At 39.7% G+C, this 144,179-nt stretch overlaps 2 non-coding genes across 2 annotated transcripts; both read right to left on the bottom strand.

Annotated features, from left to right (window-relative positions):
• Nucleotides 1–93,368: 93,368 nt before the first annotated feature.
• On the bottom strand, nucleotides 93,369–93,450 carry trnal-uag (transfer RNA leucine (anticodon UAG)). The gene has a single exon. It is a non-coding gene; the product is annotated as a tRNA-Leu (tRNA).
• Nucleotides 93,451–93,976: 526 nt separating this feature from the next.
• trnam-cau (transfer RNA methionine (anticodon CAU)) lies at nucleotides 93,977–94,048 on the bottom strand. Its single transcript has one exon. It is a non-coding gene; the product is annotated as a tRNA-Met (tRNA).
• Nucleotides 94,049–144,179: the final 50,131 nt, after the last annotated feature.

Here is a 144,179-nt window from a genome sequence, read left to right as displayed (position 1 = left end):
GACACTGAAAGCTTTGTATCTGTCTCACCTCCTCATTAAATTTGACTGGGATGCTTTTGGCATCATATGGTCATCTTTTTGAGAGAAAAAAAACCTGAGCCTGGAGGCAAAAATCATGAATCTAGAGCCCAGCAGGTGAACCTTTTCATTCAAACAGATAAATGCTGCCCTGACAGGTTGTAACTCGCTGTCTTCCACTTACCAGATTAGTTGGTGAACACAGGCTGTGGGGCTTTGTGAAAATGTTGAGGGTTAGGCACCGCCAGATGGAGAAGCTAACCATATTGCTACTGTGTATAGATGAATTAAATCACTAATTGCTTCATAGGATTCAGGAAGAGGTGAACCATGTAGAGTGATGTTGAGTCTGCAAAAATATAATATAAAATATAAAAATATAAAATATACAATTATATAAATCCACTTTTCGATCTGATCATGCTGTATTAGCTAGACCATAACCTTAGAAACTAGAAAACTTTGTACTTCTTAGGTCATACATAAAGTGGGACATAGGGTCATTTTTCCATAAATGTACATACTTTTTTTTTTTTTGCAACAGGTGAAGTTGTCCCTTGCTGGCACTTTTCAGACCCAAAGGCTCTGTCCAATATTTAATATACAGTCTATGGATTAGAGTTTTGGGGCATCAAGTGGAAATGATACTCTCCAGTATCAGTCATTACCTCCAAGATGGAAGGGAAAATCCCTTGATCTGCAGTGTACAGCTTCCACCCAAAGTGCCTGGGACTACAAGGTTACTTTAACATGTTGTTGTCTGTTTCCACTGTGGTCTGAAGACTAGTGAACATTAGATAAGTTAGTCTGCTGACGTATGAAAAGGCAATGGCTGTTTTAACACTTCATTTTTGCATGCAACCATACAACAATGATGATGCCATACAGAGCAATGGACAGGCATCATTATTTGTGGGACACTGCAATAGCAGGAATCATAGAGGAGGCTGAAGTTGTGCTGCTGTTGATCATGATTTACTGTGTAAATAGGGTCATTGAGTCAGCACTGGAAAAGGGGCGAGTAGTAGTATCAAAGCATATTCAAAAACACATAGAATGCAAGACTTACAGAAAGAAAACATTGAAAAATGGTGGCTGAAATAAATTGCTTTGAGTAGTCAAACAATCAGAAATGTTCAGTGCTGTACATCCCAGTTCCTATACTTTTGGAGGCCCTGAGCAAGGGCATTTTGGGGGTAACATAATGTCCCCAGAACTTCATTCATATCCCGATCCCTGCGGTGGAAACATGCTGAGCTCCTTTAGAGGTTCCAAGTCCCTGGGGAAAGTTCCCGTGGTGGAAACATTGCTTTTGTTATGGCTGTAGCAGTAGGCTATTCCAGTGCTTTCCCCCATGTTTCCCTGTGTTTCTCCCTTCCCTGCATTCCCAGTGCTTCCCTGTTTGTCTCTGTGTATTTGTCTGCATTCGTGTGTGTGTGTGTATGTATAATGGCATGGGTGGGGGATCCTGGCTCCTCGCTCAGCTTGTCCTGGAAACCAGCTCACAAACAGCTGATAACTTCTCATCATTCATCAATCTGCAGCTTCTAAACACCCTTGATAAGTAGCCACTCAGCCAAATTGTTGTTTAAACCTCAGTGGTAGTTATGCTCATGTCCAACTCTGATTGTGTTATTTTTGTGATCTGGTATCTTTGTGTTCCGTGGTACTGACCTGCTTCGCTTTTGCCTCAGGATCACCCACCTGCTCGCTTGCCACCCATTGGCTAACTCACTGGTCTGCCTACCTGTCTGTAAATTGGCTTACACTGCACGGATTAAATGTTACCTTAGTTTTGAAAGCACATGCACAACCAGTACCAATGGTGTTAGTCAAAGGCAATAAATCATCTCCACAATTTTCTCATTTGCATATCAACATGCATGATTAAAGAAATTATTTAACATGTTGAAAAAAACAAACAAAAAAAATTCTGTTTTTGTTGGTAAGAGTTAGATGAGAAGATGATTCAAACATTTAGTGTGCAGAGGTAGTATTAATTTCCTCCTTTAACTCTCAGTACATTAGCAAATAAGCATTTATCCCCAAAAAACTGGGCTATATTAATTCTTAAGACATCCCACCCATGCATTTACACACACACACACACACACACACACACACACACACACACACACACACACACACACACACACACACACACAGAAACACACATATTCAGCCTGACCTAAACTGTCATTGTTGTTATTGGGTGGTGTTGGTGGTGAATGAGCTCTTTCACATCTGGTCCTGAGGCGTTCAATTCCACTTAGGACACCCTGTCAGCTGAGCTTGTAAATGCCACCATAGCCTTAAGAAATAAGAGCTGTAATGACGGGGCAGCGCCAAGGTGAATGACTAGCAGGACAAATGACACTGAGTACAGTGGACTGTTACCATACACTTTACTGTTATAAAGATGTTTACAATTGCCAACATAAGTGAGGCATTTGACCAGGACCAAAATTTCTCTGCTGTCATTTACAACATTAAAACAGACTTTAACAAGCTGTATTTGTTAATGAGCAGAGGGAAAATTGGGTGACCATATGCTTGCCTGAGAGGACTGTCATTTTCAGTAAACTGACTGTATTCATTTAGCAAAAATGTCTTATAATTGTGTGCTGTACTTGACACAGCTGGTGGAGGAAATACAGGAAATTACTTACTTTGTGTCACTGAGGGATGGCAGGAGTGGAGCCTGAAAGATGAGAAATATTTTTCATAAAAACCCTTTGGCAAAACTATTATATTAAGCAAAAACTGAGGAAGTTGGATTTTTTTGTCTCTAAGAAAGGAGAGACTTCATTCCATTTGAAGTTTTCTTTTACAGAGTGCCTTTAATAGTTCAGGAAACCAAATTTGAACAGTGAAAACATTTTTAATACTACCAGCAGTAAAAAGGTCAGTGCAACGGGCAATATAAAGAAACAACAAGGTTGTAAAGTTGGACTATCTTCTATTAAGCTTTCCTAATGAAAGCTGCAAAATAATAACTGTGCATAGTAAAAACGAGGACATTCACAGCACAAGGACATAAAGGTCATCTGTCTTTGTCCAAGGAAATAGAGTAAGAGAACAATGCATGCTGACTGCATTTTGTAACCAAGTACAGTATCAAGTTTTAAAGTCCCTGCAAAGGAAAAAGGGAGTTTTTCTTCTAAACACAGTGTGCATGTTAGAAAAAAGTTGCTGAGAATGTGAAAAGACTGAGAACTACTGTGTATAATACTGAATTGTTGAATTAGCCCGTTAAAGTAAACAATTTGTGTGTTCAGGATTTTATGGGTAGACCTGAATTATGGCTTGGTGACATGCTGGAGCCCTGGTCCCCCAGTGCTATATAAGTCCAAGGAACCGACACATGAACGACAAACCCCTATCCCACCCTCACCCTCCCTAACAGTCACTTATGAACGTACCCTCAGTGACTCTCTCACTCCAAATCAGCCCCGCAGTTTGCTTCACTTCAGTTCCAAACAACCCAATGCAAAAGAAATAAAAAAAGAAATTTAAAAAATCACCCTGACATCGGCCTCTTCTGGTTCTGGTGTCTCAAACATGTCTGGACATATCCAATAAAGCTGTAAGATGAGGTTTCCATGTTTCAGGTCATTTTCAGGACATAGCTGTGTTTGACACTGAGGCAAAGGAGTGGACACGCTCACAGTGTTTCAAAGCAGAGGAAAATACTTAGCAATTTTTAATCATTCAAATTTGGCTTGGTGGTGAATAACATGTTTCTTTGGTGTGACAAACTCAGAACACCAGTTTATTGTTGCTTTACAAGATCTCTAACTTTCAGTCCATCTGATTAAATACAGAGCTTTCAGGTTTATACCTCAGGTTGCCATACCTGTGGCAGCATTGACATTTGGATGCTGTTTTAAATAAGCATGTTTCAACAAATGTGACCCAGGGGCACACCAGCCATCTGGAAGTTCTTCAGAATTCCTGAGCAGCCGCTGCTTACAGGTCGTCCAGCAGCAGCTTGGCCGGCCCATTTGGCCGTGTACATAGTGCTAAATCTGCTGCTCTGGCTCATTTAGTCAGAGCTGTTGCTGTAATTTTATGCGTTGAGTGAAAAAATGTTATGATCAGTGAAATATATTTGAGGAAAAATGAGCATGTGCATATTTTGAGATGAAAATAAAGAAACTAATTTTCTGTTGATTCCCATAGACAAGTGCAGTTTTCAGGTGACAATCCTGCCAGTTTGTGGAGGGTCTGAGCTCCAGTATTGTTAGGTTGTCCAGGACTGTTTTTTAGTCCAACACAGTGCAGGTGCAAGGTCCATCATTGTTACCTGAGAGGAGAGCAGAGCCAAATGTTGTCTTCTAGCCCACAATAATCAATGCTGTCTACTTAACTCATACTGATTTTGTCATCTTTGTTGTGTACTTGTGATTGAAATTCAGTATGGAGGTTCAAGCAGTTGATACTCCCAAAGATACATGTACACAGACAGATGTGGACACCATGGACTATTTTGTGGAGTCTGCTTGGAGGACATGTTCCACACATGTAAGCTGAAAGTTGCTAGTTGTGGTGGCACCGTGGCACACAAACTTAAGTGCTCATTTAAGGCCCTTCACTGCTCATATACTTCCTTTACGTTGGCATGGATGCTAAGCAATACATCCGCCAGAGGGCGTCACTCAGAGTCAAAAGGTAGCCCAAAGAAGAAGAGTCAAAAGTTTCTGACAACACCAAACATGGTGACACTGGAAGAGATTGTAAATAATGTGTCCCCTCTTTCTTGTGTCCTGCAGTTATGTCTTGCTTGTAGGCTACACTGCTACACTGTCCCCCATTGGTACTGATCCATTTTTAAGATCTGTAGTTAAGACTTTGAAGGAATTTAATATGATATGGAACATACCACTAGGAATTTAATAAAAGTAAAAAAATGGGATAAGGTTCTGGTAACCGTACATTTGTCACATGGATTCTTGAAAACTGAACTTGAATCTTGTGGGTACAAACTCTATCTTTACGACTTGAGAGAGCAGAGTGGTGCAGTGAAAGTCTACCTCCATTCTTGTTTTAAACAATATAAAATACTCTGCAAGAAGCTGATATGTTTGTTTTTTGTGAAATAATTCAAACACTAGTTGAGGTGGTTCGGGCATCTTGTAAGGATGCCGCCCGGTTGCTGGGGTCCCCTGCTGGAACTGTTACCTCTGTGACCCGACTTGGGATAAGCGGTTGAAGACAGATGGATGGATGGATTCAAATACCTTGTTAAAATGGCTTACATGTAGTTTTACACCTTACCCTCATTTACTAGTCAAGGATTCATGAATATTCAAATACCTCTCCACCCCACAAAGGCACCTCAGTGGTGGAGTTCAAAGATGGTCGAGGTCTAAGCCGTGACTACTGTGTGCTCCTGTAATAATGTTGTAATGATTAATGAATACTCATGGGTCTGAATGTTAACATGTTTACTAGTGCGATCCCATCACGAGATAGTCTCTTTGGATTTGCAGATGTTCATGGCTACTACACAGCTAATTTTACTGATAATCACCACAAACATAACCAGGTATCTTTTGTTATCTCTCTTCCGTGCTGTTACTGCTGGAATGAAATACATCACACATGGTTTAACCATATAAATTTTAAAAGAACATTTCAAGGTTCTTCAGATGTCCTGCTCTCTGTGTTGTTACCATTTATTTTGGTAACTTGGCTTCAAATAAAAAGTTTTCCCGTGTTATGCTTTATAAAACACTGAGTGTTGCTCTTTCTTGAGTTTTATTTGGCCCGCGTTGCTGATAAGACCTGCTTTTGATGCATCAGCATTACATTTCATTATTTTGGCTTGTTTTCTTGTCAACACTTAGAGATTTACAACTCCTCAGCTCTGCGTCTGGCTAGAATATGGATTCTCAATATTTCTCTGATTCTGTCATAAGTCCAATAGCTGGAAGAGTGAGGCAGACGGAAAGAGAGAATGATGGGAGGGGAGGGGCATTCATCCCTGATAGGCTGAACACAGATCCATTTGTTTTGCAAGGGGGAGAACAGGCGAGAGATGAGGAGCGGAATGAGAGGAAGAGAGGACTTTTGAAAGGGAGAAGCAGAAGGGTGGAGAGAAAATAGATAGTGTGTACTGATCACAAATCAAAGTTTGTCTTGACACAGCAGTTTGTCTGTAGGCCTCATAAAACTGCATCTACTCACTTTGGCCAAACATTCCCCAGAAAGACACACACTGACTCCTTCACATACACAAAAACTAACTTTCAGTACTTCTAATCCTGTCACCTCTGTTTGAGGACAGGCTTAAAATTTAATTGGATGTCGTTGTCACACACATACACACACTGGCTGTGGACATGTGAAATATGCTGATGCAGTGCTACACCGTGAAACACCGCAAATGTCAGGAGAAACAAGCAGACATAAACGCTTAGCATCAGCTTCTGTGCCACAGTACAACGATCAGACATTGTCCAATGATACCTTCTCTTCCCAGGAGAGCCTCTGTGCCCCGAGCTGTTTGTAAATACAACTTAAACCCTGTGTCTCTGCCTGTCCAGGTGTCTGTCTGAGAGCTGTTTCTGTGTTTGTTACCACATCCAGTTGCCATTTCCTCTTTGGTTAAAACACCTACAGTACTCTGTATTTGATTTAGAACTTCGAGGGTCAGCTCAATCTACAAAAAGACATACATATGGGTGACAAATCGACCCTTTGCTAAGCCAATCCTGCATACAGCAAATGTAATCATAGATTACTAACCATACCTTGGGCGCCACAGGCCTGTCAAGCATCATGGATTCAACTTTGTCTTTAACTGCTCTAACGTAAGCTGCAAGCATTTGCATGTCCATATAATTAATGCTAGCTTAGTAGCTGCAGTACCATTAGCTCAAGCCAAACTTGTTTTAGATAGCACTACTAGGGATTAAATTGGGATTTGTTGCGGTGTCTCAGTAGCTCAGTTGGTAGAGGATGCACCCCATATACTGAGGCTATCAGTCCTCTGCAGCAGCCGCCAATTTGACTCCCGCCTGTGGCCCTTTGCTGCATGTCATCCTTCTGTCTCCCTCTCTATCCCTTTTCCTGTCTTCACTTCAGCTGTCTCTTTCAAATGAAGGCAAAAAAAGCCCAAAAAATAGATTTTTTAAAAAAGGGATTTGTTTTGAGGGAGGCTTAAGAGGGAGCATGTGGGCTGGTGCACTATCAAAGTTGGCCGACAATGACACATCTCTCCCTGGCTCGCTGTCTTAGGTCTAAGCTGGGTTAGTTTAGGTCTTATTCTATCTTTCTTCCTGAAGCCATCGTTGTCTGGCCAGTCTGGCTGGGTGACCGTGTCAGGGTCCACTGCACTAATCTAGTCCCCATGCTTCCTTTTCCCATGTTAATGGGTGTATTTCTATCATACATATATATGTGTCATATTTCACAGTCCAACCAACATTTGCCAAGATGTAAGCTAGCTTTTGCCTCAGCCTTTAATTCACATTTGCAAACTAGTCTGGTAATGCCAGGCTAAGAAACAGCAGAGAGACTGCACAGAGGTGTGGGACACATCGATAAACTGTTTATAGCAAGCAATTCTCCTGAAACCCTCTGGGACTGTAGCTCCATACATAACCTACAGATGTGAAAGTTGTATTGACCACCTTATTTAACTCTCCCTCTTTAATAAGCATACTGAACTATTCCTTGAGGTGTCCATGTTTTACTTTCTTTTTCTAAGACAGTCTAAAAAAAAGAATAGTTGAGAAAAAAATGAGATGTTCACTCAAACATTCACTATGTTAAGTTTACCAAACTTAACATTACTATTCAGATTTACGCATGGACTTTAGTTCACTCAAACTGTATGAGTAGATCTAAATGTTAAGTTTGACAAGACTTAAGATAGGACTTTGAGCGAACTTCTTGACCTAAGTTGACACAACAAAGTAGCCCTTAGTTGATTAAGTTTTAACAGCTTTTTTTCTAGTGTGAAAAAAGGAAGTGAATGGACAGACACCACAGGAGGAAAGAAAATGTGTCTTTTTAGAAATCAGGTGAACCGATCCTCAATATATCTGGCACCTCTCTTTGAACACTATCCTAAGCCTGGATTTCAGCCTTTTGGTGGAGATGTTTTCCATGTGTCAGCAAGCCCCTGAATGCAGATGGAAAATACAAAAAAGTACTTTAACTATTTTCTCTGTCAACTGGCCTCTTCTTCTTCTACCTCCTCCTCTTCCTGTCCTTGTCATCATGATTACCTCATCTTTCTCTTGCATCTAATCAAATCCTCCCTCTCTCTTCTCTAATCTTGCCTCAGTGCCTCCTTCCTTTCCTCTCATTGCTCTCCAGACGTTTCTCCATCACTTCTGTTTCTCTCTATTCACTCCTCTCACTTCTCATCTCCAGTCTTCTCTTTCAATACCTCTGCCATCGTCCTTCATCCTTTTCTTTCTTGTTTCTTGGGCTCTATCTTCATCAGAGGCCATTCTCTGTTTTCTTTTTTAAAAAATGTACTTATTATCCTCACCTCTCTGCCCAGCTTCTCTCTTTTATCCTCTTTCCTCGTTTCCTCCTCCCCTCTACTTGTTTTTTACCTATCCAGCTTCTCCTCCTTTGTCCTCTCCTTTACTCCTCTCCTCTCCTGGGTGTTTGACAGCTTTTATAAACACCCGCTAAAAGCCTTTGTCACAGGCTGCTGTTAGCACCACACTATTCAGCCTAATTCACCTTCAGTGGAAAAAGGCTTTTACTGGCTGCCATTTTGGCTGTGTGCGTGCGTGAGGATAATGTGTTCACACATGCAGCGTTTTGGGGGACAGCCCAGCAATTTTCGCGTTGAACCGACATTGTCAGACAAAATTGTAGTGGGAAATCTGGAAAAGTTACAAGAGCAGAAATATGAATTTGAAGACACTTATATTTGAAAAGAAGGGTTGAGAGGGCTGATTTTGACTGAGAAACAAGGGTAACCCCTCTTATGTTTTTATTTAAAGGCTTCTGAGATTTATAGGGATAAATCTGAGGTAGAGAGCAGATGATGCTTTTGATATTGGGAGGACTGAAAAGAAGTCCTTCTCTTTTTTCCTCTGGCCTGTAGTGCTATTTATCTATCTAGTTCTATTTAGTTCTATCCAGTTATAGTGAAACTAGATGGCACTCAGCTTCTAGTGCTCAAAAAAAAAAAAAAAAAAGGGATTTGGGAACATGTGGTTCAGAGACTTTGTTTTCTGTATTCTGGTAACTTTTAGATAATGAAAATAATGCTTTTTTTTCTATACAGATGCAGATGACCTATAACTAACATTTATTAGCTGGAAAGCTCAATGGGCCCACAGTGTTTTGCCTTGTCCAATTTCAAATTTGATTACAGTAACACAGATAATTAATATTTTAAAGGTCTGTTAATTAAGCTGCTCTTAGAAAAAATGTGTCCCTTTCCTAAAATCTTTCCACAAGAAACAGGATTCCTTCTTCCTAGGATGTCCGAAACCAGCTTGAGTAGTTTTTTTTTTTTTTTTTGTCTCCATTTCTCTATCTTCATCTCACTCCCTGAGTGAAAGAGGTTGTGATGATGATTTTTCTTTTAAGTGCAAAAATTTGTCATGAAACAGGAGAAATACAGAAGAATTGTGACCCTGGGAGGAATCCAGGAGATGGCATTGAAAAATAAGAAAGTACAGCACTGACCTGGATAAAGTGCACACTGGCTTTAGATAAGGCCTTTCATGTTTTGCATTACGCTCATGGCCACTGATTGATTTTTGGGGTTAAGTGTCATTTAAAGTAATTATGTTTCTAATATTTGTAGACCATCATCATCATAGTGACATAGACATAAAAATAAACATGTAGTTAAGGTTGGGAAATGGTTCAAGTTTGGTTACATTTAGACAAAAAACTGCTATAGTTGGTTAACACATTACGTTACGTTACGTTACGTTACGTTACGTTACGTTACGTTACGTTGCGTTACGTTACTGTTAAGCACGTAACATTGTGTAACTTTAAACTTTAAACAATGCTGACTTTAGGTTTCAAGACACGAACCCTGGACTGCTAGGTGAAAGTCATGGGTTTGTTTGACCCATTTATCCTCCTCTGACAGACTTTCTCACCTGTTCTTGACTTTGGCACATGCACCATTTCCAATCTCCAAGTCTAAAGTCATGTTATTTGTACACAGATTGAAGAGAATGAGCTGCCTTAGCAGAAAGTAGTGTACTTGCCTTTTACAGTCCATTGTTAGAATTTTCAGGCGCACATAAAGTGCATAAATTTCACTCTCCACTAGACACAGCCATAGCTTTTTTACTCTCTATTATCCTCTAAGGAGTCTTGTGTTGTCCTACTGTGAGTGCACAATGAGTTCATGTACATCCACTTGTCTGTTTACTCCACTGCTCTGTTTAGCCTTCTTAAGGACTCCTTGACAAACTTTCTGAATAAATTGAGCACTCTGCAAAAGCAACTCGTCTTGGCTCAAAGTCGACCAGTTGAACAAGTTTTAAGAAGCTAAAACACCCAACTTCTCAGTCCACTGCTAACTTGTTGTACAGAGCTCTTACAAGGATTAGGGAATAGAATGCAATACAGTACAACACAATACAATACAATACACTTATGGATCAGATTACTTTTCTTTTTATGCAAAAATGTTGGCCATATTATCATTGCCATCTTGTTGCTACTGTTTGCTACATTCCTAATGCTAAATCTAATTGGCAACCCCAAGTGGCACTAACTCATTTACCTCAAGTATGATTGGTTATCTTGACCAGTCAGAGAGGAGAGTGACGACAACATTTATTTATATCTTTAAAATTATGAAAAGTGACACAATAGCGCATTGTCTCAAAGAAACCACGCAGATGGGCTGAAACTGAAATATTCTATTTTACTAAGTGCGTGTGGTGGCTGAAGGACGCATGGATGAGAATGAAAGAATACCTGGCTGTCTAACAATAGATCCTTGCTTTCCACAGACTGAGGCTTCAATAAACAAGGTTTCAATCCCCCCCTGGCTTCCTGTGTAGACCATGTGTTTGATGGAACTGGAAGCTCGGGCTCCATTGTCCTGCTGGTTTAAATAGAGAGAAAGTGTGTGTGCCTGCATGTGTGTGTTTGAGCCCCTCAGGACCAAATGAGAGTGCCTGCCACTGGAAGGCAGCCATAACTAGCACACAGGGGACACACACACACAAACACACACACTCTACTTCTGTTTCTAACTCTGTCTATGTTTCTTTCCACTCAAACACACACACGCAATCCCCTGGTCCCTGTGCGTGTGTGTTTTGGGGTTTAATTACGTGATTTTTATGGCATAATCACTTGGCCCTAATAAAGCCAAGCGAGTCTTCAGGGAAGTTTGCACACACTCAACTTCTTTTCTCTCTGAAACACAAACATGCACACACACACACACATTATGTTTAGATCTGCAGTTTTTAGACCATCGTTCTGAGCACTGAAGCTGTCAACTTCTCACTCAGTAAATGATCAGTTAACTAACATTGATCTGGTGAAAATGTAAGTGAATGTTGCATATTTATTGTTGCTACCTTGACTGAGGAATAAGAACGATGGTGTATAAAAGGTCTCCATTAGTTTGAAAGTCATGAAAAAATGAAATGAAAATTTATGCTCATGTACATGAATCTAATAGAACCGATTTTGTCACTATTTCACCATTTTAAACACTCTGTTGAGTTTGCATTCATCCTGCAGCTTTACAAATCAACAAAACAAGGAGAGAAAGAGGAGAAAATAAAAGACAGAGCTGGAGTTCCTGTGAGTTCTGAAATCAGTCCGTTTGTGCATCCCTTTTTTAGCTAGCAACAACAAACATCTGTGCAGTCAAGACACTGGCTGTCAGGGTGAATGAGCACAGATTGTGCAGTGGTCAAATTTGTACAAATAATATGAATTAATACAAAAAATAACCACATGACTTTTTATTTTTGTTCTGTTTGAACACACCTTTTAATTCACAGAATGGTTCAACCTACAAAAACACTTGTTTCTGCATTTCCCATGATGCAGCTTGATAGGGTCTTTTCTTTACTGTCTGGTGAAGGCCCCCATCCTTTATACTCTAAACCTCTAGTTCTTGCTAAAGCTCATGCTTAACCGCGATGGAGAAACTAGTCTTGCAATCATCGGAGTACCTTTAAGATCAACACATTCTCATACGTAAACAACAGAATAAGCTGAACACCAACGACTCGCAAAAGGACATGTTGGACCTTCGGACAGTACAAGGTTGAGGTTGTGAAATGGTCACAATCTGGTTAAGGTTTAGGCACCAAAACTATTTGTAGGTTTAGGAAAAGATCATGTTTTGAGTTTGATTTAAATTGCCTTATGTTACGTTTCCTTACATTATGTTACCTTTACATAAGTTGAAAGTCACATACATAAGGTATCCTAACTTAAGTAACTTAAAACTTTCAATAAGTTAACTTTGACTTTTGGTTTCACCCGGTCAAACTCCTGGGTAACAGTCTTACAGGTCATTTTTTTAGATAAAGATGCAAACAAAGATTGAAAAACTCTGTTTTTCTGAGGATGATCTGTTCAGATCATTGTTTCATCATTTGTATATCATATGTTTCCACTTACAAAGGTGTCATTCACACACTTGAGGGTTTCCTGCTTCTTCGTCATGCTGTATATGAGGATTCTTTGTGGTCTTATTTGTGCTTCAGAGTGTTCTTTACTTATACTGCATCTTATAATTGTCTTTGAGCACAACACAGCACAAAATTGTTGCTCCAGGCCTGCTGTTCTCTGACCTCTGACCCCTCTGGTGATATGGTTTATGCAGTGTTTCATCTGATATTTGAAACATTTCTGAACGTCATTTTGCTCTGCAAAGAAAATGTTTACAAAGAAAATCAATACTGGCATTGAAATTGGTCTCAGTTCTTATCCTGTGAGATGGAAGGAGTTGAACTGTAGCCGTGATGGAGAAACTGACTTCAAAGTCTAATCCAAACTGACACTACAGCACTCTGTAGATGACAAGTCATCTAGGACTACAGGTGGGCTGATGATTGATATCTGTCTGAGGCAAACACACCACATGCACTCAGTCTGAATCTTCAGCTGGAAAATAGACAGAACCTCTGTTTGTGAACCAAGATTATGTCTCTTCTGAGAAGGAATAATTGTGTGGGATGGATGTGTGGGCTATATCACCGAGTGTGTTTGTGTGTGCATGTGTGTGTCAACACTGCACAGTGGTTTTGAAGTTTCTTGGTTGTGATTTCCAAACTTCCAGAGCTTTTCCCCAGACATGAGAAATTCAAAGAGAAGCTCTTTGAAACCTCTTTGAAAAAGAAGCAAAGTCTTTAGAAATGTCTTCAGGGAATGATTGTGAACTGTGCGGTTGTGTGCGTCAATGTGCGAGCGAGACACACTGAGAGGGAAATAAAGGGAGAAGTCTCCCTTGATATCAAACACTTTTCTGAGTGGCACAGTTCTCCAGAGCTGTGACAACGCATTCATTTGATAAGGATACCTGTTGAAAGCGGATCCAGAACTGGTCCACATCTGCTTCTGTGTATCAGGATGCCAAAGGAAGAAGACAGTTTGATCAGCTTTGTGCACAAAGATAATCAGACTAAAAGACAGGTTCAATGCTCTCTCGAGACCAAAGTGAAGATAAAAAGGAAAACATTTTTGTCTTGCAACCTTCATCAAACACAGTTACATCAGCTGCATTTGATGATGGTCCTTTGTTGAGTCTCTTTTTTAGAGCAGATTTTTATTTTTAGCCTTCGTCTTGACAAAAGGTTGTCATGAGTACAGTTTTTGGTTCAGTTGTGCTCAAAGTTCTCTAGAAAGAAAATGATCATGTGAAGAAATTATTAGAAACAGGCAGCAGTTTGACAGTAAGGGCGTGTTCACACCAGCCTTGTGTAGTCCAATTGAAATGAAGCCTAGAGCCGCACCTTTAGGTGTGAACCCACCCTAAGATGGCTGTGAAAAAACTGTGCCTTGTTGATGGGTTTGCCATGGACATAAGATCCGATCTTTTTGACTACAGCCATGTCAGAAATTTGACGAACTACACCTCACACTGCACATCAAACACCGAACCATCCGACAGAACTTCTGCCTGATTCTAAAATTAAATGGGGGCGACCAATTTTGTCTTTCAGGCTTCATACAAGCTGTGAAGTGCAACACAAACACGAGCACTTATGACGTACAGAAAACCTCCCCCACACATTGGCGCAATCATGATGCACACCACTGTGGGTTGATGAATCCTGATGTATCAGGATTTTCCACCATCCCACTTCTCAGCATTAGTATGCGTCTACTCTGTAGAAAAACACAGAGAAGATATTTTTGGTTGCTCTGCATGGCCTTTTGACACAGTTCCTTACTTCTGCTTTAGTTTTCCCTCCACTAACTTGTGCAAGGTTCCAGGTGTCGATGTGTGGCTCATTCATGGGGTAAAAAACACCTGTGCAACTGTATCTTCCATCGCACAAGTCTGTGAAACAAAAGGTAAACAAACAAAAAGAATGAACAGCTCTGAATGTTGAATTTAAAACAATATACTCCTCCATGTTTTAGTCTATTACAGAAAACAATCAGCTGGATGACTTGAAGAAAAAGGCATAAAGTACACAATATAGGTTTTTTTTATCCCTGAAATTGCTCTACATATGTGTTTAGACCTTTAAGCTGCTGACAATGAGAAATCCTTAAAGGAACAGTTTGGATTATTTGAAGTGGTTTGTAAGAGGTACTTCTCAGTCAGTGTTTTACCGACAGTAGTTGGCAGTCAGCATGCCCTTAGTTTGGAGAAGCACCAGCAGTACCAGTGTAGGAATGTACTGAGTCTGGTTGGTTTGAAGAGAGTGGAATCTGGCTTATGTAAAGGCAGTTTCCTGTTGGAAAAGGCTGTTTGGGGGCAAAGTAATACTGATTTTTTTAGTCATCTTGCTGCTGACCCTGTCCGCAGCAGTACTACACTGGTGGGGGCCTAAGTGCTATCTACTGTAGGTAGCACACAGATTATAGATAGTGCATCATGCAACCCCACTTGAAAAAATCAAACTATCCCTTTACACCTCTGCAAGTTTTGATACTTATTCAGACTTGACTGTTAAACATTTTTATGTGACAAAAAGCATAGTCAAATGTGTACCTAAAGTGTGCATGCATGTATTTCTACTGTCTATATGTCGTGATGAAATACAGAGTGTGTTAGTGTGTGAATATTCTTATGATTTGTGACACAAAAGTTTGAGTTTAAACATTCATTGTGCTTTAATATCTTGTCCTGTTCATGATCTTTGACCTCTCTGTGAACAGGGGCAAGTAGATCCTCTTTTAAAGATTATAGTCTCATGTATATTTAATTTTTACATTGATAAAATCACACATTAATGGCAGTTTCCCTCACATGTCTGAATATCCTCTGGACCCGTCCAAAAACAGTTCAAATTTCAAAGGATCCGCAGCATCAGTTAGAGAAAAACTTTCTCTCCTTCATTTCCAAAAACTTCCTGATATATTTTTTTCCCTCTGATGACAGTAATATTTCTGCTGCTGTCCCCGTTTTGCCCTCGTCTTCAGTCCGTGCCAGGAGAAACTTTATTTTTTATACGATTCTCATTTCAGCTCAGTCCCAATGATGAACCCGCTGCTGACAGAAGCTGTGAGGACAGACTGTGACAGAGCAGAGATGGAATAAAGACTAAAGCATCATGGTGCTAAATGAACAAGGAAGGGTTGAAAATGAAACATATGGACTATCCTCTCTCTGTCACTAGCTCTGTTTCCGTCCAGCTGTCAGGGGAATTTTCAGCAAACTCTTGAAAAGCCACCAAAAGTAGAAGGAGAATTACGTAAATGTGTTTCCCTCAAAAAGGTCCCCATACTGCAGGCTGGAGCTGCATCAGAACAAGGTTTTGATTAGCATTGTGTAATTTGTTATTGTTCTGAAATGTCAGCTATTGTTGGCTAAATTTTATACTAAAGGTGAAAATATGTGGATGCACTTTGTATTACACCAACTAATGGCCATAAAGTGGAGATTTATGCAGATGGAAGGGGAGCGGGTTTGACATTTATAGAGGCTATAATTGGGCAGATATTTAAGAAAAAAAATTCTAAAACTGTGTCCATCACTGCTTACAGGCAGTAAGGGAGTCTTATCATTGATGGAAAATGGATTATGTTGAATGAAATGAATGTTATTTGCTGTTTCCATTGTTGAGTTCATTGAGGGTGTGTCTGGTTTGGGTGTCTCCAACAGAATAAAACAACATAGATGGTTTTGTTTGGATGCAAAAGTCCTCAAAACTAAATGGTAAAATTAATTACACCTGAAAATTAATTATGGACCACAGGCTGCATAATAAATAGTGGATAGAGTTTTCCGTCTGAAAAGTTATTCAAGCCTGCATTTTTTTTCTAATAGTCAGCAGGTGGCGTCTCCACTGGCAGTCCAGCTATACTCTTAAGGCAAAATGATCCCACTTCTCACTTGATTTATGACCTCAGTGAACAGTTTCCTACTGAGTTTATGGTCTCAATTTCCTAGTTTCAAATCTTCTTCAATTTAGCAGTTTTTTATTTAGTAAATTTGGTCTCATTTAGATTAAAACAGACAATAAAGTAGGGTATTCTTCAGTGCGGGGCTACCTTGTGATTGACAAGACATTCTCAATGAGTCCATCTAGTGTAATGCACAGGGCTCACGATACTCAAATCAAACTGTCAAACTAGACTGTGTCTATCAAATATGTATCAAGTGTAGCTGTAATATGAGAAACTTTGTTACCAGGCAGGCTGCCATTTTTATCTTCTCTAAGCCCAAGTACAGACGAACTTGTAGTACATCAACCACCAGGGAGGATCCATAAGCAGCTGTTTTCAATCACATAATTTCACGATGGCGTGTCATGGCATTGTAGGCTAGGTGTTTGAATGTCTTTGAAGCACTTTAGCATTTCTTCTTTATGTTGACAAAATGATTGAATGATTGCATGTTGATCAGTGCATTGAATGAATGTAAACAAAGTGTTTGACATTGACACAAGAGAACAGACATTCACATTGCAGTATTTTTAGTTACCTAAGCTCAACCCATCCTACAAGATGCTCCGTGGAGTTTTCTTGTAAAGAAACAACTTGTTTCTGTTTACATTCACTGTTACTTACCCAAACCCCTTCTGTTCTAACCTTGAGGTCTAACAAGGTGCTGAATGTATTTCCTTCCTCATGAACCATTTGAAAAGCTGTTTTTAAATCTATGTGGGGAAAAAAACTCCTTTGGAGTAGAAGGCCATCCAGCCTATTTTACCGTTGTACCATGAGGACTTCTTAGTTCTTGAAAGGAGATACCAATAATAATATTCTAATAGCTCACATTTCCAACACTTTCTCAGTCTCAACTCATCAAAAATACGACAGCATTGACATTGGCCCCACACTTTAAACTATGATGTTGTAGGTTATGCTCTAGCATCAAGTTTTCAGCCTCGTTGTATTACCAGGTGGTATTATTGTTGCCCCGCTGTGGCAAAGACTGCAAAGGATGTAAAACAAAGGTTTTGTATTGATATCTGTTTCCCCATTGATATGTGTTAGTCTGCTACACCTAACTATAACCAACCCATCAGCCATGGAGCGCAGCACTGTCTGAGGGAGGAACACACTTTGACACAATACTGAATCGCTTTCCATTTCCTCAGAGTCAAAACTTATCTCTTTCAAGAAATGATCAACACCACTTTGGAAATAAGAGCGAAGAAATCAGCATGTTCACTGAGGAGGTAAATTGAAATTGTCACAATTTTATATTGAATTCTGGAACAGGCAAAACATATTGTAATGATGTGCAGTGCATGATAATGACAAAATTTAAGTAAAATTATTGCTTTGCACAAACAAGTAATTGCGGCAGGTTGGCGTCGGGGTGGTGGTGGGGGGGTAACATTGGAAAAAGTTTGTTCATTAGTTTAGTCTACAATGGAGACAGCATTTTTTCTGGGAAAAGTCATGCCCTTTGGCAGACAGATTTGCATATTGAAAGTGTAGTGTCATTATTCTATAGCCATTACACTGTAATCAACATTTAGTGTATACTGTAACATGACTTGGAGAATTGGCTGCAGGGTGCCCTGATAATGGACACCTACTAAACAGTTCCAGTGAAAATATCAATTTATTGCAACACATTAACAAGCTAACAGCTAATTATGACAGTGAGTGACTTTAGCATGTCTTCCTTCTTAACCTTTCTGGAGTATATGACAACTTTGATGTCTGGGTTGAAGATGAAGAAAATGAAAAGAAAAGAAAGAACTGGCACAAGGAGTTATTTAACACCAGGACAATTAAGTGTCTCATCCTCTAGACACCACAGAATGGCGACTACTGCAAACGAAATGCTGCAAAAAGCACACTACTCCTCTGAACTTTTTTTTACCCTCTGAACTTTCTGATCTTCTGTATCACATAAACTTGCTACTTCAGGCTGTGGCTAGTCTCACACATACTTGCCAACCCTCTCAATTTCCCCAGGAGACTCACGCTTTTCATTGCCGTCTCACCAGTATTCTCCTGTATTTCTCTCGATTTCTGACAGATTTTCACACCTTTTTTTCCCTTTTCATTATCATTAACACAACCTGTTTTTGACACTGTACAGCATTTATAACCCCCACAACTCTAAAATTCTACCTCATGGACAAAAATACAGTTACACCAAAGCAAACTCTCTCTCGCCCACTCTTAAGGGCAGTTTTAAATGAAACGGGCATGTATTTTTGTAAAAATCTGCCACATCAGTTTTCTTTCAACAGCAGGGCAAAAAATAAATGAATGAAAGAAAACAGATAAATATTAGTTTATGTCAGAGATTTTACTATTTTTGAGGTCTCAGGGTTGGCATGTATAATCTTGCATATCTGCCACTTCATTTTAGCACTGGCGGCAGACAGCAGTACCACATCGTCTCTCTCTCTCTCGTTTGTGAAAATACTGAGATTGTTTTAGGGACAATGGCTGGATAACTAGTCTTGTTGTAAAGCATACTGTCAAATTATATTTACTATATTACTTTCATGTTAGGAGTGTTATAGACTTTGAATCCTGTCAGCATTATGCTAGCTTTCTGGCTCATAGCTGAGCCAAAAGGTTCTTTGAGTGGAGCAAACTATAAATATCTGCTGTTGCCAAGTCATATCTAAAGTTTGTTGAATTTACCAGAGTAATGAACAATTGGTCTATTGTGCAAGAACCTTACAGGATGATTGCTGTTCCAGGTATCCGTCAAACCCTCAGGTGTTACCAGAGAAACAAAGTTATGTCTTGTCAATGCAAAATACATGAATAAGGGATAATACCTTTCATGTACCCCTTTTCTATAACCATTTCCATTACAGCAGAGCTGCCTGCTTGAAGGTGTGTCTTGAACTGAAGACGAGCTCAAGGAGGCTCGAGTCGTGCAGCTATGAAATGGATTAACTATTCATATACATCTCTGGAACAAACACACTTTCCTTAAATTCTTTGCAATAAAAGTCCCCTGTTGTTTTGTTATTTGAAAGCTTTTATTATGAAGCAGCGCAATCAGCAAATGTCTTCATTCAAGGGTTTCATCAGCAGTAACTAAATACAACTCCTACACAGCTGAAAACGAATATGAAATGGTAAAATAATGCAGATCCCTGAAGGTACAAACAGCAACACAGGAGAGGAATTAAACTTCAAAGCACAGAGATTCAGTTAGAAGCTACAAAAGTACCGAGAGGTGAATATAAAGACACTTTAAGAAATGCCTCTGTTCTCTCCTGCACACACTAGCTGAGTATCAGAGCAATCGCTTATTTGAGGTTGAGAAAGGAGAATAGGTCCATCTTGGGCTCGGCTCGGCACAGCTCAATGCAATAAAAGTGGTAATGGAAATGCAAATCAGTGCCACACGGTTTGACTCAGCAGGGCCAAAACTGCTAGTGGAAAGGCCCCAAAGCTGTCCATAATCAGGGAGTAATTATAAATAATTAGTTCCTGATTAAGGACACTTCGTCAGACAATACGCCTTACGTGTACAGACTTCATTGCTCTTTATGCTATGTCACCTGACTTCGAAAAAAAAAAAAAAAAAAAAAACACATAGAGGGGCAATTCCAGAAAAGGGTTTCAGCTCATGCTTTGAAGCCTAAGATCACTTACCAATTTGCCATATTTGACACATTGGGAGTGAGACATTTCATATTGCTTATAAGAACACATTTGTCTTGAATATAAACCAATCTGCATTTGAATTAGTCCATAAACAACCGATAGTACTAATCAGTTCACAATCGATAAGCATTCAAACTACATCATCTCAAAATGGAGGTGGACAAAACTGGCTGGCTTTCATAGTGGGAGCCTTAGCCAACCAATTTGTTGGTCTCTATTCAGTTTGTTTACATACAATTGCTGGGTTGAAAATCCAGTTATTTCTTCCTCTCTTTCATCTTTTTTGCTTCCTCAGTCTGCGGCAAACAATTAGACGAAGTACAGACAGACTTGATGGCAGCGACTTCAAAAAGAGGTTTCTCGCTGTGTCACACAGAAATAAAAGCAGAGACAACCTCCACAGTCATCCGCAGCTCCTACCAGCTGTAGTTATTGACAACAAGAGTTAAATATCCCTCTGATAACTATTCAGAGCTGCTTCTTACGACATTTTACCATGGCATTATACTTTATTGTCAAACAGTGTTTACAGCAGTTTGACGCTGAATTTGACCTCCTGTATATCGCCGTCAGTCAAATGTTGCTCTCCCGTCTCCGCTGTCTTTCATTTTCTTGACTAAAATAGAAATTCAAGACAGTGTGTATGTTTTTGTGTATGGACAGAATAATTATTAAGAGAACCAGCAGTCCAATTTTAACCACGACCTCACTTAAACCCTTTTTATCTGTTCCTACCTCTGTCTGTCTGTGCGTTCATTTGGAATCTGCAGCCTCCTTGGAAGCAAATAAATGGGGAGAGTGCTTTTAACAACACACACACACACACACACACACACACACACACACACACACACACACAAGCACACACACGAGCTTGAGGGCCTGGCGGCATTGATTTGCTCTGTTGCTCTGGTCCTGTTTGCAATTCAGCACCTTGATTTGTGCTTGTGGGGACACCGAGTCAGAGGAGATGTTAATTTGATTTAGCCACTGGCTTTTGTTGCGTCAGGGGAACGCCACCGGAAGTGAGACGGCATCAGTCTTTATCTTAACAGCAAATTAGATACGCTTCTGATATTATGCCTGCTGTCGAAATTCTGTGTCTCGTTGCCTCAGTCTGTCCCGCTCTCTTTCTGTCTATCACAAAGTCATGAGACTGTCTATATTTCTCTCCAGTCATGTTGTCCCTCCAGCCTTTTATTTATTTCTTTTCCTGTTTTTTTTTTCTCTGTTCTTTGTGGCTGGTAGAAAGTTTTCAAAGCTGGAGGCTGTCTGACACACACACACATACACACACACACACACAGCTGTGCTCAGAATGAGCATTTCATCTTCCTCCTGATTCATCTCATCAGATAATTTCATAGAAAAAGTGACAGCTGTTCTACAGCTAAATTCAGCGTACCGTTTTGTAAAACAGTAGTCTCTAGCTTCATAACCTGTGGCACACTCTGTCTCTGGCTTTCTCTCTCTCTCTCTCTCTCTCTCTCTCTCTCTCTCTCTCACTCTCTCTCTCTCTCTTTCACACACACACACACACGCACACACACAGGTCTGCAACATTAACTTAACATCAACTTGAGTCACTGACGATCTCTAGTTTGACCTAAATGGGAGCAATAATCAGACTTGGGGGAGCTGATTGGTTGGTCACCTCACAGATGATGTCACAGTTAAGATATTATAATGGTTCTGATGATGTCACTGGTTCTGATCTCACTGGTTCTGATCTCACAGATGATGTCACAGTTAAGATATCATCATGGGCTCTGATGATGTCACTGCTTTTGAGGAATTATTCTGTTCTGTGACCTCACAGATGATGTCACAGTTAAGGTATTGTAGGCTACTCTTTTGATCTCATCATGATGTCATTGGTTTGTAGATAATATGAAGAAACTTGAGATGCACCAGTTCCCTTAGGTGGGATGCTGCAGACCTACAAATAGACACACACACACACACACACATGCAGAGGGGACGAATGAAATGCACATTGCATGCAAGCAGTGGTGTCTGGTGGCCTGGTGGACAGGGACAGATGCCTCATGGGGGTAACTCTGTTTTGATCCAAGTTGAGGTTATTATCTCCACCAGGCTGGAGGAGATCACGTGTTTGGTTGTGTGTGGATGTGGATGTGTGTGTGATTGCTGATTGAATTACTGCAGATAATGGGGTTATTGAGAGAGTTGTGTGATTTTGTTCCTTTACCTGGTTGCTGCTTACATTGAGATGTTTTGACTAATAATTCTGTTTACTGTTTCCTTTAATAAGTTAATACATTTAGGTGAAAACAGGATGCTCAGTTACACAATTCTATATACCGTAAAGCAAACTGAGACTATAATATGCAAAAAAAAAACTTTGGAATTGCAGAAGATGCTTCACCATCTGATGCCTGGCAGAGATCTGCATTCTGAGTGCACTCCTCTCATCTCTTTACTTTGATCGGGGTATCTGCCATTTTCGGTCTGAAAAAAAATGTATAACTTGGGCAGGTTTTTCTGATGTTACTGGCGGTTTAATATCGATTTAAATAAACAAAAGCAGATTGAAATATTCTATCAAAGGTTTCTAGTAAATTGCCAATATAAGCAAAATGAAATGAGAAAATTAATTGTTTAGGGACATACAAACTGTGTCTTCAGGTAAAATGAAAACGAAACATACTTGGCTGTAATTAGATGGTTAGAAAACCTTGCATTTCCAACTATTGAGCATTTAGTTTGTTTTTAAGCTTTTGTACCACAGTCTTTTTGTGTATACTATGTGCTGATCATTGCTGTTGCCTGTTCATAGTGTTATGTGTTCTTATAATTCACCTCACTCTTTGGATGACAGGCTGGTCATCAGTGCCTTCTGGTAACACCTGAGCCCGATGTTCCCAGCTTTTAAAACCTTGGCTCTGTTACCCTCCGTCCCTCTTTCCTACAGGCAGCCCTCTGGTCATGTGGCAGCAGTAGTTCCTTCTAGGTTCAATTAATTCATGCTTTTTACAACATTTACACACCATTCTCAGCCCCCCATACACACCCTGCACTATCGACATAACTGATGTACACATCCAATGTCCTTTTACCCTTTTTATGAGTATAATTCAATCACCTTTGTTAAATAAATTACTTTATCTAATTTTTGTTATGGCCTGAAGAACCAGGTTGTGACTACCGCAACTAGTCGTCACCATGTTGGAAACTGAGATATTAGTAGTACTGAACAAGTATAGATGAATGAAAACTTTATTTTTATATTTTTTATTCTATATTAATTTTAGTTATGGCATATTAAGGTGTACAGTGTACAGCAGGTTTCACAGGTGTCTGTGTCTCAAGAGTTCATCTCATTCAGACAGAATCCAGAGTCCAGAATCAAATACACCCATTCAATGCATATTGGTCTCACCTGTTTCTCTTTGATATGAAAAATTCACAGAGTAAAGAAATTTATGCATATCAGAAATCCATTTTGATTTGATGATGGCACTGAAACAAAATCTGTCTGAGTCTGTACTGTACTGGATTTGACTGATTTTTTTTTTTTTTTACCAAAACCCCCCAAACTTTCATGAAGTTTGAGGTTCTGCCTTTTTGGTTTATTTAATCCTTATTACCATGCAGAGGCACCAGCTCAGGTATGTCCTCTCCATCTGTAGCAACTCATCCAATGTGGGTACAGTGATTAAATCTCACACAACCAGCACCAGGCTTTGCCGAAATAAGCACAGGAACATCTGTGCTTTTGTGCACATCATGCTGCTGGCTATGATTCAATATTCCACTACAACTTCCAGGATTTAGAGGTCATATCATCACAATGATATTCTGGGGACACACTGGTCATAGTGGTTCACACAGCTCCACTTTTTCTTTTCACTCGGTGAACTTCCTGGATGGCACACTTCCAAAAATCTTCCCAGAAGTCTCACCTGAAGTATTTGGTTTGTGATTGCCAGAGACAGATCTAGGCCTTTGGCTGTAACTAACCACATGATGGACTTCTGGATTATTATGCAAATCATTTCTTGATTGAATTTCTTCAGTGTGTCACAAGAAACTTTTTCTCAGATAGAACAGAGGTTGTAAATCCAGACATTTCAGGTTGAATGTTTCACACTTTGAACCTCTAATATCACTGATCTTGTTCAGTGGAGTGTCTGTTCAAGGCAGGAGCACCACTATCAGGGATTAACTCAACTCTCTGCTTTGGTAAGTGATCCTCTAAATTGTAGTATTTTTTACTTAATCTTTTAACCCATCCTTAGAGCCTGGACCAAGGGTTGGAAATGCAATTGAGTATTGATATGATGAAGTATCAATTACAATCTGCTGTCAATCAAAATCCAAACTGACCCTAAGCAGACATTAATGTTTTGTTTTTTTTCTTCATTATGGAGTAAAACTCAGTTTTGCACCAACAAAGATACATTTAACCTCAGATTAGATCTATTCAGAGTTCAACAAAATAGATTTGAAATGAGTAAATCCAGATTTAAAGTTCAAAACTTTCAGCTGTCCTAATGTTGAACTGTTTGCTAGATGGCTCAAAAGTTAACAAAATGTTGTGGTTTGCTTGTAAGCTTAAAGGTTAACAAAACATTTAAAGTTATTTGTTAGCTGTCTCTCAACTTTCTTTGAGGAACTTGAATGTTTTACCCAATTTCACAAAGGCAGCTATTTCAAAACTTAAACCTCCTAAAATGTAAGTCTGGATCACATTTTATATTGTTTTGAGTTTAAAGTATTGGTGCAAAAGAAAAACTAAATCAGGTTTTAGACAAAAAACTCATCTAGGTTTAAATGTACTCTTTCTCAATTTTAAGCTAGTTTAAAAAAAACATTTGCAACATAATTTTAAGTTAAAAAATGATTTAATTGGATTTCTAAGTTAATAATTCCTGATGCAACCTGAGAAAACAGATTTGTGAAGTACGACATTTTTGTGCTGCACGTAAGTCATGAGCTCGCTGTGTTGGATGAAAGGACGACAGACACAGCACTGACCTTGACGAGGGCTGGCTGTGGCTCAGGAGATGGGGCAGGTTTTCCACTGTAGGGCTGTTCCATCCCCAGCTCAGACACTGAAAGCCAAATTGCTCTTGATGTTCAGGCCAGCACTTTGCAAGGTAGCTCACTGATAATCATGGTCGTGCCAATAAAGTCTCTTTGAATTTTGACAATCAGTATGTGAATGAGAGGGAAAACCATTCAAAGTCATCTGAGTTAAATGCAATATATATCCCCACACATGCCAGAGACACGTACACACCTGCACAGAGAGCTTAAGAGGCGACAGGTTTGATCGTGACGACATCCAATAATGTCTCAGTCAAAGGTGGTTTAAGGTTGCTGTGTTCTGCAAACACACACTCTCCAAAGAGATCTCAAAAGCCTGACTATTAATCTAAGTGCGTGTGTGTGTCTGTGTGTGTGTGTGTGTGTGTGTTTAGTTAAGTGGTGCTATCAATCTTCATTGAGCTCTTCCAGGGGAGGGAGTGAGACTACCTTTCTTTATCAACCACATACATGTCCATCTGTCCCTGTCAGGGAAAGAGACGCAGAGGGACAGAGAGAGTGTGTGTGGTTGTGTTTGAGTGAAAATGTATGTGTGCGAGAGTTTAGTTAAGGCCAAAAGAGCGTGCCAGCTTAATTGGCCTTGGCCAAGCAAGGGATGTGACAGGGAGAGTTGGGCTGTGCGAGTGTGTGTGTGTGTTAGTGTGTGTTTGTAGTAATTATGAGGCCTGGCACTGGTCCTTTGTGGGATGCTGTGGATTACATATGAGGCAGTATATGACCTCGCCCTCAGTTCCATTTCTAATCTCCTCGTTCCATTTCTCGACCACTCCGATCCTCAAATCTCGTCCTCTTATCCATCCTCTGGCCTGGGAACCAGACGAGTCTGTGAGCTCGTGTTTTATTTGCTCAGGCGGGTGTGTGTGGCCGTCCTCGTGTTCAAGCAGATTTTCAGCTGACTTGGATCTAATCGAGTCAATCACATCCGTTTATCTAATATGGAGGGGGATTGATAGAGAATTACCAAAATTGCTGTAAGAGGGAGGTAGGGTAACAGAGAAGCATTGGGGAAAAACAGTGTTTAGAGCCAGAACATTTTCACATCTGACTCTGAATTACGGCTTCTTTTTTTTTCTTTTGACCAAAGCAGAATTGGCGATTGCTGGTGGAAACATAACCCGAGACAGTTTTTATGAGTTTTATTTCATTTCTGTCAAGTTTAAATGAAATGTTTTTGTCAGTGGAGTCTAACATGAGAGCAACATGACGGCTGTTTCTGGTTAAACAAAAATGATATTAACAAAATAGTCTGTCTCTGCACAAGTTGATAATGCCCTGTGGAAATCAAAAATAAACTGAGAGGTTACAGACTAATTTGCATTTGTGAATTAACTGGATAATGCCATGCTAGCCATCCACCACTCCAACTGCAGAACAAAAGGTGATTGTGCCTTTGCTGTTTTAGCCCCAACCCTCTGGAATCATATACCACAATCAGATCAGCTTTGCTGAAACTTTGAACTATTCCTTTATTGACAAGTCTTTTTACCGAGTTCCATCCCTGTCTTATGCCTTGATTCATTTTAGTTTTAATGAATCAAATGAATGTAAATGTTGCTCAGTATGTGCTGAATGTGAGGAAGTGATTTGTTTGGTTTAGTGCTGAGACTTGAAGCAAGGGGGAACCTAGTTCCAGTAAAAATACATTCAATCTCATCTCATCAAATCAGGGTCTTTGCTGTAGTACAAAATTATGTAAGAAAATAGAGAAAAACTTATTTATTTATTAGGTTACTAAATTAAATACTTTATGGGTTATATAATCATTTTGATGTAATTTGTCACAGCTACAGTATGAATACATAATCACAATCGTCAACAATCGATACAAAAATTGCTTATATTATAGAAAATAACTTTTTTTTATTCATCCATCAGGGATTCGGGAAATACAGTAAGGCATGGCAAACGCCACCCCTTCCACAACGTGAGTCAAACTTTAACATTACTGTGTTTATCATTACAATGCCGAAAAGGCAAAACAGACAAGTTTGGAGGCCATATTTTAGACAACAGGCCTGTTGGGAAGGGATTAGTTTTCCAGAGGGAGGCTGGCTAAAGTAATCATTACCACAGTGTGACTGTGATTTTAAGCCAAGTCTACCATCAGTAAATCTTACACTCGTTTGTGCTGTAGAACAATTCTGGCCTGTTTTATCTCTTGTGAAGTGGCAATGCAAGCAAAGTAAAATGAGCTCAAATTGACTTCCCCTGGAATCAATCATGTGTAAAAATGGATGTGTAACAGGTTGCTGCGAAATTGAATCCTATTAATTTAGAGACACATTTTTATCATAAGATATAGAGGCTTCCAAAATGAAAGCGGCCTAGTTAATGTTATTTATCCATTTTTTAATATTTGTTGAAAATAGCATGCGATACAAAGACTTTAGTGAATTGAACTTAATCCACGTGGCTGTCTTGCCTCCAGGATGATTCCCCTCATAGTTTTCCAGCAGGCCATCCCTCATCATTATTTTATTGGGGGACTCTAAAATGAAAGGCAGAGGCAGCAGCTATTCCACAGCCTCCGGTGCTGTGATCTTTCTGTCCAAATGGGCTGTTTTCGTCAGCAGGCCGTGAGAGGGGATTTTCAGCTGTGTTGGGAGGCAGTGTGCTGTGACTGATTCAAATACACAGCGGACATCTGCACTGGTCCTGACACACAAACACACGCGGCAGGAGATGACGCCGGTGTGTTCCGAGTGTCCCCCTACACAGCGAGGACGGGAAAATATATTTGGCCTGCTGATCTATGCCACCACCACACCTTTCTCACTCTATCAGACACACACAAAGAGACACACACACACACACCAGCTTTTCCTTTATCATCTAGACTATCACATGTGTGGTTCACAGGCACAGCTGCAAGTTACAGAGAACACCATCACCCTCTACTGCATGTGTGTGCACATGAACAAAAATAAGATAGCAAGCTGTATAGAGGTGTGTGCATGAAAGATGTATATGATACATATCCGCAGGGCAGTATATGTACATCAGAGAGAGATACAGCACAATAAATAGAAAGAGAATGAGATATTCAGTGTGTATTGGTGGGTGAAGGGGCAGCCTGTAATAGCCAACAGCCCGGAGTGATAGAAGGTATGTGCGACCATTGGTTATATCTAAGTATGTGATCAGAATACAATAAAGTGTGATTCACCTGCAGTTTGTGATTCTTACATACTAAGTATGTTTGAGCAGTTATGTGTTATATTTCCCTCAAGAAGCACTTCTCTACCTTATTCTTCAAGGAATGCTCTGCCATTTTAAATTTTAGATGGTTATTCATTGATCAGACAATGCAGGTATTATAAAGAAAGGATACGTATTCAACCTTTAGAACAAAAGCACAGGCCCAACTCCCATTTACCTTGCGGGGCAGCTGGATTGACGAGATCATGCGAGAATCCGTCCTGCAAGGCTTTAAGTTGTGTGTTTGTGTCTACACCAAAAGTGGTGCAGCCAATCAGCATCCCAGGAGGGACTACTGGCAACTGTGGATGTGGTTTTAGGTTTGACGACAGCGAGAAACGTCCATGAAAGCAACTTGTCTCGAAAAGTGGCGGCTCCTGAAGAGATTAGGGTAGATACTGCGCTAACATCAGTTCCATCGGAACTGGAGAGTACCTCCTTATTGCAAGAGTTTGATTTGATTGGTTGAAGTTAGCCTGTGTTGGATGTGATAAAGAGATGGTTTATCAAATCACCTGCCGAGTGTTTTTTCAAACAGTTTCTAAAGACGACTTCCCAGATGGGTCTGTGTAACAAACCGTCTGTCATGTCGGGTTCATACGTCTGGGTAGGGCTGTATGATATAGACAAAATTTTCTATCGTCATATGGGTAAATTTCACAGCTTGATAACGATATACATCACAATATAGCATGTTTTCTGTAAATTCTATGAAAAAACTGTCTATGCAAAATAACCACATGCTTCATGACTACTTGCTGATGATCCTGTGTAAACTAAACACAGTTAGTTGAGCAGAACTGTCACAAATGAGAAGCAACGTTAGATATTAAACACATAAAAAACAAAATATTAAAAGTAAACATCAGTGTTTCCCAGACATTCATTTATTTGTGTCGGCCAACCACAATTAAATCACAGGCTGCTACAAATTGATTTTCTGCTCTTGGAGCTACGCTCCTCTATCTCAGTCGTTTCTAGAAGGGAACCCTCTTATAAAATTTGTACTCATTGTTTCTGTTAAAATTATCACTCTTGTGATTTTTAACAGGCCTGAGGTTCCCCTCCAGACACGACTCTCTCTCTCTGTTTAATTCTCACAAACTCTCAACAGCAGACCTGTCTGTAAACAACACGATTTTACAGTGTTTCACACACACAGACTTTATTTGGGTGGACACCCAAGTATAATTTGCAACCCATTTTGGCATTTTCATTTTTTTTATCCGTCCGAAAGAGTGAAACCCTACATAACTGATTAGTGGACAATCTACCCCTCTCTCAGCTGTCTGACAGTTACAAACAGACTGACAAACACAAAGAGAGTCTCCTGTTTAATGTATATGTCTACTTATGCACTTGTTTTGTAAGTAAACCTGGTTGGTGCCAATGTCATTCAGAGCCATGGGGGTTTCAATCACTAACGACAAGCCTCCTCTCTCAACTTCTGCATTGAAAATAGAACCGCAGATGAAAAACCATTATAAAACACCCTGCTGATGAAGAAAGTCAATAGATGTCAGAGACTGTATAGGGACAGTGAAACAGGTGGGGCGAGCCCCGTGTGTGTGTGTGTGGGCAGGTGTTGGTTTGTGTGTGTGTGGGAAGAACAGAAGAGAAAAGTGAGGTTAGCAGATTAAAGTAGTTTGTGAATAAACAGTGACATAAAGTGGAGATTTAAGTAGAAATAAAATGGTGACATAAGAAGTAGAAGATATATTTTATACAGAAATATTTTCAATAGACAAATGTTACTGGTTAGGCCCATAATATGACAACATAATGTGTAAATAAAGTGGCTTTGGGGTGTGACAAGTGTCTTAATTAAAGGCCTACTTTCGAGCTTTTTTGGAGCATATGACCTCATCTCAGCCCACGTCGTCTTCATCAGCAGATCTGAGTTTGTACAGTTGTCATGGAGATGAATAAGTTGTCATCACATGTGACCTAAGTATAGAACTTTAGTTACATAATAGCCAGAAGTCATATATGGCGGGGATCGTATCTTGGTTCAGAAATGGTCTGAACTCAATGACCTTTCTTCTCCTTGACTGACTGAGTGACTCACTGATGTCCTTTGACTCTTGGCAGTCAGTGCTGTGAGTGGTTTTGGTCTGGTGTTCACAGAAAGCTGTGCCCGTTCACTCTCGTGTCTGTGGTCCTCGTCATTTCACAGATGTATTGGCCCCCACAGCTGTCACATGTGATGTCATGATGTCTCACGCTATTCCAGCTTTCTGTCCACCTTCCTCTTTTATGAGTGAACAAGCACAAATCTGAAGGTATAAAATGGATTACTGAGTTTTAGGACAAGCCTAAGGATCGATCTCTGGAGTTGTTTCAAGGCATCGCTTTTTTGTAAATCTTGTCTGAGCAAAGTCAGCCATTTCCCTGTTTCCGATCTCTGTGCTATGCGAGGCTAAAAACATCCCCAAAAAAAGTAATCTGACTCTGATCAAGACTATCTTTTCCTCTCAAGTAAGTGAAATATAAGTCAAGATGCTTGTTTGACCTGATCACCAAAAATACATGGATTATACAACATGACCTCCTAGCGTTTCCAAGGAATATTACTGGTGTGCTGCACTGGCAAAGAGAACATGTGTCAAAATTTGTTTCTCTGTCAATATTTGTTCCCCCTTAACTAACTCTGCTAGGCTTAACTATAACCTACTGCTCAACCAATATGAGAAAAGATTCACTGAGTAGGTGCATTAAAATTGTCACAATTTTTTATTGAATTTTGGAGCAGGTATGAACTTTTGTAATGATGTGCAATGACTAGTAATAACATTGGTTGAGTGACATTATTGCTTCACACCATCAGGAGCTGTGACGGGGAGAGAAACTTTGGGAGAAAAGTGTGAGTTTGTTCATTAATTTAGTCCATAACTGAGACATTTTCTGAGGAAGAATCGTGCCTGGGGGCAGACCAATGAAAGCGAGGCTTAAAGGAAACCAATCATACTGTGCAATCAATATGTGTTTCCAAAAGTTATCCATTTCCACTGTAAGTGAAACAAATTTATTGGCAGACTGAGAAGAAGTTGGGATTGCACAAAATGGGTTTACTTTTCTCTCAGTTGGAGGGAATTTGTTCTCTGGAGCGCCAGCCTGCGGGCAAGGGGATTTTTTTTCCCCCTCCAGTGTGAATTGACAGAAGGAAATACATACACTAGAAATATTGTACTTTTCTGGTTAATTTTTAATGCTGTCAGTTTAACCACTATAAACCTTAGAGTGCCTGCGGGTGTTCAGTGCAGAGGGATCTAACTGGGCTTTATGAGCTGAATTCCTGCACTATCAACTGCTGGAGAGGCATTTCAGAGGGCAGAGTTCACTGTATTCACCATCTCACATCTTCATTTCTTAAGAGAAATATTGTGTTTTACCATCGTATTCATCTTGTGTAAGTTTACATCACTCACACTAATTATGATCTAAACCAAGTGTGTGTGTGTAACTGCCTGTGTGATCCTTTGTCCACAGCTAATTCGCATACTATTGAACCCATGTGCCTAATGTTTTTTGTGCACATTTATGACTGTATGCTCAAGGATGTCTTTTGGTTGTGCGAGTCACAATTTTTTAAAAATCTTCAAAAACCTCCTCACTCCTCTCTGGTAAGGGCTGCAAGACATCAACAACTACAGCAGTAAAAAGAAGGCCTACCTAATCTGTTGAAACCCACAGTCTGGCCTTCATCACAGCTAAAAAACAAAACAAAAAAACTACCATCCACAGAAAAATCTTGTCTTAAACTGCAGCATCTGCACATTAATTCCATACCTGATAAATGACCCACTACTGCCCACTACTAGGCATGATGCCAGATGAATAAATCCCCATTTTGTCAGCTTCACTTTGATCTTCGCTATGCATCAGTGCTGTCACTATATTGGAGCATTTAAGGTCTGCTAGTAAACAAACTAACACTGAACTGATTTTCATAAAATTTGGTTTTAAAAATTTTGCATGACGGTTGTAACTTGTTGGAATTAAATGGACTGTAAAACAACAATAAATGTGTGCTCTGAGTTTTATCACACCACAGAAACATGTGTTATTAACCACACAGCCAAATTTGAATGATTAAAATATCTCAAAGTATGTAAAATTAGGTCTCAAAATCTGCTCCGCTGCCTCACTGTCAACCACCTGAAAACAGCCTGATAAATGGACGCTCCATCGAGCAGTTTTATTGGACATGTCCAGACATGTTTGAGCCACCAGAGCCAGAGGACGGTGACAGGATGGTATTTTTTTCCCCCTCTGTGTCGGGTTGTTGGAACTGAAGTGAGCTGAAGTGAACTGCTGGGATGATTTGGATTTACAGAGTCACTAAAGGAGGGTTTTAAAATGACCACTGGTGTGGGGCACCCTCAGCTGGTAGAGCATGCATCCCACATGTACTGAGGCTGTCAGTCCTCTACAGGGGCCGCTTACTTGACTCCCACCTTTGCTGCATGTCATCCCTCCTCTATCGCTACCTTCTTATCTACTCTCCAGCAGTCTATCAAATGAAAGCAAAAAGCCCCAAAAATAATCTTTATTAAAAAAAGAAAAAGAAAAACTGACCACTGGGGAGGGTGGGGGATTCAGGGACGGTGTCATTTGTGAGTCACTTCATGGGGCTTATATAGCATAAAGAGGCCATGGCTCCGTTGCATCACTGAGCCATGTTTCAGGTCCAGCCACAAAATCCTGAATAGTTTAACGGTCCAACTCTGCAGTTCAGTACTTCGCGCTTCTCGGTCTTTTCACATGTTTTCAGCAACTATGTTCAAACATGTAAAATGTGTTCAGATGAAAAACTCTGAATTCCCTTTACACAGATACAGGTTTGTTGATATAGTGAATTATTAAAGTGAAATAAACCAAGTTTCTTAGCAACAAATAAGTGGCTGAGCCTGGTGCCTTACTGAAAATAATATGAGACTAAGGAACAAAGAGAGCAAATATATCTGAGATTCATTACTCCAGAACAATGCTGTTTGTAATATAGGTTTGAATTTAATTATAGTTTGTAATGTGCTTGGTTGGTGTGAAAAAAAAAAACCTCCTTTCAAGCCATGCTCTTCTGCTGGCTGCTCATCTTTTCCTGTGAACTGTAATATGTGCGTGTCACTCATAGCTGCGATGCTTTGCAGCTTTACCGCAGCCAACATGAACGCTGCACATGGAAACAAACAAGTTCAGGCTACAGCGGTGTCACAGGGACAATTGGATGAGTCACAGCTGGCATCTCACACTCACGCACCAATTTCAGCCTGTCAGAGTCAGTGTGAGCGCTGGCCACAAGCACAACAGGGGGCTCAGCGCGAGGTACACAGAGAGATGACACACCTGCCCTCTGTGTCGTCTTCACTCTGCTGGCTGCCAGACTGAAGCGTTTCCACCTGGTGTGTATGTCGCATTGAAATGAAGTCTAAACATGAGGATGAATCCATGTAAACACAGACCTGTGTGTCAGGTGAATATATATGGAGCATTTACCTGACAATAAAAGTAGTCTGTAGTCTATAGTGAAAGCCACGAAAATAGAAAAGACACTCCATGACTCACTTTTATTGAAAAGTCCATGTTGGTATGTTTCAATCCAAACTGCCTGTGCAGACTTCCTGGTTTGATCCAACAACATCATTATCATCATTAAACTTTTCAGACACCTCTCTCCTGTGAGACATCTTTAATTTAAATGTACTTGTGCAGCAGCAGCAGCAGCAGGTTCAGTTCTCGTTTGAGTTTGATTGTGTTTGGGTAGTTCTGATGGCTCAAACACATAATCACCATTGGTACAGGGATAAGTAGACAAGCCTTTGGTCACATTTACAGGAATTGTCACCAAATTAATAGCTGAGAACACAGATTAAAGAAGGATCTGTTCTATACCAGTGACCCATGAGCTATGATTAGGTTAGTCAACAAAGCAACTTCATTATGTAAGTTAATATACATGCTGTAACAGACATAATGTACCTTACGCACATTATATAACCTTATATAATAAGGAAAGATGAGACCAGGTAGAGTTGTGCTTGGGCATGTTTCAGGACTGATCATTACACTGACATGAAGGTAACACAAGGGGGGCATGACAGCATCTTAGGACAAATTTAGGCTATCAATTCATAACAGCATATATATGACATATGTGCTAAAAAGTAGACAATGTTTACTTTTGGTTTCACAGGAATCCCAGTCTCCTGTGGTTGAGCCATCCACCCAACCTCACCCTTTTCACACGCCAACTTTCTTGCTCTTTACACAACATCACCTAGCTTCAACAGCACATCAAAAAATTATACTAGAGGAGTGCCATCAGAAATTATGCTAGGGTATCTACAGCAACACAGTTTGAAGCACAGGGGCACTGACCAAGCTGCCGTATTTGACACCTTGGGAGTGAACACAACTACAGCTAACATGGCACATTCCAGTGAAACAGAATCAATGACACGGACTGCTGTTTAAATCACTTTAATGAGGGATGACTTTCTAGCTACTGTTATTATTTGCAGGTTTTGTCACACTGGTGATATTTCAATTTCCTGGACAGACTTTTTTCTGAATGTACTAATTCAGTGCACGTGCATATTAATGGCAGGTATAAATGGACTACGAAGGAAATAAGTGGATATTTAGTCATCAATGTTGTTGCTTGGGACAAAGGTATATCTTAATATGTTGTCCTGTATCAAAGCCATGACTGCTCACTGCAATAGGTGCATTAACTCATCAGCCTCTGAGGTGGGCTAACATTAATTCCCCTGCCTCTCAAAAACTTTGTGACTGCTGCAAACCCTGATTCTCAAGTTAACCAGTTTTTTGCCTTTTTCTCATCTTTTTTGATCCTCTGTGGTACTGCGTAATGAACATGCACTGGCAAAGTTTGTCTTCACTTTGTCAGTGCACTTTCACTTATTTGAGTACTGCAAAAATGGACGGATGGTTGACTTTTTAAAAAGTCAAAGACATTCAAAGCCACACTAAAACGCCACCTGTTGTGTCCTAATAAAAGGGACATGAACTTGAAATGTTTTGGAGGAGAAATTAGCAACGCATCGTTAAACACGTTTGAAATGATCCCTTCTGGTCATAGTCTGCGGAAGGGAGCAGGTCGGAGAGCCAGCAACAGCTTTGTCAAACTTTATCAGCACCTCTTACAAATTCCTGTTTTTCAGTCGTCATCATTCTAACCTGAACACCCCAGGACAGGATAGCTCGAGTATCTGTTTTATCACATCCTCAACATTGCAGAGGCAACATTAAATCCTCAGTATCAATTTAAGCAGAAAAAGGAATTAAAGTCGTGGGTTAAGTTGGTGTTTAAGTGACAGATAAGATCTCCTGTTGAACTCTGCCAACCTCCCCATTCGCAGTTATTTAAAACCCTCTTAGGCTGAAAGCAAAACTTGGATCGGAGGCTAAGAGACGGAGCGAAGGAGAGAAATAATGTAAGAGGTGAGGAAAGTAACAAGGAGATGGAAACTGAGAAAAATGGCAGCAGAACAAAAGGAGGACTGAACTTTCACCAGAATGAGTCACGAGAAAGACAAAAAGAGCAAGAATAAGAATAAAAAACATGATGCAGAAATAAGACAAAGGACTGTGAGAATGTAGTGTGGGGTTAGTATTAAAGAGAAAATGAGAAGGACGTCTACATATGGGATATGAAAGGGATAGTTTGGATTATAATAAAGTGGGGCTGTAAGAGGTACTTATCAATAGTCAGTGTATTACTTATAGCAGATGCTGGTCGGCAAGCCCCAGTCTGGAGAGCACCAGCACATAGGTGATAAAACAATAGCGATAACTATCAGTGATAGAGACATCATCTATAGCAATAAAAAAGTAGTTTGATAAAATGTTTGATTGTTTCACTTAAATGGCTCATAGACAGCCTGTCATAGCCTAGTCATAGTTCTACAAATGAAACAGACAATCATTTAATAGACAAACCCCACGTGTGCTCCTGCCCTGGCTCATTATCAGTCTATCATATCCCTAGGTGGTACTAGTGAAGTGCAAACAGCCAATCTGCTGTTCAGTTGCCCCATTGACACTTGAGAAACAGCGTGCAAAATGAAAGCAGTTTTCTGAGGCAGCTTTGGGGATTTTTAAGTCAGACAACTATCAGAGGTTTAAGGGCTTGGACATTTGGAGGGAGCTCAGAGTAGAACCACTGTTCATTCGCATCGTAAGGAGCCAGCTGAGGTGGAGGAGGTGGAAAGCATTGCTGAAGAGCGGAACGCCATGCTCGGCCTGCTTTCACTGCCACCAGACCCCACAGATATAATTGGATGGACAACTATCAGAACACCTTTGTGTGTAAACTGCAGGATTATCTTCCCAACTGAGACTGGCAATACAAAAAAACTTACGTGATCATCAAATCTGTTTCCTTTGGAGCACACGTCATCAGTAAAGAGCAACATGATCACTTATTATTGAAATCTACTGATATAAAACTTAACTATTATGATAGACTTTTCAGCTCAGGCCGTTTTATAAGCCAAATATCACTCTCTCCAAACCAAGCAGACTCCATAGGTGAAATTAGTCATTTTACTTTGCAGAACACAGGAGTTGATGATATGCCATTGCCTCAATCTTTGTGTTACAGTCTCGGAAAAGGCTGTCTGACCGCAAACTTACCCAGTGAAAATATTCTAAATATAGTGTAAAATTAACCCCATAGTGAAAAAAAGTAACCCCATATCAAATAATTCAAACTATCCCTTTCAAGTAGAAAGGGACAACAGAGAAAACCAGAATGACAGAAAGCAGATCTAACTTGACAGTATGGTCCAGTGATGAAGCTCAGCGTAAGTTCAATCAGGAAGACCTTCTATTATGCTGCTTTCATTCATAACTTTCCTTTACTCCATCTCTCTCCTCTTATTTCCTCTAATCAGCTGTTTGTGGGCGTTCACCTTCGTCTTTACTATCCAATCAGATTTTGGCAAGGTCGCGACTGCCAGTCAGTTTGCTGCTGCCAAAACTTAAAATCGCCTCTGTCTTTGCTCCATCAGCTGTCATTCAGTCAGTTGTGCGACCCTCCTCCAACCCTCTCTCCTCCAGTCATTGGACCCAGGTAGCCACAAGATGTTCACCTCGATCCTCCCCGGCGCCCTCTCCTCCAGCCTTCAGGTCCAGGCAGCAGGAGTCCAGAGCCACTTCACCTCACCAGTCTCTGCTTTGCACCTCATCACCACCACCACCACCAGTGTCTAGACCCCGGGGGGTTCTCTTCACTACAGCTTCATCACCCCCATTTATATATATATACATATTGTTTCACCTCAATGGGGTCTAACCGCCAAAGACTGTTCATGTTTCATATATCATGCACGTGCCAATAAACCATTTCTCTTTTACTCTTAGTCTCTCCTGATTGAACTGCTGGCAGGTGGAAGAGAAGAAGACAACATGACTTTCCACCCTGTGAAACAACAGATACATAGAAGTAAACAATGCGATGGGGCATCTGCTCTTTGTCTGACCTCTGATTGTCCAAGACAAAGGTTTGAAGCCTCAGTCAGGAGCAGCTTTCTGTTGCCCCCTTGCTGAAACAAGGTTGCTTATCACTGGCCTTTTTTTTTCTCCTCTTGAATTTGCTCCCTGAACTTCTGAACCAAGCACCATGGTCCTATGAAAAACTAAACAGGTCATGGTCCAGTCCCGCACAGCCCCCATGGTCCATGATGATCTCAACTCCTTTCCCTCCAGGCTCCTCAAAGCTCTAATAACCTTTGACCTCCCCACTCTAGTCACCACAAAGCCCCCGCTCACCATTGCTGACTCATTTTGTCAAGGAGGCCCTAATGTCACCTTCTCCAAACTGAATTACATTCACTCACAGGCCCTCAGAAATCCTCTGCCCTCAGATATAATCTCATCTCACAGTACTTCTAACATAAGTGTCACAGAAATAAGGCCACTATCCATTCAGTCTCCAAGCGCAAGTGTATAATGGGAGCTAGAAATTGAATATTGCTCCAAGTCATTATAACTTATTCTTTATCAGGGAGTGTGTCAGTTATAGACTGATCCAGAGATGTCAACAGATGAAAAAGCTGTAGTGTTTGTCAAGGGCTCCACTTCAACAGCTTGATTCAGATTAATTCTGACCCAGTCTCTCTGACTAAGGTTTGGTTAAGTTTAGCCAACTAAAACTACCTGGTTAAGGCTAAAGAAACATCATGATCAGTGTTTGCCTGTTGGCAGGCCATGTTGAATAACCAACTGTCCAACCCAACCTCTAAATATGTCGAAGGTTCAAGTTTTTCAGGGTTTCAAGTATGAGGCTTTATGCTGTGTTTTACTTTACTCACTGTGATGACTGTGTTTATTCTGCATGTGTATTATTTTTGAAGTAAATTAAAATTGCAGCCATGAACATGAGTACTGAGTTGTAAGGACTACTGAGCAGTCATGGGTTGGAACTTCAGCATGTAGACAGATCTTGCAATGGTGTGATCCCATTGCAAGATGGTCTGTAGTTTACAGTGAGTCCATATTTTTTGTGAACTAAATGTCAAATAAATATTCACTTTTCAACCAAATTAGGCCTACTTGCTGTGACCGCAGACACATATTGCCAATGACTGCTACTCTATCTACTTTAGAGGTGCAGTGTTTTAAATTTACATGTTTTTATTTGCAGAATATGGCAGAAATTGAATCTAATATCCATAACTATGTTTTCATCAGTGTACAATCACCTGAAAATAAGAATTGTTGTGTTTTTCTTACCTTAGAACATGGGTGTCAACCTTAATTTCAAAGGGCCACTTGTGTAAAATGTAAGACTATATGAATGCATCATATATAATATGATGCAATATTACCAGCTACAACCACTTGGCTCATGATGCATTGTGGAACATTACAGTCGTTTATGGACACTGTACATCTGTAATTCTCATACACACTTGGAAAGGGATAGTAAAAGGAAGTTTTTGCTCCAACTCCATGCTAGAAGCTGCTAGATTCTACACACTGGTCCTTTAAAGTGGAAATAGACAACTTTTTAACTCTCCCTGTTGCGTTTCCAAATGGGATTATTGTTGGCAAAGACAACATGTGTACAACACCAGATCACTTTCTGTTTGCTCAGAGCCCAGCTCCATGGAGAATGAAAGACACAAGAAAGAATCATGTTTGCTTAAAGGGACAGTTCAGCCCCAAATCAAAAAATCATACTTTTCCTCTGGCTTGTAACTCTGTTGATCCATCTAGATTGTTTTGGTGTGACTTCCCTTGAATATAATGGAACTAGATGGCACTCACCTTGTGAAAAACATACATTTGACAAACTCAACAGCAGTGTCTCTTACTTTCTGCAGTAGAATCTACTAGAAAGAAAGTACCAGCATGAAACTCCCCACAACAAGGTGTGTGGATTATCTTAAGTAACTGGCTCATGATTCCTGGAAACTTCACTGTTGAGTTTTCCAATGTAAATTTGAGCTCCACAAGCTGAATGCCATTTTCTCCCATTACATTTGAGAGATGGCAGACAGTTTGTTCATTAATTTACACTGATTGGAAACATGATTTTCCTGTGAAAAATCGTGCCCATCTTTCTGCTTTGCTGATCTGTGTTTGTATGGAGCCAGAGGCACCATTCACACAGATCAGATCATATCCATACATCACCTCACCTGTCAGTGCTTCCCCTCCCATCTCGCTATCGCGCAATCAAGCCGTCTGTTTTTGCACAGCTCCCAACATCAGCCGATCTCACAGAAAATCATTCTATAATTATGACTCAAATACTTGCCCAGCTGCTCTCTGCATAACACTGTATGTGTCGCTGTGTGTCCGAATAAAAATTCCTTCCTGGTCATCCCTCAGGCCAACACGCTGCTCCTCACTCTCCGTTGTTTTTCCTTCGCGTCACATTTCCCACCTGCAGTGGCCATTTTACATCCCCGCCAGCACGTATTGGGGTTAATTAAAAAGGGGATGCCAGATGGTGGAAGTGACAGAAATTCATTGGTTGTGTTGTAAACAGGTGGTTGTCTGTATGTAAATGGTCCCCAGATGACATCGCCCATTTTGACCTGAAAACAAACAAAACATTTGGGAGACAAGACAGTTTTAGAAACACTAGTATTGATTTGTTACAGAGCCAGAGTTTTTTTTCTCAATTTTAAAGAGGTTTAATTATTAGTGGAGAGTCTTTAAAATAAGATTGGAAGGGACTGAAAGATTGCACAAGAGCCGGTGGGAACACACACTTAAGTACTGGAAAAACACACTGAAGCATTACATATCGATATATTAGTAATGAACTAAATTAATTCAAAAGCTTAATCAAAAAATGAACACCAGGAGGAATGTAAATGAATGTATTAAACAGACAGAGCAGGTTAATCAAGTTAAAAGCTCTTATTCATCATTGATTTCACCCAGTGAGTCGGGCTTCGTTCACAGCAGGAAGGTGTGGATGAAACACAGGAGTGGAAAGAGATTTTCTTATTCAGTGGTGGAGGAAGGCCAGAAAAAGGAAAAACTGGGCTTGAAAAATGAGATTATATTTCCAGGGGAAGCAGTGGTGTTTATTTGGTGGTCATGTCAAATACAGTGGGAAGAAAGACTACACTAAAATAGTTAGTAGTACCTTACCTTGAAAAGAAATTGCTTCCACATATTGTATGATTGTGCTTTGTTTTGTGGCTATTATTTTTTAGGCATCCAAACAATCAAATATTTTCATTTTTTACATGAAAGACGTGATCCACTGTTTTCCTTTCATGCAGAGCTGAAATAAATAACACAACATGTAGCCCTGTTTGTTGCTGTCTAATCCACTGTGTGGGTGACAGTCTTGTAAGGTCCCATAGAGAAGCTGAGGGAAGCTGCTGTGTGCTGTACTTTATACTATGTGAGGAGGTTTCTCTTGTAAAATCAAAAAATGCTGTTCCAAAAAAGCACAGATGTCACCTTTGTGTCACTTGTCCAAATTCATTTGCACATGGCAGATGTTAGCCTTAAGTGCCTTCTGCCATAAAGGCTTTTCAACATTGTCCTAAAGTTGTAAAACAGTCTGCCTAAAGCTTACAAAGTTGTTTTGGTGCTTAGACGAAGTTTTGTTGGTGCCTAAGTCTAACCAAATTTTTTGGTGCCTTAACAAAACCAATTTATTTTGGTGCTGGAATCTAGCAAAGATGTTTTGGTGCCTAAAACTAACCAGGTAATTTGTTTTTCCTAAACCAACCAAACTCTGCCTGAAAACTAAAAATAACTAAAATGCAAAATTAAAATAATGAGTCAAGTCTAAACAGACTTTTGGTGTCACATAGGACACAAACCCTAAGTAAAAGTTTTGTCCCTACAGGGACTTTGTGGTTCTTTAGGCAACATCAACTTACTTTCTCAAGCCTTTCTGACAAAAACCCTTAATGGAAATTAAATGAAATTGTAATGGCTAGATTCTTCAGTTCCTTCAGATGCCTTATGGCCGCTAGGGACCACAACTGCCATTCTCACCAACCATTAAGTATCAGTTTTTTGCGTTATCAGAGGACAAAAAGAGTTTAAGGATGAAGACTAAGTGGTTGGTTTGGCAAACGTCCACCCCACGCCCTTAAAGATCAGTTCACAGATGGTTCGCTGAGCTTTCCGGGACTGTCTCCCACGCAGTTGAGGAAGCAATCTAGAACAGGTGTACAGTTTCACTTAACTGGTATTTGGCTTAACTTATATATAGATATGAGGCCCTCTTAAGCCAGTATTATGCTTTCCATCTACCACCATTTCAGCATCATATGGTGTACACACAGGCTCTTTGTGAACATCCACATACCCTACACTTTGCTTTGATCATGCAGGCTACTCCATTTGGCCAGTCAGACTCTGATCTACTGCACATGTGTGGAGCGCGTCCAGGAGTGGCCTACAGAAAATAGTATAAACAGAAATAATAGGCGTCCATGGGGTCTGCAGCTCTCCATTTATGTGTCCATTCAGGAGCATAATCCAGCCCATAGGGACCCATTCATACCTTTGAGACTGCAGAAAATCAATACACACTTACAGTTGCATTATATGACTGGTTGGCTGAAGTTCCAGAGAGGGTAGCGAGAGGGTAGCAAGAGTACCCCCCCCCCCCCCCCCCAGTAATCAAGTTACACAGCTGGTTCAGGAGAAAATCCCCTCCGATCCAACCTGTTTATTATTTGTAACAAGTTGTGAATCATGTCAGCAAGAACATATCTGAGCATTCAGCAGTTCACCACCTGAGTGTTGTTGAAAGTTTTATCTGTTTTTTAAAAATTGAAAAGTAACCACAATAAGGAACAAAGAAAACAAAGAAAGGTTCTGTTAAGTTTTGCTTTCATGTTCACACCTCCTACAAACTGTTTTGGACTCTTTTTATTCAGACCGACACTGCAATCCATTGAGCCACGCTTAGCGTGACTAAGAGAAAAGGTAATAGAGGCTTTTTAAGAAATTAGTGATGTACTTTACTGGACAAAGCAATTGTCTTCTTGCTGATGTGACAGTTTCAGACGACTTTCAGCTCATTGCTTAATGAGTGGCAAAAAGAGGACGACCGGATAATGGGTAATAAAAGAAAATAGCTCAGCAAGAGTTCTTTTCATTATCAGGGATGTTTTTCTTCTCCTAGCAACAAGTTTGGTGTAACTTTAGCTCTCAGTTATTTTCCATAAAACAATAAAATTGCAATAATAATAATAATAAAAATAGACATTTCAAAAAAGCTAAATGTAAATGTATTCTAACTGTGAGTCATATTTCCCAGCAGCATCATTTTCTAACTATGGAATAATCATTATGAGTTTGAACTTTTTCATGATTTTTTTTTCTCTCAATATTCCCTACATGATATTTTTTTTAGAAATCCAACCACCTGCTTAAACAAAGCTTAACGTCTTTTATACTATTTGTTTTCGGTTTACAGTGTCACAACCACTCTTTCGGAGGGATTCTTCACGCCGGCCACGAAATGTTTTCCCAACAAACACTGGTCACACTCTGATTTAGGTCGTCAGAGTACAAGAGGAGCTGTTTGGAGAGCCTGCCAAGTGTTGGACGGGCTAGGACAGGCATGAGAGGCTGGAGGAGCCGATGGTTTTGTGCTGTTTGAGGCTGAGCATGTCAGAGCTGAATGCCTGAGAAGAGGTTACACCTGCTCAGGAGCAAGCCAGGGAACATGGAGAGGGTGGAGAGTGGGAGTGAGAATAACAGTTTCAGCTGGTTTTATTTTACTCTTGTTTCCTTGTTTTCTCCTTTTGTACTGGTTTAACAAGCAGGTATTGGGTTAATAAATAAGCTTTAGAGGTGTTGTTAGAGGCTTATTTTTTATTTATTTATTTATTTTTGAGGATGCCAGTGTCTGGCTTGTTGTTCCACTAAAAAATTATGGACTGCCATGAAATTTTGTACATTCATGTAGCATTCATGACACCCAGAAGAGTAATTCTGGTTGTGATTGTCTGGGTTTTGGTTTAACACCTCGAGCACAAAGCTCAGAGTAAAGCTGCTGCTCCTTCACGTCGAAAGGAACTGAGCTGGACTTTTTCTGAGCACATCCAACTGGAGAAAACCCAGGGGTAGACCCAGAACTCGCTGGAGGGATTACAGACCCCATCTGGCTTGGGAACGCCTAGAAGCCCCCAGGAGGAACTGGAAAGTGTTGCTGGAGAGAGGGACATCTGAAATACCCTGCTATGCCTGCTGCCAACACAACCTGACCCCGGATAAGCCGTAGAAAATGGATGGATGGATAGCTGGACCTCCAAGAGTTAAAGGTATTTGGTCTTAAACAAAACTACTGTAAAATTTACAATTCAGACCAGAAGATGGAGCTACAGTGCTTGAAAAGTTAGGGTTAGGGTTAAATGCTAATACATGTTAATATAATTCTCCTTTAGGGGAACATCAACATGTGTAAGAAATTTAATCCATCAATCCATCTGACAGTTGTCAAGACCACAAATGCCAACCTCTTAAAATTAATGACATCAGTCTTTCCTGGACTTTGTGTTTAATGCCAATTAGCAAACGTTGGCATACGTTATAGCATAGCATAATGTTAGCCTGCTGTCAGCCTGCTGGACCAAAATTAACCTTTCCGTTTCTGTAATGACTCGTGTGACATAGATTACCTATAGAGCTTTTGTTTTTGTCTGTTTCTGTCCTCTAGTCGTCCCTTCCCTTGTATCCACTCTTCACTTTATCCTCATCTCGCCCACCTCTTCTTTTCCCATACTTTACTTTCTTCTCACATACCTGTCCTCCTTGGTCCCTCCAATTTGTTTGCCTATGCTTTCTTTCGTCAATTTCTCATTTTTCCTCGTCCTCTCTTTACTTGTAAGTCCTCTCTCTTCTCCTGTTGTGCCTTCTTGGCTTCTGTTTCTTCTTCTCTCCTTTTTTTCCTTCACCTATGGCTTCTTATTTTCCCCTAGTTTTTCTAACTCTCTTGTATGGAGTTGTGAGTCACTTGGTCTTCTGTTAGGCTCCCCCTAAACCCTGGGAACAGGATATAAGGAGGCGGAGGAGGCAGATCCCTCCTCAGGGTCTTTTCTCTCAGACTTGCTCCATCTTAAACCCTGTGATCTCCCTCTTTGCTCAGGTACTGACTTTCTCATTCATTTTCTCGGGATCTCTCTTCGCTTCTCCTCATTTTCTCATTAGTTTTCCTGCGGTATGCAGAATTTCTCCTGCATGTTTTCTTCAACTTTTACCTCTTGTCTCTTCATATCTGTTTGTGAGCATTTTTTTCTCTCAACCCTCCCTCCTCATGTCAATCTCCCTCCTCTTGTCTCCCTCACTTCCCCTTCACCCCCCACTATCTTTCTCTCTGATCATAGCAGTGCCCTTGTGCTGTAAGCTGTGTGATGCTTCAAAAGAACAACAGTAAGTCTACTTTTCTCCCGATGGCGACGTCTTTTCTTGCTGAGCGCCAAAGATGTTGCAGCAAAAGAGGGAAACGAGACAGTGGAGAGCAGAGACATGGCAAAAAAGATGAAAAGACAAAGGGACAGATTAAAGTCAAAACTCTGGGAGACAAAAAAAAGGGAGAGGAAATCCAGAATGGGAGCAAAGAGAATCTGAAATTCTCTTATGACGATATGTTTGAGGATCACAGCGTGAGTGGCCCTCAAATGTCGTGGAGATGGTTGGATAGAGTTGTCTTTCTTACAGAAAACAACTAAATAAGTCATAAAGAGAGACGTCTTTAAAGGAGGGTGATCTGGAGTTCAACAGTTGAAATCACAACATGATACACTGTATTATTTCAATATTTCAGTTCTCAGCATTGATGAAGGAAAGATCAGAGAATAAATGTGGCCACAAAGGTGCACTTGATCACTAATACAACACAACCCAACACCTCTGATATGTGTAATCATCAAAAACATTTTAAAAGATTTTATAGGTATCTGTCTGGGCATAGACTGTACGATTTGAGTGTGTATCTGATGCGATTGTTGAGCCACAGAACTCATCTTAGAGCAACCTCGCCCTTTGCTCGGGTAGAAATCCTCTCTGTCCCATGGAAGTGCAGCTGAGAACCTTTGTATGTCATGCTACATAATATCATCTTCTTCTGCTGCTGCTCAATTCCAGTGGTTCTCTTCTTCTTCGAGTGACAAGGTTTTGTCAGATGATCTGTCACAGCATCCCAACCACCTGGCAGTGAAAACAGCAACTGATGAAAAATCTACTCATTGGCGGGGAAGTGTTGCATCTGAAATGATGGAATATCTCATTAATGGCGAGGAAAGAGTTCATCTTTGAACTTGGGTGAAGGTATCAGGCTCAAATCCATGTGAAGTCACAAGCCAATAGTCTAAGCTGATGGTCAGTGGTCCATCTAGGTCCAGGTGATCTCCACACCTCAGCTAGTGACCAACTAGCTTGCTACCTTTGCAACTATTTAGTATAAATCTGATAGACACCAGCCAGTTAGCAAAGTCTCAACAGACAGGATACGAGCACATTAGCACATTGTTGCAAGTACAAACTGTAGCGGAGCCAGTTGCCCATCACTCACCCTTCCATCCCCCAAATTAATTTTCAAGTACAAATGTTTAAAAATGACACTGATAAACAGTTTTTGTGTTTACTGCAAAGTGTGACAATTCATTTTTGAGCACAGAGGAAAGTTTTCACTAATCCCTGTCGATTGATTTAACATGCATGTAAGGTACAGCTGGACCTGAGAAGAATGCACACACTCACAGACACAGCCGCTAGATAGAGGGGTGCTGCGGCAACCATTGTTTATTTTCTTTTTCTGTCACGTTACACCCCATTTCTCCTTCCTGCAACATCTTATATTTTAAGTATTACAGTGCAGCCTCTCCAGATAGTTTCCTATAATATTTCCGGTAGTAATTTGCCTGTATTGATCTGTTGTGGCTGAATTTTGGGCTGAATTCATGCAGCCTACTATGAATGAAACAGAGTTCGAATACAGCTTTCATAAAGAGAGATACCTGCAGCAAAACAGCTGCTTCTCTGTGCCTGTGATACTTTATGAAGTCCGTCCATGTAAAAACAAATGTGAGTTGTGATTGAAGAACTTGTTACATTAGTTTACATTTACAAAGTGTTCCCCTGCTGATTTTTGGATTCTTTCTTGTTTTTTGCTCTGATTAATACATTTATACTTTGATTTTGAAACAATAGCCTTATATTGTTGTATGTTTTAGAAGCTGTGCACATCAGAAAATAGGGCTCTCCCAAAAGCCACTGTGTAATTCAAGCCCTGATTATAACAATTAATTATAGAGGCAACTGCAATGATGCAATGACTGATTGCACCTCAACTTAACTTTATTGATATGGCATCTCCTTAATACACACATGTAGTCCAAAGTGCTTCACACAGCAAAATTGAAACAACACAAATGAAAAATAAAACTTAGACAATAAATAAAATGTGGGTGAATAAAAATGAAAACAATTAAACTATGAAAATATTAAATCTTCTGGAACATTAAAAGTCAAGGACTTTATAATTAGTTCTAAAAAAGTACAAGTAGCCAGTGCAGTATCTTAGTGGATAATTCATGATACATGAATAGCAAGAAAATCACATCAAAAATATTGTGAATTTTGCATACAGATAATAATGCAACAGGTGGAGCAGCCTCTTCTAAAATTTAAACAATATATATAATGAATAGTGCTGGTAGTTAGTGTGGAATGAGTTTACAAGTACAAACTCCTTGGGATATACCAATGGACACATAGGTTAAAGATCTTGTAAAGCAACAATTACTTTGTTTTCTGAGTTTGTCACACCACATAAACATGTGTTATTAATCACCCAGGGAAATTTGAATAATTAAAAAAACATTAAGTATGAAAAATTAGGTCTCAAAAAAGGAGCATTTTCTCTGCTCCGAAATGGAGGCAGTTTGTGTGTTTGTGTGTGATTTTCAGTCATAACTTCTTTCAAAGAGACCTAGAAGGGTTCTTGGAGAGTGCAGACCTCCGCTGCCCTATCTTGCAATGTCAACAAAAGTGAAAAATAATTTGTGTATCTGGCCCGTGATTTCCTTGACCTATGCTACACCTTCCCTCAAGGTTTCACTAAAAGCGGGCCAGAAGTTTTTCTGTTATTCTGCTGACAAACACATAACAACAGGCACTGCAAACATAACCTCCTTGGCAGAGGTAGAGGTAAAAAAAAATGAATGAGACCAAAACTGCAGGGTGAGAATAGAGAAAATCCATTAAACCTGAACTTACTTAGCCTCTCACGCTTGCTTCCTCCGTCCACATGCCCAGGAGTCTGAATTAAGCACAGGAAATTCAAATGAAACCCACATAATCTCTTGGAGCTTTTATATCTTTGCCTGAACATTTAGGATCTAATATGTCCCCTGCCTCTGTTGGACTCGAGCTTTAGAGCAGCACTCCAGAGTTTGACATTGGGAGGTTTGAAACTGGCTGAGAACCTGGCAAAGCCTCATTGTTCTTTCCCATAGCCTCGCTGCTGCGAGGTGAGTGTCAAAGACAGAATTGTTCATTAGTAAGAGAGTCAGTGGCTACACACGACAGGCTGGATTATGGTGAGAGACTGGAAAGGAGACAGGGAGGAGGAGGAGGAGGAGGAGGAGGTAAAAGCTGGCAGAGGGAGAGCACAGTGGAAAAATATGTGGTGGGATGAAACAACTCCACTTCACCAAAAAGTAAGCACCTGTGAAAAGCAAACCAAAATACAATGCTTATTTCCTCTTTAACTGTTGTGTTCACTTCAATGTGTCAAAATCAATTCCTATGAAAGTCTAAACATAAAGGCCAGGTTGCACCAACAAAGAATCATTTTTAAATTTGATTAGATTGTTTAACTTCAAATTATGTTGCACCAAACCTTTATCTTAACAGTAAGAGTGATTATATTTAAATCTTGCACCAAAACCTCAACCTTTGATCTAGTGTTAAATTTACACTTCTGGTTTAACCTTCAAACAGCTGCCTTTTTTGAGATGTATTGAGCAAGCTAATCAAGTTCCTTGAAGAAAGTTATGAGACAGATTCGACCCAACTTAGTTTTATAATGTGTCTTGTTTTTCTCTCACTCCGTTAAAACAGTCTATCAGTTGCCGCCAGACAGTCACTTTTTTTCCTTACTGTGCTGTTGTCTGTTTTTTAATCTTCTATTACTTGGCCATATTGCCCCATCAATTCAGCTAACAACTTTTTGGAGAAAGATGAATGAGGCTTCTCTGCTGAGCCATCATGAGGAGCCTAGCTACACAAACTAACTTTGTAGCTAGCTCGCCAGCATTGTAATATTTTGCTAACTTTTTAGCTAGCTAGCTAACAATGTAACGTTTTGTTTACGACCACAGAGCATTGATTCAATTTAAGCAGGCATCTCCATATTGATTACATTCTATTTAATTTATGTTTATGCACAAAAAACTTGGATTCAAAGGGGAATTCATGTTTAATTGTGCAGCAGAGCTCTGCTTAACACTTCTCTTGTCTTATCTCTATGTGACCATCTGATCATATAAACTTAAAGGATCATCACAGCTTAGGTCTTATTTCCATTGGTAGTCACCTTAGTAACTGCTAAGATCTCTATACATGATGACATTGCTACAACAGTGCATGCAACACAAGCAGTCAGACAACAATCAGATTGTGAACAGGTTGTCTAAATCACTTGATTTAGGAGTAAAACTGACAGCAAGCACACAGGACATGTTCTCTTGTTGCACAGGAGAACTGTGTGCAGACTACAGAACCACAGAAAGTACAAGGGGTCAAAGTTGAAACCAGGAAGTTGTTCCGTAAACTGTGATGGATGTTTACATTGTGCATTTTGTGTAATGTTTGTTTTTATCCTGGTTTTCTCCTACACATGAATTTCACTAATCAGCAATAGGAACAATGGCCAAAAGTATTTAAAAAAAAAAAAGAGTCAAGCCCTATTCACATGGGAGTATATTATCAGGGGACCTCGTTATTTAGAAATGCTGTAGAGATGAAGGTTATATATACTAAATAGGGGAAGTAAACTGTTGACAGATCATAGTTTCCCTTAATTGAGACACTGAGTTCTTTAACTGTTAATGAAGCTGCTGCTAACCAGCATTTCACAAAGCCATCAACTGACTGTTGCACACATACATCAACTTCTCTGCTTTAGTAAAACAGCAATGAATAATTATGGTTTTAGTCCGCTGTTGTACATGAAGAGATGTGTATAATCTTTTTTATTTTTCTTTTTTTTTTTTGGTAGTTAATCATTATTCCACACCAGTTTGAGCGTGCACTTGTTTTCATTTACCAATGCATTCTCAGCTTAACAGCATCAAATCTTTTTTGTAAACTACAAGGACGCCAAATGCAATGTTTAAACACCGGCTTTGTTCCTCCAGAGCAGCCAAAACAAATCTCAAACTCAATTGACCAGTGCTTTCCAAATGGAACAATAACTTAAGAAAACCTGATTCTATGTAGTTAGTATTTTTTGTTTCTATCTAAATAATTGATTGGACTGTAACTTTTGATGAGGAGCTCAAATCAGAGAACTTTAGTGGCTTGGAACTTATTTTTGACATTTTCCTGTTCTTTTAATGAAGATTATGGCAGAAGTAAAGAAAGTATCATGGATGATCACGAGTCTTGTATTGTAATCCACGGTTTTGTTCGAGTGCTTTCAAATGTAATATTTTTATGGTGCCAGCCATATGAATAGCAGCACACTGAGCTCATTCAGGTGATAACCTTGCTACAACAAATGTGTGTGATGTGGAAACAGTGAAACCAGGACAGGAACATATAATTTTTCCCTTTTGTTCTCTTTGATGATACATAAGGTCATGAGGAATTCTAGTTGTTTCCGAGATTTTGCACAAAGTTAGAGGATCAATAACAACCCCTCCCTGTACGTAGCCTTGTGTGTAGTGTTGATCACTAGTTTTGCTTGGAAATTGGCAAGAGAGCGCCTTCCTTTTCTCCTGAGAATAAGGAGTGCAAACCACAAAGAGACAGTGATTAAACACAAGGCCAAACTTTAAAAAGGGAAGCATGCAGCAAGTCTAACAATGGGAACTCTGTGAGGGGATGAATAACGGTGAAAGAAGCAGATTAGACAGTGGAGGTAAAATAGGGTACGAAGTGAAAAGTCATGGGAGGAGTGAAGAGGACCTCAGATATCAGGTTTGAATTCATTTATTGGCTTAAAGCATCATCCTCTGCTCCTCATCTCTTTCAGTAAGGTTGCTTGAGCATTTTGGACATGTTACAAGGAACCTAAGATGAATGGTAACAAAACGACCCCACAAAAATGTTCATGTGGTTAATAAAAGGTTTTGGGAATGTCGTGTTAAACAAAAACATTTGCACATCATTCTTAAAATGTCATGGATGGTTATAAACAGAATGTTCTGGCAATGTTACTGAAACACTGTGTGTTAGCTGGGTAAGGTCCAACGAATAAAATATAAGCAAACAATTCATGTTCAACACAGTTTGTACGTGGCCAACTCATGGCCAAAAGCTACAAAGCATAAAAGCTAAAAAACACACAAAGCAGACACAACAAGCCAGAGCTGCGGCCTGGGTGAAGACAGACAGGGCAAGACAGATGGACATGAACACAAAGAGAATTCCAAAAGATTGAGGGAAGCCCACAGAGGAAAGAGAAATAGATGAACAAGAGAGTAAAAAGAAAAGAGATCGATGCCTTATCAGCATTCCCAGACCCTAAAATCCCTTTTGGCTCAACATCAACATAATTGCAGTTGCTGCTGTTTTTTCCAAGCGCTGTAACAATTGATTTTACAGTTCAATTAATTAATATATTTCCTTCTTGTAATTGCAGACTCATTCCCACACACCATCTATGGTTATCTTCACACAGAGAGGTTCGGCTTTTGTGCTGAGGGGAAGATATGGAGAAGGGGGGGCAAAGACGGAGATGGAGGCAGTGTTATTTCACAGCTCTTCAACAGTTCAGTCACTCCTGTTGTACTGTGGTAGTGGCAGAAACCTCAGAGGTATATATCAAGAGATAGAAAGCAACTTGAAAGGAAGTCGTGATCTGTGTGAATGGATACCACAACAGGTAGGTGGAAAGTGGGTGAACTGGCCCTTTAAATATATATATAAGCTTATAAATGCAAAGCAGTAAATTGCTGAAAAGCCAACATCAACAGTCAGAGGATAAATTGATTAATTAACAATAAACAGCACAAAACACCTTTCTCACAACAGTAAGCGTGATTGGTTAACTGATTAATTCATAATGGCTCCGTCCCAATTGGTTGTGCAGGAGGTGACCTCTGACCTTGAGGCCTCAAGGAAAAACCGGAGACAGGAGACGCCAGCTGTCTTGAGTGATGTTGACTGATCACTCTTTAGCTATGTGACCCATCTTTGTGTCATGTTTATAATCATCACAATATTGAAGTACCTTAGAGATGACTGGTTTTGACACTTTCCAAGTGCACTAGTTTCAGAATCCTGGATAAGGCTTTATTCAGTTTCGAGACACCTGGATACCTAGTTTATTCAGTTTTCTGAACTATCTCATAATAGCTGAGATGGTAAGAAAACAAGACAAATTGATCAGAGACTCAATTTAAAAAAAATCTGATGATAATACATATAGGTGTATGAATAACCAGCATTTTATTGTTCCATGTGAACATCTTCATTCTTCCACAAGGATCATCATCAGGTCCTCTTTTTATCTTCCTCTTTTTATTATTAAGTTTCCACCTACAATGATCTTATAAGTCAGTGACCTGTCTTTTAAAGCTGTAATACAGAACATTTCAAAATTATAATGTCCAAAAACACTAAACCTATATCGTGTTGAGGTCTTGCACTTTCATTACCTATCCCAAATATTTCCAACAACGGTCAAACCCAAAGACTACTACTACTTTGATTAATTCAAAGTAATGTTGCGTTTCCTACTAGCCACTGCTTACTGTAACTTCTGGGAAAGCATGGAATATGTCAGTCATGTCACAGTGAGAAAGGAAGTCAGCAAACGTGTCTTAACTTAATGAAAATAAAACTTTAATGTTACCTTTTCTGTGGACAGTAATAGTAATATTAGATAGATTTTTTGCAGAAACGGTGGTTGTTTAGTGGATGCGTGATCCCACCCTACTTCAGGACCTCATCAAATTACATAATTGCTTGAAGTGTTTTTATGTGAGTGGAAGAAAGTATGTATTGTGCATTTAAGGGTCACACTGAGATGCTCAAGCTTCTTCTTTTATACAAACAGGGAGAATTCCACTAATATAATAACTATAATATTTTTCCTAAAATCACTTGACTTAATTACAACAGCATCCAACAGGCTTTGACATTATATGAAATAGATTACAAAAGGCTAAGATACATAACATACCTGTTTGCCAGAAGAATGATTTATACTTAAACCCATAATAATGCACAATGAAATCTGGACGTTTCACACAAAACACATTAAAGGTAGAGTCAGTAGGATTTGTCCAAGCATAAATGTTCATAAATGCATCAAGACATCAAATACCAACGTTTTGGTTTGGTGAAATGTCCCAAGCAATGCAAAACAAAGAAAAACAAACAAGGAAATGCAGGCAGATGGCAACATCTCTGCAGATAAAGCCACCACACACACTTCTAGTGTGTCATAAGTAATGATTGAAAGGGATTATGAAATATGAGTCTCATTGCTTATTTAGGGAAATGTTGCAGATTATACCTTTAAGTCCAACAAAACAATGTGACCATACATTTGTAGGTGTCACACCAGGATGAGTGGAGTGTTGGTTAACGACTAATCTGTGACAGAATGATGTTTACTCTCCGCTGCACCTCGGGGCATAACTCACAGGAACAAACGATGAATATAAACTAGGTAACCTAGGTTGTAAAAAAAAATGGAATTTCTCATTAAGACTGACTTTTTTACAGTGCATTTGAGAGCTTTCGCTCCAGTCACAGGCCTGTGATCACCCGAGGGTGATGTTACCACCCAGGCCTTTGTAATAACTATTGAACACTGACGCGTGTGACTTTATAGCCAATAAGCAGAGGAACTCTCATCCTTCATGTGACGATTGCACCTCCACTCTTCTCCTTCGCGTTCATCTCTTCCCCCGCATTTATCCTCCCATTCCTCTCAAGGCCTCTCCCTCCACCCACTCCTCTCCACACACCTCCACTCTTTCTTTCTTTCTCTCTCCGTCTCTCTCTAGCTACTCAGGCTGGACATTGAAGTAAGATCCTCAGTTACTGACAGCCCACCTCTCCTCCCACGCACATACACACATACACACACACACACACACACACCTTTCTCAGTGCCCACGCAGACACAGAGCACGACTTCCTTTCAAGTATTCTTTTAAGTCTCCACAGTGCATTAATATGAATACATTTCTCATTATTCCACATTCATAGTGCACAGTCAAAGTCATGCCTGCCACTCACAGGGGAACCTGAAAAACTGGTGCTTTACATAGAACAAAAGCAACATTCCCAAGTTTTTTTTTTAGCCTAAACAAGTGAAATCTGCATATAGTGTGCGATTAACTTTCACTTGATCCAGTTAACCCTTTGTTAATCCCCACCCACCTTAGTTACTGTTACTACATCTGTCAAGCTTTCCATTCCTGCGCTGTACAGATGCACTTCACAGATTAAAAGAAAAATTGGCAGTAATTGTTGAAACACTAGGGGCCCGATTTTAGATCTAAAGTGCAGGTGGAAAGCATGGGGCGCAATGGATTTAATTTATTCAAGGTGTCCAAATCCTCCTTTGCTGTCTTGTGCCAGGGGCACAAATGATATTTTGCCCTGCCCCGCCCCTTTATTTTGAAGGGTGCAGGTGTTTTATGAAGGAACTACAACTACACCTCTAATTTAATCCTTAACACATCAACATGTTCTCACCCCCAACAAATTCAAATATGGCAGCTATGCCAAGCTATGACACTGTAGGTACCACTCTGCTATCTGGGTAGATCAAAATAAAGGCAACAAAACTACTTTACGTTTGGGAAAAACCTGTGGTTTAGATAAAAAATAAATAACTTCACATCCATAAGGCAACCTTTTCATTTACATAAATAAATTACTTACGTACTTAACCTAACTTACATATGTACATAACTTAAAAGAAATTTGTGTTGACTTTTGGTTTCACACAGACACAAGGTCCTGTGTTGATCTGACCTATCCATCATCCTCAGCCTTCTCCTGCTGACTTTCTTGCTCTTCATACTGCTGTAAGTCAACTGACTTTGACGGGACATAATGAAGAGGGGCACTTCCAGAAATGATGCTGGAGGGGTACCTACGGCATCTTAGTTTGAAGCTAGGGGCACTGAGCAAACTGCTGTATTTCACATGTTGGGAGTGAGAACAAACTAAACAAATTATTTGAGAGAGAAAGCTGTTAATTAAAATGTGACTGATAAGTAAATAACTCTTTTAGTAAAAATATACTAGGAGCACGCATAAACACATCCCTTTGAGGATGAACAGGATTGAGACACTTTATTACTCACAGATGCTGAGAGGGTAAAATGACATTCAGTCTTTCACATCCTCTATGATTCACTGCTCATTAATCAAAACTCTCCAGATTGAAAAGGAATCCCCTCCAGTCCAATGGCAACCACGGACATCCCTTTTATGTGTGTATCTAATTGTATATCACTCTACAGTTGAACACAGGTATTTTTTATGTTTGTGTATGTGACTAAAAATCAGTTGAAGAAACCACCTGCCATTCTGCAAGCAAGCTGCAAACTGGAAACGTCCATCACCATGGATACAGGAACACAGATTCCTTGCTGTTTTCCCTGTTTTTCACTTCACTACATGTTCTGTGATTCTGTATAAAACAGTCCTTTCAGGAAGTTGCAATATTGCAGTGGCAAAAGTTCACCCAAATACAACCAACCCTTGTACCGTCTGCACTTTTGCAATTGCAATTATGTCCAATCACTGCAACTTTTCCGCAAATCTGACCAATCATCATACCCTCCCACAGGTTCCACCAATCGTAGCAGTCCTCTGTGCAAACATCTTACATATATGTCTGAATGAACTGACTCAATGTTTTTTTGTTTGTTTTTTATTTTGTCATGGGTGTTGATAAGAACACAAGGCATATCATTGTTAGTGACATTTATCAATGCTGTGTGCACTTTTATATTTTCTAATTTTGTGGCCGCTGTTTTTCTCCAAGTTTCTCCAAAAAGATTTTGCTTGTTTGTAGAATTGCCCCAGGTTCATGAACAAATAAAGCATATTTTGTTAGAAGTCTTGTAATGAGAGTGTGTTTCCACTCTCCCTGAAACAAGTTGTCTTTGATTTTAATGAATTGTACCAAAAAATTACTTTTTTTTTCTCCACACATTATCAGTGGGTGTTGGATTCTGCCAGGGCTATCTGTTGTCTCCAGTCCTGTTTGTGATATTCATGGACAGAATCTCAAGGTGTAGCCAGGATTAAGACAGTGTCCAGTTTGGGAACCTCAGAATTACATCTTTCTTTTGCAGATGACCTTCTGCACACACTGTGGCAGTGTGCAGCCGAGTGTAAAGCGACAAGGATGAGAGTCAGCACCTCCATCTCTAAGGCAATGGTTCTCTGCTGGAAAATGGTGGATTTCTCCCTCTGGGAGGGGAGTGAGTTGCTGCTCCCAGTGAGGGAGTTCATGTATCTCAGGGTTTTGTTCGGGACAGGAAAGTGGAACGTGACAGGCGGCTTGGTGCAGCAATAATGCAAGTCATGTATCAGACTGTTGTGGTGAAGAGGGAGCTGAGATGGAAGGCAAAGCTTTTGATTTACCAGTCGATCTATGTGCCAACCCTCACCTATGGTCAGGAACTTATGGTAGTGACCGAAAGACTCACAGAATCACAGATACAAGTGGCCAAAGTAAGTTTCCTCCGTAGGGTGTCTGGGCCTCAGAGACAGAGTGAGGAGGTCAGACATCTGGACGGAGTTTGGAGTAGAGCTACTGCTCCTTCACGTTGAAAGGAGGTGATTCTGGCACCTAATTAGGCTGCCTCCTGCACGCCTCCCTCTGGAGGTTTTCCAGGCACGTCCCACAAAGAGGAGACCCCAGGGAAGAACCAGAACCTGCTGGAGGGATTACATATCTCATCAGGCCTGGGAAAGCCTCAAGTTTCCCCAGGAGGAGCTGAAAAGAATTGCTGATGAGGAGGATGTCTGGAACACCCTGTTTAGCCTGGCTGCCACTATGACCTGACCCTGGATGAGCAGAAGAAAATGGATGGATGGATGGATTTTCAATTTTCACTTGCTCCTGCAATTTAATTGCAAAATAACACCCAAAGATCTCAAATGCAGTTCTACCTTTAGATGAGCTCCTCTCCATTCTCCACCACAGGCCTTTAGACAGGTAAAGACAGATAGATAAGCAAATCAACACCAGTGCACTTTTGTTTTTAGAGGACTTTTTTCCTCCATTAAATGGTTCATATGACCCCTAATATAATCAACCCTCCGTATGAGTACAGCGGAGCCTCTGTGAGTGTTTGTTTATCAGTTTACCATCCCTCACCTGTCCACCAGGGGCCCACAGTCTAATCCCTGCGCACCTGTTGGTCATTACCTCATCAGTTCTTCTGACCCGCCGCCTGCCTCACCACCTGCACCTCATTAATTATTAGTCTCTGTGAGCCGCCAGTGTTTCCTCAAGTCTTCAGCAGATTGTCCGGGCTGCCCAAATGTTCTTACTGCTTCCTAACTTGACAGTTTACCTTAAGGGTAAAAACACACAACGTGACAAGACAGAGAAATAAAGCACTCTGCCTGCTGTGGGCAGGTCGATCGCGCTGTCATTCCAAATGCAGTTTGAGCCTGTTGTTAATGATAATTCAGCTCACAGTGTACAGCTGCATATTATTGGGATGCTATTTCATGGCCACGTATTAATTTGCAAATTACTTTAATTAAGAGTAAATATGTGACAGATGTCAGCTGTGATCAGGGGTGTATTCAGGCTGTTTGAGGGGCAGGGGTGAAAAAACAAAAAGGGCACCAGCTCAAAGAAAGTTGTGATGTATGCGACTGTTTTATTATGTGACTAAATTATTTAAAGTGCACCTCTGTAACATGAAACAGAATTGGGCCAACTAATTTTCTATCATATATGTATGTCACTGTATTGTGTTCTTGCTCGGTGGGCCACCATAGAGTACACTTGGTCATATTTTATAATGTTTTGTTTTTGGCACCCCATGTTGGGTCGGGCCATTATTGAGCTGGTTACTGTGTACTTGGATTCTGTCATTTAAGCAGTGGTCCAAATGAGCTTTTCCTCCAAACCTCAACTTCGGAATCCAGCTTTTTCTCTACTCAGGGTGTCTGCCAGTTACAAGAGCCAGTGGTCTCTTTTCTCACAAATTTCAACTCTGTATTTCTAATTGTGTGAAACTCATCTGAATAATGTTTATGTATGGCAGGCAGTGGCCCCCCAACACACACACACACACACACATACGCACACACTTTTTTATGAATTCGTAAAAATTAAAGGGGAAGCAACTGATAAAAGGATGAATTTTAGAGAAATAGAGATAGCATCAGCAAACTTTTGTTTATTTCCCCTACAAAATCATATTCATTCAACTTTGTGTCATTCCATTTTTTGTCACTGGCCTCAAATTTTGCCATGCCGGTGTCCTGATGGCCCATTATTCCGAAAGCCCAATTGTCTGAATAATGTCCCATTTGACCAAAAGCCCATTTGTCCAACAGTCTGTTATCCTGAAAACAAACATTCATCACTCCATTGGTTCAAGAAACATAACAATTAATAATAATGCCAAAACAAATACAAAGGAGAGAGAAGCTTGTAGCATGTCAGTGCCATCTTTAGGTTGAGGGCCTGATGCCAGCCGTGTCCAGGGTGCTAAATCAGTTGGGGGGTTTGCTTTTAATAGGCTATCTTTCTGATGTTACTTTAAACATTTCAAGCAATTTTACTGTCAGACACATTTACAGTGTTGAAATAAACCCATGAGAGTTTTACCTCTGCTTGTGTGCGCCCGTGTCGTTGGAATCTTCAGATGAGTTAGGGTTCGGGTTAACAACTGCAGGGACAGTGTGTGTTTTAGGAGCAGTGGGCACTCCTTGAAATTTCACCTGTTTTAAGGGTAAAAGATGGATGAAGCAGCTGCACTCCTTACACCATAAAGAAGTGAAGCCAAATGTCACGGATATGAGGACTGCCATTTTGTGCTGGTGATGTAATTTGGAGCCAGAGTTTGTGCAATAGTGACCAACATTGGAGCCATGGTGTCATGTTCCCACATACATGGCCAAATGATTTTTTTTATATCATTAACTAACTAATTAATATCAAACCGATCAGAAAAATGAGCTCTTGGAAAAACATCAGTGTGACAAGAACTAAAATGACAGTATTGTCTTTGGGAAAAGTTTATTTGATGTGTATTTTGATATTTTAGTTTGGCCAATGTCCTATTTCTTAAAATCGGGTGGCAGGATTTATGACTTGTACTGAAGCCAGCCACCAGGGGGCAACTAAGATGCTTTGGCTTCATTTTGGGCACCTGTGATTCTGTCCATTTCTAATATAGGTAGTTGGTTTTAACTTCTCAAGGATTATCTAAATTTCCATGATATCAAATCACATTTTATTAAGTTTGACACTGATATATTTATCAAATGGCAAAACTATCCTTACAAAATTAGACATTTTAGAAAGAATTAAGTGTCAACACTCCTTCTTTTTATCCATAACAAAGTTGTGAAAGTTGATTGAGCTCCATGCTGTTTTCCAGTAATGCCCTGCACCACATGCAGACTCACACAAAATTCACACCTGGCAGCTGCCCAGCACCGCCACAGTCTGCTACACTGCCTTTTGTTCAACCCCCTTCCCTGCCCATATTTTCTCCAGCTGGTGCAAAGATTCAAACTGGCAACTTTCCGCTCTTGTGCTCACTTTCCTAACCTCGAGACCACCACCGCTACCTGTACAATATGCTTCATGTTAAATCGTCTGTTAAAGGTGGGTCTGTGATGAAAAAGTGCATGGATAAGCGCTTCGGTTGGGAGCACTCAGCGTCATTAATTATATGTGGAGGAATGATCAGGCCATTGGTTCCAATTTGTCTTCCTGGTTTTGAGGTAATGAGCCTCTTTCTTTATGTTACTCAATTTAACACACAACACACATGCACGCATAAATGCACTCACAAATTCACACTCATACTGTATACGTGCAGATGCACACACACCATATATTCACACACTCGCCATTAAGTTAATTAACTAATAGATCTTTTCAGGGTTTGGCCCCATCTATCACAGGGAATATAAAGTTACTCAGGGAGACAACAGACAATGGCCGGCAACAACAAAGAGTTTTCAACAAACTTATCTTGTTTCTAAGGGGAGCAGAGGAGGAGGAGGCGGACGGATGGATAGAGTAAGAAAATAAGGGGGTGGAAGGGACAGAATCACAGAGACACACACAACTTGCCATAGACTATTATACTGTCTCGACTGGCAGTTTCACAGTGCAGCCCTGTGCCTACATCACAACTGGTTTATTGTAGTACGCTGAGATAGCTCAGCATAATGCCGAGGTACAGATGGTACATGTGTGTGAATGTGGTTTGTGTGAATGAGGTAGGGAGAAAGGGACAGTCTGTGTGTGGGGAAGGTGGGAGCCGGCCAAATACAATCAATGACTGAGGAATAATGAGACACCGAAAGAAGTTTGGAAGGGAAGGAGTAAAAAAGGAGAAAAGGAAGCAAACATGAGGCTACATGTTTGCGGAGAGAAATAGAGAAGGAAGATGGAAAGGTAAAATAAAAACAAGGATTTATTTATTAATTCTGGTCAGCTATCTTGGTTACATGATCATTTAAAATGGCAAAATTTCACAGAGAAATCAAGCAATTCCACTGTAATTACTGCAATTAGTAGATTTGTTTCCTGTAGGGAAACTACTTGTTTTGCATAAAGTACACCTTTTGGTGAACCTTGATTTTGATCTGTTTTTTGGACTCACAATGGACACTTTAGGACTTTAGGATCTTTCCTTTGATTCGGTTAGCCTGAATCACATATGTTTGCCCCAAACAATTTACAATAAAGGGCTTTTCCAATGGTGTCTTCTGGGACACAAGCATAACGAGTTTTTTAGAGCAAAAATGTTCTAATAACCCTCAGATTTTGCCACTATTGTCCAATGTTGCCATTGCTCCAAACAGCCCATTATTCTGAAACCAGGACCACAATCCCAATAATCTGAAAAATGTCCCACTGAAGCTTCCAGTGTAGCCCACCGCTCACTTGTATGGGAGTTAAAACAGATACTGCTATTGACGGAGATACTGCTATTGATACCACATATGCACTTGAAAGTGTGTGTGTGCATAACAGCTATGTGTTTCAATTTGGCTGCGAAGAAAATGAAACCCCAAACTACAAGAATCCTTCAGCTTGTTCACACACTCTTTTGTTACCATTCTCAACACCACATGTCTTCATGCTTCTGTTACGACTCATCAATTGAAAATATTGAAAATCATCGAAGGCGGAAAACTGCCTGCTTACATGGTTTCATGCATCCTCCTCCTCTGCAGCAGTAGAGGAGGAACTGTTTGAGGGGGACAGTATTTATAGACACTAAAACTAACTATAAAACAAGGGACTTATAAAAGTTCTTTTAGAGCATGTTGCTATAAACTAAGATAATAAAAGGGAGTAGCTTAGCTTTCATTTAGTGTTAGTTTAAACACTGGACTCTGTAGGGGCCATCAGTGGTCCCAGGTCAATCTAATTCTAAACTCTTTTAGAGTTTTAGCTCGAAGACAGGTGAGTTAAATGATTTAGAAACAGAGTGGCTGCTTAACATTGGTGAAGCAGAGTTTATGATAAGACTGGTGTCCTGGTTTTGCATCTCATCCTGGTTTTGATCACATTTGGGATAAAGTTTGCATGAAGACATTGAAAATGACATTTTGTGGTTTTATGGAGAAGTACATGGACCAGCGACCTTGTTGGCCAGTCAGAATCTTTCAGCAAAAAAAAGTGATTAAGCATATTTCAAAGCCTAAGAGTGTGCCTTTGAGTAGAATACAGTGTCCAGCATGTTCAGGTTCATAAAACCAGAAAAATTATGCTTATGTGCACAAAAAAACATAACTGAGATACTCAAGAAACCCGATCACACCCAGGATACAAGTATGCATGTAAACAGACTCTTTCACACCTATGGAGTTCAAAAGTGCAATAAGCCAGTCCTTAGGACAAAGCACTGCTATATCACAAGTTTTCTTGCTCTGATTGGTTGTGGATCTATTCAATTGCATCCAGTGTACGTGTTGATAATAACAGAAAATAAACTGAAAGGTTCCAGACTAATTCACGTTTGCAAATTAGTCTGGCAATCCCAGGATAGAGGAATTGTGCTTTTTTGTCAGTTTGGCTTCACAGCAGATGGCTCTAAATACCAAAATACCCATGAGCTTCGGCCACCAATGCTACGAAGAAGCCAGCCAGAGGCACAAATCGAAGCTTTGGCAAATAAAGAAAACTTTTCATTGTTGCAGGCGTGAACAAAAGACTGTATCACAGTTGCTGAATTTATCCAAAATTAAACGCACAATATGTAAGTTCTACCACTAGCTACTACCTTCTAACAAAAGGTATAGTTTGATGATGTCAGTTGTTTCATTGTTACATAACCAATGAAACCAATGAAAATGACACGACTCAGGCAGGAATCATGTTCGCGGACAAGGTAATGTTTTACTCATGTTACGTTTAGTCACATTACTTACTCTCTGACATATCTGACGCACATTGGATATGGAAATATGGATATAGAAATGCACCATTACCTTGAATGGGACTTTCATTTCAAAAACTTGTTAAATTCAACTTCTACAAAATCTCCAAAGTAATGTCATGCTTGACAACATGTGTATTCACTGAATTTTATCTGTTAGTATAATATGTATTTTTGCAACTAGAGCCCTTAGAGTGCAATGATTCTTCTATCAGATAAAGTAAGGCGAGGCTCACATTCTTTAAGCCTGTGCAGTCTTTTAAAAGATGATTTTGCAAAGCCAAAACTGTGTGAAAAGTTGCCGCAACAGCCTGATGACCTTTATTCCTGCCTCTATTTCAAACTATGACTCTTGCACAGGATTTAAAGGTTGATTTAATGGAGCGTGAGAAAGAATCAAAACAGATATTCAGGACCTTCACACACACTCAGACATACACAAATGAATAATAGTCTTGTAAAGACTTGTGATCCGCAGTGGTACCCATTCAACACAGGTCAGCCTGCAGTAGATATGATGGGATTAGCTTCAGTAGCTTATCTTGCCATGAAAATGTAATACTAAAGTTAACTCTTACACATGACACAATAGCCTTCCATTTACTTGCCGCACGCAGAGATACAAAGTGTGGGTGTGCTTTACTGTAGCGAACAGCGGTTGATATCCCTTAAACACACATTATATTACAGAACCCTTCTACGCTAGCAGCCATTCAATCCAGGGAGCTCTAGGATATGAAACTAGGATGTAATATGATTAGGGAAGGATGTAATACAATATGATTTAATTTGATAGAGTGGGCTCAAGCCAAAGAGAGGAGCCACAGAGAGGAAAAAGGAAAGGTCTCTATTCTCTTCTGTGGCATGATGGGATCAGGTTTTTCTATTAACGTTACAGTGATGACAGCTTTACAATGCCATCTGTTGGTGCTCAGACTCAACTGAAGGCAGGAGATAAGCACTACTACCTACTGCTCCATCCCTGCCCAGATCTCCCTCTCTCACGCTCCCTCTGTCTCTCAGGTCTCCGATTTGAAAGTGGATTTGTAGGAAGGAGATAAGAAGACGAGCGAGTGCGCCCTCTTTTATTTCCCCTCCCTCTCATTCCTGTGCATGTCTCCCCGTCTTCGTTCTAAGGTTCTTATATTCTCCTACAATCTTAAACTCTGTCATTCAGGCAACCTACTGCTGCTCTAAGTTCTTTACTTTCACATTTCTCTCATCCTGGTTTCTGATCCTCAACTGGACTGGAAGAGGAGATAAGAGCAGCGGCTTGTTTCCTGCTGCTAGATCCCAGATCATTCACTTCACTTGACTTTTCTCCCTTTTTGCTCCCTTTTGCTTTCCCATACAAAATCAGCTTGGAAACTGAGGGTAAGACAGAGAGGTTTACCCCTGGGATCCCCACCAAAAAGGTTTTACAGAGTTGATCGTAAACAGGTAGATGCAAAAAAGTTCACTCTTGTTTGACAAAACTATCTCGAGGTCTACTAGCTTGGTCAAGGGCTTTCATTTAGTCCTCATTAGTTAGACTAGTAGAATAGTTTGTTCAGTTGTCATGGAGCTCAGTGTTTTGTCGTTGACTCGATACCCCATTATTCTGAAACCCCAATAGTCCTAAAAATGTACCTTTGGACCAAAAGCCTGTTTTTCCAAAAGCTGTTATCCCGAAAACAAATGCCGGTCTTTCCTAAGGCCTATTGCTCCAAAAATACAAACTCTACCAGCAGTTGTCAGCCCTGTTTCAACCTTGAAAATAGTTATTAGGTAGGTAGATGTATATTTTCAGAGCAGTGGACCATAAGAGCAACGTACATTTGTTTTCGGGATAACAGGCTGTTGGAAAAATGGGCCTCTGGTCTGATAGGACAATTCTCAAACTATTAGCTATTTGGAATAATGGAAGTACCAACAGTCCCCGTTTCATCGATAGCACTAAAGAGCATTCCTTCATTCATAGCTTTGTCAATCTCACAAGCATTTTCCCACTATTATTTTTAAGGTTAACTAGAAACATCTGTATCATTCCATGGATAAAGGCCGTGTGATGTGCTCAAGAAAAAAATTAATGTGTTGACATGTTAGAATTGCTCTTTCATAAGTAACAAGGAATGTGACAAGAAGGGTTAATTTAAGGGTTAATTTGTGTACACACTTTACTGTATACTTAACTGGATACCAATGGTCTAGCCCTTTGGTCTAGACTGAAATATCTCAACAACCATTTGATGCATTGTCATTAAATAAGGTCTACTGACTTTGGTGATCCCCCCCTGACTTTCCCCTTGGCGTTACCAGCAGGTCAAAGTTTTCTTGGACTTTAAAAGTGTGTTCAGTTTTAATGATGTGGAGTCAAGGAGGAAAATTTCACTCAAGCTGAAACATTCACAGCACTCGTCAGTCTTCACATCCAAGCCAGGGGGAATTCTTGTCTCTTGGCATCCACATCATCAGTGTCTTAATGCTGGCTGTAATACACAACAGGATGAGAAAGACTGTCATGATCGCTGTCACTCTATGGCTCAGTCACATGGTTCAAACGTCTCAAGCAAAGACAGCTGTCAACTGCTTTTAACTTTGTCAACACTCCATTATGTGCCATCTAGACCCCAGAGCCTACAGGTATTCACTGTCATCAAACACACAGGGTGATGTCAGTAATTAGTCTCTTTAATCTTTTAAGAACGTCTTAGTGTGTTTTTTGTAACTTTAAAGCTGCTTCATTATAAGGATAATACAGGCTAAATAATCAACCAGAGAATCAGTGAAATCACTTGATGTTGTTGGTGGTTGTCTGGTAAAGTTGTACCTGCAGAACTTTCCCGCTGCTAACTAAAGCACAGATGTGTCCTTATATAAGCTATATACTTGTTAGTGCATGCGTATGTTTGTTATGCACTTCCAAGGCCGTAACATATGGACAATATGTTCTTTGTAGCTGTGTGCTGCACTGGCCTTAAAGGATGGACTTTTCTAACAAGGTCAGGGTGTTCCCACACAATATGTAATGTTCCATGTCCACACAGTTTACGTAACACTTTGAATCCAGTATCTACTCTATCATACAATCACTGTCTAATGGCCTGCAAGGTAAGAAGCATGGCTGAATCATAAACAGGGAGAGAGAGGCATTCTTTCTCAGGCTGTGGGCGATAACCTGTTTAAACCTGGCTGTCCTTCCGAGGACATTTGCTCAGAGGAGAGAGGGCTTTCCTCTATAATGCTATAATGCAATATCTAAACAATACATTATAAAACAATACATTTTTTAAAATACAATCACATCTGTAGATTAATCTGTTGTACTCATTAATCTAGTTGGCACTATAAAGAAATCCAATGGAAAATCACAGTCTGACAAGCAGACATGTTTTACACCAACCACAGGTTAGTCAAACTTATGTTGAGGTAAAATCAGTATCAACAGTAATTATGAATATATCTGATCTTAACATCTATTATACCAATTTCCTGGTTTAACTTTGACATACGATGGTGTAGTTTTTGCACGCACCTTTCCTTTGTGCCATAACTGACATTTTGAGTGTGTTCATTGTCGGTTTTAACAAATAAAGTGGTTTAGATACGCTGAACAAACTATTGGCTTGTTTACAACCAGCCTGAGCATCTGACTGCTCCTCACTGAAGCATTATCACTGTGTTGCTAAGCAATTATTTTGTTGAGGGCTTAATGAATTGAAATTTTCCTTAAATTCAGGATTAACTGATTATTTTTTGGCCACTGGTTGCAAAAACAAGCTGTAACCACAACACTGACATATTATGATCTTCTATTTACACATCCAGCAGACATGGAGCATTGCAAGGACTAATTTTGTGTTTTACTTCTGTCCACCTGACAAATACAAGTCCAACATGTACTCTAGTTTTAGTTCTTTTTCGGTCTCTAAGAACTCCAGAGTTACACTGGACAAAAGATCCAGTAGCATCCAGCTTTTGCTGATAAAATCAGCATTCGTTCCCAGGTCAAGTTACTCTGCAGCTGTTATGTGTATTTATCAGCTACAGCTCCAATCAGAAGTGATGGAAAAACAACACCCCTTTTCTGGTGTTAGTTATGAAGGCTTTTCACCACTGCCCTGTGTCCATACATGTGCAATTTGACTTGACCTGGCATGGCACACATTTATATCTCCATTACAACAGGGCTGCTCCCTTGAAGGTGTGTCTTTAATTTAACTGGTGTTGTGCTTGCCTTGAAATTCTTCACAGTAGTATAGAATCTGCTGTTTTTGTCATTTATAAGCTTTTCTTATGAAACCGCAAAATCAGGAAATGTCTGCCTGCTATGATGGGAAACACAAGGTTAATGAGAACAGTGAGACTGAACCAGTAAAGTTGCAGTTCATCAAATATTTAAGTAATGTCTTTTATTTGTTAATATAAAATATTGTTTTATATATTTCTGATTACTTCAAACTGCAATGCCTCACAGATTAGTGACAAAATTGTAATATTGCACTGTTGGATGGTTATTAATATTTCGGTTAGTGGTTCAAATGTTTTTCTCCTCTTGTCCGTGCATCCTTGAGTGAGACACTGATTAAAATTACTCTCAATATATCTGTATGTGAAAAATAATAGTGTAATTCTGATGCAAATGTGACTGTATATTTTAGAGCATCTCCAGTCCATCTACTGTAGTTCTGAACCAGTGCCCATATTCACTCATTATTCCAGAACTGATTAATGATGACACTGATATATGACTGCATCAAAAACAACCCAGGCTGTATGAAAAAAGTGACAGAAAAAAAAGTAAATTAAGAGAGAATCATTCTGATGTGTAATTACATGCAACAGTGACTATAAACAACTTTTCAGAGATAATGTGACATCTTTTTCTCAAAAGAATAAAAAATGTATTCGGTTGTTCTTGCTGTATTCTAAATGATCCAGAGACAAAAAGAGAAAGGACAGAAAAAAACATGAAAAGAACCAAACACTGGTTTTGAAAATTGACATTTTTGGCATTCACACTTGTGATAAACAGCCATACAAATGGAGTACCTTAAGTGACAGCGAGCTGGGTGGAGAGAGTGTTTCCTGCCAAGGAGGAACACACACAGCGGCCAGTTGCAGGCTGGTGGGCGGTCTCTGGGCAAGGTAACAAACAGCCACACTCCACTGCCGCAGCACTGCCAGCAATCACTAATCAGCCTCAGCCTGCACACGCACTCGCTCTCTGGACCGGAGAGGAAGGTGGTGACGTCCCCCATGGTGTTCTGAATTGCTCGGGTGCCAAGAGCGGCCCCGAGCGCTGCAACTGCTGGAATTCAGCGGCTTTGGCTTTTACTCTGAAAATTTGGTTTTGTGTAAGTGGACGAGCCCAGAGGAGTGACTGATGAGTGAGAGTGGGATAAGGGATGTGGATGAATGGACTGCGCTCCCTTACCTTAACAGTCCCACTGCCGTTGTGTTTCTACCTGAGAATCAGTCACTCACAGATTACTCGATATCTATCTCCATCACGATTAAATGAACAGCTGTTTTGGTCCTCCTAGCTACTTGTCTCATCTGCAAGGAGAAGGTTGTCTGTCTCAAGCGGGATTACGCTACTAAACATGCAGAGCAGTGTGCCAGGTATGAGGGATAGTGGAGAGAGAAAGATGAGCTGTTCAGCTTCAGAGGGAGCTAAAAAAAAAGAGATTTTTTTTTACTGCCAAGTAATAAATCAGCCCACCCAGGAGCGAACAGCATGACCACCAGCCCCCAAGAAATTTCAGAACCTGCCTCTAGAAGCACCCTGAGGACAAAAAGATACAGACAGGTGATGAATAAATAATTAAACGAGTAGAGACATAACATAACAAATCCAGATGCCTCCATACAGGGTACGAGGCCTCACTAAATGTGTGTAATGATATGAACCATATGTTTGACCTTCACAGTTATGGAATCATGGAGGATTTTGAAGCCAGCTAGATTCCACCAGGTGTGGCTGCATTGCATTGACCTGACATGCCAGATGGTTTGTTACACAGAATCATCACAGAAGTCCTCCCCAAAGGCAGGCACTTTGGAAAAAGAGGCTAACTTCAACCAATCAGATCAAACTCTTGCCGAAGCCGGTCAGGAGAAGAGCGAAAACAACCCTTCAGTACCATTCTTCGCTCTTCTTTTAATGAAGAAATACTCTCCAGTTCTGAAAACTGATGCAGTATCTATGCTAACCTCTTCAGGAGCCACCATTATTTTTTCAAGACAAGACAATTCCATGAATGTTTCTCGCTAAACCACCTAGAACCATTCCTGCTGCCAGTAGTCCCTCTGAGGACGCTGACTGGCTGTATCAGTTTTGGTACAGACACAAATGGATAACTTGAAGCCTGGCACGATGCACTCTTGTGCAATCTTGCGAATCCAGCTGCCTTGCAATGTAAATGGGAGTTTGGCTTGTGTTCTTGTTCTTGATTGCTGTTCCACCAACACCACTTCGGTATGTCCCAGAAGTGGCTTTCAGCTCCACTTCAGATATGCGCTGAGTCTATTTTTAATGGACGCTGTGCCAATCTGCACAGATACAGAAAAAACAAAATGAATTAGGTAAATTATCAAAATACAAGACCCTGTTTAAATACATAGCCTTCTTATCCTTGGTAGAAACACAAAAGCCACATCTCCACAACCATCACCAAAACATCAGATCAACTCTGCCCGACACCTGGCAAAGATATTTTGTTGGCTGTTCCTTTTCTTTGTCAGCCACATGAATCTGCTACCTCTGAACCTCATGAAACTGTTTTTTATTTGCAAAGCATTTCAAACCTGCATAAAAGGAGAAGTGTGTGGGATTTAGTGGCATATAGCAGTAATATTGCAGACTGCAAACTTCTCGTCTCGCTCTCCCCCTCCAAGAATGTAGGAAAAGCTACGGCGGCTGAGACACTTGCATAAAACACAAAAGGAGGATTCTACTGTTAGTGTTTGCTTTGTCTGTTGTCTGAGCTACTGTAGAAGCATTGCAATGTGGCAGATGTGGTAAAAGAAGAGAACCGTGTCTTCTATAGATAGTATAAACGGCTTATTCTAAGATAATGACAATATGATTCTTAATTTTAGATGATTATAATAAAGACATACTAATGGATATTATATTCAATTTCTGCCATATTCTGTCGATAGATCCCTGTAAATACACACTGGATGTTTAAGTGACATTTTTGTTCTCTTGGAGGCAGCAAAAACAAGCTGCACACACAACACTGACATATTACTACCAGGTTGTATTGGCGGACATGTTTGGTAACATGTAAGTAGCCGACTCACATCCAGGACACATGAAGCAACATAGGTGTTCATTTGGAGTTCGTCAGGTAACGTGATGGTTCAATATTCACTATCCTTTTACCCTTGTTTTGGTCTCAACCAACTCTGGGACAAATATCTGATTCCTAGTTAGTTCCTAATTGGACTACTATATTCACTAACTAGTTGTTAACTTTCTTTGTCTACTGTGTGACGTTGGACAGGTAGTGTACATTGGGTTTATGAGGGACTTTTTGTCAAAAATAGCTGTGAGAATTATTCAAAACAGTCGTAGTTGCAGTTTGTAAACCAAATCAATGAGCTGAAAGACACTAAAATCGAGAGCTGAAGGGAACTGCAGAGTTGGGTGAATTTTCTGCGGGTTTGTCACTACAAACTCCATGCACATTACATGTAGATAGGGGATCCATTGTAAATTCAGACATATTGATTAATGCAGCTTTTGTGTATTTCCAAAGAGATACACCTTTTAGATTTAAGCAGAAACTATCAGCTCCTGAGTGTCGGAAGCCAAAACTGCTAAAAATGGAAGTCATGTATATGAACTATTCATCCACCACAACCTCCATCCTACACAGATGCTGTTGCTCTTTATAGCTGACAGATCAGGCGTTAATAGCCAAATATCTGCTGGATGACTACTCTCACCCAGGTGCAAATACACACAGATCTTTCCTCAAGTTCCATTTCTTCTCCAACTTTACATTTTTTAACTTAAAGATGTTTAGTTTTAATGTAACGTACCACAGCCTGGAACATCAAACTCCATATCTCAGTCAGAACTGCCAACGTCTAAACAACCCAAGCAGTAAGACATATTTCAGATGACAACACCAACACAGAATCTGAATTTTAATAACATGCAAAATCAACTTTAATCAAAAACACAGCTCACAAATCCTGGATGCGCTTTTCCCATCGAAACAGACCAGGAATGATTTTATTCTGAAACATGATTTATCCTTTTTCAGAGAGGCTTTGCTCTTTGAAATGCACCCCAACACTATTTTCCAAAAGACACTATTCTATCCTCGGAATCGTGTCGATATTGTCAGCAAAGATCTGAAGATCAGATTGTAGTTTTATTCAGAAATCTTCAATAACTTTGCCTGAGAAGGCTTTGTTTACTTAACAGTAGGTAGCTCACATTGGAATCATATTGATTGCATGCAGAGAGAGATAGAAGCAGGCTATTCCTGGAAGAATGAGTTTCTTTGAGAGAGCTGTTTGCCAGCACAGATACATTATATTGCCTCTATAGAATAAATAAGATATCATTTTTTTACTTTTCACATTTACATAACTGACACTGTGGCCTTCAATTCTTTTGGTTTAAGAAAACACAAACATTTCACCTTATGAAACTAGGTGCATGATGGACATATATGGACAGGCATTTGAGGGATTAGAGGCACAGTTGAAAGCAGGGGATGCATTAATAAATATCCTACAGTCTATGTACGTCAGAAGGGTTTGGTGTGTGATTGTGACGCTGTTACTAAGTACACTGACCTCGTAAGCTTTAAGGGTCAGCTTCCCTCCTGCAGAGAGAAGAAAAAGAAGAATGAGGAAAATGGAAGAGAAGGGATGTGTTATAGAACGCGCAAAGCTGTTGAAGGATTGGTGTTTTGGTGAACTTGCCTAGTAAGTGCTGAAAACACTTAACAGTGCAACTGCAAGGTGCAGTTATGTGGTGATGTGTTTTTCACCCTTTTTGCCAGCACCTTGCTCCCTGGCTTTTCACAGCTCAGTATCACAACTCTAACAGTTTGTAAATCACAGAAAAAAAAAAAAGTCACCAGTATGTCTGATGCATAAGTTGGTAAAAGTCAAAGCTCAAAGCTCAAATCTAAATCTCATTTTACAACCTTGTAAATGTTTTCTCTTTAGACTAGGTTTAGGTCATTTTCTTTAAAGAACAGTGCAACAATTAAAATATACTTATTCACATTTTTTCTGTGAGGTAGATAATATCGACACTCATATTTCTGTCTCGTCATAGCTGAGCTAGAACTGGGATGTTGTTAGCCTAGTTTAGCATAAAGTCTGGGTGCAGGGAGAAACGGCTAAACAGCGAGCCTTAAAAAACAGTCCTAACAACAGCTCTACAGCTCACTAATTAACATGTTACCTTATCTATAAAGAAGCTGCAATGTAAAAACAAGAATTTGTGTTTTTTGCATGCTAGCATGCTAATGCTTGCTAGTCGGCACCAAACAAAAAGCACAGCTGAGGCTGATATGTGCAGGTATGTGTTCATATACTAAAATACTGGACAATTTTAAAAATGTGAAATGACTGGACCTATGTCATGGCAATCCATAAAACAGTTGTTGAGATATTTCAGTCTGGTCAGTTGTTGACAGACAAATTAACTAACTCAGACCAGCACTGCAACCCTTAGAGCCATGCTGCTAGCATGACTAAAGATTATGCTGAAGGGCCAGAGCTTTTTCATTTCTACTTCATTCTGATATTTAGAGGAATAGATAATTAAGTTAAATAAATTAATTGTAGTAATTCTAGGACAATTTTGTGAAATTTAAGCAGGGATTACTCATAGTCATATATAGTTTAATGGACTATATTAATGTTGCTAGTCAATGCAGTAACAGGTTGAAACAGTGTGAGTCAGAGTGAGCAAAACAGAGAGAATAAGAGTCAGAAAGAAAAGAAAAGAGCAGATAGAAGGAGACACACAAAATGACAAAGAGGATAAGGAAATCCTTGCCATAAAGCTGCTCTTCTACCCAGGCTTCTCCTGTATGAGTCAGTGTCAGGCTGCGTCTGCCCACCACTGATGGAAAATCCTGTCTGATGAAGCGCCAGTGCCTCACTAATCCAAGCCCTTTGGCAATGGAGGTCAGTGGGATCAAACCGGTATAAAAAGAGAAACAAAGGCAGCTTTTCTTTGGCATAGTCAATAACCTGAAACTCCATTTGACCTCCTACGTAGCTGATATCCTGGAGAGAAAGGCCTTCATTAATTTTAAGAATATTACTGATTCAAAGCCGAGTACAAACGTTTGTTCCGGTGGTATTAACAGTGAAAGATGGGTGACTGCAGATAAAGTTGAACAACGGAAGAAAAGTTTGTTTTTTGACATAAGGTGGTATGAGTTACTCACTAGTTGATGCAGGGATATTAGCTTAATCCTGTGAAAATCATTTAATCATTCTTAAATTTAGTTATTGTCCAACATTGGAACAGTGGCACCTTTTCTATTCTATTGGCTGGCATATTGGATTTTGTTATGATTGCTTAATTCAGATATGCTTATTTGTGAGGCTGTAGTTTGTGGTGATGTTGCTGTATGAGATTGAATTAGGAAATATTCAAGCTGACAAAAAAGTTTTAAAAGGCCTGTAACCAGAAAGCAGTGGGATTTCTGCCACCTCGTCCAGAGAGAAAGAAAAAAAACAAAGAGAAAAATCGAGAGTGCACAGGAAAAATGCCCTTCACCTGATATTTTCACGTCTACCATATTCTACAGATATAGGTGTTGAAATTGCAGTAAAAGGTTGCTAGTATGATATTGATATGACTGTCAACTGATCATGTTAATGTCTGTTTTTGCAGAGAACAGTGTGTGTCATGTGGAAATAACATGTGAGACAAATCTGCAGATGAAGCAAGGCTGCAGCTACGCTGCTGTAACCTGTTGGGCACCGGAAAAAAAGTAAGAGGAGATTCGTGTGTGATTCACACACAGGAGATTCATCCAGCATAAGTCTACAGCCATGCTAGTGAATCTGTGAAGCTGCACTCAGGCACAATGGTGCTTGGAGCTCAATTTTCACATTACCATGCTAACATGCTTACAACAGCAATAGCAACAGTCAATACAGAGCAGCAAAAAACTGCAGGGCTGTCAGGCAAAAACTTTAACCTGGCTAAACTACCTGGTAAACTTTGTAGTGCCACTATAAATACTTTCTGAAGCAGTAAAATCCTCTCTTGACTACATAACTACAGTGCAGTATTGTAGTGTCTGACAAGCCTTCAAACGCAGCTGGTGCACAGTGCAGTGCAACTGTCATTGCCGGTTTCCAACCAACACAGTTGTCATTTTCAGCCCAGTGTGCCCATCTGTGTGCCCATGGGCATGTTGGTCTTAAAATGAGGTGTGATCATGCTATCATGAGGCAGCAGAAAGCAATACCATCACTGACCAACAAAACCTTCATCTGAAGTCAATGGCGCAGTGATTTCCTACCATTTAAAACCATTTTAGATAATAAGATGTGCTTACATACGCAGGCTCGCACGGTGCTTACACACACACACACATAACAACAGCACATTTCGGTTCATGTGCTCATATGCATTCTGCTGAGGGGACAGAGTGCAGAGAGACTAAATAAATACAACCTCTTTGTGCATTGCACCTTACTTTGCACCAGAATTAGGCGCTGTTTAGCAAGCAAAAGTGAAGTTAGACACTCTATAAATGCGCTTTTCCTGTCCACTTTTCCCTATTGTTAAGTATAAGACTACTATATTTTGTAAATCCATTGATATTTATACATTCAGTGTCTTTTTACTTTAACTTTTTCTTCATAATTCATGATCGTATTTGACTGTTGTTGTAGAGCAGCCCATTATCTCAACCGAATCAAATTGTGTTTTAAAGAATAAGGTTCATCAGTCCAGCACTATCCTGAAAATGAAGTGACTCAACTACATTCTTGAAACAATTTAATTTGCATCTCAAGAGAGTGAAATGAACTCAAGGTGAGACCGACCAGACAGAATGTTTTGAATATTTTTCATCAGCTGGATGAATCACAGCGAAGAGCAGCAAAACAGTTGTAATTATTTATGAAAAGTACCAAAGTTTATTGCTCAAAATAACACAAATGATGCAGTACTGTGTTTAAATTAAACACCTGAGTTTAAATAAAATCATCCGATGCTTGTTTTTCCCGTTTTTTAAAGGAGGAATTTGGCGATGCATGATTGTTGCGTCTGAATATCTGAGATCTTTGTCATTCCTTCCATGACTGTATTATAAGTGTTGCTAGTTGACATTTTTGAGCCAAGTGCTTTGACATAAACTGTGCAGGAATCCCTTCAAGGGAAGTGTCTCATCCTTCAGATCAATAGTCATTTCTCTGAGCTGATGTCCCCACAGATTAGTCAACATAATGTCCTGTTTGTCCCACGAAACACACACCACAGGACATGTCAGTGTCTGATAGAGAGCGTGTAGGTGTGTGTGCTTATGTGTGTGTATGAGTGAGTGATAGGATGGTGTGTTTGTCCTCTGTGAGGTCATAAAGTTAACAGCCATAACCAACATCATAAAGACTGATCACAGGAAGTCAGACTTCCCTGAGGCTCACACACACACACACACACACACACACACACACACACACACACACACACACACACACACACACACACACACACACACACTCTAGCATAAAAATACACATATCTGCCTCACACACTGCAGATCAATCCATCACAGTTGTGGCACATTGTACAGCATAGACTGCATGCAGCAGTGCTGCTCTAATAGTCTGTTTCCCTGGAAGAACTGGAGAATTGGACACTGGAGGAGTTTAAAACTGTGGAGGACTTATTTAACGTCCTTCAGTGAGTAAAACAAACACCACCTATAAAAATCAACATTAGAAAAGTATTTATGATTGCTTCTGAGCAAACAGTAGTCAAAATAAAAATGAGCCCTGATGGCCTGACAACAAGCTACATCCCCAGCTAACTAGCTAACGTTTCATCTCCAGCAATGCTTGGCAATAACCCCCCCTCCCCCATCAACTATAGTCATATGTCAAAGTTCCATTTTCGCAATGGCCTTTTTTTTAACAGTGTATACAAAATTAACTAATTGTCAAAAAATGTTGGCCAAACAGTAAGCAATTACAGCAATCAATATTTTCAGAAAATGACTCAGAAGAATATGAAACACAAAAATACCAAAATACACTTGAGTGAGGCTTCAAGGTAAAACTATTGTCTTTTGACTGATTACCGAAGGTTATAACTGCTGTTTTTCACATTTGGAATCTAATGAAAATGATGGATGAAACCACAGATCCCTTTCTCTAAAAAGAAAAATACTTTTCTTTTTTTCCTCTTTCTCTCTGTCACAAACACTTTCTCATTTCCCCCCACTCTTTCCTAACTTTTTCAGTTTTCAAGAAACTTTCTGACATTAAATAAATATTGGTCCACTTGTCTGCACCAGTGTTCAAAATATTCAAAACTCTGCTGGTGCAGGCACCAACCTGAAACTTCCACACAGTTGCCACCTGCATAATTCTATAAAAAGCGTCCTAATGATCTTTCTGTTGAGTTCAATATGAATAGGATTGAATATGAAATGATATATAAAATCCTGAACATGTTTTTCCTTTTTTTTCCCCCTTTTTTCCCTTTATGAGCTGCTCCAGTAGAGATAATGCCAGATATATACAGGACTGTTGCATGATGGACTCCATGCAGCAGTAGAGCTCATTTTGGATAGATGCTGGATGGGGGAGTAAGAAGGAACAGATGCATAATGTATCTGAAAAAACTCACAGTGCTGGTATGGCGATATTGGGATGAGGTTTCAAGGTGGTTTCCTATGTATTTATTCCTCATATTCTTCTTTTGAGGGGCATCTCACTGATTTTACATATCAAAGTCAATTTACTAGTCACAGAGAGCTCTACACAGCCTGTGAAAACGGTTGTATGTTGCCTACTCTAAGGAGCTTTGTCGAGTCACAAGAAATAATTTAAACCTGTATTTTTTTTTTTTTTTTTTTGATCACCATATTAAGTTGTTAATGGCAAATATGTGTGTGTGTGACCAATGTGAGAGTGGATGAACAGTTGCCTATCCACACACATCCAGAATATGCAGAGCAACATAATCATTCATTCAGAGTCATGTTTCTGGTCAGTCAGTGAATGTAAATCCAATATTCACAGTCATTTTAGCTCTGATTTGGTCTCCACCCACCCCTGAGGGAAATATCGGTCTCTTTAGCTCCTAAATGCTTCACTGTGTTCATCAGCTGGTTGTTCACAGACAAGCCTAAAACATGGAGCTAAATGACATGAAAACAAATTCCATGTTATTATAATTATTATATTAGCACATACATAATCTCAGATTGGTTTTAAGATTACATTTTTTTTACCAAAAGTGTGCATTACATGGGGGTCTTTTGAAAATTGTTTCTGTGTTTTTCCGTCCAAATGTATTACAAATTTTAATCTAATTTTGAATAAACTGGAGAGGGAAAATGCGAATGAATGCTTGTTTCCATCCACTATTTCAATTTGCAAACAGTTCATCGAGGTAAGCAGTAGGTGGCAGCAATTCTCTGATCTAAAATTTATTATATCATTGCAGAAGAAGAAGGTGCAACAACATAACCTGATTAAAAAAGCGCTGCTCGAATTGTTTTGTTTTTTTCTTCAAATACTGGTCTGTTCATCAACTTTTCCTGATGTGGTATTTCAAACTGTGCCTAATAATATGTTGATGGAAACAGGACTGCTATCAAGTTGCGTTATGAAAAGTGTCAGACCCAATATTTTTTGAGTTTGATCCAGCCAGGGAACCAGACAAATTTGCTGAGCTCATGTTTTTTATTTGCTCCGACAGAAACATCTGGTCCCCATTCAATTCAGACCAAATTACACTGGGTAGATTCTGCACCATGACTTTCAGATGAGCGTCAACATCTATCCAATTGCATCCAGTCAGAAGGTCAGTTCTCCCAGGCTCCTGAAACTCGGATCAAACTGTCAAACTCTTGCTGCAGGGCTGAAATATGGATCGAGAATCTATTACTGCATTGTTTTTCCTTACTAAAATGTTTTCTGAAACATATGTTAGTGTTGTGTTTAGCTATAATGAGAGAAATATGGTGACCAGGTAATCATCATTTTGTATCATGCTTGGAAACAGACCAATCACCTCTCTATCACAGGTATTGCTCTGATTGCTCATAGGACATATTTGTTGCTCTGGTTGTAGGTTGTAGGTCTATCCAATAGCATCCAGCAGCATTTTGGCCTGTGTGTGTTGATGACACCCTCTGGAAATCAAACATGAACTGATGTCAGGCTAAGCTTGACCCCTGCTAGAGCCTAAAAGTTAGAATAACTCAGCCTCTGCTGCTTCAGGTTTGTTCCATCATTTCACCCCAACTTTACTGCAGCAGCAAGTCTTTTAATTACATTGTATATTAAAAATCACAAGAAAAACTGGACAGCTTTTTAACCTTAATTAAACTTTCACTAAGATGTAGTGTAATGCTATTTTTTTTTTTAAAAATGCACTGCTGATTCTGACTTAATCGTCACACAAACCGCCTGGTGGCAGAGCACTATCTGTAACTTAACCTTCTAACCTCTTGACTAGACAGTTTTCAGTGGTTGGGACTCACCTGCAAAATGTCACTGAAACACAGTCAAAGGAAATAACAGCATCTCTGTTTTCTCCGTGTTTGCTGTCACCGTGGTCTCATTATAACAACCGGCTGCCACCGACTCTTTGGGGCCATTCTGGTTTTTACTCACACAAAACACAGCAGGTACGCAATCTAGCAGGAGGCTGTCGACGGTGCTTTGGACAGGAAATGTCCACCAAATGGCAGATGTGTGGGTGGTGACCTGTCTTGTCTCGGTCTCGCAGAAACAATTTCGTCAGAGCTGGAGACTGTTTTCTTTTCTTTGTCCACCTTGACCTGAGACTTTAAGGTCTTAACTTTGCAGGTCGCTCGTCTCGCCGAGGAGACCGCGGGGGGGTTTGCTCATGCAAAGAAAAGTTCCTCTCCCAAGCCATGACTCTGCAGATTTGTGTTTTCCGGAGGTGAGGAGAACAGCACTGGGAGATTGACACTCAGAGGCACAGACAGAGAGGGGGTGATTGGCGTGAAAGCCTCTTAAAGGATTCAGAAAGAATGAGATGCAGATGACAACTGAGAGATGGAAACTCTGCAGGCTGACAACAATACACAGAGGCACATGCAAACGCACACGCACAAATCTCATCTCGCTCACCTTCACGCTGACTTAAACTTCAGCAGCTAATGAAGATGGAAGCTGCTTCTTCAGCTTTACTGATCAATATGAAGACAGTGTGTGTGTGTGTGTGTGTGTGTGTGTGTGTGTGTGTGTGTGTGTAGCTGAATAGATCTGTGAGAAAATGTTTTTTCCACCTTACCTTACCAGCTTCTCTGCTTCGGTAGCTACACTTCTACTCATTATCCACACAGAGAAGACACATTTGCAGTATGACAGTTCAGAAAAAAACAATCCTTCACACACACAAATCCACACAAATAACCTACAAAGTGTGTGTCTGAGTCTCTTATAACACTATGCTCTGTGGGAATATGATAAACCTTACATTTTAGGCCTCAAAGTGCTCAATGATCTTCCTTTAGTAGCTGATCCTGAACACTCAACCAGTTTGATCCCTTTAAGATCTCACCACCGCTTTTGTTACTGTGGATCATTCATTTTAAATAAGCGTCTTAAAGAAGGCTGCATTACATGGGGGGTCTTTTGAAAAGACACGTGCTGTGTTTCCATCCAAATGTATTATAAATGTTATCGGAATCAGATATCAGATAAAGTATTTTTGGAGCTTGTCTTAGCCTGGGAACCAGACGAATTTGTTGAGCTTCCTAAAGCCGCTGATTCTGGTCACTCATCTGTTTAAATCCCTTTTAGATCTGTTGTTATTGGTGATTTGTTTTATGGAGTCCATCAGGGGTCAGTCCTAGGTCCCCTGCTTTTCTTCATTTACATGCTTCCACTAGGACACATTATCCACAAGCATAATATTAGTTTTAATTTTTATGCAGATGACACATAGCCTGTCAAAATATTTAATTGAATATTGATCAATCTAAAGTCATCATCGCATCGTAACTTTCAATAGTAATCTAAATTTTAATCAGGATGTTAAACAGTTCTCAAGTCCTGCTTCACACAGTTATGTAGAATCTCCAAGATCCGGGGCTTTCGTTCGCCTAAAAACCTGGAAAATGTCATTTGTGCTTTCAATCCATCTCACTACTGTAACACACTTTACACATGCTTAAGCAAACACAGTCTGTCCAGACTTCAGCTAATTGAAAAATCTGCTGCCAGATTCCTCACAAATTCCAATGAAAGAGCACACGTAACCTTGATTTTAGCTGCAGAGATTCCAAATTGAAAATAAAGGGCAGCAGGACCTTTGCTATTAAGGCCCTGTCGCTCTGGAATGACCTGCCAGAGGAGATCAGACAAGCCGCATCTTTGTTCTGTTTTAAATCTCATTTAGAAACACTTTTTTAAAATGCGCTTTTACTTAATACCTTGCTTTCTATATCTTGTTTTATTTGCTTTATCTTACCATATACTTTATTCTTACTTGTGTATTCTTTTATAGTGTTTTTATTTTATGGTATATTGGTGGATTCTCTTTTTATTCTCCTGTTGCACTTTGTAACCATGTTTGGAAAAGTGCTATATAAATAAAATTTACTATTACATCTGTTCTTATACGTCCCCACGGCCTCCGGACTGACTGTTTCATATATACTTGGCCTCTTACATTAAGTTTCCCTCCTGCGTCTGTTTCTTCACTCTCACTCAGACGTCCAGTAGATCATGACAGTGGTAATATCGCTGCAGATGGCTGTGACTGTAACTGTTCTCCGGAGTCTTAAGCTTATAGAGGAGCTGTCCTCTCATGGGTGCCATTTCAGTCATTCCTTTATTCTCAGACTTCCATTATCGTCTTTAATGTGAGTTAGTGCTGCAGGTAATTATTCTGATTTTGAGGATTTACTGACCTTGACCAACTTACAAAAAGCTTGCAAGAAGTTGATCTTTCTTTTTTGTTTTACACTTTATTTGGAGAGGTTTTTGCATTTATCATATAAGACATTAATACAGACCATCGTCTCAAGTTACAAATATGTACAAAAAGATAAAGGATACTGGACGGTAACAACAACAAAAACAACAACAGCCAAAAAAGACAGATCACAGTCCCCCTTGCAGCATGATACAGTGCTGCATCAGCAGGCGCTCTTACTCTTCTACTATGGCTGAAAAAAACATAGTGCTAGTGTATGTTGTTCTTCTACTTTTGCTGCTGCTATCGTTGCAACCTGTATGCGGCATGCATGATACACTGTAAAACATCAAGTTTTGGACTTTGCCAACAAAATATTAGTCCACAATTGATCACGTAGCAATTCAGAAAGGGTGACCAACAACAGAAGTGCCCTATGTAGAAGACTTCTGACCATTCCATTATGAGAGATTTGGCCATTATTAAGACCTTATATCATTTATGTCTGGTCAAAGCATGTCTTGCACATATAGAAGAGGAATGAACTCAGGAAAACCTACATCATTTTCCAAATACATACATGAGTTATAGAAGGATTATATCTATCCATGATTTGAGCATATAAATTTGATATACCTTCTCATCTCCAATTAAACCTTGTATCTTCATAAGGTAAGGAAACCAGCATTTGATTGGACCATCATGCAAGTCAAAGATCTCCAAGTGAAAATATCTCTTAAGATGAAGGTGTGAGGGGATTTCCTCAACCACAAAGAGGAACGTGGGAACGTTCAAAAACAAGTGTCGAGGTTTTTTGATGACTTTAGATTTAAATGTATTGTTCCAGAAGGACATTTGTATTTTACAGCCAGTACAACACAGAAATCAAACAAACACCAACAATATTAGGGTATAAAGCAACACTCAGGCTCTTATGTTTTGAAATACAGAAGGATTTCCACACTGCAGGCCTAATTTAAATTCCTGACCCTCTACATTGTTGTTGCTGCTTCACCAGACCTAGAAGAGCCGGGCACCCTTATCAGTAGACGTCCCACAGATGTGACACTCCTCTTTTTCTCCCAGGAGACTCAAATCGTCCTGTGAAATTCTACTATCACTTCCTGTCTCCCCTTGTCTGCACTTGCACCCACTCAGAAACCTCTGTCCTCTTAAGACAAGGTTCCACATCTCCTCTTTTCAGGTTATCATGAGTGTTCTGAGGCTGAAGGTTAAAACTTCAAACAAGGCTTTAAACTTATAACAAAAGTGAGGATATGAGTAGTTTATGAACAATATTCTATTCATCATTTTGAAGTGCTGTGTTGTATTGATTGTAAAATCGATAAGGAACTCACACAGATTGATAAAGCACTGAGTAAATGATAAAACACATTTCCATTTGACATTTTTAATACTAAATCTGCTTTGTGCACCTGGATGCTAGCTAGAACAGTTTTTGGTATCACTTTACAGTAACATTACCCTTATTTATAGGCTCCATTTTGCCAGTTATAAATGTTAGCAACTCATTGGTAAGACCAATTAATAGTGAGCAGAAATTGGATCTTGCCATATAGTGAGCCCATGTCAACATATTAAATGTCCATGAATATTCTCATTCATCCAGGTCATTGTAATCTCAAGAAAGGATTAAATAAAAGGCAACTGGACTTGTTTATATGTCTTTGAAGACGATTTGCCTCTCAGTCTCACCAGTCCACAGTGAGCCATGAACACTTGGAGGAAGTCCAGATAATGCCTATTAAAAAATTATAAAAACTACTAACAAAAATGTGAGAAGCTGTCTTGACCTCATTAGCATGCACTAACCAACTGTCCCTAAACTTCAGCTCCTCTGTGTCCTGTCTGCTGTCAAGTCACGCCTGGTGCCGGGCTTCAACATGAGATCAAGAGGTGAAAATAACACCTGAGGAACACTAGTCAGCTTTATCCTGCACTGCCCAACACATCTAGTGAAAAAGGTTATTGAGAATCAACATTGCTGAATGTCTAAAGATTCTCTCCAGCCTTAAAAATGCTTGTCATTGTGCGGCAAGCAGGGTAGCAGAAAAACAAGAAGACGGGCCCAAATGCAGATTCGGTGGCAGAGCTGGAGCAGCTCAAATGATTTAATGAACAGAACCAAAATACAAAAAGGCTTACGGATGGTCAGGCAGGCACAGATCAAAACCAGTGAAACAGTCCAGCAAACGAATCCAAAGGAACAGGCATGAAACCATGAAACAAGCAGAAAGACCAACAAATGAGGAAGCAGTCCAAAAAACACTGAGAAACACTGGGGTATAAGAGCTGGAATTCTTGAGTAATAAACAAAGACAAACTGGAAATGTAAGGAGGAAAAAGCACAACGCATCACTAAACACAATACAACCACACAACTAATTAATTACTGAAACACAGGTGACACACAAAGCAGGCAGAAGGACAAAGAAAGGAGGTGAAGCCAACAAAGACACATGAGGGAAATAATGAAACTGGAACCCAAAATCATGACTGCTTTAAATCCCTCGTTAGAAATTCATAATATTTATTTCTCCTTCTTCATTAAAAATCCATAACCAATATTCATACGCAAATATTTTCTCTTTCAAAAGTGTCTTTCCACATCACTATTGAGGATGTTGCATACTGGACTGTGATTGGCTCCGAAACAATTTGTGATGTCACAAATCACGCTTGTAGTGCACATCCTAAACTCGATCAAAATCAGTGTGCGTAATACCTACACCACAGTATCAGGCCCAACACTGACAAAAAAGTTCTTTTTGTAGACATTTTGGGATTTGGGTGAAACTGGATTATATTTTATAGAGAAAATATTTTCTGGTTTCCCCTCTCAGCCTCACCTCTCTGTGGTGTAATTACAGAGTTTGTTCATGGACCAGTAACTTTAGTTTTGCTGTTAAAGAAGCTAGGTGTATCTGTTAGCGGCTGTTAGCAGGCAACAGAATTGGGCTCAGCAGCCTCCCAGTAAACATGGCCAGTCACAGGCACGAAAACAACCTCCGAATACAGTACTGAGGTCCTTTGAAAACTTTTCTGATCAAAAGACTAGCTCGGTTAGCTGTGACTCGGCGCCGAGGTGCCAGGAGCTAAACCTGGAGAGAAAACCAACTTGGTACTGTAGCTTATTTCTTGCTGTCAAACTGGTCTTTGCTGGTTTCTGACACTGTTTTGGTTACTGTCTGGCCTGAGAGTTCTCAGTCTGAGAAGAGACAGGATTATATCTATGGAGAATTACACCATGGACTCATGCAATTGGCTGCTGCAAATATCAATTTCTGTGACAAGTCCCTCATTAGCTGCCTGTTTTACAGAAAACACGAAAGTAATAAGCACTCAGCTGGCTGTTTAATGGGAATTTTAAGGTAGGCGCTGAAATACTAACAAATATGTACTAATACTAGTGTCACGACTCATCCTTCTGCAGTGTCACTAGCCTGTACATTCTGGTACATCTGCATCATGACAAGCACTGTTCCTTTGGCTGCCAACAGTCCTTTTTTTCCCAATGTATAGAGAAAAAAAGGATTACTTTTGATACGGTCTGAGTCTAATGTGATCTCAATTATTATTAAAAATTTCTGTGTGTCCTCTGTGTCTGTGTGTTTCCATTTAAAGGAGCAATATGTATCAATTTCACATGCAAAATTGAATAGTTAAAGCCACACACTTTACATGAAGGAGGTTGAAATCCTGTTTAGTATGCAATCTATGGTTAAAGCAAGTTGCTTCCCTCTGCCCGCTCCTCCCCAGACTCAGGGACGCTCGGGCTGACTGCAGGAATAATTCAGGAGTACAAGACAAGTGCAACATCGTAAATGGACGATAAATAGTGAGGACAAGTCCTGTATTATGAGTTGATCAGCAGTTTTCAACACTTGTTTGTCAATGTAAATTTATGCCTGTTATCCTGAAAACAAAAACCCACTGCTCTGAAAATACATAATGTAGAGTTGCAGTTCAGTGACTGCTTGTCAATATATTACAAATTTCTCCTTATTTTAAAAGCTTAGTCTGAGATGTGGCATGATCATTCTGTTCATATCTGAATGGTGTATTTGTATTCACTTGCATCCCTAAAAGAATCCCCAATATGTTCTTCGTTCAGTCTATGTATAGAAGAGTATAATAGGGCTGAAAAGGATATAAGAGGGCTGTCTTTGGCACATGTAGAAACCATCGTGTTGTTTTCATTTTATCGGCAGCTGTGGCAACATAATAAGATTATGATGCTAAATCTGACTGATTCAGTGGATTATATGACTGATTCCAAATACAGTCGTTGAACACAAATTGGACCTACAAGGTTTCTGTAGCGTATATGGACCGAATGCTTAAAGCGTAGAAGGAAATGAGTATAGGATGAAAAGGGGGATAACAGTGAGGGGAGAAGGGAGCAGATTTCTGCTATCAGCCCACAGCTAAAAAGTCTTCTTCATGTGGGCTATTTTTACCTTCCCCCTTAATCCTCCGCCCTTTGATGAGGGGAGGAAGATTTTTTTAATCTTTCTTTTTTTTTAGAGGTGACAAGTGAAACCACTTGTTAGGAAAGTCCAACCTCATTACTGCAGATGTTAGTCATGTGCAGACGCGGGCATGGAATCAAACAAACACTTTAAGCATTCATGCAAATAGTTGTGGTCTGTTTTGTGTGCAAGTGTGTGTGTGAATACATGCATAACATTGTATTTATGTGTCTGCCAGTTTTAGTATGCAACTGTCAAGACTATATTTTTATATGCACATGCACTTTTATGTGTGTATGCGTGTGTGTCTTTGATCAAGGCAAGCAGAGTTAGTGCTAAGCTTGCTCCTGTCTGTCATAGAGGCTAATCATGGGTTTAATAGAGCAAGTGGGGATATGTTTGATTTTATATATAGAAACATACACACAGTCACATTCACTGCTCGCACACACACAAACTCCACCAGCGACATATTACATTATGGATTACAAGTTCTCTTGCTTTAGATAGAGCGAGGCTCAAGTAAAATAATAGACTCACTTCTTTAATCTGCATGGGGCAAATCAGTAATCTGGATCCTGGGAGCTTAGAGATGTAATTGGCCGACAATGACAGCTGGGGTGATGCTGCTTTACTTCCTGTGAAAACTTGTAGAATATAGATTTGCAGTGTTTGATGTTGTAGGTTGAGTCAAAGGCTGACTGTGTGAGGGCAGCAGCATGGTAGGACTGCAGTCTAACAGACTTGGGATACTAAAGCAATAACATAAAAGGACTTCTGCATACTTAGATCTGTGTCAGTGAAAAATACAGTATGCACTCTGATTAAAGGCAGCTGAGCTGAGCAGATGAAGCTCTGATGGACCTCTGTGTGCACGGCTCCCCTCATGTTATTTCAGCTGGCTTACTGTTAATCAGTATGTCTGGTTCAATCTCTTGATTGTATCCCTAAAAATGAGAATATTCACTAAGCTAAAGTCATGTTCTGGAAGAGTCTTGTTATCCAAGCTAACAAAGTGCTGCAGAATAGTGAAATCTTGACTATTGGAAGGACAAACTTTGCTACAAACATGTGTGTTCTCAAGATCAATAGTATCAGCTTCCTGTGTTCCCCTGACTTTTCAGCAAAGATCACCAACTGCTCATTTTTCTCACACTACAGTCCTTCCCGTCTACAGTATTTTCTTCTAACTTACATTCATAGCTCTCATGTGTCTCTCAGGTCTGTCCTCATACAGTTTAAGTCTATTTTTTTAATGACCATAACCAGAGCTCAAATTGTATCATCATCCTTCGAGTGCCCTTGAGATCTGAGACACATGTTGCTTCCACTGGTTTCTGTTTCCTCATTGCCACACCAAGTTCATTCACAGTCAGTCCAGTGTCCAGTCCTAGTCAGCAGATTTCAAAATGTGAGTGGTCTGCTTCCAAAGAAGTCTCCAGAGCAGAATGTCTGAGATTATCTGGTCTTTTACTCTTCTTTGTGCTACAAGAGCTGAGATTGGAGGGATGCCACCATAAATCTGAGCATGAGGAGTCTTGCGTATGTTCCCTCAAGACGATCCTGGAGTTCTTTACTCATTGTTTCAGCTCAGTAATGAAGGATATTTTCCACACAGGCTTCAAAAACACTGATCTTGGAAGCTTTTGAGACACCTGACTAACATATTTGATGTAACTTACTACAAAGTCTGCCCTTTCCTTGTCAGGAAGTCTTGTCTGCTGCTGACTACATATGACCCTTGGTATCTGAAGTCGTCGCTTTTCTTGATGTCAGTGCCGTTCATCAAGTGGATGGGCGGATGATCCAGCTCTTCGTTCAGAATCAGGCATTCTTGACATTTAGAATTAGGCCCACTTTGGCTGCTAAGTCTTTAAGTGACATTAAAAGCTTATAAGCTGAGGATATGAGTTCATCCACTTCTGGCTTTGATGACCAGATCTTCTGCCTACTGTGAGACCTTTGGAGCAGCTGGTATCTAATGATTGCCTGAGGACATAGTTGACGACTGTAATAAAGAGAAAAAGAGCAAATGTGTCACCTTGGAGGATGCCCGTAGTTGTTGGAAGTGATGGTGGGACCATGAATGCTCTGGAAAAATCAAATGGGGTTCTCGCACATCACTGCTATTGCTTTCACAATCGCCTCTGGGATTCAGTAGTTGAAACTCAAAATTAAAGATGTCCCATTGTAGCACCTGGGATGAGTTTAGGGTTTTTGGGGAAATTCTAGAACAGTAAAACTTATCATTACAAAAATGTCAGCAAATTTCCCAATAGGTGTTATCTGAATGAACTAACAAACTACTGGAAATCTAAATGGCTACTTGCTTGCCTGAAAAAATATTTAAAAAATAATAATTAAGTGACAGTTCTACAGTGAATGTAAATTACTCCTTGCTCCTTCAATACTTCATGGTAAGCCTGGACAATAAAATGAATGCAATATCTATCAGCGATACACACACCACTAATAGCAATAAGAAAGTACTTCAATAAAAAGCTTGATAGTTATAGTTACTTAAATGTACCATGAAAGCATGGAACGAAAACAGCCTGGCTCATAAACAGCCTATATATCCCTGCAGTAGTGCGATAACTAACTAAGCAAACAGCCAATCATGTGAGTTGTTTTGAAGCCCTGTTAAAATGTGAGATACCAGGTGGAGTTATGCGTGAGACAACAAACAGTGAGAATGGCACGAGACAACAGCGTTGGCATGTTTCACTTCATGCCTTCATGTGCTTTACAACTTTTAATGAATATTTGGTTTCACATGGGAACCTTGATGAATGGAAGGATTTTTGGGGGGGATTAAAAATCAAATTTGGGTATTTCAAAACTATGAGGTGTGATCCTGATCCTACAAAATTGAATTTCAAAATTCAAAGTGCAGATTACAATAGCTTTAATGCTAATTTTATGCTGATCCCACTGGGAAGGTGGATTCAGTATGGATTCAAGATGGATGTAGAGATATTTAGGGCTTGTGGGATTTATATTTTAGCATTATTTTATTCATTTCTGGCATATTAAAGTAACACAGATCATGCCAAAACAAATTTAAAAAATAAATTAAACAATTTGCTAAACAAAAAAAAAAAAAAATGGGTCAGTGCAAAACCAAGAATTTTAAATTTCTTCCCACAGAGGAGCAACATAATTCTCACCTGCATCATGAAGCTTCATAAAATCGCAAAAGGATGCAAGGTTCCTCACTGTGTTCGAAGCCCCAAGTAGACGACCCTGACCTACACTTGGCAGCACTACACCTGAAATGAAATGTTACTTTGACCAACAGATGGAAACCGGTCTGAAGACTGTAAATCTAGATTCTGCAATCTTGTGTTGATCAGAATTATTCTTGTCTGGGAGAACAGAAGGGGATCCCTGTAGTCTGCATAATTCTGATCTAGATTAAAAGGTTTGAAATACTGGCCCTTGGGTGAAAGTTTGTTTGAGCCATCCGTCCACCCCACCTCCTCCATGTGTGGACCCTTTTCCTCTTCATACTGCATCGACAGCCCAGGGTCTCTGACACAGCCATGGGTGGGTTTAAATTCAAGTCATTTGAATAGCCTGCTGTGTCACTTTCATAACCACAGTGATTGTGTACTGCCAAACGTGCCACATGTTAAATTTACTACTATGCTAACTTAACATATATCAGCATGCCAACCTTATCAAGTTAACATAAATTTAAGACAGAGAAGGGGGTCAGGCAAAGTAACTTAGACATTATATGAGATATATTGGAAGTAAGAGAAAGTCAAAAAGACAACAGAAAAGACGAAAAGGGGGAAGTAATGCAGGTGATTTTCAGGCACTATAATAAGATGTGTGAGTCGAGGATTAGAGTGTAATTTTAGGGACACCCCATCCTCGGAGAGTAGTCAGTTACCTTGGCCTTTTCTGTGTGTATAGGTGGTGGGTTTATTAGAATTCAAATGGGAGAACTTTTATTCTCTCCACACTTTATTTATAGTGTAAAAACCTTTCCCAAGTAGACTTAGTGTAACCATGATTCTCATTTAAATTTTGATGAATGATGCAAAAAAAGTTTGCTCTCAAAAAATATTTCTAAAGATGTCAGATTTTCCCTTTTAGTTTGCAAGTTGAAGAAACTACACCACATCTGTTACATTTGGGTTTAATTAACTTTAATAAAGGATGGCAGATGTGGAGCAAGCACATCAAGAACTTCAGTATTATTTCTTTTTTAGCCAAATTTATCTCCACTTTTATAAAAATATTCTTAGTCATACTTACCACAGGGCCATTTACAAGTCAGAATCTTGTAATTAAATTATGTAAGTTTGATGAAAATGAAGCATTACATCTTAAAGTAAGAATTCAACACACTTAATTGCAGTCTTGCCAAGAGTTAGATGAGAAGATGGGTATCACTCTCAAGTCTACAGAGCAAATATGAGGCTACAACCAGCAGCCTGTTAGCATAGCTTAGCGCGAAGACTGACAGCTAACCTGGCTCTGTTCAAAGGTAACAAAATCTGCCCACCAGCACTTCTAAAGATCATGAAAGTGGAAAAAAACAGAAATTTTCTGTTATTTACAACACTAATTCTTGACTGGGAGCAGTGATCAGGCAAACAAGAGAGCGAAAGGGGAAATGACAGGACTCAGGCTGTTACCAAACTGTACAGTTATTGCAGTATCTACGAACTGATGTCATGCAAAGGAATAATTCTAGTCCCTTTTACAGCCAAACTCAGCTGCTTTGCTGCAGTTGACAATGAGTAACACTGCTTCGTAGAAGTGATGCAAGTTGACAACTTTCCACAAAATGGCTAATACAAGCAATGTTACAGTGGCACTCCCTCTGTAGATGTGTAAATTATTTTTATTCATAACTAACATAATTTTCTTAAATCAATCTTGCCATATAGTTGGAGGACAGGATATTTCTATACAGATGCTGCTGTGGATCATAATGAGCCATTTCTCTATCACACTGAAGCTATATCATGTATAGCAGTGAATCTTTTCATAGTCCAGAAATATTCTTCTTTCCCTTTGAGCATTTTGCATAGAGAGAAGACATAATGCTTGATTCTCACACTGTGCATGCACCACTTTCCACACATAAACTGATATTAATTAACTGGCATATGTGAGATGAGTCTGATCGAGTAAAGTAGCAAAGAGAGGGGTAACATCAAAGAGAAAACTTGAGCAACATTTTCAAATCCTGTCAGTATATCATAGATTGCTACTGGCTATCAACTGTTTCAAACACTAAATGTGTGTTATTAATATCCTGCTTTTCCCGACTCATGCTACAATGTGGGAAAAGCACACAGCAACACATACTGTAAAATAAATTACACCTGATCATTTGTTCATCGACATCACAAATGGAACATTTTTGTGGAAACCTATGATGATTAATGTTTTTGTGAGGACCACATTAAATTTCTATTTCTGACTAAATGTAGGAGAAGCCATTGTGTTCATATGGGCAACAATTCATGGAACTGAGGTGTGGAACAAAGAACAGTGTGTTCACAGAGCTTCATAACTCTGATGAAAACCTTTTTCAGCCCTTAATCCACACAAATATGTGTACATCTGGCTCTGGGCTCTACGGTGTAGAATGGAGGGATATGAGGTCCCAACTTTTGTCGCCTAACAGGAAAGTTGGCAGGCCACTCAGCTGTAGTATTTTTTATTTATTCAGACAGGGAGGATGAGAGAAGAGGCGACAGATGTAAGAAAGTGTGTAGGGAGTTGATCCTTGGCATCCGGGGGTACAAGAGGCTCAAAAGGAGGGAACTAACACAGTCGACTTTTTGACTATTTTCACACTGCAGCTCAGAATGTCCCAATTTAGAATTGTTCAGCTACAGTGTGTGTGATTCAGTTCAGATCTGAACTGATGGACCAAAATGATTTGGGTGTCACTGTTGTCATACTGAAGCTCTGTATCTATTTTGCTAGAAAAACATGGGTTACATCAACTAAGCAGTTGGTGGAGAGGTTAAAGGTGCAAATTGCAGCAATCAGCCTTGCCAGGTGTCATCAAACAACTATATGCTATGAAACGACAGAGTGGACTTATAGCATCCTGAGCAGAGAAATCACACTCTCAGTTTGTGCTGCTATCCAAGATTCTCTGTTTTCCTGAGACGGCCACATGTGCATGTGCACTTGCATACTTGTGCATGCAAGTGCATGCAAGTCTCTCTCTGTCCTCCCTGTGTCAGTTTTAAACATGGTGGTCTGGCAAGGTAACTTTCTCACAGGCATATTACAGCAACACCATGCACTAAAATATGTTCCTGACAACATTTTATACAAGAAATTGGATGCAGTAAAAAAAAAAAAAAAAAACTCTTGAGCCATATTCGATCAGCACCCCCTTGTTTGACAGTTTGAGAAAAAGAAGTACACTAAAATATGTTTGTAAGTGAGAACTTGGCAATGTAGTAACATAATCTGATCCTTATTTCATCAACACTGCCTGATTTTACAGTTTTAGGTTTTGTGAACAATGTGTTTTTAGATGCTTTTTCTCCAACTTTATCGTGGAAACAAAGTGTGCATTTGTTTTGGTCTAAGTTGCTAGTGCCATTCTGCAGCCTCTACAGGAAGTAAATGTAATATACAGCACCTTTAAGTAAACAACAAGAAAAATAAGGACATGGACTCAGAATATGAGTTGTATGGATCCATGAAACATGATTTGAATTGTTTTACATTCATTAACACAAACTCATAGACAACCTCTAAATCAAATTACTGGAGAGGCTTTGAATCATACGTCATGCAGTCACAACAGCAACATGTTTACTTCTGTAAGATGAGAATCTGTGACTGGTTATCAAGAGCTTCAGCTAGACTCAAAAGAGAAGAAGTCAAAACAAATATGATGTAATCTACAGCACCAAGGATAAAAGCAACCATCAGTTCTGAAGAAAAACAGGCATTTGTGGCAGGTGAAATCACCTGCCTGGAGGCAGACACGTGTATGCAAAACCTCCCAAAATGGTGATTTATATACTGCGCAGAGAAGCATTCCACTCAAACCATTCCACACAGCAGCCCACGTCTTGGCCCAGATTGTGGGAGCAGCTACACCGGAACATTTGGTTATGTCCCACTGCATTGTCCATTCTCTCCAGAGGCTAATTATGCATGATTAGTGCACAATTAGCTACTTCCAAAATTGACTAGAGCTTAACATGAGAGAACAAGATTGGCAACTGCTCTTCGTACTTACAACTATTGGGAATCAATGTGCTAAAGTGGCTTATTATGTGCCTGACAGCTTATTTTTGCCAAAAGGCTTTTAGTGCCTTAGTTTAGAGAACATGGAAACAGTGGCATTATGAATGAACATGTTGTGGGTCTTCAAAGTCCTGCAGTTAGTAAGATTTGGGTACCGACCTCTACATCCATTTAGGCTCAAGCAAGCAGCTTAGACCACTTAGAACGACATTTACCACTTATGTTTCCTAGTTCCCCGCCGTAATCCTGAGATTTTGGCCAGAATATCCAAGTACTTGGAGATTAAGATGGCAGTGGTGGGATTCACACCCACAGCTCCTGAAAGACTGAAGTCTAAATCCAGCCCCCCTGCTGTTTTTTTTATCACAGATGACACATCTATAAAGTACCTGAATGTTAGCAAAATAATGTTCAAAAATTTGGACAAGCACCACTTTGTTCTCAGTTACTACCGCTATGGGTGTGAACCTGTGATCAGTGATTTCAGATGAATTTATCTGTCAGAGCATTTTGTGTAATTACGCTAAATCAAGTTGACTTGTGAAAATGAGGACGAAATTGGAAAACTCTTCCTGGGTGAATGTGCGAGCAATAAGGTTGACCTATTGCTTCTGCTACACCATTTAGACACAACAAGATGCCTTCTTGGAGGTTTCAGTCAACAATGAGAACCTCACATTGTGAACTGATAATGCATTTACATGGCAGTGGTGGGATTTGAACCCACGCCTCCATAGAGACTGGAGCCTAAATCCAGCGCCTTAGACCACTCGGCCACACTACCACACTTCATGCTTAAACCAGTGGTTTAACTAAGAAAAAAAATCATTTCCATCCATCACCATGGAACATTATACTGCCATCCAGCACTACTGACTGCTCAGCACTACTGGCAGCAGCTTCACACTTGTCCGTCCCTGCTTCGCCTTGTCCTTGCAACTCTATGCAATGAAAGCCCTGAAAGTCGAAGTCCAATCACCTTGGCCTTTTGCCCTTGCAATGAAAGGTTTGCCTGAATGATCAAAGAGAGGAATCTGATTGGCAGGAGTGGGAATCCAACCCATGCCTCTATAGAGACTGGAGCCCCTCGCCACATTACCAGAAAGGGGTGGGCCTTTGATTGCTGTAGTCCTGGTTCTGTGAATCTTTACCTATAAAAAACATTGCAGCCATAATGAAGACAGGAACCGAAGTGCAGCTTAAAAAAAAAACATAGTTTTTACACCTGTCATTAGGAGAAGACTCCTGTGGAAGTGGTACTTATTGGTTTGCAGCAGACAGACAGAGTCACAGTGCTATAGCTATTACATTAGCAGAGGATGGTTTCGATCCATCGCCCTCTGGGTTATGGGCCCAGCACGCTTCCACTGCGCCACTCTGCTTTCCGACACTGCTCTAAGCATGTGAATCAACAATTGCTGATTTTAAACAAATTTCTTATCAGTCAGGGTCTTCTGAGTACACACTAAATCAAGAGGACTTGCAAAACAGAGGATTGGATTGGCAAACTCTCCTCCTACTCTCCTCCAAGGTAAATCTAGGCAAGCAATGCACCAAAGTGGAAATGCTTTATTTGAAAGCTTAACTTATTATAACTTGAGTTCTTTCATTCTGAAAACTCTGATCATGTGCCAGATGAAAATCAGGATGTACTTTGCTTCCAGTAAAAAGAATACACAATTAAGACATTCCATGATACATTTTTTAAAAACATGGCAAAATATTCTACATAACTGGAGCAGTGAGATTTGAACTCATGCCTCCATAGAGACTGTAATCTTAATGCAGCACCTTAGACCATTCAGAAAACTGAAATATTCTTCTTTGGCCCCCACTGATAACCAACAAAAGGTTTAACTGAAGGACCAAGGACAAGCAATGGATTGAATGGGATGGATCAACCTCTATAGTCATGGTTTTGTCAAGCCTTTACCTTAAAAAATGTTTTCATTGCTAAGTCTTTAAACTCACTGTATGTAAGAAATGAGAAGAGGCAGAACAAATAAAGGCATTTAATTGAAAATGAAACAAAAAGGTCTAGTCGATCACCTTCGCTGCTTAAGTTCACCAAAGCAGCAGATTAGCAATTAAGACACAAGGTTGACTATTTATCTGAAAACATGGCAATGCGGTTATGGATGGATGAGACAGAAATGACACGAATCCCTGCTGGTTGACAGTGTTTTCTATTAGCAGAGGATTGGTCCGATCCATTGACCTGTGGGTCATGGACTTAGCACGTTTCTGCTACGCCACTCTGCTCTCTAAACCCTCTGACCTAAACACATAATGCTGCTGGAGGACACAAAAGACCTTATCTGTCAGTTAGTCTCCAAGTCAGGGGCGTCAAACTCATTTTAGCTCACAGGCCACATACAGACCAAACCTTTAAAAACAGTTAGTTCTGATCAAGTAATTTGATTGGATAAGAGATATGCAATGAGTGCTGATAGAGAGTGCAACTTCATTTGGACATATAACTAATACATCTCTCCACTTTACAGATGTTCTAACAACCATAACATTAACATTACAAGACAAAATTTAGTTGTCTTGTACAGTATTGACTGGGGGCTTATTACTGTGGAATCACTGACACACACTTTTTAATCTGACAAAGTACATGGAGTTGGTTACAGGAACAACAATTTTAACAGCTTCTGACCCACTAATCTGGGAAACTATCCACACTTTCATGTATATGTGTTTTGGCTGTGGAATTATTTGCATAAATATAGTCTATACATAGTCTAAACAGATGACTTAGAGGATCGTGAACAGTTTTCATGATTAGGAGATGGATTCACTTGTAGTTTAGCTCCTTAAATTAGCCAAAATAACATACCTGCTATTGTAAAATCCTGTGGTTGGTTTGTTTGCTTTCAGACCACAAACAAACCACACCAGTCAGTCTGGAAGTGGACAGAAACCTATCTTTTGTGGTCGCGGTGTGGTTGTTTGATTTGTGACAGGGTGAGTCTCAAAAAGTTACACATGGACCTTCAGTGTCTTACAAAGTCTGAGCTGAACATGGCCTTGAGGCAGTTTTATCCGTCCATCAGGACAACTAAGGTTGGGGAGCAAAGAGGTTTGTATAAAAGTAATATACTCAATCAAAGTAGTGCTGTGTGATGATAAATAACAACACCTCCAAAAGTTTCTCTTTTTTGTTGTAAAGAAGCACAGGTACATTCTGAAAAGGTTCACAATTAATAAACTATTCAGTCACAAAACAGATAATAAACAGCTTGAGATGTCTTAAGAAAAACAGTTTCAACAATATCTCAGAATAAGTGGCATCTTTGCAATTTTGTATATTTTGCAAAGTCATCCAGTGGGCCACATTTGTCTCTTTGGCAGGCTACTGATTTGGCCCGCAGGCCTTATGTTTGACATCCCTGATTTAAGAAGTTGACCAAGACAAGAGAGAAACCTGAATATGGTTGCCAGTCTGTTACAGGGATATTTCACCAAATGAAAATTCAGTCATAATTTACTCACCCTCATGCCGATTGAAGGTCAGGTTTAGTTTTTTAGTCCTGCTGGAGTTTAACACTTTTCAACCTTAAAATGCCTCCATACTGCTCACCTGATGTAATGGGGCTTTAGGAGACTTGGATTACATTATTTTTCATTTGAAAACTGGTCACCATTCACATTCACTGTTTGGAGACTTTGCAAAGCTGGCAAAGGCATGAGGGTGAGTACAAAATGGCTCCATCTTTGGGTGAACTATCCCTTTAAATAGTGATAATAAATGTAAATGAATCGGTGCTTCATAAACACTGAATGTTAATTTGGTGCCTTTGAAAAAGAAATAACAAAGTCAGAGTGTTCACCAGAATTAGAAATTTTAGTGCAAACTGCTGAAAGTGTTGAGGTGTAGTCTGAGGGATTCTTTGCTGGCCTTATTAAAAAGTCTACTGAGCAATTTCTGGGTCGTCCCAGGATTTGCCAGATATCCAATTTTGTCAATGTGTCTATGAGAGATAAAAAACTTCAAAAAATAATCAGCATTCCCCTGCTGGCCAGTGCTAATTTCCACCCTCTATTTAACGTCTAATGAAGTGGGATGGACTGCAAATATCCTCACAACAATATTATAATCAGTATCATAAAGTTGCCAGTCTCAGTGGTTGAATTTGCCATCAGGATCTGAAGTACAGACACTTTGAAGTCTACAAAGTTACAAAATCCCTCCTGTCATAAGTCAAGACATATTTTACTGTCACGTGGAAAGAAGATAAGTTTACAGTATTTATGAATTTCGGCTGATTTAGGGCCATGACTCCTCCAGGAGACTCACCAGTAAATTGCAGCCAAATGCAGTTCTCCCAAATCCATCTTCTCTGGTCGAAACAGTCAATCTCTCTGAGAATTTACCATCCCGCAGGAATATAGAGTTGTTAAGCTGTGCTGTCAGCCATCCAACAAACATGTACTGGCAAGACACAACAACTGCAAGGAGCAAAAAGCCCTCCCTCCCCTCCCTGCCTCCCAACAGCAATCTGTTCTCATCTATCTCTCTGTTTTGAACCAAAAGTGATTTTTCTGCCTCTTTAGGTTCATGCTTGTGTCTCCAAAACCCAAGTGCGCTGTCTCGAATCGATTTCTATGGATCCGAGCTCTAAAATATAAAATTTCCTTTGATTCCTGTCTGCCCTAGTGTGTCTTAATAAAAGAAATGAACAACCTGCGTTCCAAGGACATATTTTTTCCGCGTGCTAGACTGTCCTCATTCATTGCATGAATTTGTTTCTATGATCATTTGTGTTGAATGAGTATATGTGCTTGTGTACAAAATGTCTCCCGGAAAAAAAGATAAAAAACAAAAATAAAGGTTGTTATTCAGTCGACACTGGTTCTTTCTCAGCCCGTGTCTGATGATAAAAAGAAGGCTCTTTGAATCTAAACTTAGGTTTTACTCTTTAATTTTAAAAACAAATGATAAATTATGATGATGAATTAAGCAAAACAATCACGTTCTTTGAAGAAAATTAAGGGACAGACTCAACCCAATTCCATGTTATGATGTGATTCTTCCTTCTGTCACTCCAGATGATCCATTAAACAATCTGCCAGTTGCAGCCAGACAGTCAGTTTTCTTTACCGTGCTGTTTGTTTTTTAAATCTTCTATTATTTGGCCATATTGCTCCATTAATTCAGCCAGCAGTTTTTCTCAAAGGAGGGAAAATTAGAGCTTCTCTGTGAAGCCGTCATGAGTGGGCTAACTACAACTTTTCTAGCTAGCTAGCAGACAATGCAGTGTTTTGTTAAATTTTTATCTAGCTAGCCAACCATGTAAGATTTTGTAAAACTTTTCAACCAGCTACCAAACATTTTGAGGTTTCTTGACTTTTGACTTTTTTTTTTTTTGCTAGCCGGCAAAAAAATATATAAAGTTTTGTTCAATAACACAGAGCTGCCAAAATTGACGGTTTCCTGATTTCCCTCCTCCCTTTTATATATTCTGTCTCGACAGTGTTCACATTTATTTTTTATACATTTTTCTATGGGTTATAAAGCAACTCCATGCTGATTACATTTTATTTAGTTTCAGTTTACTTTGTTTATTTCATTTTAAAACTGGATTTACTCATTTTAAATATACTTATCTTAGATTAAATACATTTTTGCTAATGCAGGTGAAATTAAAATGTAAACAATAAAAGAAAAAGTAAAATGTCAAAGTATAGACACACTTGTGTGGCCATGGTGACTGAGGTGAAACATGTCTCAAAACGGGAGACCATTCTCTCTTTCCTTTACCACCCTTCCTCCCAGCATTTCTGTCAATCCCTAAGTACACAAACTATTAATTCTCTGTCTTTCTTCTTCCCTTCCTGTCTCCCTTTGTTCATTCCCTGATTACACACATTATTAATTAGACAGAGACCCAGGTGGTGACGGAGAAGACAGTGCAGGGCCCCAGCATGCAGCTCGCTCCCAAGGCTCAGTCATCACTGCGCAGCCACTGTGGGCCCTGCTGCAAAGAGAAAATCTCATTTTCCCAGATTGTTTTATTTCAGTTTGCTCTTAATTGAACTGAAGAATGTCTCAAAGCCCCAGTGAGTCTGTGTGGCAGGGGCAGATAGGGTGGGTGGGTGTCTGCATCGGGGATTTTGAGACAGACGACTGAGTCGGAATGTAACCTTTTCTGCGTCATCTCTGTTTCTGTTTGATTTTAATAGAAACTTTCTTCCTGTGTCTGTGAGGGAAGTTGGAGAAATGAGATTTGAGCATGCAGTGCCATCAAACAGTGTCATTTAGTCTGGGGCTTCTTAAACATTTCACCACCTACATCTCAGGTGGGGATGGAAAATAAGCTTTCTGACAGTTTGTAAAATCCATTACGACACAAAATACAGGCTGAACTCCACTGTTTACCCAGATTACGGAGGTAAACAAGCCTTCTACACCCTCAAAACACATGTAAAATTCATATTAAAGTGTCACCAACAATCCGTGTATCAAAAACTCCTGCATCTGTTTGAGGATGTGAGTGGATGTGTGGGTGTGTGAAGTGTTGCAGGCAGAGCTTGGTCTCACTCTCACTAAAGAATCTGCAGGTTTAGAAACCAAGGACGCACACATACACACACACCTGTCAAATCACTCTGTGCTTCATCAATATCTCTTAAATCGGTTGAAAGATTAACACACACCCAGAGCCATGATAACTTTAACTGCACGTTTGCTCCTTTGTACCACTTATGTGTGGGTGTGAAGAAGAACAGGGAGTAGATTCATTTCATTTTGCAAATGACTGACTACTTGACATCATGGTGTGTGTCTGTCTGGGCTGGAGTGTCGTCTTTAAAGGTATGTGAAGCAATTTACATGCATTAATCGCTTTGAACTGCCAATGACACCATGGGCATGTCCAGACTTTTTTTGCCTGAGATAGCCTGAGGAATTATTCGAGGATTTCTATATTATTTTACAATTCAGCGCCATTAAATTATCACAGTCTTTTCGAGATAAGGGGTTTCCCTGGTGTGACCACAGACATCAACAAGCCTGTAATTACCGCCCAGCTAACGGGGGTTTGAATGTTTACAAAAATGTTAGAGCAATTTCACAACCAAAGGAGAGTCCAGAGGAGAATCATACCAAAATAATGCATGAAATTACTCCAGCAAAACATGTTGTTCTATCTTACCTTTCATCTTCTTACTTCCTCATATCAGTTAATGAAAGGTCCCACTTCTTTAAGGCCATGAAACACCTAAATTGATATCTGATACCATGAGCTTCCATCTGTTTCACTACAGATGTGACTGCTGGAAACCTCAGACTTCCATTGTTCCAAAAGCCAATTAAAAAGCAGCTTGCAGAGACACTGCTGCATTGACTGATATAATCCATCATGTAAACAACACCTGTATTGTATGCTTTCTACTATCACTTCATAACACCACAATAGGATCAAGGTTTCACTGTACTAGAGCTGGAAACAGATCACTGTGTCCAGCAGACATCTGTTTTTGGTCTCTACTAGCCCCTGAGGGAAATATCCAGCTCTTTAGTTGCTAAATTCTCCACTGTGTTCAGTCTCTAACCATGTACTGTTTGGTGCTGAGCAGGTAGTGTGGAGGGGGCTTTCAGAACTTTTCCTCTGAAATAAGCTGCTTGAATTCGAATTTAAACTTCTGAGACAGGGAGCACAGAGAGCAAAACAATGAGCTCAAACTCACTATAAAGCTTGGTAAAAACCGAGGAGAGCTGCAGATTCAGATGATAATTCTCTGTCGGTTCTTTAAAAAAAATGTTCTGAGGGCTTTATTTGTCTTTATTATATAGAGACAGTCAAAAACCAAGTGAAGAATTTTTCTTCACACTACCATGTTGTTGTAAAACTATCGATTATAACTGCTTTAATATTTTCAGGAAAATAATCTCCATTTTTATGCTATTTATGGTCTTTTTTTTTGGTAAATATCTCTCTATAAGGTAGTCCACCACTCACAAGCTATATTTAGATTGCTTACAAACATGAAGGATACAGGAAAATGATTTATATACCTAATCAAACAAAATTTCACCTCATTGATAACATTACTGTCAGCTCACTGTACTGTGAAGCAGCTGCAGGAACTGCAGTGTTTGTCAGTGTCATTCACAACGACCACTATTGTTCTTCAAAAATGCATCTTCATAACATCATCATCATCACTGAGCATTTTTTGTAAGCAGATCTGTTTTCATTTTTGAAATGAGTAATGAACAAGAAGGAGCAACTACAGTGAGTTGCTAAAGGAAGAGATACAGGTGAGCAACACGGTCTCATTCCCAACTCATTACCCACCAGCAATTTTTGACCGTGACTAAGATATGCATGGTACTTCAATGGTAACTTGCATGGCAACTGTTAGTAGCTAAAAGAAACGCACTTGGCTTTTCAAGTTACTGCAGCGTAAACCTACCTTATATGGAGGAGGTGGGGTGGACGAAGGGTCAAACACGAGACTTTCAGCCAGGAGAACAGGGTTCATGTCTCATGTGAAAACGAAGCGTTACTGAAAGCTGTAAGGCACAAGTAACTTCAGTGGCATCACATGACACATGTAACGTAATGTTCCATATGTCGAACCAAGTAGTTTTTGTGTCGAAACATGAAAAGGTAGTTTCTGCACATAACCAAACTGCTAGTGTTTCACAGTGTTAAAAATTCTTTCTGGTTGCACCAGATACAGCTAATAAAGGATAGCTTGTGCTTTGGTTTAAGACACTGAGGGGCACTGACAAATCATCAGCATGTGATGACTTGGGTTGACAATGCATTGAGTGACTGCGATTTTTCTAAAAAAAAATGTTTTCAAAACAAGACAACCGTCAGTGGATCAGTTTTAATTTTTTAAACGGAGTAATGAACGAGGGGCAGCTATAGTGAGCTGTTAGATGTTAGATGAAGAGTTGCATATGACAGGCTGTACTCCTCCAACTCCTCAGAATGGTCCCCAACATGTTGTAGTGCTGTAGTGTTAAATCTTACTTGCTGTCACCACAGTAACAACCGGAGTTGCCAAATCAACCACGACTAAAATCTTTACAATTAAAGTGTGAAGGATTTAGCATGTAGTGGAAGGTTAAGATGGGATACTGAGAGTGAATGAATGATATCAGTGGAAATCCTCACATGCACAGCAAGAGAAACATATTGTAAAGTATGTGAGTGTGCACTGTGACCCGCTGCCTCTCAGTTGTTATTGCTGGGACACATGTCCCCATAATTAGCATTCATGGGGAAATGCCGCTAGCACAGACCTTACTAAGCCAGTGGCAGGGTATCTGGCGTGTGTGTGCGTATTTGTGTGTGTGGTAGCGGGTCCCCATGGTAACCACGTGGAGGAATGATTTGGTTTGCCACCTGACTGTGTCGAGGCATGCCATCTGGTGCCATAGTACAGAAATGTGTGTGTGTGTGTGTGTGTGTGTGTGTGTGTCTCACAAAGAGAGAATGAGTGTGCAGTTCAGCCACATATGCAGATTAGATAGAAGGAGAGTGATGTGAGTTATACTTTTTGCAGAAACTCTGTTTCACACTTACATATGGCTCTGGGGATATTACCAGCGTGTCTTAGGGGAGATAGAGGGAGAATAATAAGGTGTTATCCACTGACCTTGCAGAGTGGCATCAGGAGGCAAAGCAACATTGGTATTTAGGCACTCAGCAGTGCCACAGGGGTAGTCATTTATTGTGTATCTGTGTGTGTCTCTGTGTGTCTGTTCACCCATCTGTTGTGTCCACCCCGGGGACAACAGCAGCAGTTCAAATTCTCACTCACGCACACGCATAGAGATGGAGAACCAGGGAGAGGACGGGTACATAGAAACAAATTCACAGATTGTGTTTATGATGAAACTGTGATAATTAAACATCTTTGAAGGAACTCCGGTGTGAGAGCAGTAAATAAAAATGCAGCAGCCCTGGAGCTAGTACAGAGTGTTTTGCTCCAAAACATTTCTGCAGGGCAGGTGTAATAATGTTTAATTTTAACTATATTCATTTATTCATTAGTTTAATTAACATAAACACTGTCTGAGTAGACAGGATGTACTCTATTTTATATTGTCTGCCATCGTGTGTGTCAGATATTTGTAGAAAGCGGATTGCTTCACAGCAAAACAAGCATATCATTGTGATAAGCTGCAACCTGCTTGGCGAGGACCAAGCCAAGCAAGATGCCTGCAAGGGAGATGTGTATCAGCAGGGCCACAGACATCTCAGATGCAGTCGTTCCTCTACAGCATGATGTCTGTGGGCAGTCCATTACACATACATGTCTGTGTGCACAAGCTCATGGGGGGGTCATTTCATAAACCCACATGTCTGCCCTGTAACATGCCGCAAGCAGCGTGCACATCCAGAATGATATCGCTGTGATGAGAAGGAGGTTTTATGGAGAAGCACAGGTCCTGCAGGGTCAAAGTTCAGACTTAAAGATCATTGAAACCTCAGAGACCAGCAGAGAAAATAACTCCACCAACCTAGATAGATTTTTCCATCTCAACATTGTCTCAATGAGATGTGAAACCTCGACTCAGTGCTCTGGTCAACACTATCCACTCTCCTTCCATTGTTTAAAATAAAATTTTCTGCTTACTTTGAATTTACTTTCCTATATTTTCTTCTCATCAAATGTTTTTTTATTGCAAACTATTTTCCACAAGATGTGTTGATTAATCATTTCATTGCATGTATTTTGAGTTGGCAGCATCCTCATCAGATGTTTGAAACACCCCAACAAGTTCCTTTCAATGCAAAGAAACAACAGTTCTTCTCCAAGCTCCTAAGGATGTGCCAAAATACCGTGCAAATAACAGTCTTGTTTCTATATAAGGGTTGGGAAATAGATCCTTCACTTGGGGCAGCAACTTATTCCAAACCCAAGGATTACAACCCACCATTTTTAGGCAGGGCACCATAGCCTCTAAAGAATGAGACTGCAGACACAATCAGGTTAGAAGAGTTTTGTTTGCATGGATATTTGGCTCAGCCTTTGAGTGCTTGTAGTAAAACTGTTGCTTCTTCGCACTGAAAGGAGCAAGTTTGGTTGGATTGCTGACATCTTGTAATATGAAGGCACCATCAGAGGTGCTAAATCGCATCCCAGCCACTTCACACTTAGCAAACCACCCCAGTTCTTGCTGGAGGTCACAAGTCAATGACACCTGTAGAACTATCTCAGGAAAAAGCAGAAATGCAATCATACGGTGGCCATCCTGCACATTCTCTACTCTTTGTTTGCTCCTTGATGGAGTCCAACTTTTAATGGATGCAATCACACTGTGATCCCATATTCCCACAGCACCCCAACAAAATAAGCCTTCTTCAAGTTCACAAAACACATGGGCAACCTCCCATAACCAGAATCCTTGCAAGAGTGTTTAGCCAGTGCTGAGCCTGCATTGCTCTTCCTGCATCATCTGATATTTTTTTTGGCTCTGTTCTGGTGACAGCCGTGACTGGAGGCATTATGTTTTCTGGTTATCTGCCTGGTCATCCCATGTTTTTAATGCAATATCAAACACTTTGAGGGAAATTCTTCAGACTTGTTACAAATGTCCACCTGAACTCAAGGTCAAAGGTCAAGGACACTGTGACCTCATTGGCCTAAACTCATGAATCCATATGCAGCTTCTGTCAGATTTCAAACAAACAACTAAAAGGATGAAGTTATGACATTTTATATCCAAAAGGGCAACTACACTGTGACATCATAATGCTATGCAAAAACACTTGAAGCTCTCTATCAGCCCTCCTCTGTAAAAATAGTCTCCAAGTGAAGACAGCATGTTTCTCACAGGAAATTATTCACTGGAAGCATATATGTCACTATAGTGACAACCTCCATTTTGCACTTAATACTTTATTAAATCCATACAAAGTCTTCACTACATATATTATATGAGTCTGAACAGACATGGGTGTAAGCTACAACTTGAGGCGTTTTATTAGAATTCCTGACAATCAGAAAGGAGCACACATTGTGGAACTGAGTAAATACAGATGAGCACATGACGAATGTAAAGAATGATGAGAACACAAATTCCAGATGACTAAATCCAAGCAGAAACAGATATTGTTTAAAAGACAGCATGAATTCTAATTTCAACGGCAGCTCGAATGTGTCTGGGTGCGTTAAGAGATGAGGGCAGAGGCAGAGGCAAAAATGCACTTAAACCCCCAAACACTTAGACTCACTTACAGAATGACTGACAGGCTTAATGCAGCAAACATTCGTATACACCACACAGAATGAGGACATGTAGAAAGTGTATTCAGTGACACACAGGCAACCTTTGAAAGCCGAGGGAATGCATATGTCAACTGTGATAAAGACTTAAAATACTGTGAGTGAAGCGCTGTGAATTTATAAGATGCATACGCACACACAGACACACACAGATAAACAAGAGAACACATGTTTAATTCATGGCTTTAACTGAGTGGGACTTATCGGGTTTGTGGGGGCGGTGAAGATAACACACACAAACATACGCACACATGCTTTCTCTTTAACACGCCCATAAAGACCCATGTGCAGACAAAGAGCACAAAGATCCTCAAATGAAAGTTAGCACATATGCGCATACACAAACACAAAGATATCTGGATGCAGCCAAACACGCACGCAGACAGAGAACAGAGCCGAGGTCTTTCCATCCTCAGAGAGCCGGGATAAGACAGCTTAGAGACAAAGGGAAATGTGAGATAATGATTTAACTGGCTTTCACTGGAGGGGGACTAGATTTGATTCACGCTGTCAAAGTGCCACAGTTCCCAATATGACATAGATAAAGATATGAGCCACGGATAGACTAAAACCGGATAGGTCTTTGTGTGGGCATCAGGGACGCATTCATACAGAGGCCGAAGTTGCTCAGTCTGCTGCCTGTTTATGGCTGTTATGTTCATTCAGTGACTGAGTTAACAAAGAAGTCAACACTTTCCTCTTTGTTTTCTTCATTTATGCCTTTGTGTGCAAATGAACACAATGTGGCTGTGTTTATCATAACAGCGGATATTTACTCAGCAATTAGAGCGGCTTTGTTTTCTTCAAACTAAGGTTAGACTGTATGGCCATTTCGTTCTTAATTGAGTCTCATAAATCAGTTAATTAGCAGAGAGAGCAGCAGTTGGAGCCTATGTATATTTGTGTTTTATTTTGTTGGGAGTTTTGTAACTTGCCTGAATCTTTGCATGGAGAATTTTTCAGTGCTTGTAGAATTTCTTAAAATCTTGTTGTTCAGGCTAGTGGAGCTTTACGTTAAGGAGAAAATGGGTCAAATATTGTTATGCTACTTTAGTAGAGGTGCGCAGAGAAGTCATTATTTGCGTCTGTATCTGTTCAACCAAAAAAATTATTTTTTTGAATCTGTATTCAAGTAGAAGACTGGACATGGGCGTATACTTGCCAACCTTGAGACTTTAAAAAATATGCTTCCAAAGACTTTACTCCATTCTTGTGATGATTAAAAAAATGAAAATAGCAAAATGATAAATAATGTACACTGCAATATATGTGCTTTCAATTCTCATGAACTTGCATAAATCTGTGGTGTGAACTAATGTTCATCACTTTTGTTTCAGTCATTTAGTTTTTGCCTCTGCTCCTTAAAGAAAATTGATACAGCAGATTTTATATAATGGACGCCTCCTTTCTCTAAAACTTCGCTTATGAAATGAGAATTCCTCTTTCCTGGAAGTCGGTGTATTTGCTTTGTTGTCCAGGTGGGGACAGTACACTTTGTTGACTAAAGTCGCAGGACTTATACATACTGTATAGTACCAGTGACAGGTTGGGATATTCAAAAGGAAAAAAAGGTGTGAAAAATCAGGAGAACAATGGGAGAATTGTGATACTGGGAGGAAATAAGGAGAGGGCAATGAAATACGGGAGTCAGGAAAATCAGGTTGGCAAGTATGTGTCCGCATGGTTTATGCCTGAAGTTGTGTTAAATCAGGGAAATGTTCAGGTCAAAGGAATAATCTTAAATTGCAATGACGCTAAATTCATGTTTCTTTATTTGTTAATCATGATGATGTTATAATATTATAATTAAACACTTGTGTAAAAATGTACATGGATAAAAGTAAAAAGTAGTGCTAGCATCATTACCACATTGCATTTTTGGAAATGATTTTTCCCAGAGAAATAACAGGTTTATTTGGATAGAAGAAATATCTGTTTCCATGTCTTAATTTGTGCTTTCTGGAATGACATATTTGTATTCAGGTGCACACACACACACACACACACACACACACACACACACACACACACACACATGCATTGCTTCTCTACGATTTCTTTCTCAATCTAATCCATATCTGCCACACAAGAGACCCTAAGCCTTTATTATACTGCCTATTAATTAAGTTGTCAAAACAAAAACATTAGGCGATTTGGGGCAACAATAACAGGCCAGAGAGTCTTCAGCTAAATTAATAATACATGTACACAACAAGGTTATATTAAATTCATATTCAGTTTAACGCACAAGTTGAGCTCGACAGTCTGAGCAGAAACAGTGGTTGTCAAAACTCCTGTGCAAGAGAACATTCTGTTTCACACCTGTATTTGGAATATCATTTTTCATCCAGGGACATAGTTTAAGGTGTGATATGCAGGATTTTAGGTTACCAGGTGTCTCTCTCTTGCTCCCAGTCTGTGAGAGCTGCAGTGAGTGGTACACACACACACATACACAGGCACAGCAGCAAAAGGGGTTTTGGTTTTGGCTGCCTTCAAAAGCACTGGTGTAGCAGCAGTGGTGTGAAACAATCAGAAACAACGTTTTTTTGTTTCTGAAACACTGTTTTGGTCTTGCGAACGCCGCTCCCTCCCTTCATCCACTTTCAGCCTCTCACAACCACCGCTGCTGTCTCGCTCGCTCTTTGACTGGTGCATTTACAAACAGCAACCAATCTATTCTTAGAGCAACAAAAAAATGTGATAAATATAAGAGTAAAGTACTGTTCATTAAAGGGAGGTCAAATTCATGGAACAGCTAATTCCCAAATGAAAAATATGAAAGAAAGAAGCTCTGGTAGATTCTAAAGCAGTTCCAATAGTTTTATAAATGAAGCTGCTCAGAACAAGGTCTGTGAATTATTTTGAGTAACTGGGTCATGATTTCTGGAAAGAGATATTGCTGTTGAGCTGTTCAAATGTATTTTTGAGGACTTTGAGCACCACAAGCCAAGTGTCATTTAGTCCCATTATACTGGAGAGAAGGCAGACATCTCTACAGCCATTATCTCCAAAACTTTAAATAACAGGTGAGAGGGAAACTATGTATGACTTTGGGGGTAAACTGTCCCTTTAAATTTAAGGTCTTTACTTTTACCTAAGATCAAGACTATTGATAGTTTTTTAGCTAATAAGTACTGTTTTACAGCACCGTCCACCTTTAGTTGTATTTAGAGATGATATAAAGGAAGGGAGACAGAGAGATGTCAAACAGATGTCACCCTAAAATGAGAATTAATAAATGAAAACCAAGTAAAACAACCCAGGCTGTCCAAGTGGAGCTACCAGGTATGAATATGAGTAAATTTAATCTGTAAATATCCTGAATAAGTTAAGATTTCAGGGTGGTGAGGTAGTGGTGAGTTTTTATCTCGTTTCTTACTTTTATTCTAGCTAAATGTGTCCATCAACAGTTTTCCAAAATGTCTCTCAGCAAGTCACTGACCCTCAAAACTGTTCCCTCTTTAAATGTGTGGATATTAGCATCAGCTAAATGCCAAATTACCTGAAAAAAGACCAAATTAATTTGATAGAAAACAATGAGGCACTAACCAAACTATCCCGCCCAAATAACACCATGAATCATCTTGAAAATTTCCCACTGCTTTTTCATGAAAATCATTGGCTTAGTGGGAAAAAGTGTCAGCTAATTCCACAATTGCCCTGCTGTGCAGGTGACGATTATTGGAATTATTCCCAGGGGAGATGCTCATAAATCCCCATTTGCACATGTGGACTCAGACAGAGGCTGTGAGATTTTAATGGGGCATTAAGATCACGGCAGGTGAGCCTTTATTGTGAAAAATCGTTCAAGTGAATGCAGCTTATAAATGCGTCAGAGAGCTGAGGTTTCATAGAGAGGATGCGTATTGATAGAAATTTATGATTTTCAGCGTGTGTGTGTGTTCATGCCCTTCACCTCTGCGTGCTCACATCACAGACAGTATTCCCTCACCTCCATCACCTCCAGCAGCAGAGGAAATCAAACCTGCCGCCCGGGTTTTCCCCATTGATTTACAATTTGGACCAAGTGCCAAAGATACACATTGTAGGACAGGCCCAGAAAAAAATACGCTCATCAGCAATTCTGCTGCCAGGAGAAAAATTTGAAATAAGCCGTTGTCCTGCATTGGCACAATGTGGACACTGTTAGAGAGAAAGAAATACTGTATACAGTGCAGAATGATTTAAGACAGTGACATGTGTTAAGATGTTAAGACAGTTAGAATAAAACAGGTACAGTCAAGCAAATGAAAGATTTAAAATTGATTAAACTGTCCACTTGTTGAATTTGCTTTCTTCACATTACCATGTTGTTATGTGTAACAATATTGACATAAGTTTAAATATGTAATATGATTGATGAAATTGTTACATTTTTTGGTTTTTGTTTAGTTCAGTTCACTTTAATTATTATTAATTTAAGTGGTATCTCCTTGCTTTGAATATTCTGAACATATTCCAAATGAGTTAAAGCTATAATATATAAAAATGCCTAAAAATGACCAAACCTGTGTTTGGTATATTTTGTTGAGTTGTATACTGACATTATCCCAAATGTTTTGAACAGCGGTCTGACCCAGAGAAATCCATCATTTATTCAAGTTAACAGTGCGTTCCCCTAATAGCCTATAAACGTAACATGAACAACTTTTATTACCTCGTCCTTGAACACAATTTCTGCCCGAGTCCACAGTATTTCACATCATCAAGTTACGTCACTTGTTATTTGTGGCAAAACTGCTGATTGTAAAACATCCACCTCTAAACTGTGTCGAGCACGGAGCTAGACTGAGGAAGTGGTAAGCCTAGCTTAGCATATAGACAGGAACCAACGCCTCTTAAGCTCATTAATTTACATGTTGCATGTTGTTTATTCTGTGCACAAATAGAAATGTAAAAAAAAACAAAAACATTTGTGGTCTTGAGATGAGTTACATGCTGGTGTTTTTTGAAGAACATCTCTTCCATCTATCCAGCACTTCAGCGCAACATCTCCAGCTTTAGTGCAGAGCAGAGTCCAGTCTTTATGCTAAGCTAGGCTAAACATATCCTGACTTCAGCTCAGTACTTAAAGGCAAGATTTATCAATCATCTCATGCCTTGTGTCAGAGGATAAAGTGTGTTTTTTAAAAATGACAAAACTTTCCTTTACAATGATGTATCTATGGTTGTGTACATGATATGGCGTTCAAGTGGTTAAGCCGTAAGAAGGCGGCGGATGACAAAACTCAACCTCCAGAAGCCGCCATGGTTAACTATGAAGCAAGTTAGTGAGCGGATATCAATGCAGGAAATACAAAGACATAATGAAAAGATCAGGCCATTGAAAATATCAAGATATTTCTCAAACATAGGAATTACAAAGAAAACCTCTGTATGACTAAAATTACAATCTATTAACTTACCATCCAGTAAAAACCAAACTTTCATGGACTCCAACATTTATTCATTTTGTAATATCAAACTTATATGGCTTGGGCATAGCAGAGCCATTAGTGAGACCAAAATCTTGTCCTGTATGAAAATCTTACAAGACATGTAAGATGTTACATGTATGAGACACACATAAAAAAAAAAACATAAAACATCTTTCTACTCCCTAATATTAGTTTTGGCATCTGCCCCAAAAATCCAGGTTGGGCTTAATTACATTACATGAGAAAAATGTGAAAAAATTGGCCACTTTCATGAGTAAATCATGAAAGTGACATATTATAAGACATCAAATATATTTAATAAAAACACATAAGCAATGGGAAATTTTTAAGTTTTTTTTTTATTATTATTTTTGCTTCAGGGCACGTGGGCAGAAGTTGAAGGCTCAGAATGCATGAACTGATTTTCTTGTCTGGCATTTGAGCCTAATTACTTTTCAAAAAACTAATTAGTAGCCATCCACTGAATGAGCGTCCATGCTCTATATTTAGATTTACTTAGTCTCTCATTGACTCTTTTTTAACTGGCAGCGACTTGAGCTCACTCTGGTGCTTCCTCGTGCTCATGGATTTGACACTATTGCTCTCCTGTGGTGGCCGCGTGTAACTGCGGCTGCTGTAGCCACAGGTACCTGAAATGAGGGGTTTGCCTGCCTGTGAGCTTGTGCACAGCTGCACAGAACAAAGCCTATGGATCATCCTCATTTCTATGGGCTCAGGCGAGCGAGCTGAGGCAACCAGGCGACACAGCCGATCGCGTGCTGCTTTCTCTGTTAATTCAGATGGAAGATTTGACACTTTCTCCTTCAGTTTGGTTCACTATCTTTTCTACCCTTTTGCAATTTTTTCCCTCCTCTCACTCACACTCAGCCAGTCTTCCCCCGTTTTCTCCCTCGCTCTTAGAAAGCGTGGCTGCACCAAGGAAGCCCCTGTGGATGCCAATACTGCTCAGCAGAATGCCGGCTTTGCACACACACACACACACACACACACACACACACACACACACACACACACAGTTGGCTTAGGATGGCATCTTATTGGATTGGACTGATATTGTTTGATCAAATGCCTCTGGGGGGGAGGAGGCTCTCTGTATGATCATAAAATCGTCTTTTTCTAACAAATTCAGCAAGATAGAAGAAGACACAGGGAGACTAAAAGGCAGAAACATACAGGGGGGAAGGAAAAGGGGAAAGGATGGACAGAGGGGAAGGTTTTCAAAGTAGACACTGAAAGGGGTGAAAAGAAGGAAAAGAAAAAGAGGAAAAAGGAGGAGCTGGAAAGGAAACAGCAATCAGAGATGGATGGAAAGAGAGAGTGTAGTAACAGGAAAAGTTTAGAGTTGAAATGGTATGACGTGAAAATGGAGAGACAAAGCTAGCAAGCAGAGGAGAGAATGTCAGGGGGTCGTGCATTAATTGTAGAGTCAGTGGTAGAGATCCTCGTGGCTTAAAAATGTATATGTTGAATAATGAGACCCAGTCCCAAATGAGGTCAATCCCAACAGACCCTAACGAAGAGAGAACACCAACACCAGCAGCAGCATGACACACTATCAATTAACAGGCAGCCGCAGTGAAAAAGAGCAGCAATATAATAATAATGTAATGGAAAGTCATATCTTCACCTCCCACACCAACAATAAACTATTTTGTAGCTAACTGGAACGCAGACAGATATTGATTTTCTAAACAGTTTAATATCTGTGAATCAAATTCAAGACAATAATTGTCATTTAACACAATTTAACACAGGCTACCGTTTTCCTTAAATATTTTCTGTTGTGGGATTATGATGTACCATTTCATTAGAGCTCATAAAAGAGCTGCGCAATTAATCAAAAAATATTACTGAAATCCTGATTCATACGTAATATTACTGAAATCACAACTGCAATATCGAGATAACAGAGGCTGCAATTTTTTGATGAAGGAAAAATGTGACAAAACAAAATTATAATGAAGTACTTTTCTGCGATGTGTTTCACGTCACTTGGTATGAATCAGCCCATTCTCATTCCCAGCTCATCACATTTTGTCACTGCTCCTCAATGACTCATACAGAAGCCCACGGTATCCATTGGCGACTGAAAATGACGCATCAGGCTTTACTTTACTCCAGTGTCAACCGATCTGCGGCTGTATAAGGTGCCCAGGGCTTTTGACACAGTATAAAGAGGGAGAAAGCCCACATACGGAAAACATGGGGTGGATGGATGACTCAAACAAACATGGGACTTTAACCCACGAGGCCGGGGTTCATGTCCATACGAAATCAAAATCTTATTAAAAGTGGTAAGGCTCAAACAAACATGGGACTTCAGTCTATGAACTTATTGTAATTATTGTCACCCTTAACAGTCTTCCCAAGGAGTTTTTGTGCCAAACTGCAACCGTTGCACAACATTAACCACATGTTAAAAAAAGGTTTTCTGGTCATATAAGATACAGCCACCAAAGGGTTACGTGTGCTTTAGCATCAGACGTCGAGGGACGGTGACATGCCACTGAAGAACTAATCTGTTACATACATGGCTCTTGCACGAGGCCTATTATCAGATATGAGATTATACTGTAAATCTACTGTGGTAAAATGAAGGCCAACTTAAAAATATTTTTCATTTCGGCGTTTACATAAACGTAGAGTTCACAGAGCCTGTGCTGTGTGAAAAAGAGTCCTTCACCCAAAGAATGAATTCTAGCTGTAAATTCAGATGCTGTGAATTCCACAACCATTCAAAAACGAGCGCTGAGTGTACCCCTTACATGAACTTCTCAAGTTGTTTGCTGTTGATTTTCCTGGAACGACTTGTATGAAATGTACCTTCAGCTTTCCATCTTCCATCGCCAGAAACACTCCTTTGATTGCCATCTCTAATCTCTTGTCTTTCCTCGCTGCCAAATAAGAGTGCACAAAGTAGACAATCCTGTCAAATATACTGTTGAGTGTCTGTCTTGCTATCACTCTCTTCTTCTGCAAGTTATTTCTTGAATTGGGCTGCTTGAATGGAAACTTATAACGCTGCAAAATTTCCCATGCATACGAATTTAATGTAAGTGTTTTTCAACCTTATCATTTTAACAGTAGCAGTGATGATCAGTACGTGGTTCAGACGGCAAATCAAGAGCACTTCACGTTGTCTGTGCTGTGATCTACAGCAGACATAAAACATAAATCATCCTGTCCTGTGCCAAAGCTTTTTTGTTTTGTTTTTTTCAAATTTCCTTAGATTTTTTTTTTTTTTCTCTTTTGGTTCTGTCTTATCATTCTCATCTGCATCGTTTCCAGCCACAGGAGGCAGCTATTTTCAGCAAAAAGATCAGAGAGGCTGCTTTCAGTTTGGTTTCCATGCGAGCAGTACTGCAACAAATTTTGTCAATACTTAAGCAGCAAAACTAAAAACTGTCTTCGTAACTTGACAGGACAGAGGATACTTTTTAGAGGAAACAACTTTTTAGACAACTCTGATGATTATTTATGTGCTGCTTTACGCCAAAAGATATCACTGAATGACCTTCAACTGTGTTACAGCCGTTGTGCACAAATGGGAACACAGATTCACCCTATTCCATCCTTCTGCAATCATTTGCTATCAGAATGTTAAATTTTGTCTGTAGGTATCTGCAGTGGCATACAAACAGAGCATACACACATTGTTAAATAGCAGGAAAGTACTGCACCGTTGACTTTAGACCAGGTTTTGGTTGCTAAATGGCGCAATCACTTTCTGTTGCTTCAAATTAGCCATGCACCAACAATGAGGTCTGACCACACCGTATTTATAGACCAACACAACACAGATGGGTGCGAGTAGTTTGCTCCTCTCTCCAAAGCACTCAGCACTAGAGAAAGGTCTGGCTCCACGCTTTGATATTCTGCTATACAGGGGAAAAAAAACACCCTGCATTGTTTGTATTCTCTAAACCAATCACAACTGTCTTGGGTGGAGCTAAGCCCAGGGGGCAGTAAGCGGTTTGCATCATTAGCGACCGAGATGTTAATTTGCCCTTTCCAGCGTACAGGTTTCTCTCTCAGAGTTCCTTGTTTCTCTGGGCTTTGAAAACGTAGATAGCAGATGCTGTGATGCCGACTGAAACCAAGCAACCAATTGCAGGCTTAAACCTGCAGTGTGTATCCATTGAGTTGGACTAATAATTCACCAGTCACTCCAGATTTTTCTTATGTCTATCCAGCGTGTCAATCACACAATCACAACCACTACGGGTGTGTAATGTCTGCATGCTGTCTGTTCGTTTGGGAGTATAATCCAGGTTTAATGCAGCTTTAACAGCAGATAACACAAAAACAGGTAAGAAAAAATGTCTGTTTAGTTGTGGTCTGTTTACCTCTGTTTTAGCCAGTGTCTGTGGTCCTGTTCACAAAGTCACCAAATTCACAGTTTTCTAACATTTCTTTCCTTTTCGCTCTGCCCAGTGTCCATCCTGCAGTGTACATATCACACACACAGACACACACACACACACAGAGAGAGAGAGAGAGTAGCCACAGCTCTAAACAGAGGGGAAGATCTGACTCAGACAGAGTGGCCCCATGTATTTATCTGTGTAATTACCACTGTCTCTTCCTCTCTGTCTGTCCCTCTCTGTGTCTCTTTTCATCACTGTCTTTTAAGCAAACCCTCCTTCCCTCTCTTCTGTCCTCCTGTCTCCAGCCTGGACTCATCTTTTTTGTCCCTGTTTTATCCCTGCTATCACTTCCTCTCTTTCCTTTCTGTGTTTCACTCTTTCATCCTCTCTCGCTGCTATCAGTGACTAGTTGTGAGCTGCAATCAGACCGCGGGATCTGCCCCTCGTGGCTCTGTGTGTCTGTCTGGCAAACTGTCTGTCTCTGTCTGTGTGTCTTTTAAAAAGCTCATCATCCACGGTTCAAAGACTCTATGCTTCTGCCTTTCTTTCTTCCTCTCTGTTATCTCTCACTCTTTCTGCCAGCTAGCTGTGTGGACAGTGAGATAGGTATAAAATCTAATTCACCCCGCTGAAACAAGTATTAACTAGCTCCCAGTAGAAAAGCTTGACTCTAATCCACAGGCTGTTAGGATGGTGATGGGCTGTGTTAGTGTTTTAGTGGGAGTACGTTCCCTGCTGGAGGAAAGAAAGAGAAACACACTTGCCAAGAAACTTGCCCCATTTATCGTTGCCTTTAGCATTTTGCAACATGCTAAAAATTCTGAAGTGCTTTATCTTATTACTTCAAAAGAGTGGATTAATTGTTATAGCAGCCACATTGTGATATGTGTTGATAATGTAAACGTATTAAGTGAGGAGTTTCAAAGTTCATACTCGGCTTTGAAACAGCAGTTGACCGAACAATCTAATCCCAAATGTCCATTTAGTATGGCTATAATAGTCTGTGTAAACATGCCAAATTATCATGGTACAGGGGTCACAGTCCGGTGCATGCAGGCGCCACGGTATGCAGATTGATGCACATACTGTAAGTTCACAAGCACAAGCAGTTTGGTCTGGAAACTTTAGCTGTACGCCGTGAGCAACACGCGCTGAGGTTGCTGATTGATGCGTGAGTCACATTATGGCAAGCGCAAATGAAACACCCAGCCTGTTCTAATTCCCAGGTTGTCAAATACCAACATGTTCTGCGTCTCATACAGATGCACAAAGTACCCTTTGTCGTCTGAATGAGACTCACAGGTTTTCAAGTTAGAAACATATATTTGTGCATTTGTTTTGTTTTTTGTTTTTCCCTGCTGTACCAAACTATCACCGAACTCTCAACTGAACCGTGACTTCTGTGTACTGTTACATTCCTACCATTTAAAAGCTGTTCTGAAGTTATTGTTCACATCACATGATGATCATATTTCAGTTGTCATGGACCTGTACAGGTCTAAGTTTGCATTTGTTCTGACCATGTTTGCTTCAAACTGAATGTTTAAACAAATTCTTGACTTTGGAAAGATTCTGAACAATTTTAGCTCAGTATTTAGTAATCAGGTAATGAAACTGTTGAGCAAAATGAGGTAATTTGACAATTAAAGGAGAAATATGTAATATTTTCCACGTACTAAATCATGTACAGCGACAAATGTAGTACAGATTAAAGCATATGTAAGAATTGGCCACCCATTCACCGGAGCTAGTTAGCTCAGTCAACTGTGCAGCTAACAGTCCAGAGTACCAAGTCAGTATTGGTGTGTACACCACTGGGATAGAAGCTTTGGACTTCTGGAAGGAGACTTTCAGGGAATAGGGTTAGGGTTAGGGTTAGGGGAGAGGTGTGAAGCTGGATAGAAGTAAAACCTGGCAACAAAACCACCCCAGTGTTGTTGGACTAAGGGCAGACTGAATACTAAAGTGATTCAATGCACTTTTGAGGTACCAAGGGGTATTAGGAGAAAGGATGGGTCAGAGCTAGCTGGTTAGCTAGCTAGCAATGGCACGCAGGGAACACACAGTTACCTTGAATGAATTATAGATTTCTCCACATTTGAACATTGCTGGAAATAGTTAGGATAATCTTAGTACACAACCTAACAAAACATACATCGTTTTTGGACAATTAAATGCAGAAACGTGACATACATTCTTACATGTTGTACCTTTAAGTTAGCCTACAGTATGCACAGTACAACTTCCTGCTCTGTTAACCTTGCTGTACCAATCCCATTTAAAAGTAGCAGTTCTTGAAACACATCCTGACAACGTAAAGTGCAGTGATTAATGGTTATGCCAAATGGTCGTGCCCAGTACAAGAAATAGTATGTAAAAACTAAAGTAGCAGGAGTTATGAGATTATGATATTTCCACTTAAGCAGCCATAAGTATCATGTGCATTCAGAGTGGATCATTTCATACTGAATGAGCCTTAACTCTCTATGTAGAATAGATTACATCCTCCTTTTCCCAGCGTTGTCAGGCCTCCACTAGGAAGTCAGCACTAGCAGAGACATTTTGACAGGATTACCTTACATGCAAAAGCTTTGTACACTGACCCGTAATGCACTTTCAGACAAGAAAAAAAAAGGAGGATTTGCTGAGAAGCCTCAGCGGTGGAGGAACATCTTTGTTGCCTCTGTCGAGTTTACTCTCTATGTGTGTGCTAAGCTGGGGGAGTTTTCCAGCTGATATGAACGCTGCCAGAGTGTTCTGCATACATCCTGTTTTCTAAACTTGTGAATTTAAGAGAAAACTGTGCAATTAACTCATCATCGCCTGTGGGAAATATAGAGTTTGCCAGATAGCTGGTTATCAGCCACTTAGCATATTAGCTGGCTGCCTGTGTTCAACTCTGATCAGGTTGTTAGAAGTCTGTTCAATGCTGATTAAGAATAATTGTGTTAATCTTTCATGCCTGTACGGCTAATAGTTTGCCCCTGATATGACAGGTTGGGATGAGAAAAACTCTGAATCCCACCTGTTTCAGTTATGATAGAGGAGGACAACCTTCAAAAACTGTCTCCTCATCTGTGCACAATTAGGAGACTGAATGTGCCAGAAGTACAGTACGACTTTAGAACGACTGATAGCGGTGCTTTTCATGATCAGATTAGATCAAACTAATGGTACTCATGGGAAAATTAGGTTTCGGCAGCAGCAGATGAAAATAAACATGGCAAATAGAAAGTATCACATCAGTGTGACAGTCTTAGTACTGTGGTGTTTTACACATAAAAGGTAAAAAAAAGGAAAATGTTTATTAACCAAAAACAATTACAAATATTGTCCAGAAACCCTCAAAGCACTGCATTTGGCATACAAAAATGCTCAACTAATAACATGACAAACCCAAGTCCATCAATACTGACCTCCTCAATTTAACATTAAGGCCAAAACAACAAAACCCTTCAACAGAAAAGTCAATTGAAGCTTCTATGGTTCACTGCAGGCTTCAGATTTAAAATTTCAACACCACAGAACCAGCAGTATTTTAGGAAAAGGCTACTAGTTATATGCATTTATTTATTTATTTAGTATTATCATTGTTAATTTTGATATAATTGTTTATTTCTTTAATAAAATGTTGTCCTCTGAGGAGAAAAATCTTCACATTTATTCAGCTCAGTCTATATATTGATGAAACAGTGTGCGATATTCTTGTTGTTGTATTAAAGCAGCAGGATCACTTACATCAGTGTCAGTTGTCAGTGACAGTTTACATCAGTGAGGATGTTTTAGACAACAGCAGACAGCACACTACACACCAACACACACCGAGGAGACGAAGAGAGAGACAGCGTCTGGACTCTTCATCATGACTTATGCAGCGCAGTAACAAACGTTTTGTGCAGGAGATGAGCATCTGTCAGTTTGGTCTTTACAGAGACAGATATTTAAGTCTATAGTTTAAACCACATAAATGTACAGTAACATCAGGATTCATGATCAGTAAAGTTTTTATATTGGTCAGCACTCTGGTCGGTTCTTCACTCACTCGCTCGCCCCCTCCTCTCTGCAGCTCGTCTCTCCTCCCTCGCTGTTGTGATCGATCAGCATGAAGCATGAAATCGGACTTGGAGTAAAGAAAATCACGTACCACACAAGTGCACGGTAACATTATGATTCATGATCATAAAGCATTTTTATACCAGGTCGACACATCTGTCCATATTCACACGCTTTCTCCCTGCCTCTCTGCTGTGGGTCAACTTTTTTTGTTCTTTACTTTTACCTGGTTTCAGCTCGATCAGCACTCTCTCCTCTCCCTCCTCATATAGTTCTGTTTCTTTGCACTGAGTCAGTTGCCTAAACAGACAAGCCTGTTTACCACATGTTTCTATGGTGTGACTCTGAACATATATTTATTATTTCTTCACGCAGACATTAATTTATTTATTGCCATTTTGACCTTATCCTCATTAGGCATAGGCAAAGTAAATACCTTCTTTTTAACTTATCAAAGACTATGAGTGAATTGTTTTTTAACTTGTAGCCCACAGTACTTAAATTTAAAACGGTTAAAAAGTAAATACATTCCTGTATTATAATGTACAAAAAATCTAAGACATAGGAATATGACATGTACAAAGAGACGGCATTGTGTGCATATTTAAATTTTAATGAGGCATGTGTAAATCAGTTTACACATGATGATGATGATCATGATGAGGGTCTGCTGGTGGGTCTGGAAGATCACAGCACTCGCCTGATCTCATGGTCATTTTATTCAAGGGAGAACACACAGCTTGTGTAACGGTCCGTCAGGTTGGAGAGAAGTTCTGAAATATTGAGCTCCAGCGGTTCGATATCTCTGCTGGTGGAACAAGCATAAACAATCAAAGATCATGAATATATGGAGAACGTATGCTGTGACTGACAAGTGATCTGCTGCTGGGTTTTATCAGCACAGAAACTCAGCAGCTGGCTGATTAGCGCTGTAGATAAAAACAAACCACAAAGTCTATCTCTGTATGAGAGCATGAGCGTACATATTGTATATGTACAGGTACATAGGTTATAACTGAGGGCCGAAGCTAATGACCGAGCTTTCAAAAAAAAAGCTGAACAATCTGGAAAATGTCCTCATTCTCAGTATCTGCAATTACCGCCAAATACAGACGGCACTGGTCTCTGTGTGTATCCAGGTTTCAGTGTGCTCATTCCCTCATAGTGTCTTTAAAATTGCAGCTATTAACAAGCTGGCTGGTTCCTTTCATCTCAGGCTATTATCACCATTATCTCCCAGTGTTCAATTGATTTGTTTTGTGGATATATTTGTGTGAACCGGGAGGCCCTCAATCATTTAGTTGCACAACGCCTCATGAAGGCAGCTTCTGTTGCTTGTTTTGTTTTTAATCTAATTCGATTAAGTAAATTCCAGGTAATACACGAGCCTGAGCACGACGGTCTTCACAGAAGCTAAATCGCAGATGATTAATATAGCTGTCCTGTGTGGGGTTCGTCCATTAAGCTGAATAAATAAAGTCATTTTAAAACCAATTCAGGACAAATCTGATCGTGGCACTGTCTCAAGGGAAAATTTTATTTTATTGGAACATATTAGTAGCTTCAAATGCTCAGAAACATCCCAAAAACATTGAAATGATTTGATGTTAAAAGTTACTTGGAACATCAGTAGCATACAGCACCATAATATAATAACAAATTATAATAATAATAATAATAATAATAATAATAATAATAATAATGTAAAGAATAACAGTATATATGGTTCAAGGTTCATTTTCGATCATTATCAGACTAAAGATTGTATCAAATTTGTCATTATACTGCTTTTTAAAGCTAAAGTGCTCAGATAAAATGGAGGTTATTCTGTTTTACTTTGGTATGACCCAATAAATTTAGGTAAGCTATGCAAAGGCAGAATACAGTCACTTCCAAATAAAGATCAAATCAGAGGTCAGGATTAATGTGTAGAAAGAATAATTGAATAAAAAACTATGAATCATTTATCTGCCTGCAGCTATTTTGTCTGAACAACAAGAAAAGACGTTTTTCTCTATTCTGCACTCCGGGAAGTTACGGCCTTTTTCCTTCCCTTTGTAAACCATGACTATGATCTTCATCTAACCTTACAGAGGTTTTGTCATCCGTAATTATGCCTTATCTATACTGTAGTTAAAATCTTCTTGGAATCATCAGTTGTAAAACACTAACAGTTAAACAAAAATTGTAAGGCATGTAAGTTAAACGTTTGTTACGCTAGAACTTCGCCAGAAAAGAGTTTTCCATCTCCATCTAAGCATGTTAAATCTTTTTTTTGAAAACAGCTAAAACCAACCAATTTTGCCATTTCCATCAACCTTATATAATACAATACTACAATGGAAACACAACTTGACACAATGCCAAACTGTTGGGAAAGTGTAGTTTATTCACCTTGTTTCCCTTCATTAATTGATCCAGTTGACCTTAAAATAGGTGAGTACACCGTCATTTCAAAGAGGTAGATAAACTGAGTTTACCACTCACTATGCCCTTGGCTGCAATTTGCAGAAACCCAAAGACCGTGCAACGCCTTCATGAGACATCTCCGTGGTTTGATGAGATTTGTTCATCTCATCATTTAACAAGCTCATCATTCACTGACTAATATTTACAATTCTCAACTCTCTTAACTGACTGTCTCTGGCTGAAATCGAAACGAATCGAAGGTTTTGCACCCGTTAAAAATAAGCAGGGTGACTATGTCTTCCAACTCTTGTCAGGTGGGTTAAAAATGGAAAGGAAAAAAAACATGTAGACATATAGTCAACATGTATATGAGATACGAAAGAAACGGTCATATGAAAACAGCCCACTGTGCATACTTACTTATGTGCAGTCCAGAGAAACATGTGTCAGAAACTTTGAAAAACATTAACCTTTAAGTTTAAATACTTGGTCTCAGCGTAGTTAATAATTTTAGTAAATTTAAGTTTCACCGTTTCACAAGCCGAGGACTCTGAAATGTAATTTTAGTCTGCATCAAATATTTGATTTAATAAAGTATTTTTTCATTCAGCACAGGCTGTTTCTAAAGCAAAACACAAGCATTAAAAAACACAAAATCACCAAAAGCAAAAGAGCATAATAATATAATAATGATTTGCAAACACTGCTCACCACCATTAGTTTTTAATCAAATTTAGATTAGACATTAGAAATTTCACCCCAGTCCAATGAGAAATAGAAATACTAGACTGTGTGTCATCATAGAGGGAATGAAGGTTTGACATTTTTAGCTTGGCTGCAGTAGAAATATATAAGTGCAGACATCTGTGAAAAGGCTCCAGTGTGTGTAAAACAGCTTCTGACATGAGATTTTGAGGGTTGTGACGAGCCTATTTTTGAAAGATCTCGCAGCGGAAACACGTATGGCATACTGATTGTTTTAACCTTCCCACTGCAAAGAACGTCTGCAGTTACTGCTAATCAACAGAGGTTATATACTGGTTGACAAACTCAACTTTAAATAATCTGGTCCAAATCCCAAAATTAAACACTGTTTCGAAATATTAATTTTGCACAATCCATCTCCAGTATCAGACCTTGCAGAATAATAGAAAGCAGAAAATTTGTAGGCAGGAGGTTTCTTCTGCGGGATTCTGCCAGTAACCTCTCCTCTTTTCTCCATCGCTTTTCACCTCCTTGTTTCCTTTCCTCTGTTCTCCGTGGTCAAACCGCAGGAGACACGCTAAGGTTGAGAAAATTCTGGTTAAGGGTTTCTGCTGGCAGTGTTTCCCATCCCTCTCTCTGTCTGTCTCTCGGCTCTCAGTAGTCTTGCAGAGTAAGGATTTAGCTCGGACTAATTGGATTTTGGGAGACAGCGGAGATAGGCTCACAGAGGGGAGAAGGAGAGGGAGATGGACAGAGAGACAAGGAGACAAAGTATAGCCCATGTACAAAGAGAGAGAAGGAGTGGGTGCATGCATGGATGGATAGATGGGTGGATGAATGGATAATGGAAGTATGACTCATGAGTTCTTTTCTGTTCTCAGCCAGGATAAGTAGTAAGAAGAAGAGGACAGGGTGTAGAGAAGTTAAGTAACCTCAGGAGGAAAATCTCTTCTTAGTTGTTTTTGTTTTCAGAAGTTGTACCTTACACTTACAGTGTGGTGTACCCACTTTCCTTTGCATTTACATTTTGCAGAATTCCTTTTGACTGCCAAGTCGAGTCAAGTCGGTTTATCTATGAAACACCAAATCAAAGCAGAAGTTATCTCAGGGTACTTTTAATGCAGAACAGGTCTAGATAATATTATTTACAGACAGCCAAAAATTTCCACCGTGAGCGAGAACTTAGCAACTGAGGCTGAGGCTGGGCGGCAATCTGCCTCAAGTAGTTGTGAAAAGCCTTCAAGATTTTCCTTACATGTTAGACCATAGTTGCTGAAAACACGTCATGAGGACTATGTAGTTCTAAATTCTGGAGTTAAGACTGTTTTCTTCACAATTTCTGTGTTCAGGATTTTTTGGGCAGACCTAAGTTGTCAATCCTCCAACACTACATAAGCCCCACAAACAGACACACAAAGGACACGGCCTCACCTTCCCTAATGGTCAGCTACAAACGTACCTTCAGTGACTCTCTGAGTCCAAATCAGCGCAGCAGTTCACTTCAACTCACTTCAGTTCCAACAACCTGACACTGAAGGCAAAAATATACCAAATTTCTCTGTCCTTGGCTCAAACATGTCCAATAAAGCTGCTGGACAGAATTTCCCTGATTGAGGTCATGTTCAGGTTGTTGTGGTGTTTGACACTGAGACAGTGGAGCGGATAAGTCCTAATAAGACCTAATTTTATATATGATTTTTTTAATCATTCAAATTTGGCTGGCTGGTTATTAACACCTTTCTGTGGTTAAGTCATTCTTTTATAAGTCTTTCCACTCAAGGCTCATGTCAAGACAGGTAAGTCTCAAGTCAAGTCCCAAGTTAAGTTTTGACTCCTAAACAACTCCTAAAGTAACAGTGAGTTTCAAGAGTCATTGAAATTGTCAGAATCAGATTGACTCAAACAAAGTGGATCTGGGGATTGGCATCAATTTGCTGGGAATGAATAGCATTACCATTAGTTGGTGCAGCAAATGAAACTTATTTGTGGAACACTTTTTGAATAGCACACTTTTTAATGTTTTGGGCTTGGGGGAAGGTATCAAGTATTTTCAAGTCAAAAGGCTCCAATCCAAAAACAAAAGTTCCTTGCTTAGACAATAACAATATGATAATAGTCGACACAGTCGATGCTAAGCATGCCAGCAGATTAGCTTGTTAGCAGTAGTGGTAACCCGGCTACCCTTCATCCTATACTGTGACCTTTGCCTTGCAGGTCAAAGTGGTTTCCCCCTCTAGCTAGCCTGTATTTTTACTAATACCAGTAACTTATTGGGTTTTTCATGAAGTCCATCTGAAAAGCTGAAAAATAGTGTTCAGGTTTTCTGTGCAGGATCTGCATCTGCTACTTTACTTGACAGTCTGGTAAAAACCCTTGAATACAAGACCAAACAATAAATTTATGCAGCACATCAAATGTGTTTTCCACACAACAAGTGATACAGGACTTCATTTTGCTTCTCTACTAAAACACAGTATTTCCCAACCTACAGTAGCAGTTGCTGACAGGTGATAGCTGAGGACATTAATCATTCATGCCCTCCTGTCCTGGTAGCAGGTCTGGGAATATGAAGTGGCAACTTTCCAATTATAGGGTTTCCTCACTAACCTTTAAGGAGACTACACCCACTTTTGTTACCCAGCAGGTGATATACAGGGGGAATACTGTCTAGAAGACATTACTGTTCAGGCAATGAGAAAGACCCATGGCAGGAACTGGCATGCTTAAATTACCAAATGGGTAGTAAAAATGGGAGTTTTTGGATCGAATACCAGCAAAATGTTCCCATACCTGGAGTTGAACCCATGCTGTCTAGGTAAAAATTTCACCTGGATGTTCTAAAACAACTCATATCAGTAATTTGTGGACTGCTCTGAATCACTCCTTCTGTTCTTACCAGTCGCAATAAAAGCCCCAACACTGCTCTACCAGCTGCTTAATTGGTAGTACAGTGCTGTGACTGGTTGCTAATGAACAAGGTTTTGTTGCAGATTTATGGAAATGTCAAATTATTGAACTTTTGACTTTTTTGTATTGTATTGTATTGTATTGTATTGATCTTGTAGCGTACAGTTGTTTAAATTATGGTCAAAATACAATAGGTATCACACATCTGGCAACACTGCTTGGAGCTTTTGATCATATCACATGATCAGCATCAGCCAATTGCGGACTCAGGCAATCTAAAGGGCAGGGGCAAAAAAACGTAAAAGGGCAACACCTGTATATGTTGGGGCACCATTGTGCTAAAAGTCACAATGCACTTTGGAGGGGCACTCTAGAGAGCACTTTAACACATTTTGCCCACTAGAAGGGAATTATAGAGCAGCCATTCCAGGTAAATTTCCACTTATCCTGCCTCTACCACACTCCACCTCACGCTTCTCACCTGGCACCACACCTGCAGTTCATCAGCCAATCAGTCCAGTATATAAGCCTCTCCAGTTCACTCATTGCTAGATTGTTCTTTGTGCTGATGCAAGACTTTCCAGCAGTCCTCCTGTTTGAATCCCCATTGCAGACTCTGCCTGCTTCATCCGTCTCCTGGTGAACACACCAGCCTTCTGTCCCTGACCACGAGTTCTGCCTCAGCATCTCTGGTTTCTGTTTTCCTGTGGCTGCACTGTTTCCACTCGACGACGCTTCAGTGTGAGTGCTCCCTCCTGCTTACTTGTTGTCTGCTGTAGCTCAGAGACTGTCAGTGTGTCGCTGCATTCTCTGTTTACCAACCTCTCGGCTCATCGATCCCCCGCCTGGCCTCCACTTACCTTCTGCTCGACCCCTGTCGACTCCTCTGCCTGGTCTGACTACTTACCTGGTTCTGACTCCTCCGCCTGTTCCTGACTTTCCTCCTGCTCGTCCCTCGTAAGCTTCTCTACCTCGTCTGCTTGCTTGCCTGGTTCCAGACCCTCTGCCTTATCGACCTCCTCTCCTGCCTGCTCCTCTCAGGTACTGTCGCCAGCAGCCAAACTGAACTGTTTGGATCCGTGGGCTCACATACCTGCTCACGGTCCCACTTTCAGGTTCAGCTTGGCCCGTCTCTCAAACCTGGACCTCAGAGACTGTTTAGGCTCCTAGCCTGAAAAACTGGTACCTGTGTTGATTAACCTGTTCAAGTTCCTGTTTGGTCACTACCAAAATTCTGACAGTGCCAGTGTGCTGCTAGTGGGTCTAACCAGTAACTGTTATAATATCTGCAGTACACCTTTTTTATATTATATTTATAAATATTTTATATAGAAATATTTTACTGATGAGAGGGGAAAAAAAAACAAGAATCTTAATTCCACACTTTTGTCTTGTTTATGAAGCAGGTTAAGCAGGTTTTCTATACTACTATCTATTGATGAGCCAAAATGAAAACAAGATGGCCTGTTAACTCAGACAAAATGCATTTATCTCATTTGTAAAATATTTAATGTGTGTTTGTATATAGGTTTTCAATAACACATGAAGATGGAAACTGCATTTAAAAAGAGGTCAGGCATATTTGTTTATGCAAAATTTAACTGAAGTGACAAATCACTCTGTAATTCCCAATATTTATTGATGAGGCCTTTGCCAATTGGGTTTCAGTGGTTTGTCATTTTAAAAAGCTGGTCTCCAGGAATTTTTTATTTTTATTTTTATTTATTTTATTTATTTTGGGTGGGGAAAACTGCTCTAGAGGGCACTTTATCTTGTCTTGGAGACTGGGCTACGCTAGAGGGCATTTATCATGTTTTATCTAAATAGGAGCATCTATGAGGGCACTTTTGCTGCCCATAGTCCGCCAGTAACATCAGCGCAGGGTGTTTGCCCAGTTATCATTGTGTTCCTGTTTGTTCTGGGCATTAATGACCATTCTGGCTTAAAAGCTGTGTGTCAGAGTTATTTTCTGACCTTGGAAAGCACAATTAAGAAAAGATAAGGATAGCCCTGGGCTAAGAGTTAACCCTGGATTAACTAGCCACTTTTCACACACATTGTTGTTGTTGTTTTCTGTTGACCTGGCTGATAATCTTCTTCTTTTAGTCTTTTAGCCCTGTTCACACTGGCTGCTTTTAGCCCTGGCATTTTCAACTGGGAAAAAAAACATTTTTGTGAACACAACCCCTTAATCTTCTTTTTAACTTGCTGCCTCCATGGGTGCTATATGTCTGTTCACCAAATACCACCATCATTTCCTCTGTGCATGTTGCACTTGACTGTACTTTGTAATTTGCCTTGGTTCATAACCATGGATTCTTTGAATATGTATAGATACAGACAAATCAGCAAAATATTGAGAGGATACAATTGTTCCCACTGTGTTCTGTGTCCTATATTAGATGTCTTTCAAATACTCACAGCAAATGTCATGTATGTATTTAGATACTGATTTGGCAGAGGAAAATGAATGGGAAGTGCCAAGACGACATTAAGAAGTTCCTCCATAGCTGCCGTCTCTCACTAACTTTAATTAGAGTTGCAGCTAATGTGCATTCTGTTGTACAAGTGTGTTCGTACGTGTGTATGTGCATGTGTCTGCGTGTGTCTACAGTGATTTTTATAATTGGACATTAAGTGAAAAAAATAAAAGAGCAGCAACGCAGATGTTTTCCACAGTATAATGACCCCCCTCCTACCCATTTACAACAATCACAGGAGGATCCATGCACACACACACACACACAACCAGAAACACACACTCGCAGTCACATAATTTTGTAAATTAAATGTCCTATTATCTGTCTCCTTGTGTTTAATTCCGTCTGATTGCTGCATGTCAGATAAGCAAACACATGCACGCAAAAACACATCCGTATGCCCACAGAAAACGACGCTCCGACTCTCACAGACATTATGTTCGCTCACGAGTCTGCACACACTGCTTTACACAATTCACACAAGTTAGGCAGTGTCTGCCTGAGTGCTCAGTGTGATGAACTCATTGCATAAAGTGCTTGATGATGTTAAGGAAATCAGCTGAGATTGTCCCTGTTGTGCAACTGAGAGATGACACTAAATATGATTGGTCACATGCAGCTGTTCCTTTGTACATTTGTTCTAGCCTCTCATACTCTGAACACAATTCTAATACAGAGGCAGCAAACTTAATATTATTTTACTTCTTTATTTAACCTTTATTTAAGTCTCTTTTTCAAAGAGTTATCCAGGCCAAGACAGGCAACTAGCACAGGTAACACAGTTGCTGACATAAGTGGAATTAAGTATCTTTTGGGGTTTTACAATATCTAAAATGGTACTTGTGCCTAAAATGTGGCAAGTGATATATTTTTAAGTGTCACAAAGTCACAGTTTACAACATAAAATAATGACTTTTTTCAATGCTAGGGCACATTTAACATTGAAATTGCACAATATATGTTAACAGCTGAAAGTTTACTAAGTGGGGTTGTATTCTACAAACTCCAGCTTCAAACTCAAGAAACCTTTTTGCAGAAATGTTATCATATTTGCTAACCTGAAGAAAGGCTGCTGTCACCATCGTCATTTTTCAAACCGACAGAGTGTTTGTTCTGAAAGTCCTGTCCCTACAAACATGACGTGTCCTTGCAACACTGCGACTGTGACGGATCATTTGTGAAGTTGTCACAATGTTACCACAACATTATAGCACTTTGATGCTATGTTGTTGAGGCATTATAATGTAACTGGTGTTTTTGCTATGTCTGTTCAACGTCCATGACAGTCATAATTCTTCCTGTACTTTATGTAATGTGACATAGCTGCAATGTTGCTATAACCTCACAACATTTCGAAAAAGTGGTGGAAATGTTGGGACAGTGTACCGGCAATGTTTAAAACAATGTGCTAGCAACAACTATGTGTTAGTTGGGGTAATGTTTGGGGATTCTGAAGTCTTTGCCTGATTAAGGCATGGTTCACAGTATCAGAAGCCTTAGATAAGTAAGTAAAACAGCTGTACAATGTTTTTTTGTCTAGGGATCCAATTATCATTTACTATGTTTAAGGCTGCTGTAGTCGTACTGTGGTTTTATATAGGTCTTACATGAGTTGACACAATGTGGTTCTTAGTTGTATTTTATTTAGTATCAAAGGGACGAACTGGACAGAGCACTGCGGCTGACACCAATTACTTCTATAAAGTGCTGTTACATACACACACACAGAGATTCAAACAGGCAAATTGTGGATTTTACTGCTCATATAGTGCTGTCTTTTCAGCTGTTAACGTTACTGTCTGGCAGACACAAATTAGGAAGCATTAAGTGAGAATAAACAGAGAAAAGCTCACCACGGATGCCAAAGCTTATTCCTGAAGCACAACAAATTTGTTTTGTTGTTTCATGTGTCTTTTGCACAACAAATAAAATAATATCACACTGGTAATTAAAGAAGGGAGCTCAGAAATATACTTTTAATTGCCAGTGGAAACAAGTTTGAGACTCTCTACACATTCGCTAGGTTTCATCGTCTTTACTCCACATACAACACTTAAGAATACCAGATCTGAGCCCAGCTTACACTTCAGTCTGCCAGTATTTTACTTGGTATGTGCTTTTCATTTTTCACACTTGTACTTTATAGAAATGTGTAAATGATTTCAGCATTATTCGCTTAGATGATTGCGAGGTAGCTCCTGTGGAAAGGTGAGGGAATGTTTTTGTTATAAGTGCCATTTGCACCCACATTCATTCAGCTCAAAGAAATCTGGTTCTGCTTGGGCTGTTTTGCATGATAGAGAAGCAGCTCAGTGCTCATCTTTCCTTTAGACTGAAAATCATATTCATGCAGAATTTTAGCCAGGATAGATTTGGCTTCACGTCGGTGCGAAGCTGTGTAAAGACAGCTCTGGTCACCCACCTCTGTAGGAGATGAAAGGGCCTGCTGATCATGTTTCTCACAGTTTGAACACACTGTTATTGAGCTTTTCAGGATGATTTTTGGTGCAGTTATTTAAGTAAAAGCGAAATATTCACTGAATATAAACCCAGAGGAGAATATTTGCTGTACAGAGACAAAACTGCACCGCGTCTCCCAATTGTATTCAAGTGGATGCAGCTCACTGTTAATACTCTTGTTTAATGAGTTATATTATTTAATTGCTCCTTTCTGTGTAGTAAATTAGCTAAAATTAGCAGAACCACTGGTATGGTTTTAAATACCATATGTGAGAATGGATATACAGTACTTGCAGCTGAAAGGGGTAAACTTGATTTGGAGCTTGATTCCTGAATATGAGAAAACAACGTTATGTTAGCACTGTATTTTGAAAGGGGTGAATTAATTCTTAATTGCTTATAGAAACAGAACTTATTAGTAACAGACGGACTGCAGAATAACAAGACTAAGAGTCTACAGTCATGCTGGCAGCTTTGTGAGGCTGTATGTATGCTGCATTCAAATAAAACTTAAGACATGGAAGTCCTGAACAAAACGTTATGAACTCAGAGTTAACACAACATGTGGGGGGCGTTCAAATGGGCTTATCTTGTAAACACAATAAACAAGACCTCATATGAGTGCATCACTAGGCAAAGTGGTGCTTTCAGCTAAATGCTAATGTCAACATGCTAATGTTCAGAAGGTACAGAATGCTAACATTTTCTAAGCAGCACTAAACAGCTGATGGGGACTGTCATTAGTTTTTTCAAGTATTTGCACGTGATCATGTTTAGAGTTGCACTGAACACAAACAGAAACAGGACATGATTTTTTTTTTTTCTGTGTCATGTTGTTGGAACTGAAGTGAGCTGAACTGAACTGCTGAGCTGATTTGGAGGCTTATACAGTGTGACCGTGGCTCTGGTAGATCACTGAGCCATATTTCAGGTCCACCCAAAAATTCTTGAAAACAGAAATTTCGACAGTGTAGCGGTCTAATTCCACAATTCAGTTCTACATAATTCTCAGTCTTTTCACACATTTTCAGCAACTGTCCTCACATGTATTATGTGTTTAGAAGAAAAACTCCCTTTTTCCTTTATACGGTCTTTTAAAAACTGGATACCGTACCCTAAGGTGGTGCCTATTCAGTACAATAAGTTTCTCATCTAGCATATAAATCAAAGTTTTCTAGCTTCTGGGTTTACTTTTGCCGTATGCGGCCTACTGAATATGCACAGTAGTGTTTGTCCTGCTGGCCCCACCCACGACTTCCACTCAGCCCATAGACTTTACATTGTGGTGACATAACTGATATTGCTTTTCTCAGCTCTACTAAAGTTTTACAAATACCAAACCACAAAGTAAATATTCATCATAGAACAAGTCACAACTATCATCAGCTGGTCTAAACCTGTTAGTCTTCACTCTTACATAATAAAACCATCACTTTCATACACCAATTAAGCGTTTCTCTCCCACAGCAGGAACCTCCACACTGACCTTGCTCTTACCCACTTGGCAGAAGTGGGGACTGAATGGTTTAATGAGACTGAAAACAACGAGGAATCATGACCATCTCAGTCACCAGCTATCAGCCCATGTGTGGGCTCATGTTAGATTGGAAGAAGTGCTTTCCAACATCATCATGATAGCAAATAGTGACATTTCAGAGCTCACACATTAGGATTGATATCAAACTGTGTTAAAAGTTGTTCTAGTGGGTTTGGACAGTCAAATACCTCATTATGAAACTACAGCAGTATACGGTATGATTATTTTCAACTACGAATACTAAATATCTTGCTTCTCTTTTAGCCTTGCTCAGCTCGTTCTCTGGTCGTCCTCTCCACCTTTCTTTAGATGTTCTCTGCTGTAACCTTAGCCAATCCTTTATAATGAGGCTAGGGTTTCCATGGCAACCACTGGCCCCAGGTACGATTGATCGTCAAGGGTCCGCAGACAGCAGCTCCACTGTTGACTCGCACGGTCCATCTTTCAAGTCAAGTCGTGGCGAGTGTATTTATAGAACAATTTAACAAACAGGTGTGCCACAATCTGCTCGGCAGACAACAAAAGAACCGCAGCAAATCAAAGCAGGGATAATTATAAAAGGCGTAAAACAAATACAAGGGAACTGGGTTCAGTACACTCGCTCCTTGCTGAGGTGTCCTTGAGCAAAACACAGAATCCCTGAATGCAAGCGTACAGTTCTGTAGCCGACCTCTGACCCAGTTGTAAACCAACATTTCTGAAGCGAGATCAGCAGAGAATTGAATCTTTATTATCCTGCAAGCAAAGAGTAAGGAGCACGTGGGAAGAAAGAAAGTCAGTGATGTACTAAAACAAAGTTCTACTTTATAGTTAGCTCAGGTGTTTGTACAGAGATCATAACAGGGGAATATGGCGATGTTTTGCCTCAATCTCAAAAGAAAAAAGGACATAAAGGAGAGACAGTGCTCATTAATACTAAGCCCCTGAAGGGTCATGGTTGAATTTTTTTTTTCCCAAGCAACTTTTGCATTCCCTCGGAATAACTTTCAACACACCACTGCTTACTCTACCCAAAACCTGCCTTGCCTGCTCTATCAACAAGGAGAGATCAGCGTTTGTATTTATTTATTTATAGAGCGATTTTACAAAAGCTCCCCCGGTATCTCTCAGCCCTGCTTTCTTGAAATGTTGGTAGCTGTTGTACCGGCTCACAAACATGGCTTACCTTGAAAGTCCCCAAAATTTACACAGAGCTAGGAAAATCTGCTTTCTGTTACTCTGCACCACATACTTGTAAGTATCTTCAAATATCCATCAAGATGTCTTCATTAATAGCATTGAGAAAATTCCAGGATTTCATTGCTAATTTTATTGATTGTAATTGCTATTGCTTTTATTTTTTAAATTGCTTTTATTTATTTATTCGTCCTCTTGTCAATCTCAAATTTAACTGTTAACATTGTTAATTTTTACTTTGTTTTACCCATATTTTCTTCCTTCATTGCTAACACTAAGCTTTCATGATGATTTTAATTGTCATTTCTGGTTGTATGTCTCCACATTCATTTTAAATAAATGAATTAGTGATGATGATGATGATGACGATGATGATGCTGATTTTTTTTCTCTGATCCAATAAAATTATTTTGTTGGTCTCGTCCAGTTATAACATGCTGCCAGTGCAGGGAAACACTGCAGATACAATCGAAAGGAAATAGATTAGATCTGATTAGATCTTGGTTGGAATTAAGAATATTATTTGTTATTACCAAACTCCAAACTCATGTTTTCTGAACTATAAACTTAATTATATTACTGTGCTGTGATGAAATACACAAATGCTGGTGTTAAAAAAAGTTTTTTTAAAAAGGCATACAATGGGTTGAACATGGCTCAAAATGCCCCCTCTTGTTTTAAATCATCCTGAACCTTACAAGGCCAAGGCTGCCATAGAGCTGACAGCATGGGACTGTTCTACATCATGATTCTTTTAAAGTTAATGCCATCTAATCAGAGTTTGGCAGACCACCTTCCCTCACCCCTCTGTTGTAGTTGTAGTAGTTAAAATGCAGCCTAAACTGGTCAAGACTAATTATTCACACACCTTTATGCAACCATATACTTAGTATTCTTCAATCTAGGCACTTTTGACAGCTGCACTGCAAAAAAAACAACTTGTATTTTTTGGCCTAAAACAGTAATTTATGTTGGTAAAACTTGAAAATATAAATTATTGACATTTAAGACAATAATCTAAGTTCGCACAACAAAGCAAGACAGTTGTATGCTCCAAAATAATTTGGTGAGTTGTTAATACTTAAATCCTTATGTTGTGGTTCAATACAAGGGACAACAGTTCTGCCAACTCATTTTTCTTTGTTGTGAAATGCGGGAAAGCCAACTTTCCGAGTTGGCATTTTTCACTTAAAGTCTCGTGGATGTGTGCTGCTGCGAGGAGCTGGAGTGCTGCTGCCTCGGGCTGAAGTCTGCACAGGTAAGTTTTAAACAACCTTTAATTTAATTTATTTTAATGTTAAATCATACAGGAATTTTATTTTGAGTTGTGTCGTAATGGAGAAAGCGACCTACACATTTTCAACATTTAAACACAAGGCTTTTCAGTCCTTAGCAGTTAGCAGCTAACTGATGCTAGCAGGGCTGCAGCAGGTAAACATTAGCTTGTCTGGGCAAATCCTATTCAAATATGACAGCATGTTGTCTTCTGACTGGTTGGTATTGTGTTAATTCATGCTCAACTCAAAATTGTGGTCGCAACTTTAGCCGACATTTTATTTCATCTTTCATAAATGTTGAAGGTGTTATTACACAGGGTAATAACAGTCATGCTCGTCTCTGCTCCCAGACAGCAGCAGGTGAGCAGGCTGTTTTATGTTAGTAGGGACAGAGAGAGCCGAGCTAGCCACATGCTGCAGTAAGTTAGGTTATCGTAGTTTACTGTGTGCCTCTCTATTCAAATAGGCTACACATAAATAATCGAATCTTCCGCACGGGGCAGCATAGCATTTGTGGGGGTCGCACTCGCGGCAATTCAAACAATATTATAATTACCGGCCAAACACACCTGTCCATGCACCCGCGTTTGTATGTATGTGCGCACATGTGTATGTGGGGTGCGCTCGCAGAGAAACGGCACAAGGGTGGGGGCCCTGTGATTATCGAATAGTACTTTTGCTTGAAATGCACATCCCTACTTATTAATGTTTAACGTTACGTCAGACTGAGTTCAATAAATCACCATGCCACTGTGATTTAAGTATTAAAATAATAAGATGTAGGGTAATTCATATCAGATTTAATATCATCATAATAGTGTTCACCTGTAGCCTATCAATTATTGTGTTGGTCATACAATACATAGACAGATAAGTTACTGTGTATGTGTGGATTCAAAAAAGTTTAATTTCATTTAAGTTAAATTTTTAATTTTTCATTTTTCATTTCCATTCCTCGTCCTGGTTATACTGAATCACGGTGTTTGAAAACGTTGAAATGCATGTATTTGGCTCGATTTTATACTGACTGCTGACTTATGTGACTGTCCTGGTTGGTTGAGTAGTCTCCCTAATTACTAACTTAATTGAAATTCATCTTCACAACAGCAAAATGTATTAAAAATATATATATTATATTGTTAGTCTTGTCAACTATAGTCTCTAGTCTACTGTTTACATGATTGTCATTAAATTGATAAAATGTTTAAAATTCTTACTGACTGCTTTACTAATCCCCAGCAAATTGTCAACTTTGTTTTTCAGATTGAAATGAATGCAGTGCAAGTTGTGCAAGTTCACCCGCGCCGTTGAAGCTGTTCTGCTGAAACACTATCGGCTGCATCACAGAGGTTCAACCTGGCCTTGCATCCACAGGGACTGCTGTTGCACTTTTGGAACCATTAGTGCTTTGAAATCACATCTTTCAAGATTGCACAGGACTGTCCAAAGGCAAGAGAACTTAACATTTCAGTGCTGGTTGTGTGAATACAAGGACATTTGCTGTAAAAAGAAAGTATTAATTCATTTGCTGGTACAGTTTAAATAAAACAAATGTTTTGAATGTATATGTTGCATCTGTAATTATTTATGCATTTGATTAGACATTATTGGTTCTAAATTACACATTTGAGCTACATTATAAACTATTGCAGTGTGCAAGTTTAAATTCCTCTTGAATTATTCTTCTATATACTAACTTAACTCAATTAAAGTGCATTCTGTGTAAGAACTTACAGTAGAGTCATTACAGTGTAAAATTATAAGTTAGTACAATTTACAGGACAGTTAGTAGAAGTAAGGATTAAATGTTATTACAATGTAAAATATTAAGTTAGAATTTAGGACAGAGTAAGCACAAGTAACATTTAAAAGTTATTACAATGTAAAATTATGAGTTAGTAGAATTTTGAAGCGAGTTAGCACAAATAACAATTAAAAGTTCTTACAATGTAAAATTATAAGTTAGTAGAACTTACTGTTGAGTTGATAAAAATCTAAATTCAGAGTTGAGCAAACTCAGAAGCAAAACTTAAAATATTTAGTTTAATTGTCCAACTTAAAATTTTATCGAAGTTTGTTGCCTTGAAATTTTGAGTTGACCCAACTTTTCTTTTTTTGCAGTGTGTAGAAACTTTACTGGACTGCATTTTTTTCCTTTAATGGTGATAAACAGAAGGGCTATGGCTATGCACTGACACTCACCCACATACACACATACACTGGAGAGCCTCTCAGCCTCTCTGAGCCACTATCTTTTGCTCAGCCAGCTACAACACAGTTACAATCCAGTAACTTTTTCAAAAAGGGCCACAAATGTGCTTCTAGTGACTCTCCAGGGGATTCTCTGCGTTTCCATTGTCTCTAACTATTAGCTGTTATGGCTACACTGAGTGCTGTTACCTCCTGCATCATACACACTACATAGACAGGAGGCCACAGTGGTTGTCAGAAGAGTGGGAGACGTGACATCTCATACATGCCCACAGTCAGGTGTAGTGTGACCATATTTACAAGCACCCAAACCGGGACCCTTAAATCTGCCACACATTCACACGCTTGTATGTGAATGCATGTGCACAAATGCACTTCTGTATGCACCACAGGCGTTTTCATCACATCACATCATTTTTTCAGCATTTAGCACACCTACGGAGCACACTTATCAACATGATGGACTCCGTTGGACTCCATTGTCATATACTTTATGAAGGAAGGAGTTGCCTCCTGGAGGTCTTTATAAAAAGACCGGCTTTATCTTCGGCGTGACAGCTAACCACCCAGTCACAGCCTATGATGCTTGCCTATGGCTAGCACCAGCCTTGACAGTGAGTGACAGAGATCAATGTATGTGGGCTGTGTAGGGGCTTTAAAGCTACCACAAGGAACTTTTATATTTTGTTGATTTTGGACAAAAGAGGTAGTGTTTCCATCATTATAACTGCCAAAAAATAAACTTATCTTAAAAAAAAAAAAAAACAGTGCATGTTTCTAACTGGCTGAAAAAAGCTTGTTTCATCTGATTTCAAGAGAGAATCTGACCCAAAGTGACGGGCATTAAGAATAATTATGTCAAATTAGTTGATCTTCTTGCGGATGGTCTCGTTACCTTATGCAAGCTGAATTCAGCTATATTGAGACAGTATTTGTAATTCATTAAAAAAGTCCTTACTCTATCTACTAAAATATAAAAACTTAAAAATGTGAGCTATATCTCTGTAATTCTGTTGCTTTGACTTACGCTTTTCAATGCAGAAGTAAAATGCTACTTTCATAACCGGTCCCAATTTATCTGATGTCCCATGAACCTGAATTCACCCCGTGTCATATAGAGGCATGAGCATTAAATTGAGACTGTTTCAATGTGAATATGTGCTGTCCTGACTACATGGCTTATTTGTGGATTTCACTTTTCTCACAAAGTAGTGTCTCAAGCTGTGACTCACCAGGAAATGTCTGCCTTAATATTAACTTCATGCAGCTATGCCTGCAGCTCAGAGAGGTCTGGATGTTTTTCTACGTCAACAATAAGTTTGTACTCATCCGCTGTGACAGTTAAAACCCCGCAGAAGAAGACATTCTATCACTTGACAACAGGAGAAGTCAGGTACAGTAGCTGGGACGTGCCAATCCAGAGAGCAACTCTAAAAGAAACACTGTCTTCCTGGAGTGCTGACCGCCATCAAAGCTGGAAAATGGGACAGTGGTGGCTCTCCACAGGTGTGTGGGTTTACATAGAAATAATAGGAGCTGCTGTTTTGACGTACATCAGATGACACTTGCTGTGTCAAAAAAGTATGTGTTGGCACACAGTGTGATTTGTTGAGCTTTACCAGTGACGAGTCTTAGTTTTGTTTTGTAGAAACAAGTTTGAGAACTAGATTTTCCCTGCGAGCTGCCAAATGAAACTCCAGTAGATCTGGCTGCAGACTGAATTTGTTTCACTGCGAAGAAAGCTGTCCTTCCTGGCTGGTTGATGGAGTTGTAGCTCCGTTGCACACCATCTGTGCTCCAATTATCACATGGCTTGCTTAAGCATCCATGTGGAGTCTACCCTGGAGCCAGGTTTCTCGCCTTTTGCTTTACTAATTGATATGTCAGTTGGTTTGGTTTGGCTCCATCACTGTGGTGGTCATTGATTTTTTTAACTTCCCTGCAAAGTGAAAACACTTACACCACCCGTAATGAAGGCGATATTCTTGCATAGCCACACCCATCTCCACAGCGCTGTCTCAGTGCTGGAGAAAGGTCTGGCTGCTATAAGAGAAAAAAAGCACTCTGGGTGTCCTTCTTTGAACCAGTGTTTCCCAAACTTAGGGTTGTGACTCACTTTAAGTTGCAGGCGTCTTTTTATTGGGTTGCCAATCAGCTTTTCCTAAATCCCACCTCTTTTTACTCTGTGCTGCAACAGAGTGCCTAAGTCACGCCACTTCCGGTGTGCCCCTTGAGACCTCAGAAAAAATATGAATGGTAGTCAATGGTGAGAGACAAATTACATTTTTATTCTGTTTGAACTGTGCCACAAATTACACATATGTTGTTTGACAATTGCCGTGAAGCTGTCAACAGCTGTGAAGAGAAAGAAGTAAGAGTAAGACCTGTTTTTTGTTTTGCTGTAATACGTGATTACGATTGCGACCAGGCTGCTGTCATCACACGTTTTGTTGTTCTGACTGGTTGTAGGTCTGTCCACCTGCGGAAGCATTTTATTCTGTGAACGCTGATAACACCCCTTGGAAATCAGAAATGAAGTGAGTGACCTGGTGATGCCAGGCTACCCACAGTTTACGTCCAGTGAGTCAAAAGAACGATTAGTAAAACATAAAGAGTGAAAATGATGTCATAGTTAAGTGTAGCTGATGACATTTTTTTTTTTTTTTTTTTTAAAGCGTAAAAATGGGAGAATAATTATTGACTGTCACAGCTGTAAACTTGATTAATTATTGACATGGAACATACAGTTTTACCAAACAGATTTTCTTTCACTTCTGTGCCTTAATCATGCTCTCTCTCTCTTTCTCTCTCTCTCTCTCTCTCTCTCTCTCTCTCTCTCTCTCTCTCTCTCTCTGTCTTCTTTTGTCTTGCCGTTTCCTTGTTTCTCTCTCTGTCTTGTTCTCGCTCTCTGAGCTCATAAATGTTTTTTTCTGCGGTGAGGAGAAATAACAGCGAGTATGATTACTGATTTTCTGCTTGGTGGGATCTTATTGGAAACCAAGCAGTTGTTATTAGGATGCAGATAATGGCTTCAAATGTTAATCTATCCCAAGCAATCTCTTTGTCTCTCGCACTCACATGCACACACAGTCACATGCAGGAGAGAGAACGATGACTTGTGGTCAGGGTAAATGTGGCACACTTAAAGCAGAAAATATTGAAATGTCTATGAGAAATAAATATTATCTTTGCATAATGGTCCAGCATTCTCTTATCCTTTTCATTCACTTGTTATTTTCTCCCCCTCCACCTGCTTCTCCCGTCTCCTCAGCATGTTTCCTCTTTCTTCTTCTCTTTTCTGTTTTCCTTCTCAGTTCATTTTTGTTTTGATTTATACTTTTTCACCTCCACCTTACGCTGGGTCATCTGTAAAACAAACAAAGATCCACCAGCTGGCTAAAATTAGAAAACAAAATAGATTTTTTCTTAAACCAGCATTGAATGATTCTTTTCAGGGGCAATGCAACAAGCTGTAAACCCTACACTAACAAGGCTATCACCTAGCAGTTACCTATGTAACAGCAGACACAGAGAAACATGAGCATATAGTGTTTGTTTCTGGACAATTGATGAATTTAAGTCTAATATTCACTCTCCTTTTAGCTCTTTTTTGGTCTCCAACCTCTCCTGAATTTATCAACTACTATCAACTATAACACCTGTGGGTGACCATAAAAGTATGTCCATTTTAGACAGATAATGGATAAAAATATAGTAAAGCACAGCAGTAATAATATAAAATATGGCCTAGGAGAAGTTATGATTGTTGACTACATTACAGTAGCAGTAAATAATTTATTAAATATCTGCCACTAAACCCTACACACTACTCCTTTAAAATAGTCTTATATCTGCTCACAACTTCATTACAGTGTGCTATAAAGCGTTTACTAAATGGGGTGAGTTTCAGTAAACTGTTTCCGATTGTCAGGTTGATGTCTTATTATACAGTAATTACCAAATATCCATATGTTCCATATGGAGCTCTGAGATGGTGCACCTGTTATCCTCCACACTTTCAAAGTAAAGATCTTCTTAAGCTTTTAGCTGAAGTTGAGCGTTTTTAATGGATATGGTGTCTGTCTATTTACGACACATTATGACGGGATTACTGACAACCTTTTACCCAACATTAAGTACTCTACAAAATTTCTTTTTAAAAATATAAAATTTTGCAGTATTGTGGAGGAATATAGGACATCATCCTGTATCTTATATATAATGATGTTTTGACTAACAAGCAATTAGAAAGATGGACACAATATTTTGATATGAAACTTATTATTATAAATTCTATTTTATCACTCATTCTTGAGAACTGGGACAAAGCTGTATTTTGAGGGGGTGGGGAAAATATGGAGGGACTGGGGGGACTCTTGGATATTAAACTTCATAGGGATTAAATATTAAATGTAGGCATCAACTTGTAAAGGTTTTTTTTTTTTTTGGATAGGACATGATTTGTCCCAGTTCTGAAGGATGCATGTCACTGTTGTGGAGGAAGTACATGATTGGAGAAAATAGGAGCAATCTGCCATTTCATATTCATAAAAAGAGTTTTGTAAGTGGGTTTTGTAAGTGACATGTTAACTTGCTCATTTGAGAACTTTCTTTTCTCTGGCACCTACGAAAGAAGACAGAAATTTCTCATGTAATGTGAATGTGAGAGCAATCTCCTCTTGCCATTTTTGTCCACCCCCTCCTCAAACATTTTCTGCAAGAAAAGAGAGAATGAATTGACCAGCAATACATCCGTATCCCCCCGATGAGAACTGCCTTTGGTTCTTCGAGCCCTCTCCAAAGATCTGTGGAGAGTCTATTAAACAGATTTCTCTTCAATTGCTCTCAGTCAAAATAGAGCTGCTTCTGGCGACGGCATCAGAGAAGAGTTTGAGGGAGCTGTGCACCCATCCACTCCGGCTGGTTGTAATAAAATGGGATTTGGGCGCCACTACACTCAGACAATCCAATCATTTACTCCTGTGAACAGCAACTCTTCTTTTAGGTCCAGGATGATTCAGCTGGATGCATCCAAACACCCCGGGCAGTGAGAAGACATTGCATGGTCAGTGCCTATTGTGTGTTTGTGTGTGTGTGTTGGCATGCTGTACAGAGCAAACAGCACATACAGCAGTTTGTTTGTGTGCCAGTGGGACAAACCAAAGCAGAAACAGAGGCTCAGTCCCTGGTTTAGTCATGGTATTTCATAAGTTTATGTGTCAGCAGGAAGAGACACCTCAACAGGCTTACTCCTAAAGTATGATAGCGGTTTTAGCATCAGCAGCCTTGTTCAGAAAAATGAATTAAATTAGTGCAACAGTGCGATGTCATACCCAGTCATCATTTTATCACCATGTTTGTGCTCCCTGCTGAGACACAAAGGGTCTTGCTTTATTGTGACACTAGTGAGACCAATCATGGGTTAGTCATGCTTGCAGCTACACACTGATGTGTTAGATCCTCTGCACTGTTACTGTAGCATTAACCCAAACTGTTATGCTTGTGTAACCCAGTGTCCCAAAGAAGTGATTCCATATTGGATGATTCTGCACCTTGCAATTTGTGCTCAAGTGCCAGTGCAAGAAGCTGCGTTGCTCTTAATATAGACAGGCAGAGAGTTAGGATGTGGAGATCAAGATGGTGAACAGTAATAATAATAATAAACTTTATTTCTATAGCGCTTTTTTAAAAAAAAGGCATAGTAGCACACTTCAGTTATTTTGAGTAATATTTAGGTTTGCATCACAGATATAAACTGTTTCCACCCAAAATACCAAGACCTTTTAGTCCCATGAACTACAATTCAAGGAGCTAAAAGATTCCTTCAGCATTGTGTTTCCATTGTGATCTAAAATCCGTGAAGATTTGTCAAATTAGTCTGCTGACATATGCTTACTATATAAATCTGGAGTTCATCCTCAACTTAAATCATCATTGTTGGTCCGTCTGTTCTATGCTTTCTTCTCTAATTCCATGTTGATGTGTCAAAGCACAATGAACAAAAACATTTAAAAAAAAAAAAAATGGCTGATATAAAATGCTGCAAGTACCCAACCAGTCAGACATGCTCAGGGCTGGAAACTCCGCCCCCAAAGTTCCTGTATTTATGGAAAGTACTACCCAGTGAGCAGGGACTTTTTGGAGAGTAATATAATGTCCACAGAGCTTAATTTAGACCCTGGTCCCTGCGGGACTTTAAAGTGATTCTCCTGGGATTTAGTGTTTAAATTACACAAAGCTGGGAAACTGAGACACATTTCTTTAATAAAATGGTCGATATCAGCAGGGGCTATGATCCTGACTTTTAGTTCATGACATCAGTCAACAACAACAAGCAAACTGCACATCTAAACTTTCAGGAATTTTTTTTTTCTTCCGGTCGATTACAAAATGTAGTTCTCCACTCTCAATTTGCCTGATACTTTGAGCCAAAGAGCCCTGTGCTGCTTCTCCGCCTGCTGAGAGGCAACCTTTGCTACACCACATAACTGTACATTAATAAGAAAGAGCTTATTACAATCGCAGGGTTTAGCTTTTACCTTAATGGGAAATGTGTCATGCTAACAGGATTATTACACTTTTGTTATGCTAACAGCTGTAACAAACAACACAACTCTCCTGCTCCCTCCTACTACAGCTGCAAAGATTGAATTAATAAACGCGCACACACTCACACACACTCATCCACACAAAAACATGTGTAGGATATGCTAAATAATGAATGGGGTTTGATATTGTCGCAGCAGTACAAAGGACATTTCCTCTGACCTGAGTCACTGCTGTGTCAGCACTGTTCTTGAGGACGTGTGTATGCGTGTGTGAGTGTGTGTGTGTGTGTGTTTAGTAACTGACTTTAAAATAAGGCCTTATCAGAGTTATTCCACTACATATTGGCTATGTCAACATCTGGGACCATCATAGAGATTCAGTGAAAAAATTACTAAGCACAGAAAATGTTATATCAGAAAGAAATTCAGCCAACTTCAGGTTACTGTGAATTAACAAATGGTCTCATCTTTGGTCCTGTAGTTCCTTTAAAGCTAGTGACAACTTTTAGGTAAAAACTTTGTTAAAGAACTGAACTCATTTGACCTGATCATTTTGGATGATTCTTTTTTTTAAGAAAATAGCAGTGCTTTGATAAAATGTCTTGGCTGGACGTCTGTCTTTCTTCTTAAAAACACTGACACTAATAGAGCGTGTGGATGGTGCTCAGTCTGAGCAGGGGTGGGCAAAAACCTAAAAAGACATTATTTCACAGGGGCAAAAGGAGTAATGGCACCAGGTGTATGCCGTGGGGCACTAGTGCACCAAAAGGTGTGATGCACTTTATCATGTTTTGTCCACTGGAGGGACACTCTAATGGCACTTTATCATGATTTCTCAACCTTAGGGTCAACCAAGGGAGCATTGTGCAGAATTCTTGGCAGGTACCAGAGGGGCAGGGGGGCCTTGGACCCCCTCTGAGTCTATCAGTGCAACCCTGTGTTGTATAATGATAATAAATGTCCTTGAATCCTTGAATCTACTCCTCTTGTAGGTTGTATAGGTGTTATCTAACATACTGGTAACTGAGTGTATTTGGTGTCAAGTTGGTGTCAAAGTTCCCAGTTGATATAAATTATAGTAGAATATAGATAGTGAACTATTGCTGCACAACCAGCCAGAAGGGACAACCCTGCAGTCTAACCCAGGTAAACGATCCCCAGCCTACACTGGTTGAGATACAGATAGTTGGATTTATAAGGTCTGAGTCTTCTAGTTCCAGGTGTTTACAGCCTTTCACTCGTGTACAGAATGAAAAATTAGAGGCAGATTAGAAAATTGCCCTGGCTCGATCATCCATCACAGACAGCATCCATTTGGTTTTATCAGCGTTCCCGCGTTGTCATTATCTGCCGGTGTTAGAGTTGAGTGTTTTCATATCGCTGCTGCACTACATTACACTCTGCTAACTGTCAATCACCTGACATCCACAAGATTAAAGGTCCTTTATTGTGTATGGCTTGGCACGAAGTTTACTGATAAAACTACAGTATTCATTACACTGTCATTGTTTCAAGGAAGAAAATTAGCCGATAGCATTTTTCTTTTTTATATCCCACTGTACTATACCTACAGTAACTTTCTGCAGTAAACCAATTTATTGCACTAAACATAGAGGCCAGAGGGGAAAGAGGAATAGAAAAGCTTGGTGCAAGGAGCAACATATAAAGAGAAGATATTGTT

Source organism: Lutjanus erythropterus, chromosome 5 (assembly GCF_056507025.1).
Source record: "Lutjanus erythropterus isolate fLutEry1 chromosome 5, fLutEry1.hap2, whole genome shotgun sequence".
NCBI classification, from domain to species: Eukaryota; Metazoa; Chordata; class Actinopteri; order Lutjaniformes; family Lutjanidae; genus Lutjanus; species Lutjanus erythropterus.
Note: the sequence above shows the minus strand (reverse complement) of the source record. Positions and strands in the feature narration are given on the sequence as shown.